Source organism: Cibotium barometz, chromosome 5 (genome assembly GCF_041138505.1).
Source record: "Cibotium barometz isolate CiBa-2024 chromosome 5, ASM4113850v1, whole genome shotgun sequence".
Classification (NCBI taxonomy): Eukaryota; Viridiplantae; Streptophyta; class Polypodiopsida; order Cyatheales; family Cibotiaceae; genus Cibotium; species Cibotium barometz.
Genome location: NC_141050.1, coordinates 14,979,163 through 15,123,341, shown reverse-complemented (window position 1 = coordinate 15,123,341; position 144,179 = coordinate 14,979,163). Strand labels below are relative to the sequence as shown.

At 43.7% G+C, this 144,179-nt stretch overlaps 3 protein-coding genes across 9 annotated transcripts in view; 1 reads left to right on the top strand and 2 right to left on the bottom strand.

Moving 5' to 3' along the window:
- Positions 1–24,359: 24,359 nt before the first annotated feature.
- On the top strand, positions 24,360–105,883 carry LOC147638102 (tRNAse Z TRZ4, mitochondrial-like). Of its 5 annotated transcripts, XM_086798003.1 has the most exons (15): positions 24,361–24,584; positions 24,692–24,741; positions 24,848–24,875; positions 36,697–36,786; positions 59,012–59,056; positions 68,243–68,297; positions 68,405–68,448; positions 89,069–89,458; positions 89,544–89,791; positions 89,876–90,005; positions 101,340–101,387; positions 104,058–104,232; positions 104,316–104,532; positions 104,626–105,271; positions 105,421–105,883. In XM_086798003.1, the coding sequence occupies exons 2-15, from the start codon at positions 24,692–24,694 to the stop codon at positions 105,718–105,720; spliced, it is 2,466 nt and encodes an 821-aa protein (XP_086654129.1). In that variant the 5' UTR covers positions 24,361–24,584; the 3' UTR covers positions 105,721–105,883. The 5 variants fall into 5 exon arrangements, with proteins under 5 accessions (XP_086654127.1, XP_086654126.1, XP_086654128.1 ...); XM_086798001.1 differs by having other exon boundaries at positions 24,360–24,584; positions 24,704–24,933; XM_086798000.1 differs by having other exon boundaries at positions 24,360–24,584; positions 24,692–24,933; positions 104,328–104,532.
- LOC147638103 (uncharacterized) lies at positions 72,282–73,698 on the bottom strand. Its single transcript, XM_086796448.1, has 3 exons — positions 72,907–73,698; positions 72,461–72,776; positions 72,282–72,353 (listed from the first exon to the last, which is right to left on the bottom strand). The coding sequence occupies exons 1-3, from the start codon at positions 73,578–73,580 to the stop codon at positions 72,282–72,284; spliced, it is 1,062 nt and encodes a 353-aa protein (XP_086652574.1). The 5' UTR covers positions 73,581–73,698.
- A 34,587-nt stretch (positions 105,884–140,470) lies between the features above and the next one.
- Positions 140,471–144,179, bottom strand: part of LOC147638101 (separase-like) — a 54,940-nt gene continuing 51,231 nt past the window's right edge. Inside the window, exons 19-27 of one of the 3 annotated variants that reach the window (XM_086797998.1) lie at positions 144,063–144,165; positions 143,780–143,974; positions 143,570–143,637; positions 143,205–143,422; positions 142,703–142,937; positions 142,108–142,627; positions 141,627–141,986; positions 141,347–141,434; positions 140,471–141,217 (exon numbers count right to left, since the gene is read on the bottom strand). In XM_086797998.1, the coding sequence (XP_086654124.1) occupies positions 140,715–141,217; positions 141,347–141,434; positions 141,627–141,986; positions 142,108–142,627; positions 142,703–142,937; positions 143,205–143,422; positions 143,570–143,637; positions 143,780–143,974; positions 144,063–144,165 (2,290 nt within the window). In that variant the 3' untranslated portion in view covers positions 140,471–140,714. The remainder of the gene's footprint in view (positions 141,218–141,346; positions 141,435–141,626; positions 141,987–142,107; positions 142,628–142,702; positions 142,938–143,204; positions 143,423–143,569; positions 143,638–143,779; positions 143,975–144,062; positions 144,166–144,179) is intronic. The other 2 variants (XM_086797999.1, XR_015265806.1) reach the window with 2 other exon arrangements.

The window sequence follows — 144,179 nt, the reverse complement described above, 5'->3', positions numbered from 1 at the left end:
AGTGGAATGTCCAAGATTGGGTTCCAAGCATTGTCCTCCTGGTCATCAAGATTAGGTGGCTTGCTTTGGTCACAACTTAATATGCCATTATGCCATACCTTTGATCCTTTCCTCTGTTCAGCATCGAAAACGATTGCTTTTTTTGCACCCACCTGTTTTTGACTTTTGCCTTTGCTAGGTTGTTTCACTTTTACTCTTGAGTCTACTGCTGTCTTGGAATGACAACAGTAAACACATGAGAATATAGTATTTGCACCTGTTTTACAACCCAACATACACTTTAAGGTTTTTAGATCGCCACCCAAGTGCCATTCAACGTTAAAGCAGCCTATCCCGGGAACATCAAGCTTTTGACCATTGACTTGACAAGAGACGACATGTTGAATGCCAGACCATTCAAAATACCACCTCAAGGTATCATGGTTCTCTTTTGGGAGGACCCATGCTGCTTGCCACCAGATGTTCTTCTCTGATTGAATGCCATAGTAGTCTTGCTTATGCCCTTGACCCCTATTATTGCTATCTTGAATGCCATAGTAGTCTTGCTTATGCCCTTGACCCCTATTATTGCTATCTTGAGTTGCATCCAACTCTTGGGTCTCTAAAGGCTTTCCTCTAAGTGCTCGGCTCATCAAGGTTAAACTAACACGCTCCAGTCTTTGACCTTTAACCACTTGACATTCATCCAGCTTTAAGACAAACACGGCATTTCCACCTGTCTCTTCAAGTGTGAGGCCAAGTGTGAGGCCATAGTACTGAATCATTGCTTTTTGTAGCACTTCCATGTCAATGTAGACATTGTTATATGCATTGTATTCAAAGGGTTTGTTTGTTGGCATTGGCATAATATCCTCCACCCACTTGTACCCATTAAACATGGATGCAATATCACCATTAGCACACTTCTTTGCCATTTGTAAGCTATAAAGTGTTGGAAGCAAGGATTGCGTAACTCCCTTTGCTCGCAACCCTAAAGTGATTGACCTGTACATTGCTCTATAACCTTTCTGGCTAATACCTGCTGAGTCACATATATCAAGCATCTCTTTGGGTGTGACAATTTCTTTGATTTCCTTCAAGAAATGTTGACGAAGGGTCTCCCGCAGCTTATCATTACCAGAACTTGTTATCATTTCCATGATATTCTCCTCCTGAAGGACATGCTGAAGAAGGGAGACATTAACATTGTCCTCAACGTTGTTACATCGTAGTATGGCTGTTGCACATGCCCTACAATCGCAAGAGTCACCCATGAGAGATGCTTTATTCATTAATTGCTTCTCAAAGTTGCTATAATTCCTACAAAATTTTTTACCTGGTTGTTTGTTTACGCCACTTGCATGCGCCTGCTGTCTTAGAAAGTAACCCAACAGCTTTACGTTTTCTTTGCCTTGCATGATATCCAATGGGAAGGTGAGAAATGGTGAACACGACGCCGAAGATTACGAGTGGAGTATTGAAGACGAACATAATTATCGATAGATTGATTTATTATGCGCACACGATCCGCTAAATTATTCTTTTGCACCTCAAGCTCCTCTGAGAGCTCTTTAATCCTCTGCATCAAACTATTGATCTGCTTAGTCGATGCCACTTGAAGCTGGTGAATGCAAATTGTGTTTGCCTCTTTCCAGCTGCCTCATCTAGCCACAACATGTGTAATCTCCTACAATAGCTAAGAAGCCCATTGAAACCATCACCAACAAACTTAAAAAAACTTGTAATGCTTTTGAATGGTGGAGGGGCACAGATATTGGATTTGGTGGATAAAGATTTTCATCAATCCAAAGATCAATGGCCTTTGCTCCTTGCATTCAAAGCTGATCGTATGAAATATTGGGTGCAACATGCCTACTGCGTAGGGTTGCGTATTCTGTCTCCAAAGCAACCTGAAGGCGGATCTTAGAAGGCTTATTGGTGATGTCTTGTAGTGCCATCTACAAGAAAGTAGGCTTGTAAGCTTGGGTTGAATAGGAGTGGAAGGAGTAGGATATGGTATCAAAAAATAATGGGAAGAATGGAGATGAGGGTTGCTTCTCTAGAGCTGCATTATGGATAGAGAAAGAAGCCACAAAGGGAGCCAAAGAAACATAGAGAGGATTGGCAATGGTGAGAAGGAAATGCAAATGAGACAATGCATCATGGGAAGCTTCTTTAGTGCAAGCTATGGCTGCTAAGCAATATAGAGAGAGAATACATCATGAAAAGGTTCTTCTGTGCAAGTCATGGCTAGTACTGTGGGCTTGGAGAGAGGACCAAGTATTGTAGAGAGAATGCTCCTGGTAAGCTTCTTCCTTGTTTGCAAGCCATGGCTACTACTGTGGGTTTGGAGAGAGAAGGCTCATTTAGGAGTACAGATCTGCTACAGCTATGGAGAGAGGACCAAGTATTGTAGAGAGAATGCTCATGGTAAGCTTCTTCCTTGCAAGCCATGGCTACTACTACTGTGGGTTTGGAGAGAGAAGGCTCATTTATTAGGAGTACAGAGCTGCTAGCTATGGCTTTTGGAGTAGAGAAATATGCTTTTTTCCATGGAGGAGTGCAGGGTGTTTTAGAGAGAGGATGTAGAGAGAGAAAGAGATCTGGTGCACACACAAAAAAGGGGGGAAGAAAGTGAAATTTTTGGAATGTTTGGAGTTCGAAAAGGTAGAGAAGGCTACGATAACTGACTGACAGTCCATTACAAAGCTTTAAAGTCACCTAGGTGGCCAGATCTAAGAATATCTCATTTTTTTATTTTTCTTTATTTTTGTGAAAAATCAAATATATGCTTTTAGGACTAGGCCTCTAGGCTTGGTCAAAGATGGATTAGCATTTTAAGCATTTCACTAAACGTCCAAATTAAAGGGCCCAAGAAGACTCCATTGAGTTCCTAATGAATAGGTTTGGTTTGAGGAAAACCAATGTGATTTCAAAGGGTGCAAGATACATCTCACTTCTATTGGTAGAGAGAGCACATATGCTCTATATACATCATGAATATGACCCCCCCACATCAATATATAGCATGACTCTTAAACAGGCATTCAGTGGGGGGGGTAGAGGCCATATATATCTCATATAAATATATGGCATGACTCTTAAGCAGGCATTTAGTGGGGGTAGAAGCCATATATGTCTTATATGAAGTTTTTTTTTTGGCGTAGGTGTATTTGCATTATAGATATCCCATATAAGTTTTCTTTGGTGTATTGTAAATATCCCATATAAGTATTTGCATTGTAGATATCCCATATAAGTATTTGCATTGTAGATATCCCATATAAGATTTTTTTGGTGTATTTGCATTGTAGATAGAGAGAGAAAGGGAGGAGCTAGGTTAGAGAGGGGAGGAGCTAGGCTGGGCAAGGCTAGGAGGTGGTGGGAGAAGATGGTGGTGGGGAGATTTAGAGAGAGAGTGTTCAAATTAGAGAGAGAGAGAGAGAGAGAGAGCAAAAAAATCTCCCTCTTGACAACAACCGTTTGCAAGTACCCTCTCAGAAAGTCCAAAACTCTACTCTCAGATAGTCTAAATTCCTTTTTGAACATGCCATGTCTTTCATCGCTCGTACCCAATGGTCTCAACTACAACTTATCAAGGCACTCTGACATCGAATCCCATTCTTGCATTTAACATTCATGCCCCATGCCAATACTTTTTTGCATGCTTGTCTTTGATTGAGTTGTCTTGCTCAGTCCAGCCCTCTTCCCATCCACGTATCACAATTTTGGCATCTACACACTTACAAGGGCTACTAACCTTCCATGCATGCATGACATGCTTAGACTTCATGAAAATGCCCATTGAAGAATCCTCCATCTTTCTCAATCAAATGAGGATCCAAATCATGGTCTATAGAGCCGACCCAAATGGAGATCTTCATTAAAAGTGGTTGTTTAATCAACCACACTCTACATCTCCCTCCAAGGCACAAAATTTGCCTACATCTGTGCTAATCAGAGATCCCCAAATAGGGTCAAAGATACACGGCATGCCCAAGGTCAGCATTGTCCAGCAATACAAAATTTCAACCTCAAGCTATGAAAGATCTATAATGCTTCCTTTCTTTCTGTTGGACCTTGCCATGCTTCAAGAAAGCAAGCCAAACAGCCACCAATATTTTGAAAAGAGGCTCAAGAAGCACCTAGATCCACACCACCCATAGTGCACAGTCTACCAATGTACCTGCCAGACTCAATGCCCTAAATTCTTTTATCCTCATGGACAACATCTGCCTAATATTAGCTAGCCTCGTTACACATTAACAACCAATTTCCAATCATGTGTAAGAGATGAATAAAGAAGAATGAAAAGTGTCAAAGAAAGCACAGAGTTTTCATCAGAAGAAGCTCATGGGATCGCTGCCCCCAACACCATGTATAATATATCCATGGGCTCTTCATGTGGACACTTAAGAACTATTATTTTACAAACCTGCATTGAGCCTCATTATCAATAGTCATCCAGGTGGTACATTTCTAGATAGGGGGACCATAGCGACTGGCCCATGGTATGACCCATCACCTAGACCTTCCTCGAATCACCAAGAACCTTCCATGGCCTCATCTTCGACCACACCACCCAATTGATCCACACTATCTCTATCTCAAGTGCTCGACAACACCAAATCCCTCAAGCCCCTAAGGCTACCCAGCTCCATTGTAGCTATGGGAAAATCCATGCACAAGTCCATTTTCATGCCTCAAAACAATCTTATGATTAAAAAAAGGGTTATCAAAGTAAATGTCAAAGAAAGTAGCAAAGAGAGTTGAGGAAAGCAGTTGAGTTGGAGAAGTCTTCATGCTAGAGAAGTGTACACACACAGACACACCTCGTGCTAGAGAAGTGGACACACACAGGCACATATTTATTGAAATAGCAACAAGTGAATGTTAGGAGTAGGGGGAGTGGTATGTGACCCTCAAACATTCGTTTAAAGGTTCAAAGGAAGCCCAAATATGAAGGATTATATAGAATGGCAAGACCATGTGGAGGCTAAAAGTAGGCACCTAGAAGCAGGTGGGAAAGAAGCCAAGTGGGTGCTCACTTCAGGTGGGAAAGAAGCCAAGTGGGTGCTCACTTCAAGGAATATCGTGCTTAAATCTAAAAAAGATTGGGGATAGCTTAATTAAGCTTATACAACTTAATCAATACTCAAGCCTATAAAGAGGTACTTTATCTAATGGATTAGTGTGTGTGAGTTTTTTGCTAAACCTCTTGTCATTCTCCTATAATTTTATCATTACCATTAGTCTTCATTTCTTTTCTTGCATTTCTTGTATGTCAAGATGTTGATGCTAATCCACTTCTACACACCTTAATCCACCATAGCCATGTCTAGATCCATGTGTTTTAACATGATATTAGAGCTAGCTATGCATAGGTCTATGTTAGGATTAAGCAAATGATAGCATAGGTAGGATCCTTTTACAAGCTCAAAAAGTAATAGATTAAGTGACATTCATTAGGGGGGCTGATTAGGTTTTGTTTAATCATTTTTGTTCCTTGTAGTAATAGATAGTGTGAATCTTCATTACTTTCCTCTATTTCAAGTGTTTAGGATTAGATAGAAAGAGAGTGCAGATTTCATTTTGAGAGAAAGATATTGTGAGAATTTAAATCTTCAAGTGTTTATCCCTGTTATTATCAAGACAAGCAAGCAAACTTTCAGGAAGTGCAAAAGAGTAGCATTGATAGTAGGAAGGTAGGTCTTCAAAATCACGAGCATCACATTACAGAGATCATTAACCTTGCTACTAGTTGCAACAAAGAAGATAAAGGAAGGAAAAGCATTACTTAACAAATCAGCAGAAAAGCTCAAGGGTGTGCCTCCATCTTGGTGTGCATACATGAAACCATCTTCGGAGATCAACTCGACAGAGTAGTACAAGACATGAGAGCAATAACAAGTTCTTCAAATGGATTCTCAATAAGCAGCATCTAAGACAAGTGCAAAACAACGACAAAGAGGCGGACCAAGACCAACAACACATGTTTGAAGCATACACAAGCATTAAAAATGCGAGCAAAAGGCGAGATATCAATAGCAGCCCTTCTCCTGCATGGCAGGAGAAGAGTGTTGGGTATTTTGGATTCTCTTGTATTCTGTATGTCTTGACAGAATGTGTGTAACTAGCTATATGTGTTTGTATAGGTGTAAACACCTCATATATGTGTAAGTGTGCCTACATGTGCGTGAACACCCTCTTATCTAGATAAGATAAGTGTGTGCCATGTGTCATGTCCCCATATATGTGATTTGTGTCAGTCAAAAGATAAGGTTTGCAACCTATAAAAAAATCATGTACTTGGTGTACTTCATATTAATCTAATTAATCTACATTGAGTCGTGCAATCATCTCTCTCTAGAGCATTGAGTTTCTCTCTCTTCTCTCTCATTCACTGTTGCCTGTATACATTCTCACCATGGATATCTTCCATCCCCCCCCTAGGGCTGTTGTGTACTACATACATTCTCATGGATATCTTCCATCCCCCTAAGGGTTGTGTACTGCATGTATTCTCATAATGGATATCTTCCATCCCCCTTAGGGCTGTGTATAGTTAACCCAAACCCTAAGGCATGTGGCCTTCAATTGGTATGAGAGCATAGGCTTAGGGTCCTCTTTTTTAGCGACGATTCATTATTAGGGTTTCTTTACCCCGCTGACTTTTGCTACACACATAGCAGTGCCTCTCCTACTCATGCCTAGACGCCTCCATGTGCTGCTCCTTCATTTGGTAGCAACACCTTCTCCATGTACCTGTTCACCTTTACACAACCTTCAGCCTTTGCTTGTTGGCAATAGAGCCACCACTCCATGCCAACCCTCGCGCTTTTCCCAATCACATTCACAAATCCTCTCCACCTTAGCTTACTAAGGTTTAAAAAGGGCCACGTCACCTTGGCTTTGTCTCCACTAGAGCCTCCTGTCCAATGGCACTGCTTCCCCATCCTTGCACCCACTTGTCTCACTGCTTCTTTATAAATATAGCTCTTGTTTGCTATCAACACTTCGTCGACACCTATAACATAGCCTTCTGTGCTTCAACACCAGCAGCTTTTCAATGTCATCTTCTCGACAAGGTCATTAATTAGAGCCTTTTACATTTCATGCTAAATTGAAGCCTTACAGGTCCAAGCTTTCTATAAAATCAACCTTCTACACCAACATCAAAGACTTTGCCAATAAAAAATTGGGGGTTTTCAAAATTAGGGCATAAATTGTCTAATTGAAGTGTGAACAAATAGAAAAATTTGGGGCTTTCTTTGACCTATGTATCCTCCAATATCTATAAGCACTCTGGGATGTGGTACTAGAGCAAAATCTTTCCGTGAGCTATTTGTATATCTGTGCTGATTACAAAGCCCTAAAACTTCTTCGCATATGGCCCAAGATAGCTGAGTTTAGTGCCTCGGGATGTCTCTTCCTTCTGTCCACTGGTGGCCATGTTGTACTGGCCTGAGTGACGGTCGGATTCCCTTCTACTTCAGGGTCTGATGTAGCAGAGGAATCCATCTGGAACATTGAAAAGAGCATCAATTGTAATGACTGGTAGGAGATCGTGGTCCTCCTTTTCTTTTTTTCTTTTTTGGTGCATGCATGTGTGTGTTTATGTAGTGATGTAAAGAGTGTCAGTGGGGTGAGTAATAAAGGGGGGGTGTGTGGGAATGAGCTTTAATTCGTGAAGGTGTAAGTCTTGAAATAGCAGTGTGTGAGGCGTTAAACCATGAGATTCTTAAGCCGTAAAATGGCATAGCACGTGAGATTCTTAAGCCATGAAGGGCTTAGCATGTGAGATGCTTAATCCGTGAGATGCTTAAGCCATGAAGGGCTTAGCACGTGAGATGCTTAAGCTGTGAAGGGCTTAGCACTTGAGATGCTTAAGCCATGAAATGGCTTAGCATTTAAGCCGTGAGACGGGCTTAGCACGTGAGATGCTTAAGCCATGTGAGATGGTTAAGACATGAGTTGCTTAAGCCGTGAAATAGCTTAGCACGTGAGATGTTTAAGCCGTGAAGGGCTTAGCATGTGAGATGCTTTAAGACATGAAGGGCTTAACATGTGAGATAACAGATTATTACTTCTTGAGACAATAAGGTTGGTGGGTTATGATTATCAGTGGGAGAAGAGGGGTTAGTGATGTATGTGTGGTATAAATAACTAATTTTAAGGGTTTGGTGTGTGAACCTCGTGAAATAGCAGACTGCTATTTCACGGGGTTAAAAGCTCATGTTCTTGTGATTTGATTTGGGAAGAGATTAACATTTTTACATGCAATGGATTGTGAAAAGCAACAACAAAAGAAAGGGGAAGTAACATGTGTAATTGATTGATAAGATGTGAATTGAACAATGATTTTATTCATACCTGAGAGGAGTGATGGTCGCAAGCAAGGAGGAAGTGACGCACACCGACACAGATGCATTTCAATAGGCAATAAAGAGCAATGAAGATCGAATGCAGCAAGATCACACGGAGGAGGTCAAAAAAGAATGCACAAAAAAGGGAAGAAACAGTATTTATGATTTAGTTATTGGTCCCGATAGCCAGCTTAAATGGGAATGCCACGTGTCCACTTGCGATAGGTGGAGGGCTTGTGACCGTTTCACGATGTGAAGTGCTAGAGTCAGTTCACGACATGAACCATTTTGAAGTGTCTCATGGGTGTGAAACAGTTCTAAGTGTTTCATGACGTGAAGTAACCCGGACCAGTTCACAGTGTGAAACTGTATGATCCCTTATGCATGTAAATTTTGATACCCTACGGCTTCCTATATGCTCAAACACTCTAGGCCACACATCATGCATTCAGAGAGAAGGAGAATAGTACACGTGAAAGGAATGAACGTGTTTCACAACATGAAAGGCATAATTTTTTACCTTGTACCCACTTGCTTGGGGATGGGTACCTGTTATGATCCTTCTTCGTTTATTGCCACACATAAATCAATGGGGTACTTTGGAACCTATGGGTATTTGTTGTTGCAACCGCTTCAATTCTTCAGAGTGAGAGTTTCGGATTTTTCCCTCCATCCAGTGGAGAACTGCATCCACTGAATCTTGGTGAACCTGCTCTATTTTTTGTGCATGTGAGTGCAAGTCTTCTTTACCTTGGTCCATAATTTAGTTTAGCTCTTTCTCCTTGGTGATGACATTGATGGTGTCGCACTCCCCTATTTACCTGATTGAACAACTTTCTTTTGCCAGGTCAATGTAGGTTCTTCTTTATCACTTGATTTAGCAGTGGATTGGTTTTGTTTGTTCTTGGTCTCTTCTCTTGTCTTAAAGGTGCTCATAGCATAGGGTTTTGGGTGGTACCCATACTGTTGCACTCCCTTGATAGTAGCCCTATGCTGCTAGTAAGTCCTTATGGACCCACCACTTTTGAATGCTAAGTCGAGTGTAGGCTTGCTTGGAATATTTCTTTCTATCCTTGGGGAGCCTTCCTAGTCCCTTGCTTGTAGCATGGCTTTTTTGGCCAGATTCCCATGAGGTCTTGTCTGTATCATAGTACCCTTGGGCTTGAAGTTGGGTTTTGAAAATCCACTATTGATGACGTATTGGGCACTTTTGCTTCTTTGCTTGTAGTTTTCTTATATGGAGATGAGGTTGTGATGTGGACACTTTCTCTGTTATGGTTTTCTTATATGGAGATAAGGTTGTGATGTGGACACTTTCTCTGTTTTACGGTCTCTACTTTCTTTGGTATTGGTGGCTCCATGTCAAATGTCATTGCCTATTTTCATTTATTTAATGGACTCCATAATGGCACAGTGATGGTGTCCTAGGCCATCATTGAGTTGCGTTGCCCGTTCTTCCCATTGGTGGATGTGAGAATTACTGGCGCAAATCCAGGATCGTCCAAGAATCATCTCTTCCTCCATGGATCATGCAGGCATGACAAATACCTTTCCAACCAAGGGATTATTTTTTATAGAAATTTTAACATTAAAAAATCCCACGATTTTTGTAGTTGACAAATGCACACTGCGAACTTGTGTATTAGAAGCCTCGAGGTGAGGTTTGCCTAGAGCTGCCTAGAGCTACCCATGTTTCATAGGAGATCAAGTTATGACTTGATCTCGTATCAATTAATGTGATGCTTTTAGTCTGACTCTTTTTCATAGAAACTCTTACATTGAGACGTGTAGGCTCAATGTCCAGGTCTTTCTCGTTAAGCAAGGTGAGTGAAGCCATGTTCACGTGTAGCATTTTCTCCTAGAGTCTCTGCTTTTCCTTGGCTTCCCTTGCCTTGGCTTCTTCTAGAGCTTGTCTGATTTTTTCTTTGGCTAGCTCCTTCTTTTGTTTCAGAAGATGCTCTTGTGGTGCGAGTATTTTCTGGGTCAGGGATTTGTAATATTTTTTGAGTTTGCTCTCATTGATGTAACCTTCCATTTCTACTCCCTCGATGGTTTCAATTTGGATCGACCCTTGAGGGATGATCTCAGACACTCTGAAGGGTCCTAACCCTCTGTATTTGAGTTTCTTTTCTTGGTGCCTCCAACTCCATACAGGAGGACGAGGTATCCCATTTTTAGTTCCTTGTATTTTATGTTATGGTCAAACCAGCATTCTCTTCGTAATTGTGATGCAATGAGCTTGGTTTCATCAAGTTTTCCCAAATCAACCAATCTCTCGACTAATGCATTTTCAATAAGTCTTTTCTATACTACAATTTGCAGGCCTTGGAACTAAAAATTCCATTGGCATTACTGCATCAATGCCATAAGCTAGGCGGAATACCTCCTCGCTACCTTATACGATGTACAATAAGCCCATAGAGCTACAGTTAGCTTGTGTTCCCAATTCGTGCGATTGGCTCTAAGGTTTTCATCAAAATAGCACATAGAATCTTGTTGGTGCTCTTTACTTGACCGTTTTCTTGTGGGTAATAAGGTGATGATTTATGATGTACTACAAGGAATCCTGTAAGTAAGTGTTCAATCACCTCATTAATAAAATGTGAACCCCCCGATCACTGACTAATGCAACCAAATCTAGGAATGATTTGTTCGTATAAGAACTTGCCTGTGGTTCGAGCATCGGCTCGTTTAGAGGCCCTATTAGGCTTGTGCTGGATGCGCTGTTGGACTAATGGGTCTAACAAAATCAATCCTCCATTTCTTAAAGGGTTGTCTTACAATTATAGGAGTGAGTGGCATTCTATCTTTTAGTATGGAATAGCAAATCTTTGACATTCCTCGCATCTTTTCACAAACTCTATGGCGTCCCCGAATAACATAGGTCACCATAGTCCTGCTTGAAGCACTTTTCAAGCCGTAGCTTCTCCAGAAAAATGTCCTCCTATTCCTAAGTGTGCTTCTTCTAATAGCATGACAAATTCATCTTCTCACACACATCTTCTCAAGATACCATCTTTGCCTAGCTTATATAATTCTCTAATAAAATCAGTTGATAAGGTACAGCCAACTTAATGAGTCGATGCATTTTATCCTTGTTCAAAGATTGATCTTGCGGAAAACCATGAGCTAGATAGTCCGAAGTTTCCTCGTTCCACTTAGGCACCATATAAAGTTTGAACAAACAAGCATCAGGGAGGTCATCGAGACTGACACTCCAATGGCATCTCCCAGAGATAGGAGATTCTACCAAAGTCTTCTATCTTGGAGCATCTACCAAAGATAGGAGATGTCACCTACTCCATCGAGTTTACCACGCCTTGCCGGACTGCTTATATGGTCCCTCGACTCATCTCTTGAAGGACATCATTCATGCTACATTCTAGCCTTAGCCTTGGGTGCTATAGTCACTTGTCATCACCTTGAGATGTGTGTCATCCTCCTCATTGTTGTGATCTCTGTTGGGTGTGCATGGTACAATGAAGGACATGTAACAATGTTTGTAGTAGTACAAGTGTCATCTGGATTCTTGTTCCTATCTCACAATCTTGTCACTTGTGTTATGTTTCGCTCCATAGTGTCTACTAGTATTACGTGTGATGTGTATTGCACTATGAGCATCAAGGACTCCAGACATACTATCCAGAGAAGAGCCACCACTTAGTGTGCCGGGCAACCAACTTTGCTACAAGTACAATAGAACTTTAGCATGCTCGGTTGGACTCTCGAAACTTGGAGTCTTATTAGCTCACCCTTATCTCTGTGTCCTCTCTACATGCCCAATACATGCTCCCGTGGTAGTCTAGTCATCCCATCCAAAAGTCCTCTCTCAATACGTTGCTACAGTTAGAAGAGGTTCAATTACATACCACCTAGGGATCTCCTTCCACCTCTCCCTATGGAAGCTAACCTTGGTAATCCCACTCTCGGCAATAATGCTAGAGGTTAACCTAACCCTCTTGGTCCAACCAATCCTCCTAGCACATAACCCCTTTCCATGGTGCTGGGCCAAGTCAATATCAAGCTCCCAACCTTCAAAGGTTCTTCCACTAAAGACGTGGATGACCACATCTGGTGGTTCATCTCCATATGCAAGAGCCGAGGCCTTGAGTGGGAGGATGCCTTCTTAGTACTCTTTATGTCCACTCTCCAAGGCTCTGCAGATACGTGGTTCAGTCAATTTCCAACTAACCACTTTGTAGACTAGACCACTCTAAAGAACACCTTCCTTCACACCTTTCATCCTAGTAAATATGAGGACCCCATTCTCTAGGATCTCAAGAGGCTACAATTGCTACCAAGGGAGAGGGTGTCGAAACTCATGACACGGACCACAGTGCTGGTGGCCCGCTTATTGACTTACCTTGGTGACTTCATGGTGTGTTAGTGGTGGGTGACACAAGCCTTGCCCAATAGAAGATTTGAGAGTCAGTCCCCACCAAATATATTGTTGGAATTCCAAGAGCTAGCTTCCCAACTTGAAAATGCACGACTCATGTTTGAGTGTGATGTGGGCTCTATACCTCCAATGATGACACCAATAAAGTCCATTACAACAAATGCATGATGTTAATAGAACGAAGAGACCTTAAGCTTTATATTTTTCAATAACCCCATTGGCCTTGAAGATGCCATCTTGACGATTAGATCCGCTCTTTCTAGTTCCGATTTTTCCCACTTTTACCAACATATCTTGGTGATGATGCTCACACCACTGCACCTCCATCCAGGATAGCAAGTGCTTCTTCGTACCCATTATGGTGGATTAGAATGGTGGCATTCGTGTCATCACTCTCATAATACCGGCACAATTGGTTGACAGGTGTTTTGATGAATCTGGATGCCCCCCCTTCTTGAGGCACTAGGTTCTTTTCTCCTAAAGGTGACTGGCTCTCCTCTGTATTGGACATTGGTTTCATTATTCCTTCTACCCAATTCTTAACATCTGCCCACAATGTCGGTGTGTTGTGTAGCAACAATGGTCCCAGTGACATCTTGACAGTTATAGACAATCTTGCTCTGCTGCGAGACTGCCTATGTCTGGAAAGTGAAGGATCCTTCCACGTGTGTCACATATTCAACCCTAGGGAATTAATGGATCAACAAATCTTGATATGCCTCCTCAAACATTCTTGCCATGAGGTTACTATGAGTCCCTTCCTCAGACTCTTAAGGAATTAGAGTAGGCACATCCAACTGCCTTTCTTTTAACATCTCATTTTGTGGATACACTATATCCCTAGCCTTGTTAGCCCTCAATTTGGCTTCATGGCTGCGTTGATATTCCTCAACAAGGGCCTTAACTTCCTCAAGCTTTCTTATTTCTTCTTCAGCATTTGGATATTCTCCAACACCCTTGGGGGTTGCTAGCCTCTCTCTTGGCTGCTCATCTGGTTTCATCACTTGGTCGTCTCCTTCCCTTGATTGGGTGGATTTGATGTCAATGGTATCTTTCTCGAATCCATCCTGAATTATGATCATGGTATCACCCTTCCCACCTTTTTCACTCTTCTCCTTCTTCCAATCTCAGAGATTGTAACACCTCTTAGGTTTTTCCCTTTGTCCACTTTTTTTTCTTGTGCACGTGTCAAGACATTCAGTTGTGTGATGTTTCCAGGCTTCACACTTATAGTCCTAATGGTGACATGGTTAGTGGTAGAAGCAGAGCCATTGACACGATATGGGCAGTCCTTGATTAAATGATCAACACCACGCTTAACACGTGATGGTGTTGGTCTGCGCGCTGCGATCAGCATTAACCACATTCTTTAGAGGACACTCTGCTACTTGATGAGGTCCATTACAATGAAAACACTGTATAGGTCCCCTTCTCATAGTCGAGTTTATGTCTTTTCCTTTCCACTGTACCGTGGTTTGAAACACTGGTACTGGCGTGCTATTCTGTAAGACATAATACTTTGGTGTGATCTCTGTGGGTTCATCGTAGTAGTCGTTATTGACTTCTACCTCGCACATGACTTCTCCTTCTTCCAAGGGCTCCTCGATCAACACCTAGCTGATCTTGGCCTGTGGTGCTAGAACAAGCGACGACGATAATGGCGACATGTCTTGCATTCTGAACATCCCTTTTGGTAAGTAGGACGTATTTAGCTACCTTGTAGCTGCATTGTTTTGCATTGGAGGTGATGGTAAGGCTAGAGGCACTCTAGGTGCTAGAAATTGTGCTAGAGGTTAGATCCTCGAATATCTACACATGGTAGTATCGTGGTTCCCTAGTCTATGATAGTGAGCACAATAGAGTAATTGCCTTGGTCTTAGGTGAGGGCATTCAGTGCTCCTATGATTTTGTCTATAGATAGAGCACCAAATCAACTCTCTCTGGCGGTAGAGATGGGCATTCCCTGATGCTTCTCTCCAATCCCTGACTTTTAACTTCTCCAAGATGGCATTACTAAGTTCTTGCACTGTCATGTTGCCAACTTGCTTGTTCTTAGGTCCCATATCCTAATGTTTAGAGACTCGTGATGTCGCTACTACCAAAGCTGCCTTGGCGTCTTTCAATTATTGCAATAACTCAAGCATGTCATCCTCGTATTCAATCGCCAACTTAGAACATGTATCTAGAGTGGCAGGTCAGGCTAACAGATAATCATGCATCTTATGATCTCGGAATCCTCTCCAAAATCAGGGCAGTAAACTGATCATCAGTTAGTCTTTCCCTCAATTTGCACCTTGAGCTTGAGTTCAAGTGTTTGAACCAAGAAACATAATCCCACATGGACTCGTTTTCCTTTTGCTTGATGTTATGGAGCTGTGCTATAGGACTCCATCTATCACCACCTTGAGCAAATCTTGGGATAAACACATTCTTAAGTCGAGTGAAATTGACTTTATCCTCAGGCTTTAGGGTTCAATACCACTGGTGGGCTTTCCCTTCTAGGGTCAGAGAAAAAGCATGTATCATGGTTACATCTCTCACCGCCCCACATGTTTCACAAGTTCACTCAAAGATCTCTCTGTGTTGGATTGGGTCCCCATATAATTTTTGAACTAGCTTCGAAATGGTGTGGCTTCATCTGAGATGGTCTGGATTCAAGGGCAGTGCCTAGTTCCCTAACCATGCCTCTACCCATTCTACAGCCATATTTAATAGATTCACCCTTGTGACCGTATTTAGATCTGTGTTAAGATCCATAATTGGCCTTCAAGGAGCTACCTCCCTTACCTAGACCTCGTCCTCTTCATGTGTAGGTTCTTCTATTCAATTTGGGTCTATGGCTGGGTCCAGGTAAATCCTCATCACCTGGCTCATTGTTAGCGGCCTCAGCCCGTGCCTTTGTTGGATTAAAAGTTCCATGCTCTGCAAGAATGTGGGATCATTGATCATTTCTTGTATATCCTCTCTTGTGTAGAGCCAATCCTCTCCTCCTATAGATGCCCTAGGTAGATTGTCCACGTCTTCTTGTGTTTCAAGGCTTTCATCAGCCTTTGGTTCCTCATTGATGGGTTAGAGGGATGGTATCCCTCCTTCTGTCATCCCCATCCTTGCCATGTGGTCGCAACAGATTCAAATTATCCATTTCCCTCTGTTCCACCATCGTTCTTTGTGTGTCGAGTTCTTGCCTTTTTAAGCTTAGTAGCCACAATTATCGCTCTACTTCGGCCACCTTCAAGTCCACTTCCACTTCCTCAAATGTGGGGAAGAATATTTAACATGTCTTGGTAGCATTTTCCTTATCCCTCCGAACCCTAGGGGTCATCCCACTAATCCTCACTATGTTAGCATTCATGGGGCCTGGTTGGGTTAGTAAATCCGGTCTTAGACCACGTCCTTTGCTTGACGGGCCCATGCCCGCAAATTGCACTTAATCTTTTGTGCCGTGCTGAAGACCAAAAAATCCCTTGGCCATATCAAAGATTCCACTGGACTTTGTAGAGAAGCTAGTTTTTCTTCCTCTCCAAAGCCATAGAATCTTAGCCCTTATTCCATGGATTGTTCGCTACTTGTTTCTATGGTGGTCAGATTACTCCAAGATGTAACACTCAATTGTGTGCTCGCCAAGCGACCTGAACCAACACTTCTTTGGTAGGAAGAACTTGGGTGATTTGATGCACTGTCATTGGTCATAGCATGATTCACCACCGAGGTCATTCTTAGTGTAGGAGCATTGGTTGCATGGCACACTACGTGATGGCTCTTCTCTGGACTGTCCAAAGTTCTCGGATGCTCACAACGCAACACATAGCACACGTACCAGTAGACACTATGGAGTAGAACACAACACAAGCAACAAGATTGCAAGAGAATACGATTGCAAGAGGAATAAGAAGTTGGACAACACTTGCACTACTCCAAACACTGTTACATATCCTTCACTATACCTTGCACACTCAACAGAGGTCATAGTGAAGAGGATGACACATAGCTCAAGGTGATGACAAGTGACAACAACACCCAAGGCTAAGGCTAGAATGTAGTATGAAGGATGAAACATGAAGGATGTCCTTCAGGATGAGTTGAGGGACCATATAAGCAATCTGGCAAGATGTGGTGAAGTCAGTGGAGTAGGTGGCATCTCCTACCTTTGGTAGATGCCCCGAGGTGGTAGCCTTTGGTAGAATCTCCTATCTCTGAGAGATGTCATTGGAGTGTCAGTTCAGTGCCTTTAATGTCGGTGTGTGCACAGCTCTTTGTGACCATTGTGGTGCGCCTCCACTTTCTATGGTCCACCAAATGCTCTAGGGTGGTACTCTAGGTTGACCCACTATGGTGGTGTGATGGTGTTACGCTATTATGGTGTGGCGACGTGACATTGTTACGGTGGTCTATCCAGTGTAAGCACCCTGGTAGCTATAGGTCGCCCACCGCTATAGTGCTCACCGTCCTTGGTGAGGAAGAAAAGGAAATATTTTGTTTTGTGAATATTATTATTAAATATATGGAGATACATGAAAAGATGCATTATGCATTGTTTACATTACGAAAGATGGTGCAAAATTAAAGTGTTGACATCATAAAAGATGAAATATATGGAGATACATGAAAAGATGCATTATGCATTGTTTACATTACGAAAGATGGTGCAAAATTAAAGTGTTGACATCATAAAAGATGGTATATAAAATGATAGCATAAAATTGAAAAATGTCCTCATGATAGTGTAGTTCCTAAGTGTTGCCAGAAGTAGTGCTAGGTGCTCTGGTAGAAAACGCATGAGGACCAGAGAGAAGGAACTAGAGAGGGCAGAGGGACTCTTGGAGTGTATTCAATTCGATTGCTTGGGCCCATAAAGAGACTAGCTCGAGTCTACTACTCCACCAAATCACGTAATGCCACCACCTCCTTAATGTCGTGGAGTGGGTGGGTGAGCTTTGATTGTGCTTTCATATAGGAGATGATGGAAGGGAAAGGGGTGGCCTATGCACAAACAGTGGAATGCTTCTATGTAGAGGGTAAAGATGAAGGGTAGTGGAGCAGTGGGGATATTGCGGAGTAGAAGATAGTAATGGAATAAGATATAGAGGTGCATTATACGACGTTGGCAGGGGGCTGAAGAGGTAGGAACCAACAAGGTGATGGTGGCGGTAGAAAGCTCGATTGGGGAGATATCAATACCGCAAGTATCAAAACACTGATGGAGGACCAAACTCTCAGGAGGGCCAATGAGGTGGGCACGGTAGGTGGATGTGAGGTGTTGCCCATTGGTGTTAATCCCACTTTGGATTAACAAAGATTCTCCTCCATTTGAGGACATTAATAAATGTTATATAAAGGCACTATAAAGGTTGTACATTATGAGATACTGGCCACCCAAGGCCTTAGGAGGTTTTAGGTGCCCAAGTGTGAATAAGAGCCAGTTGTATATAAGGTAAATTCTTATAATGAAAGAACACAATCCCCCTTTGTGCTATGAGAGCTCTTGCTTTGTCTTGAGAGAGAGAGAGAGAGAGAGAGAGAGAGAGAGAGAGAGAGTGTATGTGTGTGTGTACTTTGGTGCATGTTCCTCTTCTATGCATGTGTATTGGAGAGTAAATTGTGGTGTGAGCGACTTCGTTTGGTGATAGTATGGAGGTGGAGACTGGCGGTGTGGAGCTTCTAAAAGCGAGCTTGGAGAGCCTCAAGGGACATGAGATCAAAGCATTGGTAAGTACCCAACGATAGTTATTATCTATTGCTTCTTCCAATTGTAAATAGGAAGAATTCTCTCTTGGGAGGTGCGGTAGCCCGTAACATTTTTGGCGACGCTGTCGGGAAAACACCATTTTTCTTCAATCCTTAGAGCTCCAACTCCCATTATGCAAGATTCACTATTGCCTTTACATTGTGAAAAATTGTATAGATAAGGTTTGTGTGGAAGAGAAGAAATTAGAGTAGTTGTGGAAAATCGTATGTTTGGAAGTGTGGGTGAGTACTTGATATTGCCTAAAGGAAAGCTACACTTGGTTTTTCTTTCAATTTTATTGTTTTTGTTACGAATTTTGCAAGTGCGAGCTAGTAGTTGGTGACATGCTTTGTTATGTTTTTTTCTAAAAAATCATAAAATTACAAAAACAAAGAGCCATTGGTTGTGTTGGTGAAGATAATGAGAGCTCAAAGAGCCTATGTCTCCAAATCCCCAAAAACACATGAAACTAAGCTTGAAAATCCAATCCTAGTGTTTCAATTAGGAACTCCACAAGGAGAAAGATTGTAGGGTTTTCACTACCATTTTCCATAAGTAATCATCTCATTTAAACATTATAATGAGTCATCTAAAATTGTAATCATCTCATTTAAACATTATAATGAGTCATCTAAAATTGTAATGTTTTCACTACCATCATCCATAGAAAGTCATCTAAACAATAAAATAAGTCATCTAAAATTGTGATGTTTTCACTATCATTGTCAATAAATAGTCTCAAAGTTTCCTCAAGCACTCTTCACCCAACCATTGACAAACCATGTGTAAAGGTTGTGGAATTGAGCACTTTTTTAAAGATTTTCCATCTAAGAGCCACAACTATTGTGATGTTTTCACTACCATTGTCCATAGAAAGTCCCAAAGGTCCCACACAAGCACTCTTACCTTACTATTAATACATCGATACCGTGTGTAAAGGTTGTGGAATTGTGCACATTTAAAAAGCTTTAAGAACCACAACCATCTCCACATGAAAGGACTTTACCTCCTAGGTTATGCAAAGCGACCTAATCTTGACTACACCCTTGAACATGCTCACTTGATTTCAACCTAAGATAAAGGTTATGACAAAAGAAGAAGCAACCAAACCTTCAAATTCACAATTAGTGAAGATGCGCACACGCCTACTTTGAAAGAAGCCAAGGGTGAGGAACTAGTTAAGGCTTCGACCTTAAAAAAGAATAAAAAAGGGTTAATTGGTATTGTATAAACCACTACCACAAATAAGTCCTAAGCTTGCTCCCGAAATTGGAATAGAAACAACAAACCCTTTCAATATCTTTCTCAAAGTGAAAGCTGCTTAACCCAAAGGTTAGTCTGCAAAAACTAGTCAAGCTCAGAGCCATAGTTGAGGAATCGCTTGAGGACAACTCCTTGAGAGTAAACACAATCTATTCAATTGAATGTGACAAACATGCACAACCTCTAGTTGAAGGGATAATTGCTATCCTATACAAATGACATGTCCAAGTCCACCTCCTAGTAAGAATGGAAGCTAACCCAAAAATATCATTCGCTTCTCCTCATTTCTATCTTTAAAAATTTCCCATAAACATGTTGCTCTAAGTAGTCCTAGCCTATGGAAGATATTTATGATTGGAGGGAAAGGAAAGCTTCAAGCAAATGTAATAGAACGTGAAAAGTCAACATCAGCCTACGATAAGAACCCCGGTGCTATTGCACCAAGCATTGAGCATACCAAGTTCCATAAACAAACTTGGTAAAAGCAAATGCCATCTTACCCTTAGAGCATAAAAATCATAAAAATAGCGTAATCTTGGATGGAGGTGTTAGTGTCATCATCCTCATCAAGCACTACTAGGAACGATAAGGTAAACTCCCGTTGGGTTAGGTCCAATATAATGGTTAAATTGGCCAATGAAATTACAACCAAACCACCATTAGAAATGGTGCATGACTTGAAAATCAAAACAATTGGCTTTAGTTCAAACACACCTTTATGGTGATAGACTTCGAAAGAGACCTAGAATGTTTAATATTGTTCTTAATTATACATTGATGAGAGAGGTTAAGGATAATGAGGCTAAGAGGATAAAATGTCTATGAATAGACTGTGAATCTCATGATTGTAACCACTCTAAACGAAACAAATATTTAGAACACTTGGCTTGACTCATGCTCTAAATAGAATAGACTCACACTTGTAATTAATAAGAACGCACCTTAGGAGACCAAAGATTCAATAGATTTTCCAACTAGCACTTTAAACATTAATATATGCCAAGGAAAGTTAGAGCTAAGCTAATCTCAAGGTTCACCATTTGACACTAACATAACTCAAGTGCTAGTTAAAACTCACAAATCTTTGATTGGGATACTCTGTATTGTGGTCTCAGTGGTTTGATCCTCCTTTGGCTCTCATAGATAGAAATACCTCAACAAGGCTCAACAATACAGGACTAAAATCAATTGGGGATTTTTGGGATGGTACCTTACTAGCCAGAGTAACCCTTAACAAAATCATGGTGATATTTGAAATTGGCAGGTGTGATAAGCATGTCCCTATGTGGGGTGCTTGAATTCAGTAGAAAGTTATAAATAAACACTTCTTATAACTGAAACTCCAGGTTGTTAGATTGGTGGGTCCCCCTCTCTTGGTCCTTAACATTGTTAGCATGTATAGTGCCCTTTGTAGATGCTAACTTTTCTTATATCAACAAACTATGAAGAGTGAAGATTTCTAACACTAGTTAGTCCTAGAGGTTTAGAGCTTTATGGAAAGGGGGCCTACCTTTCTGTATAGGGGTCTTCTTGTGAAAGATGATGGTAGGAGCCCTACCCCTTGGCTCCAAGCTTCAAGACACAGGAATAGGTTCAGGCAAATGTTGTCCTAGATATGTAACATGCAAAGAGGATGCTGTGAAGTTGTTGTGTCCTTGACTATGTTTTCTCATTGATCAAGATCTTTGGGGCCTCATCAATGCAAGGAATTATTGCCATGTAAAGGCTAATATCTCGTGCTTTATGTAGGTGAGTGTAAGAGGGGGAGTTCCTCTTACTTTGGGAAAGGATTAATGATGAGTTGATGGAGGTAATATGTAGGTGGCTCTTGTGGAGTGGGTGGTCTATTAAAGACAAGCTGTGCTCAACTCTCTTCTTCATGGTGCTAGTTTATTTGCTAGTGTGGCACTCTTCAAATGACTAGTGTGACACTCTTTCAATGATTGGTGGTGGACACCATGTTGTTGTGCCTTTGGGGTGCAAAAAAGCTATGTTGAAGCTTTAGTGGCTTGTGATATACAGTCTGGTGGTTATGATAATTGTATGTGGGTAGTTTGATGTTGGCTAAGTTGTGTTTTGATATGATGTACACGGGTAGGGTGATGATGATCATGTTATAAATGGGTTAGTTGTCTTTATGGGCCCAAGGCCAATATCAGATGTTAACATATGTACTTTTTGCTAAGGGGATCATATCAATATGCTAAAGTTTCTTCTAAAAAAAAAGGACTCACTAGGGTATATGGGGTCCACAACCTCATCCAAGAGGCTACTCGCAGTGTGGAAGCCCTCAGGGCACCCATTAGGATACCAAGCAAGTCTCATCACATTAGGGAAGGTTAGGGAGCTATCCTATGTCAATGCCAAATTCCCATTCCTTGTCCTTTTTAAAACCATACCTTTCCTATAGCATAAGTACCAACATTGTAGTCACAATGCAATTCTTGTTATAGCTCAAACACCAAACATAGTTAGGCTAGGGTGGAAGAAGAAACTAGTCCAAAATCTACATATTCAAAGTCCTCAAACTACAAATTTCCAACCATTCCATTTATCCAAGGCTTGGAGTAAATGCCCCATCTTTTAAAGGAAGAGCCACACAAGATATAACCACTATGTCTCAAGAACCTCTTCTATAAGTGTCGCCAAGGAAGAGCCACACAAGATACAGCCACACGTGTCTGTGTCACCAAGGAAGTAGCAAGAACTCAACCACAAATCATCGTCTCTAATAGCCATTACTGGAAACAATTCCCAATCACCAATAGTGGCCCCAATGGTAAACTCGTCTAACAAAGAAACCAAGGACGAAAATTCTACTACAAGGAAAAATCCTTTGGAGCTTTAGTTTTGCTTGACCAAGAAGAGTAAATGTGAAGCCATGATATGTATACTTGTCACATAGTTATATAGTTTATTCTTAACTTCGATTACCTTATGAAAGCATTCTTCTAGCATATTCATCCGTATCTTTTATCCTTTAAACATCCTTGTATCTTTCCTCCTATAAAGCATTCTTCTAGCATATCCATCAGTATCATTCATTCTCTCAACATCCTTGTGGATTCTTCTCCTTAGACTTCTAAACATGGTTGTGAGAAAAACACAAAAAGTAATAATTGGTGTGAGAGACCTAAGTAGAGGTTAAAAAACCTTGTGAGTTAAGGTTTTGAAACCTTACGGGGAAATGCCACGTCTCTCCTAAGATACAATCATCTCTCTCTCTCTCTCTCTCTCTCTCTCTCTCTCTCTCTCTCTCTCTCTCTCTCTCTCCCCCGCCCCCTTCTTAAAGAACTAAGGTAATCAAAGGCCCTTTCAAAGAGAAGGATGTTACATAGATGGAGATGAGGAGGGATACTTGGACGATGAACTACATGTAGCCATGCTAATGTGATTAACTACTAGGAGCTAGTATTCATAAGTGGATGCATCATGAAGTCAAACATTCAACATCTGGTAATGCTTTATGTCTTGTGTTTCCTATGAAGAGTATAACATATGGTAGTGCTTTATGATACTTACATACTCGTTTTGCACCATTAATTATCTTGCTTTTTGGATGCTTGCAAGGAACATAGCTTTACCCTCATGAAACTCAAACTAAGGGACACCCTTTAGTTCTTTGTATTATACCATAAATGTCATTTATTTCTCTCGTTTGTCTTATTACCAAGTTCACGGTGCAACGATGACACAAAGGATTCACTCATCAGCTCAAAATCTAGTATAATCAAATCTGATCAAGTTTGTCTTATTGCCAAGTTCACGGTGCAACGATGACACAAAGGATTCACTCACCAGCTCAAAATCTAGTCTAATCAAATCTGATCAAGTTTCTCTATGCAGAAACAATAAAATGGCTTACTTTGCTCTTTCGGTTGTCCCAACACAACACAGAAGTGATCTTTCTAATGGTCTGCTACATGTCTTTTAGATGCGCTAGCATATGGGGGCATGACCAATGTTGAAAAGTAAAGGCTTCCGAGGATGGCACATCAAAGCCATTTTATCCTTCAACACACAGAAGCCCAACTTTAGCCTCCAACACAAGAATTGATGGCACTAATGGCTCGGGGTACACTCGTCTTCATGTCTTTTTTCGCAGAGATATGACATAGTGATTCCTGAGAAAAACAAGCACAATGTGAGAAAGTGAAGATGAAGGGGCACGTGGAGATAATATGTTCAAAATAAGTTTCCATGTGGCAACAATGAGAGGCTACCATTCCTTTTTCTCCCCCTCATGGATGCCTATGTAAACATGGTTCTTTTTTAATTCTTTAGCAAGAGAAAATTTATTGGCACGCTATCAAACATCGAACAATCAGTACTCTTAAGTGATAAAGGATGCAATGTACTATTGTGCGCTTAACTAAGTGTATCTTGAGATAAGATTTTTGGATGGAAGAATTAGATGTGATCAATATAGACAATAAGGTATATTGAGGCCTCAATGTAAATAAAGTACACAGTTGGCCTTGGTGGAGAATGAGTGTTTCCATGTACATGGTTTCTCCCAAGGAGTGGTCATTAGATGTAAGTTAAAACTTTAAATCCTAAGAATTTGAATAAATATGCCACCAAAATGTTACAAAGTTAATTAAGCTGAACTTTCTTTTCTTCTTATATTTGTGCTTAGTGAAACCTAGTGTATTCAGCGATGCCTCAGAATTTTCTCCTTTGCATTGCCTTATGAGGAGCCGCTTGCTCACCGTCGTATACCCTTGCTTTATTTCGAAGCTAGCCGCGCCTCTCCCACCCTTCAGCCTGAGAATCAGCGCCATGTCCACCTCTCCTCCTTCAAGTTACACAAGCTCTGGTTCTACCGCACACAACAGCAAGCGCCCCAGAAGTAAGTCTTCCTTATTGTCTAACATCACCCTGGAAGCATCCGCACTTGCGTGGGTTACGCATTTCTCTCGTTTGCAAAATCGTTCTGATTCAAAAACACTGCTTCAGATGACTCTGCAGGTAGAAAAAACCCTGATTCAGCTTCAGAGAAGCACTCTGTAAGGGAAAACCCTATTTCTGCAAGTTCCCATAGGAGGAATAATTCCAGTTCTGTTTTTGCTCGTGAGGACACGGGCAGTGCTGATTCTGCACAGGCTATGGCAGGCGAAAGGAAGCTGAAGAAGACGCCGCGGTATCTCTCCATACGAAATGTCGTCCCCAATCAAGCTAGTAACACATGCTTCTTGCAGGTTCTTTCAAGCTGTTGTTTTCTTTTGCCTGCACAAACTAGATGCGTCACTGCAAAAATGGGTTAGTTTTAATGTTTGAGAGTGAGAGAGAGATTGTATTAAATATCTACGAAAGCCCCGAAGGGTCTATGAGACCAACAGTGATTACATATGATCCATGAATAAATGGATGTCAATATATGAAAGAAAAGAGAACATCTACCATAGAAAAATGGGCCCACGTACTATGTGGACCCGTGCATACAATGAATGTAGTGAGAGCTCAATAAATGTCAAACTTGTCTATCATTCAATAATCCTCCTCCAAAACGGAGTAAAGGGCTTCCTTCTTGTGGGGTGAGACCTCTCAGTGGCATGGGAGTATGTATTGGATCTGCACCTGACAAGTGGAAGATTGGGATGGGGGCATTATCAATCGCGCTCTTTCGCTAGTGGCTCTGCGGGTGCGTGGCCAGGGTCCCGCGACTGGTTATGTAGTTGGTGACCTGTGTGATCCCTATGTCTGTGTGGAGCCTAGGGGACATTCTCTGGTGTAGGAAAAGAAGTTTGTAATGAGGTAAACCGTAATGTGATCATAGGTGGCGGTGGGACGGTGAAGCGCTGGATGATCAGGAGACCCTATCAAGTAGTCCACAGTGTTTTATGTGGGAAGCACGTAAGGCTGTCTGATGTGGACCAGCGGGACATCTTGTTATTTTTTTTAACTCATGCATGGCTCTCCTGTTCAAAAAGCATCTGCCATATGTGATAATATATCATGCTCCCTTGTAGCCCCCATCTCTGTGGGGTCTCTCTTTGAAAGCATAACTCCATCTGCATGAATCATGTGTAAGCACCTGGCTCGCAGCTGCAGCTGTCCGTGTATTGAAGTCGCCCAACATGAGGATGTCTCCATGTTGGGAGAACTCCACAATGTCTTCAAACAAGGGGGCATATGGAGGCCGCTGTCCGTTGTGCAGCAAGTCCCGTGAGTACCCTGCAGAAGTGAGGCTTAAATAGGCATGCCACAGCTCTTGAACCGTGCACCCCCAAGAGGTATATGAGTCTGGCCTCTGAAAGCGGAGGCCCATACAAGCCATCAAAGAGCCACACATTTAAAACTTATCCCCACTATCAATTGGGGGACCACATCAAGCAAATTCTTGCCATGTTTGGACACAAAAAATTTGCCTTGCCATCTGGCTTGTATATGATGTTCATATGAAATCCTTCAAACGAGAACCTGGGAAGTTTGACCTGAAAAAAGACGAGCATTTGCTGAGCTATACATGCATCTTAACCTTAGCTTACAGTGTAAACCTGTCCAGTAGCCCATCATAGTTTGCATTGTGCCAACAATTAGAGATAACTAGGAGATAGCAGTTGGCATTGCATTTAGCTTTGAGCTGGGATAAATCTAAACTTTGGGTATCCCCTCTGGCATACAATATTTCATTTCTTGAGGACCATATTTCTTATAGGCAGAATTATCTAATCATACCAAACAATACATTACATACCTTTGAAGGTTCTATGGATTTACCCAATAGCCAAGGTGACCATGATACTTTGTACTCAAGCAAAGACAAACCCATTTGTTTAGTTGGGTCCACAAGCTCAGAGGGCGGGCCAACTAGAGTCACCTCTATGCTAGGCAAGTGTTTGATGCAAGAGGAGAAATGGGCCATATGCTCAAGCAAATTATTTCAAGTTTAGTCATATGCCATGGAGCCTAGGAAGGTCTTTCTTGGATTGGTGGAATGGAATGGGTCTCATGTAACTCCTTATTATGCCAACATATCTTGTTTAACCCTCCATTGGCTTAACTGGACTCTAAATGTGCTAGAAGACTCAGCAATAGAGGGCTAGTGCATTTACATGATTTGTGGGATGCCCCTCTTCTGGGATGGAGGGATGAGCAACCAAGATAACTTGTGGTTATGTTTCGAATTGTGAGATTAGATAGAGTATTACTGATGCATGCCTTGCTCAAAATGCAGGATTTCCCCATATCTACCTCCTTTAATGTAACTTCTTGGATCAAAGAATGGATTTGGTTTCGTGAAGCCCCTCTTCCAATGTAAGATCCTCCAATGTAAGATCTCCACAGACCAAGCCCAAGGATCATCTGACCTAGAACTGAAACCCTAATGAGGATTCATAGACCCAACATTGTATGCATCACAGATTTGCATGATCGTGATAGATTGCAGCTAGTGACTCACCACTCAACCTAGGTTTAGCGCCTCGAACCACCCTTAAGCTTGAGGTCTAATAGCTGTGAGCTTGCATTGTACCGATGGCCCCAACCTAGTGACCCATACCACTAGGTTGAACCACCCACCTTGTAGCATCATTTCCATGAGGTCTTACATGCCCTTGGTAGCCCTCCTACTCATAAGTGCCCCCAAGGTCACTTATATTGTCACATGCACGCCCAGTTGGTGTACAGGTGACATGGCATTCTTAGCATTCATAAGCATTAAGCATAGCATTCCCAGCATTAAGTGAGCAGTTTAGCATGGCATTCAAGCATAAGGAGCATCTCCAGCATGTACCACAGCATGTGCAACAGTGTATGGGGCTTCTACAACACCTATAGCATTACATAAAAGCATTAAAAACATTTAGGGTATGCATCACAGCAGGTTGGGGCCTGTGGAACCAGACGACAGCATGTAAAGAAGGTCGTGGAGGTCCCTGACAAGCAGGCCGGCAGTGCTATTCTGGCCGACCAGCAGCAAATTCATTTATATAAGGCATAATGCATCATTCATTCAAAACATCTTCTTCTTCTCAGCGTTTCCAGCTTGAGGAGCAAGGGCATCATTCATAGGCAGCATACAGACAGCAGTCAGCAGTCAACCATCTCCTACCTCCTACATAGAGGAAAGCTAGCATCTCAAGGGTGGACCTTAGCATTCGAGAAAGGAATAGCCAGGCATCATCATCATTCAACATCTCTCTAGATTAGTGAAAAAGAAAACTTATTGTGAAGCTTTTATGCAAGCTTCAATGGAACCTCACAGGGGGACCTGGATTTTTTTCGCTGTAGCAATCGTGTCAGGCCTGCATTCGGCGTGAAAATCGAGTTGTAGCTCCTTGACTCAATGGGCTTCAAAAGCCCTAAGGCTATGCAGCCTTTAATCGCCTGTACACGGCGAATTCGTGTATGGCAGCAGCTGTGCAGAGAAAAAGAGAGGCAACTTGCTCAGGCGGCAATGCCGCAGCGACGAAGCAGCAACCCTAGCAATTAGCTGTACGAATTAGACCGCCCGGATCTCCTCTTCATTTCTCCAGTTGAAGTCTTCCCAAGATAAGGCCTCCACGAGCTGCTAGAGCTCCTCCACCAGCAGGGGGTTGAGCTCCATACATGAAAGGATAAGAAAAAGTGAAGCAAAATGACCTAATCTACACCACAAAGGGGCCTAATCAACCAAAGCTCTAGATACCATGTTGAGAAAACGTGGTGCTCATTCTAGATCAAGTGTGTGGAGGAGAGGAACTCACAAAATACAAGAAAACTATCTTGCTTATTAAGTTGTTTATGAATACAACTTGGCCTTGCTCAATACAAAATGCCTCCTAGCTTCACCTTTAAATAGATGAGCTAGTGGACCTTAAGTCCATTCACACTCATACCCTTCTCTTACCCTTCTACATAACCTTAGTCTCTTAATAGCATTTAATATAGCTGCATTGCATTTGCATTAAATCATTCTCTTTCTCTTAAGTGTTTCTAAGTGAATTTTAATTAAGTCTAAGGTTGTTTTACTACTATCAATCCCTCGCATGTCACATATATAGCAATAACTTGGCTATTATTGGCCCTTGCTTTAATTATAAGCTTTTAGCCATTATTAGTCCTAGGCTATTAATTACAAGCTCTTAGCCAATCTAGACCTCATCTTGCTAGCCATGCCTCTAAGATGTAAGATTAAGTATGTGCAACACACAAGAAGGTGAAGACAATGCATTTACTCATGCTCATTTCCTTTTAAATGCACATAGCCGCAACCTTAGTGACTTGCAAGATGAAGAGCGGTCATTCTCTTTGATTCTTCTAGATGCAAATGAAATTCATAACACTTTTGCATCTCAAGTAAGGATCTTACTCATGTATACAGAACACATGTCAACCGAGTTATTGCTACGTTAACTCCTTTGAAACTTTCCAATAATTCAAGTTTTTGGTGTTTTTAAATCTCTTATTTACACAGTCAATGGTACTTATGCAGTTCCAGATTACTTTCACAACAATGCACGCAGGTCTCTATTATACATAGTAATCTCGGGTCCCATAGTAATCTCGGACTGTGAAAGTAATCTCGGAGACTCGAGATTACTTTCACATCCCGAGATTACTTAATGAAACGGTGCACTCAGGTCTCTGCTGTAAAAGTATTCTCGGGCTGTGAAAGTGATACTTTCACATCTTGAGATTATTTAACGAAACGGTACACTCAGGTCTTTGTTGTAAAAGTAATCTCGGGCTGTGAAAGTGATCTCGGGAAAAGTAATCTCGGGTCCGCGAGATTACTTTCACAGTCTGAGATTACTTTACATAACATTGTAGTTTAGGTCAATAAACATAATTGGCAATAGAGTTAATAGTTGAGATTACTTTTATAACAATACACTCAGGTCTCCGTTGTAAAAGTAATCTCGAGCTGTGAAAGTAATCTCGAAAATCCGAGATTATAGTCTAAGATTACTTTTACAACAGAGCACTTAGGTGTCTCTTTTATTAAGTAATTTTGGGCTGTGAAAGTAATCTCGGGTTTCCGAGATTACTTTCACAGCTCGAGATTACTTTATACAACTTTGTAGTTTAGGTCAATAAACATAATTAAAAAAAGAGTTAATAGTTCAGAATACTTTACAATAGAGGTAATAGTGTGGTCAGTAATAGATGCAAAATCTCATACAAAAGATGTCGAATCTCATATAGAAGATGTAGAATGTCATAAATAAGATGTGGAATCTCAATGACCGTCTCTTTTACAACACTTATGGAAAAGATATAAAACCCAAAGCCATAACTTGCATTTGACAAGATTATATGAGCTATGACTCATACAAAAGTTACAAAATCTCATAAAAAAGAGTTGAATCTCATATAGAAGATGTGGAATCTCAATGACCGTCTCTTTTATAACACTTATGAAAAAATATAAAACTCAAAACCATAACTTGCGTTTGACAAGATTACATGAGTCATAACTCATACAAATGTTCATAGAAAAAATGTTGAATCTCGTATAGAAGATGTAGAATGTCATAAATAAGATGTGGAATTTCAAAGACCGTCTCTTTTACAACACTTATGGAAAAAATACAAAGCCCAAAATCATAACTTGCGTTTGACAAGATTACATGAGTCATGACTCATACAAAAGTTACAAAATCTCATAAAAAAGATGTTGAATCTCATATAGAAGATGTCATAAATAAGATGTGGAATCTCAATGATCTTTTTTTTTCAACATTTATGGAAAAAATATAAAATTCAAAATCATAACTTGCGTTTGACAAGATTACATAAGCCATGATTCATACAAAAGTTACAAAATCTCATAAAAAAGATGTAGAATGTCAGAAATAGGATGTGGAATCTCAATGACCGTCTCTTTTAATAATACTTATGAAAAAATATAAATCCAAAACCATAACTTTCATTTGACAAGATTACACGATTCACGACTCATACAAAAGTTACAAAATCTCATGCAAAAAAGGTTGAATCTCATATAGAAGATGTAGAATGTCATAAGTAAGATGTAAAAGTTTCTATGATCATACATAAGATGTAGAATCTCATACAAGCATCCACATCATCATCTAGCAACATATGACGTCTCATCTACTATGCATAGTTGTCTCCAACATACAAGTTGTGTTCAGCTTTCAAAAGTTTGGTTTGTACATGCGGATGTACAAAGGTTGAAGGGTGGCCTCCGATCTTGGATCCAAACTTGTATGTTGGAGACTGTCATGTGTAGTAGATGAGACGTCATATGTTGCTAGATGATGATGTGGGTGCTTGTATGAGATTCTACATCTTCTGTATGATCATAGAGACTTTCACATCTTATTTATGACATTTTACATCTTCTATATGAGATTCAACCTCTTTTCTATGAGATTTTGTAACTTTTGTATGAGTCATGGCTCGTGTAATCTTATTAAATGCAAGTTATGGTTTTGGATTTATATTTTTCCATAAGTGTTGTAAAAGAGACGGTCATTGAGATTCCACATCTTATTTATGACATTCTACATCTTCTATATGAGATTCAACATTTTTTTAATGAGATTTTGTAACTTTTGTATGAGTCATGGCTCATGTAATCTTGTCAAACGCACGTTATGATTTTGGGTTTTATATTTTTTCGATAAGTGTTGTAAAAGAGACGTTCATTGAGATTTCACATCTTATTTATGATATTCTACGTCTTCTATATGAGATTCAACATCTTTTTTATGAGATTTTGTAACTTTTGTATGAGTCATGGCTCATGTAATTTTGTCAAATGCAAGTTATGGTTTTGGGTTTTATATTTTTTTTCATAAGTGTTGTAAAAGAGACGGTCATTGAGATTCCACATCTTATTTATGACATTCTACATCTTCTATATGAGATTCACTTTCACAGCCCGAGATTACTTTTACAACAGAGACTTGAGTGTACTGTTGTAAAAGTAATCTCAACTATTAACTCTATTGCTAATTATGTTTATTGATCTAACCTATAATGTTGTATAAAGTAATCTCAGGCTGTGAAAGTAATCTCGGAAATCCGAGATTACTTTCACAACCTGAGATTACTTAATGAAACGGTGCACTTAGGTCTCTGGTGTAAAAGTAATCTCGGGCTGTGAAAGTGATCTCGGGTTCTCGAGATCACTTTCACAGCCCGAGATTACTTTTACAGCAGAGACCTAAGTGCACCGTTTCATTCTCCGGATGTGAAAGTACACAGTCCGAGATTACTATCTGTAATAGAGACCTGCGTGCATTGTTGTGAAAGTAATCTGAAACTGCATAAGTACCATTGACTATCAATAACTCGGTTGGCATGTGTTCTGTATACATGAGGAAGACCCTTACTTGAGATGCAAAAATGTTATGAATTTCATTTGCATTTGAAAGAATCAAAGAGAATGACCGCTCTTCATCTTGCAAGTTACCATACTTGCAAGAAGTGTCTCTTTGATACCGCACCATGACTAGTCTCACCATATGCTCTATCATTATATTCTTCAATTGCATGTTCACATTAGCCCTATTTGTATGTATAGCATATGATGGGTCCTTGTTTAGATCCTATTTGTGATGTCTAATTAAAGGGAGTTGTTGACTCTTGCTATAATAAACTCCTTGATGTAAGATGAGGGTATTCCATGCCTTCTGATGTCAGTGCACCATGTTTACATGATCGCTTCAAGCGTGGCATTTGCACTTTTGTGTTCTCCTGAGCCTTTGACACTGTGTGCAGCTTTCACAATGCTTTCCCACTCCTCAATACATGTAATCTTTAACTTAAATGACCCCTTCAAACAAATACAAAGAGAACCATCCTCTCTCTCTCCCAAGTAAAGCTCATCTTTCATTTTTCACCACTTTTTCAAATCAAGCATGCCTCTTACCATCATGACATTTTAGCATTTCCAAGCTTATGGACACATCATCTTGTAGTACTCTTATCATTAAGCTATATAGCTCCTCACTAATAGAGAAATATATACGAGATAAATGCTCATTTGGATTGCATACAACCTTACAATTTTCTGAGACTTCCGTTGTAGTATCATGGTTGTTACCACTTTGACATTGGTCTTCAATGTTTAGATCATCAGTACTTGCATCCTCACTATCCTCATCTCCAACTAGCCAATCCATCGTTGTGGACATTTAAGACTACATGATCAATATATACACAATCAAATTGATTAATATGCTAAACTATAAATTATTTAAAGATAATGCACATCACATTGGAGGTAAAATCATGTCAAAATAAAGAATTTCATCAAATTGATCAATATGCTAAACTATAAATTGTTTAAAGATAATGTACTAGATGCCAGATCACTGTGTAGTTAGTTAGGGTTTGCTTTTAGAACAAGGGGTCAGCCCATAGGGCTATCCCAAGTCTTAGTGTGGGCATGGGGATGGTGTGAAACCACACCCATGAGAGCCAGGAAGGCCCTGGTTGAACCTACCAGCCATGGAGAGGCTGTAGGACAGTCCTAGGGGCATGCCAGGGGCAACCGACAACACATCTAGTGCTTGATGGTAGTAGGGCAAGTGTGGGGCAGTCCCCACAGGCTGCCCAGCCCTCAAAACAAAGGGAATTCAGTGCCCAACCACTAGAGAATCACGTGCCTAGTGCCAGCCAGCCAAGAGAAAGATACACAACAGTTTATGGATTTTATGTGAATTTTTCAGCATTTAATGCTGATTTACAGTCGTGGGCAGAAAAGTGAACTGGGCGCCTAGATAAGAGCTGCTGTTTATGAGAAGTATAAATAGGAGAGCCACAATCCCATTGTGTTATCTCATCATTCACCAAGTGCTCAAGCAAAACAGGGCTAGGACAACCAAGAAGTTGCTAAAGCAAAGGGGTGGAGGACTGCAGGTCAAGGGTAGAGATTTCTCAGCTAAGAAAGGTCAAGATTTTTGTATTTTCTTTTAGATTTACATCATTCTAATAAAGCAAATACACCATTTGTGGTGGGATCCTACAGAGGGTATTTGGGACCCAATACTGTGTCCTCTCCTCTCTCCCTCTCTCTCTCTCTCTATTTTCTGCACATATTCATTCAATTTGTGCGTTAATTTCGTCGCGAAAAGTGTGTTGATTTCTGAGCATTGAAGTTACCGATCTTCTCCGAAGCTTCCGCATGTTACATTGGAGTAGAAGAAATCCATTATCTGGGATATGTTATTAGTTCAAATGAGATTAGCTTAGACCCTGAAAAGGTAAGGGCAATTCTTGAATGGGATGTTCCCAAGAATGTGCAAGAGATCCGCTCTTTTGTAGGTCTTTGCCAAGCATACAGTACCCACATTGACAAATTTTCCGACTTTGCAGCACCTCTTACCGATCTGCTCAAGGGCATGAAGACGCGTTGTCAAAAGGTGTCCGTCACGCGCAAAGTGCTCGAGGCATTTCATTCAATGGAAAAGTTGGCCTCTGAGTCTCCGGTTCTCAAATTGGCGTTATGGGATGATCCTTTCGAGGTAATCACCGATGCCAACAATTTAGCCATAGGAGTTGTCCTCTGGCAGGAAGGGCGTCCAGTGGCTTATTACAGTCGAAAATTAAATGATGCAGAAAAGAATTATTATGTGTATGACAAGGAGTTATTGGGGGTGATGACAACACTTAAACATTGGAAACACTTCCTTTACGGGAGAGAGTTTATCATTAAGATATATCACCATGCACTGAAATGGTTACAGACCATGCCTAGTGCCCAATGGAGTGACAGACAAGCCAGATGGAGTCAGATCTTCCAGCAGTTTGGAGGTATGTTGAATACATCCTTGGCTCAAAATAACCCCGTTGTTGATGCTCTCAGTCGAAAAGGCACAATTCAAAATTTGCAGAAGTTCACTATGCTTGAAATACAGGGAAAAGATTTGGACAATATAAAGGCACAATACGAGGATTCTTTGGAATTCGGGACTCAATTTAGACTGGCCCTGTAGTCAAAACCGGGTCACTACACCATTCATGATGGCTGGTTATTTTACAAGAATCGGTTGTGCATTCTCAGGGAAAAGTGACAGGCACTTCTCCATGATGCTCATGATTCTCTCGTTGGAGGGCATCATGGTATCAACAGTACCCTGGAGAAACTTGAGCGATTATTCTATTGGCCAAAGATAAGATGGGATGTCTATCAATATGTCCAAGCATGTCAAATTTGCCAGAAAGTGAAGGTACCTCATACGAAATAGGCAGGGTTATTTTGCAAAAGGTAGTGTTTTTCTTGGTCGGTTGGACAAATGGAAATTGGTGGGATGGGACGAGAGTTGGTCATCCGCATATTTTTTTGCAGGTCTTTGTGCTTATGCGGCGAGGAAGAACTTTGAGCCTTCGCATTGGATGCAACGTGGTCTCATAGTGCTCGGGATCTTGGGTACCTTGGGATGATCTTTGCTTGGATCTTTTCTTTCTATGAGAGCATTTTATATGGATATCGTGCAACTGAGAGCAGCTGCAATGTAAGGGGGTGAGAATGTGACACATCTCACCCTAGGTTCACGTTGACGGCGTGTAGGGATCGAGCAGCACGCGTGGGAGCACTTGGAGAGAAGATGCAAGAGCAGCTGAACAATACTGGTGTTACGTGGCAGCGATGATGTGGCAGTGTTGACGTGGTAGTGTTGATGTGGCAGGTTGTGTACATCATATTTGTTGGCCGACTAGCAAATATGTATATTGGAAAATCGTCATAATCATTTTCTTGTCTTAGTGTTTGACTTCACATAGCATTTCTTTGTAGGCAAAATGCTAGCTAGGAGTGTAGGTCATAGTGTTGCAGTTGACGTTTTCACTCAGCCATATCCTTTGTACTTGAATTTCAGTTGTTTTACTTCTTTCTTGTACATAATACAGCCAGTGGTTAAGGACTTGTGTGTGTGTGCTGTATGTGTGATTCCGCTGCACTCCTTGCTATCTCTTAAAGCCCTTGCACATAGACACGAGTGTTCTACACTCTTACACTCCTATAGAATTTGAAACTTAGAGTTTATATCCATTTTTTAACTTTGTTTATTATGCATTGATTTTCTTGCTAAAAGTATTACTTCGAAATGTTCCTTTTGAATAGATATGATGAAGTCATTCTCCCACATATAGAAAGATTAATGGTGGGAATGTAAGCTAGTTCCATAGAATGAGAATAGTTCTTTCTATTTGCTACTTCCCTTAGTGCTAGGCTTCATTATGGCGGAGTCTGCCCTCCATCTCTGGAGGTTTGACAGAAACTTAGTACGAAGGGCTTTGTGTGAATATATGCTCCTATGTATGTGTGTGTGTGGAGTGCGTGTGTGTGAGCATATCTTGATACAGAGTTCTACACCCACTATTGGGCACTGATGGCGTTAGTGGGGATGTCGTAGTATCTAGTCCATACTATGCATAACGGAGTTGATAGTTACATAGTCTTGTGGATTGACTACCATGAGTATATAACATGCATGTTCCTAAAAGGTGAATTTGGGCATGTTCCTGGATTCATCTAGGTATATGAAATATCCCTAGAGCATTAAATGGAGTCTAGGTGGAAGGTCTTGTAGGATGGTTGTGAAGTACTTGCTTCATACTGCGTGCTTCTTTTGCGTATTTCTAGGGTGTACTCATTGACTCTCCCACCTGAAGGGGCTCCCTGATCAGTTTGGCAAAAATTAATGGATGTGTGCTGACATGTATTCACTATTTATGGTCTTATGTGAAGTTATTATTGGCAAAACCATGGCATCTTTTTCATGTGTAAAACAGGAGGTTTATTTTTAATGTATTTTCAGTCAAACCATGCAAAGCTGACTCATGTAAAAATGGAGGTTTACTTTGAATAAGTTAACAATGCAAAGCTGAGTCTGCAAGGCAGAATGATGAATCATTGGCCTTTTATATATGTTGTGTTTGAAAAAAGTAAGTGATGTTGCGTGGGGCCTGAGCACGCCATAAGTATTTATTTAGGGTTCATTATGCTGTTTGCCATTATTCTGCATTCTAAGATTCTAATTGGGCAAGTGTTCTACTGGCAGATTTATGGGACTGGGTTTGACACTGGTGATACTGTACCAACTGTGCTACTGTTTTTTGACCAGCGCCGGTTCATCTTTAATGCTGGAGAGGTGTGCATCTGCGAAATCACTTGGTATAACTCAATGCTTGTGCTTTTTGTAGACTCCTGCGGTTCCAATATGGTTTACTTTTCCTAAGCAGAGTATCAACATTAAGGTGCCCACCTTAATACTTTTCTTTAAAAGCCTGGTATATATTGCTTGGCTCTAGCAGAATTTACGACTTTGTGCTGCGCTGTGCAGCAAGAGAACACAAGACTTGCTGGAAACATGACCATAGCTCAAAAGTTCTGGATTGGTTCATTACTACATCACTTCAAACCCTGCTTCTAGTTCAAGTGCTTCTCAGCAACTGATATATGAATGCTAGGTCCTGTTGCTCAATAGGTCCAGAAGGCACTGTCATGTCTCCCGCTAGCTGTGCACACTTGTTCGTCTCGGGGCTGGTGTATAGCAGTGAGTGTTTGGAGGTCAAAACATACTTGAGCTGATGACATGTCGAATGAATTTTAGTCATATCATGTGGTCACTAATATTCAGGCTCAGGCAAAGTGTTTGAAGATACATTCATTGAAATCATGATGGTTTGTGGGAGCCGAAGAGAGTGGTGTTCGCCATTGTATATGCTTTGTGGATTTTGGGTTTAACATTTGTTGAATGTTTTGCTGAGGACTTGCACATGGTTTTGGTGTCGGTTAAGTGGTGAGGATTGGGGCACCTGTGTGTGTGTGTGTGGACTTTCAGTCAGCTTGTTTTTGGATAGTGTGCTGAGGACATGCTATGGAAGGTGTCAGCATAACCGCTACTACAGCAACACACATGAGCGATCTCCATCAATTGGTTGTGAGGGATAAAATTCAAAGTGAGGTGACGATAGATGATCGCTTCTCTAAAACTTAATTGAGACATCGAGTTTTGAATTTTTGTCGACACTGCAATGATAGAAAGCTGTAGGAATTATGTGACCACTTTAGAGTATGATAGAAGCTAAGAAGCTATAGGAATGGTGTTTCTATCTGTATATAGCAATTGTTAGAGAAAGTCAGTGTTAAAGGAGATTTGTATAAAGTGTGTGTTGTGTGGGAACAACCCCTTGTAAAGATATCTATTGTGTAGGTTCCTTTGTGTGTGGGTAACAGTCCCTTAAGATATTATGTGAGCATGTGACATCTATTGAGGACACTTGGCATCATATTTGGCATTAGGCATATGTGGTGGCAGCATATGCTTTAGAATATGTAAAGGGGTTGTCTCCTATGAAAGGACTATCATTTTATGTTTAGTATAACACATTAAGCAAGATGTAGTCTCTCGTGCATTCTCGCTCTATATTATTATCAAGCCATTTATGCTTCTTTTTGTGGTTTATGCCCCAACCCTAATGTCAATAATTGGTATCAGAGCGCTTTGGTTTCTGGTTTCCGTGGTTCTTGGTGTCCGCCATCAATGCGCACGGAACCTTCCATCTCTGTGTGTTCCCCCACTGTAGCCCATGTTGTGCCAAGCCATCCAATCATCTATGAGCTCTCTTGTACGTAGTTACCAAAGGAACAGGAACGGAGGAATGTTTTGACTCTTAGAAATGGGAATGTTTTGGGAGATGGGGAGATTTTTTTTTTCCAAAATACATTGAAATTATAGACATACAAAACATAATATAATGAGAGAACTCCAAAATGGAGTTGTAACTTTCAAGTTTTAAGTCTTGACTCCTAGGTTGAGGCCTTTGTAAAAATGAGATCACAAATTACATCAATCTCATCAATGATCAATGTCAATTCATAGATAATCTACAATCAAGAGTGACAAGTCAAAGCTTAAAGCAGAGGTTACAACGACAAAATGAATCAATGATACATGATAAATTAAAACTACACAGTGTTAGAATTTGCTGCATCTTAGTGTATTTGGACAGTACCCATTTTATGGGATTTTATATATTTTTTCTCATGTTTAGTGAGTCGTGGGTAGTTGGCTGTCCCAGAGGTAGTCAGCCACAGCCTCCTTGCTCCACCCTAAATACGCTCCAAAGTCTTGCACTTCAAAGGACAAACAAGAGGATCTCAGCTAATTGGCCAAACCATAAATAAAAGCCTTGTAACTATGTTTTGGGTGCCTTAGGTCACTTACTCTTGAGCAGCCTAGTGGAAAAAGGCTTGGAACTACAAAAGACATATTCTCTTTTTTGTAACTCATTCTTCCATTTATGCAATAGAATTGGAGTGTTCTCTCTCTCTCTCTCTCTCTCTCTCTCTCTCTCTCTCTCACAACTCTAATCTAACATGTGTGGTATGCTTAGGGTTAGGGTTTGAGTGCGATTAGCACTAATCACTCATTCTCGCACACTCCCCTTTTGCTTCTTCTCTCCCTCTTGCTTGAGTGATTAGGCTATCACTGTGATTGGTAATGTATTTTCCGTCCACTGTTGGGGATTATCGACGCGGTGTGTCCTGCAGCTCATCATCTATTCTTGGAGTTCACCACACACTTGTGTGGGAATTCGTAGCCAAGCAAAGTTCCTTGCTATTCGTGGTGGCATTTTGTTTCGAGGAAATAGGGTGGCGGGTGCTCTCTCCGAGGTGATTCCAGTATTCGCAGTGCTGGAGGGTCCATGGTTGCATCTTCATCAACTTATCTTCTTCAGACTCTTGCACACTATGAGCTGTAGAGGGGGTGTTAGAATTTGGTGCATCTCAGTGTATTTGGACACTAACGATTTTATGGGATTTTATATATTTTTTCTCATGTTTAGTGAGTCGTGGGCAGTCGACTATCCCAGAGGCAATCGGCCTGTATTCATCCATTTCGTGGTGGGCAGATGACTATCCTAGAGGCAATCGGCCTGTATTCATCCATTTCTTTGCACAAGTTCAACATCTCTTGTTGGCTAATTACCATTGTAAAGTCTTCATGCTAATATAAAAGGTGATCTTGTCCACAAGCTCTCTCTCTCTCTCTCTCTCTCTCTCTCGTTCATTTTTTGCTTTTGCCTGTGCATTCTCCAACACATAGTACAATGATCAATCATGGGAATGATAGGTCTGCATATGTGGCATCGACAGAATCCGCATCAACTTCATCTCCCTCTGCTCTATGACTACCAACTGACTCATTGTCACCATGAGACCTAAAGCCAATGAAGCACTCCTCCATGAACTCCCCAACAACCTTGTTTAGCAAACGCAAGTTTGTATTAACAAAGACTAGATCATTCGTCTTTGTTATGCCAAGGCGATTCCTCTTGTTTGACACTATGTGACCAAATGAGCTCCACAAGCGCTCACAAGGAGAGGAACTAGTTCCGTGGCTAATAATGCGAATGGCCAACCGCTGCAATTCCGAGGTGTAAGCTTCATAATCCTCCCACCATAAAGCTGATACAACTACAAACCTATCTGTCAAGGCACATGCGTATGAAAATAGGCCCATGTTACTGTAGAAGCCCAACTGAGTTTTGATGGTTCTTCTCAGAGTTTGATCTGGCACTAATCTCTCGAGAGTCTTCTCCCCCTCTCCATCGGTCTCCTGCCACCTTGCCTTCAAACTTTGGATCCTAATACAAATGCTGCTGCGTGCAAATGTGAGAGGTAACTATTCCACTGTGATTGGCCTAGCTCACTTACGTCCTTGAACCTGTCAGCATCTTGTTCAATCCCCTAATGTGCTCCACCATCTTATCCAGTCTTTCATATACCTTGCCAATGCAAGGGTCATCATCATCGACAAGGCTCATCATGATGATAGGTGAGACAATAGCAAGCACATGATGAACCTGTTCCCAAAAGCTCTCATTGAGTACAGTCTGAGAGCAATCTGAACTTGCACTAGGATGGCACTGTGGCCAATACTCCCACTCATCACTCACCACAAGCTGCCTCAATGCATGCTTGCACTCATCTAGCCACTCCAACATCAAGAAGTTATAACTTATAAGCAAAGCGTGTGTTAGAGAACTTCAATAGATCCTTGGAGCCAATCTTGCGAAGACTGCAACAATATAATGATGGCGTGTGATGAAGGTCACCACCTGTCACCCCATCTCAATGACAGGCAAGTTGTAAGGCAATTTTCCAATGTCCTTCAAGAGATTGTTAAGACAACGGGCAATGCATGGACTAAAACAAATGTGGGGATAGCATGCCTCAATGATTGCTCCTGTTGCCCTATTGGCATTTTCCCCATCTCCAATAAACTGCAAGACGTTTGAGACTCCAACATACTCAATTGCCTCACTGCAAATATCAGCAAGTCTTTCTATGGTCTTCCCTCTCTCGGAGTTGTCAATGGAACTCACAAAGTATGACTTACCCCGTGAGTATGCAACGATACCCTGAATGGACCGAGACCTTGTGTTGCTCCAACCATCTCCAATGAGAGCTAGAGGAGTTTGCATTTGGTGCTCTGGATCGCCTCTACCAATCACCCTGGCAGCTCTCCCTCTCGAATGTGCACCATGAGTATACACCCTAGTGCCCCTAGCGGTGAAAGGACGACTCTGCTAAGTTGAAGAAGTGAGGGAAGTGGTTGTGAGAGCTCGAGTGGCTCATCTATCAATGCCCTAAAGCTCTCTATGAAGCTGTTTGTATATCTTCTCCTACTCATCATGTACTATGTCGCTCTTCTCGCCATGCTACTGTTGGCGACGCTCGAGCTCCTCAACATCAACCTACATACCATGTATTCAGTACTAGTTATTAGTGACTAGTCCCTTTAAACCTTTTCTAAGTACGCGTATGGAAAGCATGGTTTTGGTACGGTACATATTGAAAGTATCGAACGGATGAGTACGTGTACGGAATGCAACTATGTGCCGGTTTGGGTGCATCCAATGAAGTTGCGGTAAGAGCAGCCTTCTTTGCATTTGGAATGAGGGCAAAAGTTGATGCCGTGGCATTTCTCTCCAATGAGATGGGCACGGAGTTTCTGTGTTCCTCCATTCTTCTCGTTGCCACAATAGCGGCACTTCCACTTCCTTGCTCCTTCCTTGTTTTAATATTTACTGTTGCTATCAACCTCATCCCACCACTCTGAAGCCATGCTACTTGGAGACGGATAGGGACAAGTGCTCAAGTGTTCCTATAATGTAGGAGGCTAGGCCCTCGGCGGCTACCAGCTAGCCCTGCTGCCCTAGGTAGTAGGGTGTCACGCGTGAGCACTGAGGCTTGAGCGGCAGCCGGCTACTGTCAAGAACCAGCCAGCGTCACGCGTGCGGCGTGATGCTTGAGCGACGAGCAAGCACAAGCGAGGAGATGCTGTGCACTGTGCAGGCGCAAGAGCAGCTGGCAGTTGAAACTTGAGAATTGAGATGCTGGCAGGTGAAGAGCAGAAAGCAGTATTGATGTTGGCAGGCGGGGCGAGCACTCAGCAGCGAGCAGCTAGCACCAGTGGATGGTCGACCGTTGCACAGAGAAATGTGGAGACAGCTGGCTGCAGCGCACTACCCAAGCAGGGTTCGTTTTTTTTTGGGTGGTTGCTGTCTCAATGTTTTTTGTCCACTACTCCGGAATGGCCCATAAGTGGGTGAGGGAACGTTCCACCTCCATTCCACAGCATGGAATGTTTCAGGGCATTCCGGAGCATTCCAGAATCCCTGGTTGCACGGAACGCCATTCCCATGTTCCACATGGGCGGAACGGTGTTCCGTGGTAAGTATGCTCTCGTCGCCACCACACCCTTGCACCTCTGCCTTGCCTGCTCGTTCCTCTAGAGACACTGGCGCTGCTGCCATGCCTGGACATCAGGGTCATGAATGGTGGTTGTCCTGCACTGCCAATGGCGTCCAAGCCCCCCCCCCCCCCCCCCCCCTTTTGGGGCCGCACAGGCTCCCGTCTGTTCCGCTGTTCTTGGGGACTCCCAATCTCTCGTTCTTCGAATGGCCTGTCCCGACTCTGTTTTGTGTCCTTGGGACCCGACATTGCCACCAGCCCAACATCGACCATGAGACACCTGTACCATGCTCTTGCTCGCTTTTGAGTCTCACCTGGCGTTCCCTCTCGCACTTGCCTGTTCCCCGTTCGACTCAGCCTTCTGTGGCATTCCTCATATATCTTGTGCAACTATATCGTCCACACTGAAGGCCATGGAGCTCATCCCTGCAAGCCTTTGAATCAGCGCTCAGAGCCTCCCTACGGCTCCTGCCCCATGCCGCCCTGCCTCCTGTGGGCTCCTGCCTCTGTGCCCTTCCCCCCGTCTCTGGTTTGGTTTGGTCCTGGTTTGCCAAGCTTTGGGATTCCTTTGCAACGTCTGCCTTGCTCTGCGTGCCCATGCTGCTGTGTGCTTACAGTCCCATCAGCTCTCTGCTATGGCAAGCCTCTGTGTGCACCTCACCTCGCCTCCCACCGGACCCACCACGGGCCCCTTCCCGACACCTGCTCATCCAGATGCTCTGCAGCACGTTGTAGCTATATTCCCCTTGTGCAGTCTTGCATAGGCACAGCCTCTCTGCTTCTGTCCTGATCATAATATCTACCAGTCCAAATCAGTTGGTCTTCTGCAGAGAAGGTACTAAGACACTGGTTTTCTGCAAGCTGATTTACAGAGCTACACAGAGCAGTTCAATTGGGCCCAGTGGTTCTTTAGCTAGGCTCAGTGGCTCTTGTTTGGCTCCATGGTGGATGCAACAGCTTATAAAAGCAATCTGTTGGTTCCTGTCTCTTCAGCTCAGCTTAGCAATCAAGTTGTTTTACTTGGTTCAGTTGCAATCTCATCAACTTGCTGCAATCTGCCGTCAGTTTGAGGTAATGGGAAACAACCAGTCTTGTTTTTATGCTTCAGTTCTTGTTTGCATCTAAATCTTGTACCTGGCTCTGGAATCCCGCCACTCTTGTACACTGGTCCCGAATATTCAGCTGGAGAACTTGTCCTTTATCACTGCTAGCTGTGTAAGTGCTTTTGAGATTTGAGGTTGAGCTTCATAGGTTTAGGTTTTATTGGGTTTTAGGCTTACCTAGTATGCTTTTATACTTTGCAAGAGTCAAGTTTGTACACACATTTGCTGTGATCACTCCATGTAATTTCCCTTTGTTTTGATGGAGCAAGTAAAGTCATCCACTTCATCCTCTCCACCCTCACCCTTCTATGAAGATCCAGTTTTGGGAGGGCTCTATTCATGGCCTCATCTTTATTGATGGCACATTTGAAGTTCGGTGAAAAAAGAAGATTCTATTCAAGGTTACTCTTGGAGATTGTTCGTGCGGCTTGACATCTAGTAGCTGCCATCAATTTGTTAGCCTATCTTTGGCTCATGTCTCCTTTTCATTGAGGGAGGGATTGTTAGGGAAAGTCAATGTTAAAGGAGATTTACATAAAGTGTGTGTTGTGTGGGAACAACCTCTTGTAAAGATATCTATTGTGTAGGTTACTTTGTGTGTGGGGACAGCCACTTAAGATATTATATGAGCATGTGACACCTATTGAGGACACTTGGCATCATATTTGGCAGAAGGCATATGTGGTGGTAGCATATGCTTTAGAATATGTAAAGGGGTTGTTTCATATAAAAGGACTATCATTTTATGTTTAATATAACACATTAAGCAAGATGTAGCCTCTCATGCATTCTTACTCTATTCATATTTGCATTCCGTACTCCTACTCATCTGTTTCGTACTTTCCATACGTACCATACCAGTACCATGTTTTTCGTACTCATACTTGATAAAAAGTTTAAAGTGACTAGTCACTAATAACTATGGTATGTAGGTTGATGTCGAGGAGAGCGACATAGTACATGATGAGCAGGAGGAGATATATAGACAACTTCACAGAGAGCTTGAGGGCATTGATAGATAAGTCACTCAAGCTCTCCGGCCACTTCTCTCACTTCTTTAGCTCAGCAGAGTCGTCCTTCCACCTCTAAAGGCACCAGGGTGTATACTCGAGGTACACATTAGAGAGGGAGCGTTGCCAGAGCAACCGGTAGAGGCGATCCAAGCACCAAATGCGGACTCTTCTAGAGGAGAGACCTAGACCTTCTACCATTGTTGAGAAGATACCGGGTACGGATGTGCCAGGTTATGTGTTGGAGTGAGAGTTGCTATATGATTTTGATGGGAATCTCCTCATAGATGGAGAGACTACTCATCATCCTCATCTTCAAGCTTAGATGATGATGAGTGAGTGGTGACTCATGAGACTTGATTTATTAGCTAGTGGCCTTGTGGTAATTGGTCGCTCTTACTAGTTAGTTGTTAGCATATCAGTATTTAATTTCAATAGTGACGATCGAGTCTCGACTAATCACAAATTCAACTTGTAGCTACTAACAGCTAGCCTTGTACTTTCATGATGCATGATCAAACATATAGCATGTCATATGATTTTTGTGCCGGCCATATGGCTATTGGTGTTTATATTAAGATTTTAGATTCAACAGGACTTCATGTTGTATGCTCGCAGCTCATTTGACATTTATAGAGCATAGATGTTTGAATTTTAATTGTTTTTTGCGCGATTTTGTGTACCAGTGTTGCGTAAATATGAATGGCTTATAATATATATCTTTTATTATATATACATTATTTAACAAAAGTGAACGTACTGAAAGTACTTATGTCGATGCGTACTTTACGTACTCGTACACATACATAACCATACCGCACTGTACCTAAAGTATGCACCACTATGGCTCTATGAGATTAGGATTATTATTATCAAGCCATTTATGCTTCTTTTTATGGTTTATGCCCAGACCCTAATGTCAATAGCCATGCATGACTTGGATGCATAATGGTGTTACATCATTTCAACTTGGGTCCATTTTGATGTCTTGAATGCTTACCTATATACCTTCTACTTTAGCTTGTGGATCGTGTTATGGTGATGGTGCTTCCCCGTTATTGGTTTGAAAGGTCTTTTTGAGGTGGGGTGCTTGCTGGAATGGTGAACTGTTGGTCTGTTCATGTCAAACTATGTCATTTCTGTGCAAGGTCACCAAGAAGAAGGGCTTGGAGAGAACTAGAGTGTTGTTTGGCCTAAGAATTGTTGCATCCTAGTGGGAAATGCTTTTGTGTTAGACTCTTGGGGATCACCCCTTGAGAAAATATATTCTTCATTGATACCATGATTGTATTTGTTTTCTTTTGGAAAGCTGTATTTGAAAGTCTGCAACCAAGAGAGGGGCCCTTGAAGCTTGTTCAAAATACTTGCTTGAATAATATAAGATTATCTCAAGGTGGGTTTTGGGGGAGGGGGTTTGGTTTTCGGCCCATTCGGCTCCAATGCTGTCTTCACTTTCAAGTTTATGGTTCTTGTGGTTTGTGCATGGTTACATAAGTCTTAATTATATCATATTCAAGTGGTTTTGAGATTTTTGCACCTCGATTATATTGTGATATTAAAGCTTGGCTTTTTCCTTTGTGAAACACTAATTTTTAGTGTGTTTAAGCGAAATGGCTAGCCATTCCACTAACTAAGATCATAGTTGCAATCATACTCGTATGATTGCTTGCCCAAACATTTATAAATGTTTGAAAAAAACGTGTATGATGTATGTGTATGTTATGTGCTATTCTACTAGGCTTTTGAAGCATTTGAAAGCTATATGTGTGTACAGCATCGACCATACACAAAGAAGAATGAAGCATAAAGCATTCAAGTATTCTCTGTGCCTTAAATTTTCATGCTAAACCATCACATCAACAAGCCAAATTGTAGTGCTTACTGATCACCAGGAGGCTTTTTCTTGTTGCAACTTGCTACATGTCAACTTGTCAATCTTCTACTCCCCAAAAATCAAATGTTTTAACTTGATGAGGATTTGAAAGTGTTTAGGGATTACTTTTTTGTAAGAAAATGGATTCACATGCATTAAAATGAAGCATGTATGATAACGCAAGTATGATTGGCGAGCCCTAACATTTCAAACGATTTCATACTTATCTTACATCCAATCGTTTGAATTGTGATCCAGTATGATTTACCAAGATGATGCTGAGTCTCCATGATTAGCACATAGAGCAGTACAAGGAGGAGGAAATGCTGAGATTTAAGTTTTGAAGAAGTAGCTTGAAGAGAAAGATGCCAAGCTCAAGTCCTTGCAAAACAACCTAGACGTTGAACTCCAGAAAGCAAGTTGCTTGGGAAGATGAAGCATTTTCAGCTTATGTTGAAGAATTGCGGCTTAGGCCTTGGAGATGGCCGTTTCATATCCGTGGTCCTAAACTAAGGAGTGATCTAGATACCAAATAGGAAGCCTTGTCTACTTCTCATGGTACTAGCTCTCGCCATATTTCCCACGATATGGAGGACGGGGCTTGGGTCTATGAGAGGATCTTACAAGCATTTCTGACATCAAGTAAAGCAGGAGGAGGAGGATAAATTTTTTCACAAAAAGCATGTCAAGGAGTTCAAATCGGGAGAGAAGGCCATCAACGTTAAAATTTTAACATTGAGTTTGATCCCACTAAAGGTTTGCCCTTTATCTCTTTGTTTGAAATAGCTTTTTATGGTGAAGAATTCCTCGAGAAGTCATTTCCCAGGGCTGGCTGCTCCTAGATTTATACCTTCAAGTTTTGAAGGCTTAGAGAAATCCGGTCTATCAGAGCCCATATTAATTTTAACATAGCTATCGTGAGGAGTCATATGCTATGCATAATCATAGGCAAATCTGACCAAGAAAAAGAGCTTTTGGTGTTGAATGAATACAACATTCCACCAAAATCTTGGAGTTGAATGCATACCATATTCCACCAAAATGTCATATCGTGTCTGCAGCCTGATAGACCGAGGACAATCATCACGAGCAAGAACTCAAGTCAACCATTGACAGACTGAAGTGTCCAAAATTCTTCAAGTTCCTCTCGAACAGTGTCAAGGTAATTGTGATGTGAAATTGCACGGAGTGGTCTACTCAGCTTGGTAGAACTAGTATAATTCCCACTAGTCAACACATTACCATATAGTCATGGACATTTGTCACATAAGAGACTTAAACATATGTCTCATCAAGGGGTGGTAAAATCACACGTGGTAGATCCTAGCATCTCTTACCACCAAGATATGTCCCGTATACGTTCTACAAATCCATCACATACCAGTTCGCAGACTCCCGAATGTTCTGTCGAGGTATAATAAAGTTGCATGCAATTCCTCAACAATATTCACGACACACAAACAGTGTAAATTGGAAGAATAAATTATCCTTGGATAGACTGCGTTAGATATCAATCTAAAACCATCCATGAAGGAATTTTGTTAGGGTTGTTACTTCAATCGCAATCAAGATTTGTCATAGCCGAGTGTTAATGACTTGTGGAAGTGACTATTCATATAGTTGTTGTTACTTTCATGCACGATCATTGATCTTGCCTGTTTTGAAATTACCAATTATAGCCGTAGTTCGACAATCTGGTTCCAATGATTTTGCTTGTTCTACAAATGGATCATGGAGGTGATTGGTCACATTTTTGTTGTAGTGCACGTTATTCCTGGAGGTGTATTCTTTCAGCATCCTCTCATAGAGTGTACAACTTTACTTTGGAGTTTGAGTGGCGATCCATGTACTTTGGTAGTTCGTGTGTCTCGACTGAGCCCAAGCCACACGGACTATCAGCCTTGACTAACCATCAAGGGCGATTGCACCAATGTGATTTGATGCAATGATGTAGTTTTGGTATGTGAGAAGAGGTTCTTTGACGAGTCTTGATTATCACGGGATTTTCGATCTTCTAGATGGGGCGAATACATTACGGTGGAGGGACACAAAGGTTGGAAAGGTGGTTGGTTTCTTTCAGGATGATTGGGAACTTCCTTGTGTTTGTCTCTTATGAGAAGCAATATGATAACTATTCTAGGTAATATTTGGGATTTTCTAGAATTCTTCTCGTGTTATTTGGACAGTTGTCCATGGGTCCTTTGATTGGAATGACGAGCTGTTGATGCTCTTCGCAACATTCTTGTAGAGGACTTAGCTGTGGTAGCAATACTCGGAGACTGGCTAGCCAGTTATGGCTGCGATTTGAGCCAGTGAGTCGCTACAAGCACTATCAATTGGAGTGTTGACATGGTTTGTCATTTTTGAGTGTTATGCACATATAGTAGCCCTAGGATGAAAGGAGAAGGTCATAGGGAATGTTGCATTGGCAGATTGATGTGAGGTTGTGGCCAACATTCACGTAGAAGTCGAGTTGTATCAAGACCAAGCCATTACTCTACCTTGGGCTTATATGTCTAAAAGAGATTTTATATGCAGTATATTCTCGTGGTATGGGATGCTAGGATGTGCTGCATATAGGTTTTCTTGATGTATCTATCCTTTTGTTTGGATGTTAGTTGACGGAAGGCAAGAAACATTGACTGTGAATCATCTACAACGAAATGGGGGGGGGGATTGATGGATTGCGGATGATTGGAGGATTGTTGCTTGTTGCAACTAAGATTGGATCTATGACTGATGAACCGGTTTGTTTCATCACTAGTATGGCGAGGCTATTATGTTTACCAATTCTGAGTGGTGCTAAGGAAAACCTATAGGCACATTGTTTCGGTTGGCTAGTGGATCTGGACACGCGCACATAATATTTATTTCCCAGAGATAAGTACTCAGAACATGTATCATTGATGTTGATATCATTTGATCTCTCGAGAGTAATTGACATTATTCCCCCTTTAGACGTATAACCACGACATCCCCCAAGATTCCCTAAACACAAGCAACAAGATTAGTACCAAATAGAAGGGTGCAGGCTAGCTCACCTTTCAACCGTAGGTCTAAATCCATAGACCTACTCTCCCACGATCTCCTAACCTTAGATTAGGCCCCACCAACCATGTGGTTACCCATGGAGAGAAAGAAAGGTCATGTGGTACAATAGTCCCCATGGAGAGAAAGAAAGTTCATGTGGTACAATAGCCTCCCATGGAGCCTACGATTCCCATCATGTATGTCATGTCTTCAAATGACAATAATTTTTCGGTTTTTAAGTCTTCAAATGTCCTTAGTCCCCATCATTAATAAATGTCCACTCTTTTATAATAGAGTGTGTACCTACTAGCTTATAAACCTATCTAAGTCCCAAAATAAGGTTTTGGGCATGCTTCTTGGCTTATCGTGTATGTAGCTGATGAGAGGAAAGGTAGGAATGCTTGGCTCACACTTGATAATCACCAGGGCCTTGGACGCGTAAAATTTGAAAAGTGTGCCGTTCCCCGTCAATATTGGGGTGAAATTTGTGAAAGTGCTAAATTCCTCTACCTTCTTTTCTACATAAGTAAGTGGGAAACGAGCCTGCCGAGAAGCCTGTTTCAAGATCACATTCTTCGTGCTACCGCTGTCGAAAAGATAATGACTCTTTGGCCACCTATGTACTGAAAGGGCTTGAGCAACTCATTGTGCTCATACTTCGGGTCATGGGTGCCCTTTTACTTATCTTCGAGCTCTCGGCTGACAATGGCACCAACCGTGCGATTTGAAGAACTAGCGGCATCCTAGGTGGTCTGTGTGGGAGTTTGGCTCACCATTAAAGTGGTCGAGGCCGGTGGTGTGGTCTGGATAGGGGGTTTCTTAAGGCACGCTCTAGAAGTATGTCCTATTGTATGACAATAAAAGCATTGCACCTCCTTTTTGTATTGGTTTTGCTCATCTTGGCCTACCATCCCATGAACTCATCTTTGAGCCACTCAAGATAACGAGGCGGTAGAAATGGCTTCTTGAGATCGGTGGTAAACTAGTCGCATTCATAGGCAGTAGCCCCAAATTTGGAACCCAATGAGTCCACCAAGATATAGCTTCCCCTTCTATGTAGCAGCTAGCAAACAACTTTTTCCACATCCGACTCTCTACCAGCGACAAAGTAAGCTTCAAACTGATGAATCCAAGAATGCAAAGATGTGGGATGGAGTGTACCATTATACTTACTGAAATTCACCTTCTCACAAAGAGGAGTCGAGGAAGTTGCCGCGGTATTGTCTTTGCATTGAGAGCTACAAGGACTTGCTAGTGCTCGATGTGTTGTCTTTGTTAGCGCAAGCTACTGCCTTGTTGCCTACACCCGAAGCTCAAACTCCGGTACCTTTAAGTCACGTAAAACATGGGACTGCTATGTTAACTCTGCAATGGAGTTAGCCGAGGTAGAGATCTGGGAAGGGGTTTGGGAAGGTATCTGGGTGAGAATTGGCACCCGCGCGCGGGGGGCGGGGGGGATTGAGAAGAGGTAGCTGCTTCTCCAAAGCCTGAATCAAAGCCTTTTGCTCAAGCAGTTGCTCCCCTTGTTGCGTCATGATATGCATAAATCGTTGGAACATTGCTTTCATCTGGTCACACTAGAAGCATTGCTTCTTGATGTAGTCGCTGTAGAAGTAACAGTTCCTTTTGGGATATAGTGTTCTCTCTCGTCATCAGATTTAGCCATGGTGGGAGTGGTCAAGTTTTTCCTTGATTGCAAATAAACCATCCAAATGTGTGTGGGAGATGTTTCCGGTTGCTTCCGTAGGTGATAAACCAACTGTTCTTCGAGGGACAGGAGTCACACCGGGATGGGGAGTGCTATTGGCGTCTATAAACCAACCACACAAGCGGAAAAAAAAATCTTTCTTTTTTTCTTGGCTGAATTTTTTCACCAAAAGGAAAAGCTCTAATACCACTCTAACATGTGGAAGCTTACAGAGGAGGATTATACTTTACTTTCAGCCCTTTGTTTTTTGACGATGAATAGCACAATGTAGATAAGATGTGTGTGTTTGAGAGAGAGAGAGAGAGAGAGAGAGAGAGAGAGAGAGAGAGTATTGGGTCCCGAATACCCTCTGAAGGCCCCCCACCATGTATGGTGTATTTGCTTTATTGAATCAGTAGAATGACAGAGTTTTGTTGGCTGTAAATAGCATGGACTGAATTGACTTGAAAGTCGCTACAGCCCTTGGAGAATCTGAGATGGTTTATGCTTAATGCTGCCCAATGCGTATGTAGGCCTAAAACATGCTAGTCGGTTTGCTTATGATGCTGTCAGCCTGTTTTCAGCAACCCACAACTTGCATAAATCAGCAATAAATGTGGCGCCTTTCACACGTGTGATCCTTTGTGCTGGCCGATAGGATTGGCTGATAGGGCCTCTGCTGGCGGACAAGGATGCAGAGGATCTAGCAATGCTGTCCCAAGTGTCTAGGTGTCTCTTGGACAGCCCTTCTGTGGATGTCCCTGTGTGACAGACCGTCATCTCCTGGCCTAACCTCGGTGCTCGTGCATCTGGCTGGAAGCCTAATAAATGCCTAGTACACCTCTACATCATTCCAGAGGGTGATAGATGTGCGGGACACGCATAGCTGACCATGACTCTCTACAATGGATCCTTGACTGACTTGTCCCAAATAGGGGCTCACAAAGGGCCAGTTACTATTCTAAAACTTGCATCTATCGTGCAGATATGGCCACGTGGCATCCAAGTGTGAGAGCATGTGACAGGACGATCTCCTAGTCATGTAACTTGTATCCACTAGCCACCATAGGAGCCGGTCTAGAGCCGAAGGAGCCCAAATGTAGAGCTCAAAGGCTCAAAGCATAGAGGTCAATCTGTTGTCACTGATGGACGGCCAAATGGTGATATCCCCCTGGCTTCTAAACAATTGTTTGCAGTTGAAATGCTTCCAAATAGTTGGGCAACAATTGCGGGTAGTTTTCGTCCATCTCCTTTGCATCAATGGGTGGATAGTTTTTGAATTTCACAAGGTAGCTTTGAATAAGCTTGCCACTAGCTAGCTTACACTCCTTGTGGAAAATAATATGTTCCGGTTGTAAGACCCCTTCCAATTCATCCACTTATGGTGGATCTTCCATAAGCGGCTCACTCGGTGTTGGATCCACATACTTGCCCAAGAGGCTCACATGAAATGCATTGTGGAGCCTCCAATGATTTGGCAAGCCAAATTAAATTGCCACTTCATTGTTCTGCTTGATCACTTTTAATGGCCCCAATAGTACCTAGTAGAGAGCTTGGGGTACATCTTCTCTTTCTTAGGTCTCTTCAGAAGCCTAATTGTCTCGAAGTTTATGCTTGTTGGTAGCCCTTTTATGCTTCTCTTGAGAATGCTCAATGCATGTCCGCACTTGAGCAAAAGCAAGACTAAAATCTTTGACAAACTCATCTCTCATCCTTTGTATGAAGGATGGGTGGCGACACCACTTTGCCATGGATGATCTCAAATGGGGCCTTTCTCGTGGTTTGTGTCAGAATGGGCAACGGAAATGAGACAAACACCTGTGAGAATAGAAACACAGAACTGCAGGAGAGAGAAATGTTATATGAACTCTACTATATACATGAAATCGGGTACAAGGAGAAGTGGGGGGAGCCAGGGTGGTATATACCAGGGTGGTATATACCACCCTGGGTTGCTGGTCGACCAGACGAAAACAGGCCGACAGTCCTTGGACCAACCCACGACTAGAAATTATCCAGTCGGCCAATAGAGACTCTAGTCGGCCAACACATAACAAGTCGGCCAACAACAAAATGAGTTGGCCAAGAGAAAAACAGTCAGCCACCTCATACAATCCCCCAACGACTAGCAAAAACTGGGAAAAATATGGACAATGAGGAAAAATGGAGAAACTCCTAATCGGGCGGGCATACCCACAACAGAGGCCTTGAGTAATATAGTACAGACAAGAGATGATTGCTAACAGCTCCTCTCATTTCCTGGATGTGGAACCAACCCCAGTGAGCCGGACTGTTGACAGCGAATCTCCTAAGGTAGAGGCTTTGTGAAGAGGTCGGCCGCATTGTCCTCCGTTGAACAATAGATAAGCAAGATGTCACTAGCCAAAATTTTCTCATGAACAAAGTGATATTGTATCTCTATGTGCTTGGTTCGAGCATGGAAGACTGGGTTCCGCGAGCAATAGCTATACAGCTCTGGCTGTCGCATTGGATGACCGTGGGTTCCTTCTGTGGAAACCCAATCTTGCCAAGTAACCTCCGCAACCACACCACCTCGCAAGCAGCACCACAAGCAATTCGGTACTTTGCCTCAGTAGAAGACAAGGCAATAGTTGGCTGCCTCTTGTTGCTCCAAGAAATAGCTCCTGAGCCAAGGGTAAAGCCGTAGCCTGACGTAGATCTCCTCATGTTTGGATCTCCTTTCCAATCAGAGTCGCTCCAACCTCGGAGACTTAGTCGGTCTTTCGTTTTCTCTCCAATGTTATAAAAGAGGCCAGGATCCTTTGTACCTTGCAAATATCGCAATCTTGCGTCCCAATGAGTCTTCAAAGGTGTCTGCATAAATGAGCTCAATAGCCCCATTGGAAAACTCAAGTCCAGTCTGGTGTTCAGCAACCAAATCAATGAACCAACAATCTTCCGATACAAGGAGGCATTAACCTGCTCACAAGTATCATGTACTTTAAGTTTGGTATTCGGGTCCATTGGAGATGAAATAGGCTTGCAGTTCTCCATCTCAAAGGCCTCCAGTAACTCATGAACATACCATTGCTGAGAAACAAAGAACCCCCTCTAGGTTTGCCAAATCTCCAATCCCAAAAAGAAATGGAGTAAGCCTAAATCCGTCATCTCAAATTCCTTTGACGAGGAAGCCTTCGTCACAGCTATGTGCTCCACATGACCGCTAGTGAGAATAAGATCATCCACATAGAGGATAATCAAAGTGACCATATTGCGTTCCCGAAAGAGATACAAGTTCGGATCTGCAACTGATCTTTGGAAACCCTTTTTAAGAAAGAAAGAATCAATCTTCTATTTCCAAGCCTTGGGAGCATGTTTTAGACCATTCAAGACCTTCCGTAACCTGTAAACCATACCTTTTGATCTCGGAACCTCAAAGCCTAGAGGTTGCTTAACATACACCTCCTCCTATAAGTCACCATTCAAGAAAGTAGATTTCACATCCATCCGATACACCGGCCACTGTTGAGAAGAGGCAAGGGCAAGAACTGTCCAAATCGTGGTCATCCTAGCTGTTGGTGCAAAAGTGTTCTCATAGTCGATGCTAGGCCGTTGAGCATAGTCCTTAGCCAGAAGTTTGGCCTTGTGCTTGTCCACAGTCCCATCGGATGTATACTTGTTCTTGTAGACTCACGAGACTGACCGTTTTGACAGCCTCGGAACCAACTCCCAAGTTCTATTCTTCTCTATGGCTTCAAGTTCTACTTGCGTGGCTTTCCTCCAAGGCTCCTGGGAAAGAGCTTCCTTAACTGAAGTAGGCTCTGTGTCCCGAATGATACGAGACATCAATGCACAGTTCCTCTGATTGACTTTTATCACAAACTCCGTGGGCCACTCGGCACTTGACCCTTGAATGGTATCCAACAATCACTTTGGTACTCGAACAGAACGTGGAGCATCTTGCTGCTGTTGTGGGTTATCTCCAACCTTGGGCTCAACCTCTACAACTGACTGAGGCTGGCTAGCTGGAACAATAGCTTGGGAATCATCCTCATTCTCATCTAGTTCTCCAAGAGCACAAGAGCTTATCTGTTCAAGCAAACAATCAGCAGTCTTCCCTATTGCCTCAACAACATTTGAGCCTGGGTCATGTAACCTGTAGCCTTTGGAAAGAGAGTTGTATCCCACAAAAACAAGCTTCTGGGACTTTGAGTCAAGCTTCCCTCTCTTCTTCTTTGGTATGTGAACATAGGCGTGTCACTCCCAAAAACACGAAAATGGGAGACATCTGGTTTCCTGCCAAAATAAGCCTCAAATGAAGTCATCTTAGGTAATGAAGTCATTGGAGATCGGTTGAGGGTATGGACAGCCATAGCCACAATCTCTCCCCAAAGTGGACGAGGAAGATCACGATGGTATCGTCCTCGCCATCTTCACCACGGTCCTATTCTTTCGTTCAACTAGTCGATTCTCAAAAGGCGACCCTGTATTGGCTAGCTACGTCTTGATGCCATGCTCTGCACAAAACCGCACAAAAGCATTAGAAGAAAACTCTCCTCCTTTGTCAACCCGAACAGTCTTCACTTGCAATCCAGAATCCTTTTCCACCATAACATGCCAATCCTTGAACCGAGCAAAGGCTTGGTCCTTCTGTGAGAGAAAATAAACCCATTTTAACCTGCTACAATCATCCACAAGTAGCATGGAATACAAAGAGCCTCCCGAAGATGGGGTCTGCATAGGTCCACACAAGTCAATGTGTACCAACTCCAATGGTTTCGAAACCCGCCTAGTAGTTTTGGAAAAGACTCCCTATGTTGCTTTCCACGGATGCAAGAACTGCAATGTCCGTGCTTGCTGCCAACATCTGGTAAGCCATCCATCATCTGGTTTCGGAAAGCCTGTTGCTGCAGCGCATGCACATTCAAGTGGCCAAAATGGAAATGCCACAAATCAACGAGCTAAGTACCTGTTAGAGAAGAGAGTGCTGAGAGTTCGTATATCCCATTCTCCACTCCGCCTTCCCAAACAACCTGGCTTGTTGCTTTGTCTCGGAGAGCAACAAAATGCTCATCAAACTCCACCCACATGTTAGTCTTGCAAACCTCATGCACTGACAAAAGATGAAAGCCAAGAGTTGGAATATAAAGAACCCGGGAGGAATGTCTCCCCCGTCTACCATCGGCAATGATCTTCAACCTGCCCTCACTGTGAATCAGGATAGTGGATTTGTCACCGATAAAGATGTGACGTGTTTGCCTTAGAAGATCTTGTAACAACTCTTGGGGCGGAGTCATGTGCTTGGAAGCACCACTGTCTAGAATCCACTCCCGAGTACCCCCAATGGTGAGACCAACCACATCCTTGCTTGAAGAAGATGAAGCGTCGGTGTCCATAATCTCCAAGTGCACAAAAGCTGGAATCTTTGCGGTTGCGTTGAGGAATCAGCACCTTTCTTAGTGCTCCGTTGAGGACATTTCCTCCAATAATGACCCTTTTGGCCACAATAGTTACAGGTCTGCTTGGCCTTCAAAGCATCACGCTCTGATTCGGGCTTCTTCTCAAAAGACTTCGTTGTTGAAGACTTCCCTTTGCCCTTGTTGTTGTTGGTGCTGCTGTTGCGGCCTTTCGAGTGATGGCCAGTCAAAGCCTCAAAACCTTCGCCCTGTGGAGGGTTCAAAAACCGCTCTTCTTAGTCCAAAACCATCTGCACAAGCTCCTCCCATGTAATGGTACTGAGCCTCCCATTGATGATCAAAGAAGAATAGAAAGCTGAGTACTGAGGGGTAAAGATGAGACAACAAAGTGATGGCCATATCCTCTGAAGATATCTCCTTCCCAGCCTGAAGAACCTCCTGCTGAAGAGCTTGGGGTTTGTTGATGTGCTCTCGCATCATCGAAGACTTTGCAGGATTCATCACTCACATCTGCACTTCCAAGGAAATTCTCTTCATGGGCGATACCCTATTGTACGAAGAAGCCAAGTGCTGCGAAATCCCTGGAGCCAGCGTCATGTGTTTGATGTGATTGATCACTTGAGATGTGCAATTAAGGAAGATGAAAGGATGCACACGGGCATTGACACGATCCCATAACTGTGCCTGAGCCTCCCGCTCTTTCCTAGTAGATAGTGAAAACTCCTCCTCCTCCAACTTTGGTCTTGGAACTCCAACCACAATGAAATCAGCCAAATCATAAGACTCTAGGACAAACTCCATCATTACCTTTCACATGCCATAGTTCTCGTCCAATTGTCGGTACACCGGGAACGTCAGGAGGGTGGGGATCTTCACATGCTTTTCTGCCATCTCAAGCAAATCTACCATCTCCGGGGTTCACGAGGTCTTGTGAAGGGCAACTGCTATGCAAGGTGGCTGTCCAACAATGATGCCCGCCTTCTACCTGCTTCTCCACGTCCCGAACAGCCCAAAAGCACTCCAATCAGCACCAATTGCTCATGTCGCGAACGCTCTCACTGTCTCCAAGCTTCAAGCCACATGGGACTCTGATACCATGTGGGAATGGGCAGTGGAAATGAGACAAACACATGTGAGAACAGAAACGCAGAACTGCAGGAGAGAGAAATGTTGTATAAACTCTACTATATACCCGAAATCCAGTACAAGGAGAAGTGGGGGGGCAAGATCCAGTCGGCCAGTAGAGACTCCAGTCGGCCAATAGAGACTCCAGGCGGCCAACACATAACAAGTCGGCCAGCAGCAAAATGAGTCGGCCAGGAGAAAAACAGTCGGGCACCTTATACAGTCCCCTCCATCACTAGCGAAAACCGGGAAAAAATATGGGCAAATGAGGAAAAATGGAGAAACTCCTAACCGGGCGGGCACACCCACAACAGAGGCCCTCACTCCCTACTGAGTAATATGGTACAGACAGGAGATGACTGCTAACAGTTTGTTCATGGTCGTTTGAGTCTTAATCATTTCAATAGTTAAGTGGCTTCAAGCTCTCTGCACCTCCATACGTGTCGTCAGACCCTTCATATTGTTTTAAAAACAGTTTACACCTTCATTTTTCATGAGAACTGAACATGAAAGATGCACATGTTGTTTTGGACGATCTCCTATTCTCAAAAGCTTGTACTTCAGATATCTAGGCTTAGGCATGGGCGCCAAACCCCAATGTGCCTCTTCTTGTACTGCAGCCCAACTCTCTACTAAGAGTTCATTCATAGCTAGTAATAACGGGGATTATGTCCAGATGGTGCCACTCTTCCTAGCATGGACGGCTGAGAACCTAAGCTATATGCAAGACTCCTAAAGAGCAGAGGTATGCTATGATGCCAATGTTGCATGCAAATATGGGGCCTTGCTGATTAAAATGCGCAAACTTAATACTTACAGAGAGAGGAGAAGTAAATTGCTTTGAGATCCCAGCTCCCCGTTATATATGTTGTATAAGTTAGTGAGTGCTTATAATCAGGTGTAGCTGGCTAGCTCACACCAAAGATCAATTTGGAGCATGAAGGCTGGATGCAAGTATTAACCTGCCCATCACAGCGCTACACCAAAATCCTAGTGTCCAATACCACCATAGGCCAACATCCAGTAGTTGGGCTAGCTCTGGACCTAAGCCTGACAAGGTCCCAACCTCTTGGGAATCCCTCCCAATTGGAGGCCCTTGCATGTGGATTGCACGCTGTGATGGTCGTTGTATGCAAGTAAGACTCTCAGATGTGAGGGTTTGGCTCAGTCACCTATAGATAATTTCTTATGATAGGATGTTGCAACTTTCAATGGTCAGTGTCGTGCTTAGGCTAGTTATTGTGCATATGGTGGTTTTGTAGGAGATTGAAATATCATTAGTGTTTGTAGGAGATTGAAGGCCCTTGATTGCATTTCATATATGACCTTGTTTTTTTGCGACCCTTTTACGCGTTGGATTCTTTAGGTGATGGCTCTCAATATGATTGTAAACTTCTGTTTCAGGGAATTCAACGGTATTGCACAGAACACAAAATCAAGCTGTCCAAGGTATGGTCCTCTGGTCGAATAGGTTTTTGTCCTTTCGACTTTCATATCCTTTATAGAGAATGTTACTGGTTTTAGCATTTGTGTTTTGAATTCAAAGTCAACAGACCACCCAAATACTGTTTTGGTTCTCAACAACAAGGATCGCATACATTTTTTGCAGAAAGCACTTCTTTCTCTCTACACAAAACTACCCCAAAATAGTTTGGGTTTCTAGCACAGTCCCTAAGGTCTAGGTAGCATAGTGAAGAGTGTTGTCCTGCTATCGATCATGGTTTCTGTACACCTGAGTGCACAATTAGGGGAGCAGCAGTATATACAGTTTGTGTTGGTGCTTGGCTTATAGCAGCTTATATGACCATGGCTATGGCAAATATGGAAATGAGAAAACAAAACTGAAACAAAAATGATACTTTTGAGGCGGTTGAAATAGGGAAACTCCAGTCAGCAAGGTGGCATCAGACAGTATGGCCAGGTGCAGGAGCCACATCAGCAGAGAGTATGGGCACCATGTCAGCAGACAGTACAGGACAGGGACATTGTACGGCCATATACAGCCGCAGCAGGTACAGCCAGGCGCTGCAGTCTGTACGGGCAGCAGCAGGCGAGAGAAGTTGGCAATGATGATGACGAGCACGTGTGTGTGTGTGTGTGTGTGTGTGTGCATGCTTTTGCTTTCCATGTTTTTCGTTTTTCTTATTCACGCTTTTTCTTTCGTAATTTTATTTGCCTCAAAATTACAAGCTAAGGGTAAAACCTTAATGTGTGCAATGTCCAAGATCCCCGGGCATCCATAGGTTTAAAACCTATTACTCACAAGGGGCCCGAATAATAAAAAGTCCGGCCTGATGATATGAACACACTTTGTTAATAAACTTGTCCACCCCTTATAATAATGACGTGAACACACTTAAATGTCCTGTTTTGAGCATGTTTTCCCCACGTGACCACCTAGTCAACCCAATGATCCGGCGGATACACGCCCCGTGTATCCATGAAGCGAGAGATGATTTGTCAAGCTTGTGTTGTGTTCCTAAGCACCCGGAATGATGTCCAGGGTGCCGGAAACATATTTCTAGATAATCTCCCATTACCAAGGCTTGTCCGAAGGTCCATAAATTTGTAAAATATTGATAGGTGCTGGTAAATCCCCAAAAGGGTGACAATCATTGATAGAATGGCTGGCCTCCTCTTGCCAATTGGGCTTGGGCTGTTGGTCCCATTGAAAAGATAGGGCTGTGAAGGTAACTATGAGGTAAACATACGATGAACAAGCTTAATTGGATCACCTTTGTATGAGGACGACTGACTGGCTGCAGCCTTAGGGGATGTGATAAAAGAGCTTGATCCTGGTTTTACCAAGATTCTTTTTTTTTTCCATATTTATGAGAGAGAGAGAGAGAGAGAGAGAGAGAGAGAGAGAGAGAGAGAGATTCTATTAACTTCTACAAAAGACCAAAGGGTGGTTGAGACCAAAAGTGTTATGATGTGTTCATGAAGTGACAGAATCACGGAAAAAACATGATCAAAAAACCCGAGGAGATAAAACAACAGCTGTATACGTGCAAGTGGTACAATGCTAAATGATACAATGTGAGGGGATCAAAGTGGGTCCGGGGCATCTATGATTGTATAGAGGCTCTTCACGTCCATTGCCTACGGAGGGGCACTCCTATATTTTTGGAGGATCTCTCGGATCTGAAACTGTTGGGTGGAGCATCCCCTTGGACCAATTGGTCTCGCCGTCTAGCTCACTGCACTTGGACTGCTCTATCTAGGGAGATGCCGGGAGGCGGGGTGGCGCATATGCTCTTAGTGTGCACTGCTTGGTCCGTCGAGTAGGGGCATCTGGGTCAGGGCTATCCCGTGGTCGTCGACGAGGGCCTCCATCTTGGGTCAGATGAAAAAACTTGTGATGGTTGGCTACAAGGTATCTGGGGTCTGCCTCTGTGCCTCTCTGCATAGGTGATCTTTGCGGTGGTGCAGCTCAATCAAACAGTCCCAGGCATGGCTCGTTTGGGAAATCAATGATCTGAAACAATGGCCCAAATCCGTCCCTGAAGAGGCAGTGAAATCTCCCTTGTATCTCATAGTACAATGGGCATCTGAAAAGATAGTGCTCCTTTGTCTCAACTTCTAGTGAACAGAATCCGAGAGAGAGAGAAAGAAAGAAATCCTCTGTCATCCCAACAAAATAAAAAAGTACTGAACAACAAAAAAAAAGCTGAATCTGGGTGTGCAGGGGATGGAGCTCTACTACTAGGAGAATGCAAAGCTATATGCATGGAGTATACAATCATGATATGCAACCTAGCTAGCTCCATCCTGTACCATACTGGGGATATAAAATGGTATACATCAGTGAAGGGTGTCCACAGCTCCCTGAAGAACATGCCTGGGTGTGCTCTGAAGCGAGCCAGTCGCTCCGCACCCTCTCTATGAAACTGAGCTCTGATCTCTGTCCTCTCTCTCTGGTATAGGCGTGGTGTCCGAAAGCTAGGTGTCCTCTGTCTCCTGCGGGCTCTAAGTGTCTCTGCTCTCTGGAGAGTAATTCCCTGCCGTGTAGGGGCTGGGAGGGGGATGGATCTCTGAAAAAATGTAGTAATCTGTGTCTGTCGCCCCCCCCCCCCCCCGAGCTGTCTGAGCCTGTAATAATGTCTCTCTGTGGCGCTGTATGTCTAGAATGTATCTCCCCAGTATGCGCTGGTCTGCTGCCTCAAAGATCTGGCGTAGGGAATGTGGCTCTCTGAATAAAATGGGATATCTCTCTCTGATGGCTGTATATGCTCTGCATCTGCATACATAATGCTCCTCACTCTCCACCTCCTCTCTGCACAATCTGCATACCCTCTCCTCTCGGGGGATCCGTGCTGCTCTGCCAGTCTCAATCTCTAGGCCTCTCTATAAATCCATCATCAGTGATACTCATGAAGTGATCTCTGTAGTATAGCATCTTCGGTGGAAGAGGCTATGTAGGCGATATCCATGTCTCTCGTGTATAGAGCTGCCATAGATCCTGCCTCAATACTCTGTTCCTCTCACTATGAGAGAGACAGATATGTGGTGCATTCCTGTCATACTGGAATGGTGGTAGATGATCCATGTCTAGGCCATGCTGTGAGAACCAATGTGTGACCTGTGCATACCATGATCCTCTGTCTCCTGCCTCAGCCAGCTGTCTAGATTCCTCAAAAGCTCTGTATGACAATCTGTCCTGTGGCATCTCTCTAAATCTGTCTAGCAGGCATATGGTCTGAAATATGGCCTCTACCATCATAGGAGGCGCAGCAAACTCTGCTCGGATAATGTCATGAGGTACTGACGCTTTGCTGCGTATCATGCGTGCCATCATGAGGGCCTGTGGTCTCTCTATCTGTGTCCACCAATGGGTAGCAAGGCCTGGCGCCCACACCGCTGCTCCATACATCAATGCCGGTGTGACTAATGTGTCAAATAGCCACCCCTTCGTCCGGGGCTCCTGAAAATGCGCCTGGTGACACTGTCTCTCTAGCATAGCCAATGCTGCATATCCCCGTGTCAATCTATCTCTGGCTGCTGAACCCATGGTGAAGCGTGTGGCTGCTGCAGAGAAGGTAACCCCTAGGTACACGTATGATGTCACCACCTCCACCTGGCAGCCTGCGAGAGTGAATGTCAGCTGACTCCTGCCCTGTCTCGATGTATGAAAGACCATAACCTTGGTTTTCCCAAGGTTCACAGTAAGACCCCTCTGTGTGCAGAAATCATCGAGTGCATGTAGATGCTGCTGTAGACCACCTGGAGACTCAGACACTAATACAATATCATCAGCATAGAGCATAATATGTACTGAGGTACCTGCTTAATCAACTCCATCTCCGCCTCCCCGTGTAATGAAGTCAGCCACCTCATCAATGTATAACCCAAATAGCGTGGGGGAAAGTGGGCATCCTTGCTTCACACCAATGGTGCTAGCAATAGTCTCAGACATACCTCTTGGACATCTGACTCACCCAAAAACCTGCTCATATAATGCATAGATGCCTCATGTCATATCTGCTGGTATGCCAAGAGACTGTAGGCGCTGAAAGAGCCTCTCTCGTGGTACTGTGTCAAATGCCTTGCGGAAATCCACAAAGCAGCAATAGAGCTTTCTCTTCCTCACTCTGGCCTGATCAATCATACATCTCAAAGTGAATACATGGTCAGTGGTAGAGAAGGCTCTCTTGAAGCCTGCCTGCCCTGATGAGCGTAAACCTGCTCGCTCAGCATATAAGCTAAGCTCTTGCTCCAGCACTGCACCATAGAGTTTGGCCAGCATGTGGCCAACCATAACCGTCCTATAGTTGCTCGGATCGAGCATATCCCCGGTTTTGTGAATCGGCACAATGGTGTGCATCGTCCACTCCGCAGGCAGACCCTCTGCTAGTGCCCTGTTAAACAGGTGTGCAAGAAAAGGAGCTAAAGAATCTATTGCATATATGAGGTGCTCACCCTGCAGGCCCATATGGTCGGCGGCCCGTCCATGCTGTAGGCGGCGGATAGCTTCCTGTACCATCGAGTGGGTAAAGAAGCTAGCTGTGGTAGGTCGAGGCTCCTGTGGCTGAGGTATAGGTGGCTGCTGTGGGGCATGGTATAGACCCTCTGCATATGTGTGCCATGTCTGTGGGTCTGCAATAGGTGTCGGGGTCCGGGGCTCTCTGAAGTGCCGCCATGAGACAGGGCTATCTCTACTCATGAAGAAATGAAAGATCTCTAGCTCCTGTATCTCTGCGAAGGCCCGCCTTTTGCGGCGAGTAAGTCTCCTCATCTCTCTCCTCGACTCCTGCTCTGTGATGGCTCCCAAGGCTCTCTGTATGCGGAGCCGTGAGTATAGAGCTCTGCACTCGTCATCATACCATCTGTTCTGGGGCATAGTCCCAGGTCTCGCAGGCTCTCCTGAGTGTACACGATGTGGGAAGCTCTGTAATGCAGCCATGTGTAGGAGTGATGCCATTGGCCGTGAGAGTGTTGTCATTGATCTCCCCTTCTTCCTTCTCAGCATTCTTGATGGCCACCATTTCCACTTTCAATGCACTCACCTCCTCCTTGAGTGCCGTGTTCTCTTGTTCGAGGTTCGTGACCCGTGCTTCGAGAGCTATGATGTGCCGATGTAGTTTGTTTTCCACCTCATTGAGGTTGGAATCGGATGTCTTCTTGTTCTCCTTGATTAGTGCCTTCATTGCCATCTCGAGGGCCTCGAGTTTCTCTTGGAGACTCGGGGCCATCCCTCCAGGTCACTCTGCAGTCCTTCCCACAGGCAGGGAGAAGATTTATGTTGCTGCCTTGGGGGCCTGAACAAAGGGTTGGTGGGGAAAGGGCCCGAGCAGCAGAAGCGAAAACAGGCGAACTGGGGAGGCAGAAGCGAACTGGCGGAAAGGGGCAAAATGGCGAACTGGGGGGTAGAAGCGAACAGGCGAACAGCAGAAGCGAAAACAGGTGAACTGGGGGGGGCAGAAGCGAACTGGCGGGGGCAGAAGCGAAAACAGGCGAACTGGGGGGGGGGGGGGGGGGGGGGGGGGGGGGGGCAGAAGCGAACTGGCGGAAAGGGGCAAAATGGCAAACTGGGGGGTAGAAGCGAACAGGCGAACAGCAGAAGTGAAAACAGGCGAACTGGGGGGGGGGGGGGGGGGGGGGGGGGGGGCAGAAGCGAACTGGCGGAAAGGGGCAAAATGGCGAACTGGGGGGGTAGAAGCGAACAGGCGAACAGCAGAAGCGAAAACAGGCGAACTGGGGGGGCAGAAGCGAACTGGCGGGGGCAGAAGCGAAAACAGGCGAACTGGGGGGGGGGGGGGGGGGGGGGGGGGGGCAGAAGCGAACTGGCGGAAAGGGGCAAAATGGCGAACTGGGGGGTAGAAGCGAACAGGCGAACAGCAGAAGCGAAAACAGGCGAACTGGCTGGGCAGAAGCGAACTGGCGGAAAGGGGCAAAATGGCGAACTGGGGGGGGTAGAAGCGAACAGGCAAAATGGCGAACTGGGGGGGCAGAAGCGAACTGGGGAGAGAGAGAGAGAGAGAGAGAGAGAGAGAGAGAGAGAGAGTTATATTGTCATGTGCACACATGGACATGGTGCTCTTCCAAGGCTGAATTGAATTTGGTAGCCTGATTAGGCATCATATGATGCTGGACAGCAGTCGGCAGCTCCTTTGGGGGTCTTGTATCTTGTTGGCAGCAGCCAGGAGGCCTACATGTGAACCCATGTGCAAAACGATGCATTGATGATGATATATATCCAATCGGGGCAGTCGTGAACAGGCCGATAGCTTCAGGAATGGCCGACCAGCAACTTGTAAGGCTATATAAAGGGGAGCGAGCATTTGTATTAATCATCTAGTTTCCCCTTGGCGATTTGATCATAGACTAGGACTTTTGAGTCGAGACAACCTTTTGGGAGTGCCCATGGCCAGCAGCTTTGTATATACATACATACTTTTGGTATTATTAAATATGCATTAGATTAGGTGCTGAAAACACTGTTGTTTTCTCTCTCTTCGCTCCATCTCTTCTACATGGTTGCATCTATGTGCTCCAAGGAAAGGTGTTTAGGGCTGAAAGAAGACACGCAGCTTCCGCACATGTGACATATATTAAGGTCTTCAAAAGACCCAAAGAGTCTATAAGACCAAAATGATGTGTACATAGTGTCCAAGAAATCTAGTCATGGATGAAATAAGAAAAAGCAACACTAAACTAAAATTGAAAAACTGAAAGCTAAGATCTCAGCTCTGAGATTATACAAGATGAAAAATCTAGGTCCTGCTATGCAAGGTATAGGGGACAATACATGATGGGATATGGGAGAGCTAAATAAAAACAGTCAATCGACCCTGTATGTCAGGCAAGGGCCCATCCAGGATGTCCATCATGGGTGATACAAGAAGGCTAGTGATGTCGATAGTCTGCCTCGAAGATGAGGCTGCTTGATGGCGGGCCAGGATCTCCTAAATCCAGGGCTGATGAGCTAGGGGTGGTTGAGGTCTGACGGGACGAAGGCGTCTAGCTCTTTGGAGCGTATGTGCCCAATCTGATGTGACTCCCATGGGCCTGCTGTGAGGGGGCACTGTGGTATAGGCTCCTGTATCCACTGTGGTGGGCTTTGGTGCCTCCCTATCCAGCCCCTCCAATGGGGAAAAAATTGGTGATGGTAAGCTGAGAGGAGGGCTGTTGGAGGCGAGGATCTTTGAGTAGTGACTCTATATGTCGGTTGAGCTCCAGTAGGAAGAGTCCAAGGCACCTTTGATCTGGTACTCCATGATCCGGGATAAGGGTCCAAAGCCCTCTCTGAATAGACAGTGAAATCTCCCTTTGATCTTATAGTAAACTAGGCACTGGCAAACATGGTGCTCCTTCGACTCAACCCTTGTGTGATAGAGTCTACATGTCCTGTCCTCTTTGGATATCCGCCCAGCTCTGCCAGTCTCTATCCTCAGTCTATGGGATGATGCCCTAAGCTAGCCAATGGCTATCCTTATAGCATGGGACATGAAGGCATTGAGATAACTTGGTCTTTGTATGAAACCATCTACTATGAATCTTAGGAAATGAGCATCTTGGTAGGCAATGGGCTTACCGGTGTGATCCATGTGTTACGTGTTCACTCCTTCTCAACTTCTTTCTTCACTACTGCAGCCCACCCTCGTTCAATATCCCTTTTAGTCTCCACAGTGTCCTCCTGAAGCTTCACCTTGAGGTTTGCAACTTCAGAGAGGATGGAGGGACTGATTTCTCCTTCTTCCCTCTTGCAGTCCTATATTTCTCCATTCATCTTGGCAATCTCTTTCTCCATTCCATCAACCTGTCTAGCATGTTGTTCTTTCATCTTGGCCAGAGAGAGAGAGAGAGAGAGAGAGAGAGAGAGAGAGAGATTGAGAGAGAGTAATATTAACGTCTATCAATGGCCCAAAGGGTCTATGAGACCAAAGGGTGATACAATACCGCCATGGAAAGAAAAGGAACTGAAAAAAAAACAGCTGCTGTGAATGCCTGATGGTAGTAAGTGCATGGCATTGTGCGAGTGGGAGCCTCACAACAATCAGCAGACAGTCATACCATCCTCAGCTAGTACAGGTCTGATTGCTGAAAGGATGTCTGGCCTCTGTGATGGATCATGGGAGTCTGCCATGGCATTGGAGAGCATCCTGGATCCGCAGAGAGTGTTAAGTTGGAAGCAAGGAAAATGAATGGCTGGTTTTATGAAGCACAAATTTACGTAGGGTGTGAAATCCTAAACCTTAAAAGTGATGAGTGATGATGTGGCACTGATGATGTGTCAAATACTCCAGACCTGTAGAGCTCCCCTGGTTAACGTCCTCAAGTGAATGTAGGATTTAATATGGCTGGTTCATTTCTTACTAGAATCCTAATTGTATTGGCTGCAAAATATCTCAGCCATAGACCATAGTAACCGAGTTCAGATGACACAACCATGGATGCATCATTTTGACAGTACTTCCTGTGTCCAACAGTACTTCCTTGGAAAACGATATATACCATTTTTGGGGGAAGGTGCAGTTCGGTGCTAGCTTTTGGTCCTCAAGGCAGCATATGGAGCAGCACTGTATCCTCGTGTGACAAATGTTGCATCAGCAATCCTTTGCACCATTTGTGAGATTTCTTGTATGGAAGTGTGAGTTAATGCTTTTTGTTAAATTATCAAGTGCCATGTGGGCCATGCCGAATAGGTCCCCACCTAAACAAGAGAAAGCCCACCAAAAGACTATGGAATCTATACATAAATCAGCCTCTACACAAAAGACTTCTAGAGATCTGGTATATTGAGAATGTGCCTGAAAACTGATGCAATTTCAAGTTCCCAAAAAGCTTTTTATTTTTCTGCACAGGCATGAGATTACGTTTACAACGAAGAGTCTTATTTAAAGAACAGAGGAGGAAATTCGTAGCATACAAATGTGATTGATTTAGCCAAAAAAATCAAAGGATCAGCTGGAAGTTAAATGAACAAAGCTTCTTGTTTTCTCAAATTAAAGTTTTGGTTGTTGGTCCAGGGTTTGAGGGTAAGTGAAAATAATGAAGATATCGTGTTGAATAGCTGCATTGTCCATACATTGCTAATGCTGGTCTATATGCTAATTTCAATGGTTGAGTTGATTTCTTCTTTTAAACTAGCCGTTTACTCAACTAACTATTCCATGTGGCAACACTTGTCTGCAGATTGACCACATCTTTCTAACCCGTGTTTGCTCTGAAACAACTGGTGGTCTTCCAGGTATGTGTTTTAGCCAGAGAAAGGCTATGTCAATTGGTGGAAGGTGGTTTGTCCTTGTGATTTTGTATCTGGTGAATGCCTAATGCAAGTATCCTTTCTAAATGCAGGCCTTCTTCTGACCCTGGCTGGGATTGGTGAAGCTGGAATGGCTGTAAGTGTCTTGCTGCCCACTCTTCTGTGTGCTGAGTTGCTCAGTAGGTAGTATCTGCTGCAAGCATAGGATTTGCCTGTGGAGTTGTTGAGTGAAATTTGTACATTTTCAACTCTTCTATACTTGTACGTGCTTCACAAATGCCGCATCTTCATTTATGAAGCATGCATGAGAAGCGTATATACCTGCTATTGTTGGCATTTCTCACACGTGGGTGCATGAACATATCTTCTGTATGAAATTTGAATAGCTATCATATAGCATTTGTAAAGTAGTTGCTGCTCTGAAGTGCCGATGTGACAGCTGACAGGGCTGTTGTGTGCGATGATGTGCGGATGAGACTCAATGAAAAAACCTCAAGGCAAAGTTTTGAAGGTTAATTCAAGCTTACATCACCCTGATAAGAGGAATGTAATGTCTCTGCATGGCTGGCCCCTTTTTGGAAGTGTGTTTATTGCATTGTTTTCTTGTAATCTTGCATGCACTTAAAAACTGCCCTCGCATCTCAAGTCTGATCCTCCATATTGTAAATGCCTGCCTCTAAAGTTTAAACCCTCTTGAGGCAGTTTTGGAATCATGCAACTTGGTACGAGGGGAATGAGCTCAATCGACAAGCATTTCCTTGGTGACATGTTTTGAAACTATGAAGACTCCTCCCGAAGGATCACCTAATACACAAAGCATAAACAAGGTTAGTACAAACAACATAGAAGGGTGCAGGCAAGCTCACCACCCAACCGTAGGTCCCTCCCCCAACCACCTCCGGGCCAAGGGCTAAGCTTTCACTCCCACAGGCCAAGCCAGTCAGCCCTGGCGTACCATATCATTAGAGCATGTCCCAAGGGACCCTCAACAAGACTTGAAACTTGCGGTGCCCAGGGGACTAGGGCCTTTGACACACTTACTGACACCATCAATGCATATTAAAGCATTTGAACATGGCCACAACCTTAACACATATCCATCATCACTTTGCATAAAACATAAAAGTTGGACAAAACATCCACAAAGGTTGTGTGAGGAAGTGCCGTAAACTTTGATAATCTGTTTTAACCATAAATTCAGCCCCCAAAAGATAATGCTTCCATGTTTGTAGGGCATGAACAACGGCCACAAACTCCTTCTCATAAACTTGCAAATACAGTTCTGCATGTTGCAAGCGATAGCTTTCAAAAGCCACTGCATGCCCCTCTTGATTTAAAACTGCCTCCAAATAATCTCCACATGCATCACACTCGACCACAAAAGGTCTATGCAAGTCTGGAATCATAAGAACAGGCCCTAAAATGATGGCGTCCTTCAACTTTTGAAAAGCTGTCCTTTCTGAATCGGACCAACGGAATGCAACTTCTTCTGCGTCAAATCATGCAACGGAGAAGCCAAGAAAGCAAAGTGTTGAATAAATCCACGATAGTAAGAACATAGACCAATGAAGCTCCTGACTTGATGAACATTTTGAAGCTCTAGCTAGTCCTTTGTAGCTTGAATCTTTGCGGGATCCATGCATACACCATCTTTTGAAACAATATGCCCCAAATAATGGATCTCTGACAAGAAGAATTCCCTCTTCTTTCCATTGATGAAAAGCTTGTGTTTCCTAAGCTCTTCAAAAACAACGGTGAGATGTTCTTTATGCTCAGTCTCACTCTTTAAAAAGATAATAATTTCATCAAAGAAAGTTCCTGTGAACTTGCAGTGAGGTCTAAAAATTCTATCCATCATTCTATTGAAAGTGGCGGGAGCATTTAGACCAAATGGCACCACCAAATATTCATATAGTCCAAATCAGGTTTTGAAAGCTATTTTGTGCACATCTTAAGGTACCACTCTAATTTGATGGTAGCCACTCTTAGCATGTAACTGCAAGTTGCCCCTCCCCCCCCCCCCCCCTCCCCGCGCGGCGTGCGGGATATACCAAAGCAAGATCCAAGGAACCCGAAAGATAGTGGAAGATCCGCTTCACTACTTGCTAATGCTTTATACCTGGGCTATGCATAAATTTGCTACAGTGGGGAACCGGGATAGGGACCGTAAGGTTTGCTCAAGAAAAAGCAAAAAGTCAAACTAGGTTGACCGTGAGCCAAGGGCACCATCGGAAAGAGGAGATTGAGCCGGACCAAAAAGCTAAAAGTCGCTTTTCCAAAAAGCAGAAGCAAGGCCCTAAAGTTAGAAAAGCAAAGCATAAAAGAACTTGGAAAAGCTGGTCAAAATTTGAGTAATATTTTAAGCTAAAAGAGAAAAGCGAAGCAAGGAAAGCAAAAGCATAAAGCTTTTGGCAAAAAGCAAGGCTTCCCCAAGGTATAAAAAAAGCATGAACCCCTCGTGTAGTAGGATGGATCAGCAAGATCATTGAGGCGTGAAGTCCTTCATCTTCGACAAGGCATGGATCATCATCGTTTGCATCTATCAAGGCCTAGAAATTATTGTGATCGCCTACCTGCTGGACAGGCCATCGCTTGTTGTTGCTGGACTACACCACTGGCCTCTGAGCCGCCAAGCTAATGTGCCGCCTGGTTGCTGCCTGTCAACCACCACCTGAACCTGTCGCTGTATGCTGCCCACAGCCAGCCTGTGTCGGCCGCCACCTGGCTGCATGCCATACGCTTGCTTGGCTGCCGCGCCCATTCGCTGCCGCCAAAACACCATCTGTGCCTGTTCTACCAGCTGCCACCATCGACTTGCAGCTGCGCTCCCTATAGCACCAGCACCTACGCCATCTGTGCGCAACTTGTTTTGCTCCAGTTGTTGCAGCCAGCTCTGCCATCGCCTCCAGTCTGCATCCAATGTTGCTGTTGTGAGACGTTGTTGCCGCTCTGTACGTTGCCACCTGTTGGAGAGCGCCGCCTGCACTTGGTTGCTGCCGCCAACTGCCAGTGCCTATCTGCAACCACTTGGCTGCTGCCATCAGAACAACCACCTGTTACTGGCTGCTCTACGCCATCCATACGGTTGTACTGAATTCCACTAACTGCCATCACTATCTGCAGCTGTTGTTCAACATCATATGCTTGTGCTGCCTTCAGAGAACTTGTGAGCATAGTTTCCACGAGTTTCGGAAACGGGGGTGCGGAGCACGGCGGGAAACGGAGTTTCGGAGTTTCGGCCTTCGGGAAGAAACGGGGAAACGGAGTTTCGGTTTTAGGGTTTAATACATACATATATAATTAATAAAAACATTACAAAAGCTTGAAAAATACATCTTTGCTTAAGTTCAATGTCAAAGACTCAAATGATAGATCAAAATTCAGAAATGACAACTGCAGGCTCAAGCCTCAAAAGAGTCAATACAAAACAAGATCCATCATCCATCATCCATCATCCATAATCCATAATCCATATGTATAGACTATAGTAAATACAAAACATGATCAAAAAATATCCATGTGGCTGGCAGGCTGGCAGCAGCTGCTGGCATGACAAAATCCTAGAGCTAAGTGCTCCAAAAATCACTCATCAAGATCATCCATGGAGGAGTCATCCTCCGACTCATGAGAGTCAGGCTCAGATGAAGAAATGGTAGGATCATGGTCCTCTGCCTCTGCTGAAGTGGAAGCGATGGATCCCCCCCTCTGCCTCTGAGAATGGGTGGTGCAGCGGGTGTTGTGGCTCGGCACTGTCAGCTCCTCATAAAGCAAGGTGTACATATCACGCTCATTCCGTGGGATCTCTGGGATGAACCTCTCCCTCATGATGTCGATCTTATCCACATTCACCTGTGAAGGCTCCGGATGTCGGGCATTCCTCTCAAGGAGCTGGAGGTTGCAATGACAAAACACCAACCGCTCTAGCTGAGCGGTACTCAGCCTATTCCTCTTCTTTGTATGGAAGAGGGCCTAAGTGCTCCAATTCCTCTCACATGGACCCGAACTGCAATCCTGTGAGAGCACTCGAATGGCGATGCGTTTCTGTTATTGAAATGCACATACAATTAGAAATTAGAACTAAGTGGAAACAAGAAAGATGCACATTGTACAGTGTACTATGTAAACTGTAGTTAAGGGTAGTGAATTACCAGCGTGGGAGCACAATTTCCATACTTCTCCCACCATGAGACAGGCTGTAGCTGAGTCTCTCGAAGCTTTGCAGTCTCTCGACCAAAGCTCCCTGTCTGGTTGCGAAAGGCCAAGAGATCATCCTCTATACATTTCAGCATGTGCACATTACCAGATGTCAAGTTCCTCATGTATGTCATGAAGCCTTCTTCTAGCTCCTCGTTCTCGTATTGCTCCTCATCTCGCCACAAAGGATGCAATACATGTGCTACTGCATGAATCGGCCTGTGAAACCAATCCCATCGCCGATTCCACACAGCCTTGATTTCATCAACCCTTTAGAGATCAAACCATAAGATAAAAAAGGACAAAAAACAAGAGTCAAGAGTCGAGACCAATGTAAAGACTCAAGAGTAAAATAAAGATAAGAAGTAAAGCAAGGGTAGCCATGACTGAGGAGATTTACTGCTCTGCTCTCAAGTAGTCTTGCTTGTTGAGAGCCTCCCCAATCTTGTCCATGTACTCGTATAAAAGGCCTAGAGTACTGCCCTCCATGTCTGTAATGCGTAACACTGTGTAGATGGGGTTGAGAGTTTTGATCAACCCCTCAACCTCTACCCACCACTCCTCTCTCATGACATCACGCACAAAAGCTCTTGCCTTGGGGCTCTCTCTCTCATCCCACTCTAGCCATTCATTTGAGTAGACAGTGCGTACCAACTCTCTACGGACTCGCAGGAGTCTCTCAAGCACAATGAACATGTATGCAAATTTGGTGGCTGCAGGCTGCAATAGCTCAAGAGTGCTGTAGGCCCGATACATGCTCAAGACTTTTGGCCTCTTCTTCACAAACTTCACCATGCTTCGTGCGGTGCAAAAGATGGCTTCAACCCATTGTATTTGACCTATGTCCTCAATCAATAAGTCGAGGCTATGTGATGCACAAGGGGTCCACACAATGGCTGGAAATTCATCCTCTAGCATAGAGCCCATAGACTTACAATTACTTCCATTATATGTCACCACCTGCACAACATTCTCAGGCCCAACTTGCACTATAGCCTCCCTTATATGTGTCCAAATAAATGCACCTGTAACTGTGAGACCTGGGAGGGAGGCATCAATGGCTTTCAAAAACATAGTGCCTTTGCAGCATGACACCAAAACATTGTATACATTTCTCCTGCGTACATCTGACCACCCATCACACAATATAGTGCAGCCATACTTTTTCCATGTTTCCTTCAAGGGCTCTAGCTGCACTTATATGCATGATTTTTCCCGCTTTAGCTCTCGTGTCCACAGAGCCTCAGATGTAGGGCCATCCCACTCGCATCCAATGCGGCTGATGGCCCTCATGGTCTTCCTCCATTGATTTGTCTTGGCCACATGAAAGGGAATGGCACACCGTATGAACATCCGGGTGAGCTCCCTAGTTGCCTCTGCAATTGCTTGCTTTTGAAATCCTGCTTGGATGCTAGCCCTTTGTACAGTATTTATTGGAGGGGTGTCTTGTGAATGTGATACATCACCTGGCAAAGGAGTCCTCCTTGCATGCACACCCGACACTGAGGTAGAGGAGAAATCTGATCCTGTGTCTCTGCCTCTGGTGGCCCTCTTTGCTGCTGCTGCTTGACTTGAACCAGCTTCATGCTCTTGACCACCCATTGCTGTAGATACTTCCTCTTCGGGAACGGCAAAACGCTTTTGCCTCCACATTTCAAGGCTTTTCCGAACATCTAGAGGAACAGAGGGGCATGGCCCTACATCTTTGTTTGGAACATGAGCAAGATGGTCCTTCACACGGGTGACACTCCCCGTTTTGACCAACCCACAATATTTACATCTCCATTTCCTGGAGCCACCAGATCCTGCATAAGCCCCCACTTGCTCCACATGCTGCCAAAAAGGATCCGGAGTCCGAGCCATGTTACTTAACTTACTTGTGCGGTTCGAGGTCGGAAGACTCGGAGAGATTCGAGAAGTGGAGGCTGTTTTTCTGGTCCTGCAGGCTGCGAGCAAGGTGTGACTCCTTCTTGCTTGGTAGAGCTTAGATGGCAAAGGTGGAGGCCCCAAGTAGAGAGGTAGAGGGCTGATGTGGAGGTAGAGGAGTAGAGGGCAAGGTAGATGGCTAGAGCAGCTCCAAACAGGCGGCGGAAAGAAGCGAAAAATGCCGGCGAAGAGAGCACGCGGGTTTTTGAACCCTGGAAAAAAATAAAAGCTGGAAACCCCCTTTTTCTTCTGGAAACGTTTCCGAAACGTTTCGGCGTTTCGGTGCTCCAGAAACGCCGTTTCTGGAAACTATGCTTGTGAGGACCGAGACGACGAAGCTAGTGACAAAAGCATTTCTCTGCTCGAGTCTCAGAGACGAGCATGCTCGTCTCTGACCCCGGCTCGAAAAACAAAAAAAAGAACTTGTAAGCTACCCGCTAATAGAACCCCTGACGGTGCCGCCCACTTGATGTATTGGGGCACTTAACTGATTACACAATGCTATTTCATGGTCCTACCCTAGTTCTTACACATCTATACTACCTTTGTGGACAGTTTTCTACATCCCGATTGGGCAACAAACTCCTAGTTGAAGCTTCATCGTATACACTTATTCCTTGTAATCTTCGTATACAAACTTGGATTTGGATTTGGATATGGACTTGGACTTGGATCTGGAACTTGGACTTGGACTTGGAACTTGGATTTGGATTCATTGGATTTGAATTTGGATATTGGATTTGGTACTAGCCCAATGAGAGATTCTTATGGGTCATCCCCGTGGTGTGCTCGGCATCAGAGATCTCGTGGCTAGACATTGACATCGACTTGGATATCCTACATCGGCATATCTATTTGTTTTGTATTCATTGATTGTATTGATCCTGGCCAGCATGCTTGTGGATTGTTCCTGAATAAATTCCTGAATAAATTCCTGAAAGGGGGCGAGACCTGTTCCCCGCTTCATGTGGTGTACTTTGCAAGATCACTATTTCCTTCTCTCTCTCTCCATGTGGTGTACTTTGCAAGATCTCTATTCCCATTATGGTATTGGTTGGAGCTAGACAGATCTGCATTGCATTCTTGTATACCCTGCGCATATAGGTTGCATACTGAGCCTCTAGCAGTAGTGCTCCATCCATCACACCCCCCCCACTAGCTCAGTACTTTCATAGTTTATTTCATGTTCATTTTATCCTTTTTTTTTGGACATCCAGAAGACATTGACAGTTGTACATCGATTTGTCTCATAGGTCGAGTTCGGCCTCTAGTAGACATTAATACAGCTTTCTTTCTCTCTCTCTCTCTCTCATTATCTTTTGGATACGTGGTTGAGTCTGTCACGGCACGTCCCATTGGGCTTACAACCATACTCAGTGATGACAGTCAGAGTGCTATAGTCATGGCACGAAACGCAGTGACAAGTGTTTCATGCACGTACTAAGCACATAGAGATTCATTATCATTATGCGAGGGAGAGGATACATGCAGGGGAGATCTTATCATCTTACTGCTCTACACAAGACAATGTTGCATATCTATTCAGGAAGGCATTGCCTCGAGTGAAGTTTGAAGCTCTCCACAAAGCTTCAGGCTTACTCTCCTACAGAGAGTGATATGCTGCCGACCTTGTACAGGTTCACATTGCCACCACAGGGGGATTTATTGGCATATATACTATGAGTAGTGCCACATGTGAACATGGACTAACCAAGGGTACTTTTCTCCCTTTGGGTTTTCCCCCTTGGATATTTGGTGTGAAACGACACCACCACTTTTATTGCATTTTGATATTATGGAGTTGAGTCTCTACTCCACTCATTTCAATGCAATCTTCTTTTGCATCACTCATTCTCTTCACTCTATGTGTGTGCTTCACTGTGTGTGTGGTGCTATGCCAAACCCTAGTTTTGTAGCTATAGCTCCTGAGCTTGGGCAAACACACTTCTCTCATCCCCTCTAACACATGACTCCACATGCAAACCTTGACGCCAACAAAAAAACCTTCTATAACTTTTGTAGAGCAATTGGTTTGATAGAAAGAGAAAACGATGAGAGCAATACTTGGGAAATCCGACGTCTATGGTGCCTAGACACGCATACCTCTTCAGCCTCTGCGTTAGGGTTGCTTTGATACCAGCTATAAAGTCCATCCTTGAATCTCTCTACACAGCTGAAAACCAAGGTTAGTCCTTAACCAGATCATGAAGTAGTAGGGCTAGCTCACCTCCCAACTGCGACTGGCATCCACTGATCTCCCTTGAGCCAAGGCTAGGTCTTCTTGCACAATCCCATAGGCTTGTGTTTAACTTCGGCTTCCCATACCAGTGAAGCCTGCCCGTAGGCCTTCAACATGCCAACCTATGTACCTGCCATGTGCGTGGCGTGAGCATGTCTTCTTTCTTGGCCCAAGCTAGACCATTAGTGATGCATCCACACAACTATGTCTCACAATAACCCAAGCTCTCACTTATATAGTGATAACTACGCCATAATAGCTAACTCGCTATAAAAGGCCATTAAGCATGTTTTATCAATCCACGAACCCTAGCCAAGTATGAGCCTACTAATCCCTAATCCCAGGGCCCCCTAGCCCCGCTAGGTTAGTTCCCTAATCCATAGATTAATGTCCAAGTACATAACACCTAACCTTGCTAGAGGATTAGTATTAGGTACATAACAGAAACGTTGTTTACTTGCGAACTATCAGTGCACAAATGGATCCCAAGATAGTCTATGTGGTAGGGTTAGTCTTTCTTGGGGCTGTTAACAGTGAACACCTTGCTAGTGTGAATGGGAGAATTAGGGTTAGGTTTTCATGTGGGAGACATACACAGAGAAGAAGGGAGAGAGAGAGAGAGAGACATATGTGGGGATAAGTCAACTCAATGAGATGAGTGTGTGACTCTCCTATCACACATGTATATTGCACTAGTACACATAGTGCACTTAGTACATTAAAAGTACTAAGTGTACTATGTACTAGAACTTATGGACTTGTACACACTATAAGGGTGGGCATAATGTCTTTATCCCAACAACCTTCCACTTAAAGGCAAAGTGCCCTTAAGTAAAGGAAAAGAAAAATCAGCATGTACATGATAATATACAAGGCCATATCAAGGCTGAAATTGGCCTCATCCAATGCCCATCAAGTGTCTGCAATGAGCAAACCGCTCCGGAGGCAAACTCTTTGTCAACAGATCAGCCGGGTTGTCATCCGTATGAATCTTAACAAGCTGAATTTGCTTGTTTTCTATCACCTCTCTGATGAAGTGATACTTCACATCCACATGCTTCGTCTTTGCATGAAAGACAGGGTTCTTTGCCAACTGGATGGCACTCTGACTGTCACAATCCCCTGTATAACCTAAATCAACCACTAATCGAGATAGCCATAATGCCTCCTTGCAAGCCTCTGTGGCTGCAATATACTCGGCCTCTGTAGTAGATAAGGCTGTGCACTTCTGCATCCTGGATATCCATGACAGAGCACCTCCTGTGAATGTAAACACATAACCGGTAGTAGACTTCTGGTTATCTGGATGACCGGCATAATCCGAATCCATGTAACCATGCACTAATGCATCCTGTTTGCCAAAACAAATGCACATATCCTGTGTGCCCTTCAGGTATCTCATGACACCTTTCACTGCTTCCCCAATGCTTCTTGCCAGGGTTGGCCATGTATCTAGAAACCACTCCCATTGCAAATGCAATGTCTGGCCTAGTAGCAACCATGGCATACATGAGACTGCCACAAGCTGAAGCATACGGAATCTTGGCCATATCAGCTCTGCCACTATCTGACTGTGGGCTGTCCATAGCACTGAGTTTCACATATGGAGGCAAAGGAGTACTAGTCTTCTTCCCCCCGTCCATATTGAACCTCTGCAAAACTTTGCCAATGTATTCCTTCTGAGACAAATACAACACATGCTGATTTCTGTCCCGAAGTATCCGCATACCCAAAATGTGATTTTCATCACCCAAATCCTTCATATCAAAGGTTTGCTGCAGCCTCTTCTTCAAGGCATCCATCTCTTTACAAGATTTCTCGACAATCAACATATCATCAACATACAAGATGAGGATCAATAGACTGCCATCCAAAGCTTTCTTGGTGTATAAGCAGTGATCTATGTCACTTCTCCTGAAATTCTGGGATTTCATGAATGTATCAAATTTATGATACCATTCCCTTGGTGCCTGTTTGAGCCCATAAAGACTCTTTTTCAGATTGCATACAAGCTTCTCCTTCCATTCATTGCATAACCCTCTGGCTGTTGCATATATATCTCCTCATGGAGATCACCGTGAAGAAAAGCAGTCTTCACATCCATCTGAATCAAGTCCAGATCATCATGAGCAACCGAAGCTAATACAGCTCTAAGTGTGGTCATTTTGACCACTGGAGAGAAGATCTCATCAAAGTCCACACCATATTCCTGCTTGAAGCCCTTAGCCACTAACGTGGCTTTGTACCTTGGCTTTGCATCTGGTGCAACTTTGAGCCTGTAAACCCACTTGCATGGCAAAACCTTCTTGCCTGCAGGTACATGCACCAACTTCCATGTTCCATTTTTATGCAGAGAATCCATCTTTGACTTCATGGCACGCTCCCAAAGAGCCTTGTCTGCCCTCTGTAAAGCCTCCTTATAACATGAGGGCTCCCCACAGTCAGTAAGCATCAAGTAGTCAACCCTGGAACAAACCTGTCAGGGGCTCTGGAGGGTCTTGTGGACCTCCGTACCCAATGACCATCATTTGCAGGTTGCTGTCCAGCCTGCATATCACCAATTGGTGGCTCCTGTTCCATGCCATAAGGTTGAAATATCATGCCCGGTATCTCCTCTAACTGTGGTATATCCATAGGGATATCTTCTGCCATCTCTGGCTGTCCATTTGGACCATTTTCAGCACCATTTAAGGGCTAGTTTTGTTGCTGTAATGGCTGATTTACAGCCCTTGGTTGTTGTCCATGATGTCCATCATCATCAAAGATGACTCTGCCAGGCTCGTGTTGCCTTGCAGGCTCCTTATACATGCATGCTTCATAAAAAATGACATCATTGCTGCGTATAATCTTTCTATTCACGGGATCCCAAAGTCTATACTCCATTTCACCTCTGTCACCATATCCTAGGAATATGCATTTGTGAGACTTAGGATCAAGTTTGGTGCGCATTTTCCTGCGTATGTGCACGTACGCAACGCAACCAAACACTCTCAAGTGCTTGTATGACGGAGGCTTCCCTGTCCATACTTCCTCTGGCACTTTTTCACCAAGCCTTGTGTTAGGTGACCTGTTTATAAGATGAACGGCTGTCATAACAGCTTCAGCCCAAAAACCATGAGGTAATGCAGCATGTGACAACATAGAACGGACCTTTTCCTGAATGGTCCTGTTCATCCTCTCTGTTGTCCCGTTTTGTGGAGGATCATAAGGAGTAGAGAGCTCCCTCTTGATGTCTTTAGCATCACAAAAGTCCTTCTCAACAAGAGCAACAAACTTCTCAAACACTGAGAATGTATCACTCTTCAAACGAAGAGGATAAACCCACACCTTGCGTGTGGCATCATCTATAAAAGACACAAAGTATTTTGCCCCTCCCAAAGAAAGCTGAGGCATCTCACGTACATCTGTATGCACAAGCTCTAACTGAGCATCTTTCTGTCCAAGAGCTTTCTTGTGGGGGCACTGGAGTTGCCTGCCATATATACAATGCTCACAAAACTGAAAACTTGAGAACTTTAGAGAAGGCAAGTAACCAAAACGAGACAATTGCTCCATTCCCTTGACACTCATGTGTCCCAATCGGCTATGCCACATAGAGATTTCCGGCAGCTCGGTTGCATTTACAGTAGCATGGTGACAAACATCTGCATGCATGAAGTAAAGAGTGTTCACCTTAGAGCCTCTGGCAACAACCAGTGAGCCCTTACTAATCTTTCACTTTCCACGACCAAATGTGGTAACATAATCAACATCATCAAGCTGTCCAGTAGAAAGCAGGTTCTTCTTGATCTCAGGCACATGCCTGACATCATGGATCATAAGGTGTGAGCCATCTGAAAACACAAGCCTCACATCACCTCTGCCAAGAATCTTGCATGCATGGTTATCACCCAAATAAACTACTCCTTCATGGCCAGCAATATACCTGACAAACAAGTCTCTGCAACCTGTGACATGAAAGGAGGCACCTGAATCAATGATCCTTGAGTGCATACCATGACCATCTCCTGTAAGAAGTGAATGGACATCAAGTGAAGACGTGAATAGGACCTCATCCTCACTGTCACCTGCATGTGACACATTGACTTCTTCAATCTTGACTCGACTTTTGTCCTTTGGCTTTACATCTTTGGCTTCATCTTTGTCTTTGTCTTTGCCTTTTCCCTTTTCCTTTTGATCATTCTTCCATTTGTAGCATTGCTTTTTGATATGTCCCTTCTTGCCACAATAATGGCATTCCAAGTCCTTTTTGGAGCGAGACTTGCTCTTTCCCCGTTCTTGGCTTTTACCCCTTTGCTGGGATCTCCCACGTGCATTCATTGCATTGGACTTTCCAACAGAGTTGTTTTTCCTATTCATCTCCTCTTGAAGCAGAGCACCCTCAATATCTGCATATGACAGCATAGCATTTGAATTGCTAGTGGCTGTCCTGAATGTGTCCCAACTCTCTGGCAAAGTGCATAAGAGAAAGGTGGCTTTGAACTCATCGTCCATTGCCAACTTTTGATTTATAACTTGGCTGATAATACCATTAAACTCATTTAGATGGACTGTCATAGACGCCCCTTCCTTCATCTGAAGACCTATATGAGTTTCTTCAACCAATACACTTTGCTTGAGGCACTTTGCTGGGCATACAAGTCCTGCAATCTTTGCCACATTCCCCATGCTGTCTTCTTTTCACGAATGCTGAAAAGTAAAGAGTCTGACACAGACAACATGATAGTAGATCTTGCCAGCTCATCCCACTCTTCAGCAGTAAGAGAAGCGGGCATTACACCCCTTTCTTTGATAGGCTTGTGCTGCTTCTTCTGGAGCAACACATTATAGCACTGGGTTTGCCAAATATCATAGTTATGTGAGCCTTCAAGCTTCTTGATGTGAAGCAATGAAGAGCTCTCACCTGTGGTTGCCATAGCAATATGCAACCTGTCAATGCGCCTGACTCCCTGCAAGTGTGCAAACACTGCACCAAAAGCACACAAAGTGCTCACAGTTGTTCTCCCAAGGTTTATCTCCCACTGCAGAAGCACAAATGCAACTCTACTCCCATTGTATGTGATGAAATCACCAAAATCTGGTTGCTGCTAGATTTAGGACAGCACCTTAAATGTGCTCTGTTGCCCTTCCAAAGTACTGTACAACAGTACCAAGTGCTCACCAATGATGTACCAAACCTATACCGGCAAGTACAGCAACTGAAATTGAGATTTTTGCTCACTCAAATCAATGTGTAGCCATGCCAAAATTTATACAAAGGTGTACCAAATCTGTACCAGCAGGTACAGTAGCAATAAATGCTCTCTTGGCTGTCCAAATGAGTGAAAATCAGACTTTTACAGTCCCGACCACTGCATACAACAGTCCTGAACAGAAATTGGGCAAAAGCCCCTTGACTGCAAGCTGATTTTTGAGGATTCAAGGCATAAAAGTCTTGCCTGCTGCTTTGCCAAGCTCAACAAGCATAAAATCTTGAAAAGCCCCTTGATTTAAGATCAATTTCTGATCATACGTGGTACATTAACGCACATGAAGGCATCCAGAGTGTTCTCAGTGCTTCCCCTTGGCCACATATACATCCAGTACATAAAAGCCCCTTGATTTATAGGCACATTGAGTGCTTGACATCAACATATTGCCCAAAGCATCAAATGCGAGTGCCTGCACGCAAATCAATCCAATCGGCACAAAAGCCCCTTGATTTGCACTGCAATTTGCTGCAATTTTGCTTGAATGTGCGATTTCTCACATCATACAGCATGTATGAATGCTTAATTACACAATTTCATCAAAAGTTCCAAATTTTGACATCCAATTTCTTGCAAATTGTTCCTGATTGTGACCAATGTCACCCAATTTTGCCAATTTTACTCAAAAATTGAGCAATTTGGCACCTGTACCTGCTCAATTGATGATTGTACCTGCTCAATTGCAAATACCAAAAAAAATTGAAGCAAATACCTTGTAATTTTCGATTTTTCTTTTTGTTGCAGAAAAAAGGGGGTGATGATGGTGCTGTTGTTCTGTGTAGGTCTTGCAAGTTGCAGGTTAAATGTTGGTCGTGAGCCTGAAGATAGAGTCAGACGACTCTGTCAGAGACACGTGTGTGGCCCAGCTCAGTTTCTCAACTGCTAGAGAGTCGTGCAGCAAACGGCGAACCTGGAAGAGTCATGGGCTGAGCTGGTCGCAGGCGTGGGCCAAGAGGTGATGGAAGAGCTTTGCCCACTCTACCACGTCTGATTGTCATCCGCATGAATCTAGCGAGCCCATCAAACTTCATCGTCGTGATGGTAGCATATGATCGCCTACGTGCGAAGAGAGAAAAAAAACGAAGAAGTTGCCGCCGCCTTCGCCTAGTGGTAGCGGGTTGTGCTCGCCCAGCGATAACACGCTTGCGCTTCGACGGCTCGCTCGTAGGCGTGTTCGCCTGTGTTCGCCTCGTAGGGCTCAACTCGTCTAACGCCCAATGCTTGCTGCAACAACAGTTCTACACACGCAGCTGTAAACCGGCCTTCAGAGAGCAAAGGGCGGTGGAACAAACATTTGCACATAAAACACTTCAACACCATTGAGGACCTAGAAAAGGAAAACAAACAGGGGGAGCTAGAGTGCTCCTGCAAAAAGTACACGGACACCGATTGGCCCCAAATCGCAATGGCGCCCCTTGCGGTATTTCTTTAATTGATTATAAGAGCTTTGATTACAATATAAGGCTGGAAACTCAGCCGTCCCAGTAGTACCCTCTCTACCATCCAAGGGTACTATCCATCTCTGTCATGGATAGTACCAAGCAAGGCTGTACCAAGCATGTGTCCATTCTTGTACCTTCTGCCTGCATGTGACCTATCTCCTGGAGAAACCCAAAAACATGTTTCCTCGAGAAAACCTACGACCTGTTTCCACATGAAACCCTTAGGTCTGTTTCCCTTTGAAACTTCCGTCCTGTTTCCATACATCTAGTTACCTGTTCCCACATGAAACATCTGGCAACATAGAGATTCCCATACTTTAGTTCCCACTGTTCCTTTCTAGCAGGAAGAAAACAATCTGCTCCATGAGCACGCAGCCATGCGAGCTTGCTTCACTCCCATGCCAAGAAACATAACCACATGACCTTGTACTTGCAGCCAAAAACCCAAGCACATAGCTGAATTTGCAGCCAAACAAAAACAGCCCATAAACTGTCCCAAAACAGTCCCGAATCCAAAGCAAAGATAAACTGAAAGTTCCATCATATGAACGCCATCGACATGATGTCTATGTTCATGGAAAACTAATCTTTGCCTTCTGTAAAAACACGGCGTTCTCCAAAAAGCACACATATGGCCTAGCTTTTTATGCGCTGCCTGTATCCTGGTGATGCGCCGCCTGCAATAGTACTCAACCTGCAGCCACCTGTACGAAAAAGTGTGCAGCTGCTACCTGAATTCAGCTGTCGTACAGCCTCCATACTGGACTGTACCTGCTGTCCGTACAGGCCTGTAGTTACTGTTCCAGCCGCCAGCCCAAGGCCTGCACAGTAGGCGCCAGAATCTGCACAACCAAAATCTGCAACATGGACTGTACTTGCAGACAGCCGCCTGACCTGCCACGTGGACTGTACCTGCACAGCAGCCGTACACTGTACCTGCAGTCCAGCCCTTCCATGCGCACCCAGCATGCATCTTCAGGCGACCAGCCCTCCTCAGCGGAAAAAAACACATGCGCCTGCTGTAGGGATAGGCGCTTCCTTTGCCTGCTAGCCCTCCTTTTACCCAAAAAGCACACGTGGCCCCAAATATAGCATAAGGGCCACGTTTCTTTAATGAAGGGCTTAATAAATGATTTTGAAGGTTTTTAAACCTTCAAAGCTAAAATTCCTTTGTCCCCTTTCACACATGGGGTTATCCACACATGGGCTTCCATCTTCACTCCCACCTGATGCCATTCACACTGTCCACCATGTCCCCGTGCACATCCGCATCTTGTCCAGAGAAAAACACAGGGTCGTGACATACCCCCCTCTTGAAAAATGGCAAGCGTCCTCGATTGCACTCAATGGCACAGTAAAGCATCTTATGAGCAAAGACTCCCATATGGCAAAAACAATGGCCTTCCAATGCATCTGGGTGATAAAATAATCATCCTGCACAATAAGCCACACTGTCCTCTTGCTTGTTCCTTCAGAACCTACAGCAAAAGTCTAAAACCAAATGGAAACACGTTAACTGTGTTAGCCAAACGAAAACCATGCATCATTCTACATATGGCACACATATGCATGACACACACATGCATTCGCAAACAATATGCTCCTCAAGATGCTCTACCTACTCCAAAGTAACAGTCTAAGGGCTGCTCGCAAGCCTTACGCCCATGGGCATCCCGCAGGACCCACGACTGAAGGTAAAACATGAGCATATGAAAGCACTCAATGCATCCAAACACTACATCTACCAAGTACTTTCCCACATATGTCTCATGGCCATCCCGCAGGAGTTACACCCAATGGTGCATCCATGACATAATAAAGCACTTGATGTATCATACCAACATACATGCAGCACATGACACAATGCAGAGTATTTCCCAATGTATTCTCAATGATACCAGGATCCAATGGCACCAGAATACAAAAATACCTCTACCTCAAAAAGTGAATGCATACATGCACAAACAAAGTTCGATTCATATTTCCATGAACCAAACCAACTCTAGGACTGCTCGCAAGACTTATGTCCTCCATAGAGTTATCCATAGTTGCAGTTAGAGTTCCAGGTGCGCGCGATTGTGAACCATACTCAGCTTTACCATCTCCTGTGACTAGTACACAATATCATAGAAGTCCCATAAGCAGATGTACTGTCAGCCTCAGTACCTTCGGGTGAATACAAAGATGTCACCAAGCGACTCCTAGATAACAACTGAGCCTGTCTGTAACAAGGGAGCGGAGGTGCTACCCCCCTCTTGAGCATCAGGCAATGCTCCAGACCTATGCTCTGCTGAACCTGAATGAGCCGTAACAAGAGTTGACTCCAACTCAAAGGCATCAAGATAAAGCTGCAACTCCTGAGGTGAATCTGCTAAGTCACCCTCCTCCATCCACTTCGCATCCATCAGTGAACCTCCTCCATCCACTTCGTATCCATCAGTGAACAGCTCTTGAACTTCACAGGATAGCGACGGGAAACCTTACCCTGTAGCTTTCTTTCCTTATGTGCCAGTATATGCTCAGGAATAAGAACCTCGTCAAGTTCCTCCACTTCCATCTGAGACTCATCTGATACATCCTCAGGCACCCAAAACCTACTTGCACTCCACCCAAGTGGTAAGCACAAGTCCTCGATGAAGCATAGTAGATCACCACTGCTAAACATAGAAGGAAACTGTCTTCCGAACCCATGAAGCCTCTATGAAGATACCACGGGTGACAAACTGTCGAAAGCCATAGCCTTCAACGCATCTCTTGCACCATAACACTTCAATTGCTTCTTGTTCCTGGCCGACTACTTCTTGTCCTTGGTGTCTTTTCTCCTGAATTTCATCTTCTGCTCTTGCTCTTTACCTCATATAGGCAAAGACACAATCCTGCACTGTGTCCTGCACTTCCTTTTCACTTTCCTCATGTTGAAGCTTTTGATGTGACTCTCATGAGACAACCACAAGCTCGCCCCCTTAGGAAAGTTGGCGATTGTCCCAACCAAAGCAACCACGGACTCGCCTCCTTGAGAAAGTCGACGATGTGTCCCGGCAACGGAACCTTGTAAACCGGCCTTCAGAGAGCAAAGGGCGGTGGAACAAACATTTGCACATAAAACACTTCAACACCATTGAGGACCTAGAAAAGGAAAACAAACAGGGGGAGCTAGAGTGCTCCTGCAAAAAGTACACGGACACCGATTGGCCCCAAATCGCAGTGGCGCCCCTTGCGGTATTTCTTTAATTGATTATAAGAGCTTTGATTACAATATAAGGCTGGAAACTCAGCCGTCCCAGTAGAACTCCTGAAGCCTGCAAAGAACCTGCATCTGGCTTCTTGTCCACACGGCATCCACAAACAAGTCCAGCCATTGTTCACATCGAAAGACTCTCTCACATTGAGTCTGCATACAGAAGCTTTCTCCCAAGATCAAGGCTGCCACAACCATCCATAGCCTCTCACACTATGAACAACATCACACCCTGACACATCCAGTGCTTCTGCATCACAACACAGACTCCCACATTGTCTCTCAAAAGAGTATCACAGCACAGCATACCATACAGTTGACACACCTGTACAAACCCTCTCTACCATCCAAGGGTACTATCCATCTCTGTCATGGATTCCCTGTCCCCTGTCTAATCAGTAGCAAGGCTGTACCAAGCATGTGTCCATTCCTGTACCTTCTGCCTGCATGTGACCTATCTCCTGGAGAAACCCAAAAACATGTTTCCTCGAGAAAACCTACGACCTGTTTCCACATGAAACCCTTAGGTCTGTTTCCCTTTGAAACTTCCGTCCTGTTTCCATACATCTAGTTACCTGTTCCCACATGAAACATCTGGCAACATAGAGATTCCCATACTGTAGTTCCCACTTTTCCTTTCTAGCAGGAAGAAAACAATCTGCTCCATGAGCACGCAGCCATGCGAGCTTGCTTCACTCCCATGCCAAGAAACATAACCACATGACCTTGTACTTGCAGCCAAAAACCCAAGCACATAGCTGAATTTGCAGCCAAACAAAAACAGCCCATAAACTGTCCCAAAACAGTCCCGAATCCAAAGCAAAGATAAACTGAAAGTTCCATCATATGAACGCCATCGACATGATGTCTATGTTCATGGAAAACTAATCTTTGCCTTCTGTAAAAACACGGCGTTCTCCAAAAAGCACACATATGGCCTAGCTTTTTATGCGCTGCCTGTATCCTGGTGATGCGCCGCCTGCAACAGTACTCAACCTGCAGCCACCTGTACGAAAAAGTGTGCAGCTGCCACCTGAATTCAGCTGTCGTACAGCCTCCATACTGGACTGTACTTGCTGTCCGTACAGGCCTGCAGTTACTGTTCCAGCCGCCAGCCCAAGGCCTGCACAGTAGGCGCCAGAATCTGCACAACCAAAATCTGCAACATGGACTGTACCTGCAGACAGCCGCCGCGCACAAAAATAAAAATAAAAATCCGTGAAGTCCGATTTTCACGGCATGAACCATTTTCTGTAACTAGAGTTCACGCCCAAAAGGTTCACGTCCTTGGGTCCCATGCACAAAAAAAAATTCAAAATTTATAAAACCCGTGAAGTTTGTTGGTGTGAAGGGGTTTGTTGGAAAAAAAAAACTTTGAAAAATACCCTTTTTTTGAGGCCTGTATCTCCTAAACCTTGACTTACAGGCTTTGCAGGGAACCATTGTTGGAGGTGGCTAAGATGACTGCCTGACGCCTCATTACCAGGCCTCACAGAGTGATAGGGCCCAACTGCTCTTTGTGGCCCCCTCCACGCAGCCTCCCTGCCATGAAGGATAAATCCAAGCGAGTCAACCTCATTCAACGACAAGAAATTTCCTTCCCCCCCCCCAAACACCCCTACCTCATCCTCTCCTCCGTCAAAAACCCATTCAAGTGAGGAGAGCAGCCCGGGACTAGCAGCGACCCAAGCTGTGATACCATGTTGGAGTCAACTAAGACGACCGCCAGCACATCCTGGATGTTCAGCCATGGAGGTCATCCATGTCTCCAATCAAGCTGGAGTTTGGTATTGCGGACAAGGGTTTGCAAACCTTTGCAGTCGGGCCCTGCGCCCCCCCCCCCCCCCCCCCTTTCCTCCCAAAAAAAAAGAAAACAAAAGGGTCCATTGAAGTGATAAGGCCCAACTCAGTGTTGCCTTTATAGGCCCTGTCCAGACAGCCTCCCCACCATGTGGGACAAATTCAAGCTAGTCAAACCTTATTCAACCCTCCTTAAGTAGCACAAGAAATGTAGTGGTCCAACAAATACTTCTTTCAGATGTTTGTGGCTTTTGAACTCCTTTCTAAGGTTTGAGAACATGTTAACCCTTGAGGGAGCCTAGTACAAGTTTACAAAGTAGTAGACTTTTGAAATACATTGTCTGGGTCTGTGAGGTATAGTAGTCAAAACTCAGTGTTGGCAGGATTGCAACCCCATTCTCATGTTGCCTTAGAAGAGCTGTTGTCAGACCACTTAAGACATTTGCATCCCAACTTACTTGTCAATGTCTTGCAATGCCGTTGAGAGTTGGGAAAGGTGACGAGTTAAAACATTTTACATCACATAAATGTATTCTACCTGGCTGTCACATAAGAGGGTCACAAGCACTGTTTTGAGGTGTAAAGTGCAAACCATGCCTTGGCTATTGTGCTGGTTTTTGTATATTTTTCCTCTCTTCATTCTCTTATGCTGCTTTTTGATACTGCAGGCTCAGATCTGGGGACCAGGGGACTTCCAGAACCTAGTAAATGCGATTCGTAGCTTTGTGCCAAATGCTGCAACAGTTTACACACACAGTTTTGGTGGTGAAGGAGATGGAAAGGTCACTGGAGAGACATGTGCTTCAACTCCAATTTTACTAGTGGAGGACGAGCTGGTCAGAATATCTTCTGTTATTCTATGTCCACATTTTGGAAGAGACACGGACTTGGAGGACAAAACAAGTAGGAATGTATCGGTCGTGTACATATGTGAATTACCGGAAGTATTGGGAAAGTTTGATACAGAAAAGGCCCTTGCAAACGGGCTGAAGCCTGGATTCAAGTATGGAAAATTACAAAGAGGCGAATGTGTGATGTCAGATGATGGTACACAAATGGTACAACCATAAGTAGATTTCTGACTTCGTTGGATTTGGTGGATTGTGTCTCAAATCATCCTCATGTCTTGTGCCTCAAATGCAGGTACATCCAGAGGATGTTTTGGGTCCCCCAAGTCCTGGACCCATTATGATCCTTGTTGATTGCCCAACTTCAGCCTACATTCCTGCCCTGAATTCGGCTTCAAGTATTCAGTCATTCTATTCAGGATTAGGGAAAACCGTGAACTGTGTGGTGCATTTGAGCCCTGCTTCTGTTACAAATTGTACAGAGTATCAGGATTGGATGGCAAAGTTCAAGGAGGCACATCATTTGATGGCTGGGCGGCAAGGGTAAGATTATTTACCCCATTGATTTCGGTATATTAAGCCATTCTTGAGAACTATGGCTAAATTAAAAAATTGGCTGTCTTGTAGAGAGGACCCTGGGTGTCCCATTCTGAAGTCGAGTGCAAGCATTTTATCCAAGTTGAACCTTATCTGCCCTGCTGTGTTTCCAATCAGTGGCTTTCTCTCAGAAAAGCATCAAAAGCCATCAAACCAACATGTATGTTGTGTGTCTATTTTGGAGGAGTCAAGATACGTCACCCGTGCTATGCTGGTTTATCATTTTTATACTTACTAAGGGATGCCTGTTTGGCCTCCCTCTCTCTCGCCCTTTCTCTGTCTTTCTCTCTCTTTCACATTCACACACACGCACACACACACACACACACACACACACCTGTCTCGCTCTCTCTCTCTCTCTCTCTCTCTCTCTCTCTCTCTCTCACACACACACACACACACACACACTGTGCCCAACTTGTAATCCTATTTTGGAGGAGTCAAGGTACATTCTATGATGATTAGCCCTCCTTTTCTTGTACTGACTTGGAGATGTATCCTCCACGATGCACATGTTTTCACTTGTACTCACATGCTCACCATAGTGCGCACCATGCTCTTGCTGATGATGATGATGAGATAGACATACAGCTGCTGTATCTTTTTGTATGAGTTCTTTAGTTTTGTAAGCCTTTTTCCATGGCCCAGTATACTTTTGGTCTCATATACCCATTGGGTCTTTTGAAGACATTTAATATAACTTTCTCTCTCTCTCTCTCTCTCTCTCTCTCTTTTTCTAGGTGCCAGTAGTATCATCTTTATTTTTCATTTTCTGGGGTTTTTTATCCAGACATTGTATCAGATCCACCATGATGTAACTTTTGGTCTCATAGGTCATTATGGCCTTTTGAAGACGTTAATATAACATTTCATTTCATTTCATTTTCATGGACCCGTTATGGTCCTTCAAAGACAATAATAAAATTTCATTTCATTTCTCTCTCTCTCTCTCTCTCTCTCTCTCTCTCTCTCACACACACACACACACACACACACACACTTTTTTTTTTGGGTAATATCCAGTGCAGTATATTTATATGCTCATAAATTTACAAGATGGGAAGTCTCCGAAATGGAGAGTATCCCAAATGTCAGAAACATAAAGAGAAAAGCTCTAAGCAAGAAGCATCCATATCACCCTCATGGCAGGCATCATATAAGGATTGCCGTAATGAGGCTCGGAAGGATTCATATGACTCGTGATTCTGCCGATCCAAGTATGCCAAATTATGCTCACTCCAAATTGTCCAAAGAGCCCAATATCTCACCCAAGAGAGAAATAGTGAGTATTGGGACAAGGACCACATAAATCTGCCAAAAAGCCAGAAATGTTTTCCAAATCTGTGACTCGGGAAACGGAGCCGAAGAAAATATGAAATTCTCCTGAGGAGGATCTTGGAACAAGGGTAGTGCCAAAGCAGATGAAGAACAAGTCTCTGAGGGAGCCTGACATCTTAGACATGTGGAAGGTGCAATGTGATGTTTAGCAAGTGTGACCCCCACCGACAATGTGCCTGTCAAACATCTCCAAAGAAAAAGTCTTTGTTTCAATGGCATTTTACACTTCCACAACATCTGGAGATTCTTCCGCCACCATGAGAGGGGCTTCCTTATATGCCACAGAGAATTAGCATGTTGGTGAATCCATAGGGGAGGCTGAAGAAGCTTGTAGGCTTTGATGGAGGTTAAGGCAGGAAGGGAAATAGGATGAATGCATGTAGTAGATGGCTGCAATTGCCAATCCATAAGCCTGTCTTTTTTTTTTTCCGAGAAAAGATCCTTTCATTAGTTATAGAAAAAACGCCCGTAGGGCTACAAAAGATCTCTCCTTGCTCATAAGAGACACAGAGCAGTGAATACAGCATGGCAGCCCGGGAGACTCTCCCTAGGTGCTGCAAAATACAAGCATCAGTATAAAGGACTGAGAGGCTAAATCATACAATAGGGGGGGGGGGGAAGAGCCAAACAGGTGGCCTGTAGTGCCAACGGGGGAATCCCGTGTGTAAGGTGTAGAAGGGGCCACAACGCCAAGTGGTGTGAAAGGCCTGGCGCCGCAAGATCGCCTCATCCGAGTCTCCCTGGATGCGGTCGTACTGTCCTCGCAGGGTGTGGATCAACTCCTGCCAAATCCCACGTACAGTCTCTGTTGGTGGCTCCGATCTCCCCTCAAAGGCCGTAAAGCACCGGGCCCTCCAGGTGAATCAAATGGTGAGGCTGCTGAGAAGCTCCCATCGTAAATCCCGCTCCTGTGTCCAGCTGGCGGACGAGAAATCCGGTGCCGAAACCAGGCGAGGCTGGCCCCTAATAAATCTGATGGCCTGACTGCCCGGCTCAATCTCATAGCCCATAGCAGGCCCTGACGAAGTCGACCAAGCAGCGGCACCCCACGTAAACATACCCTCTGGAGAGAGGGGAGCCAAAATACGCAGCATCCGCAGCCAAATCTGCTGCGCCTGAGGGCAATCCCAAAGGCAGTGTCTCTGTGTCTCCATAGGGTGGCCGCATCGGACGCAGGCCGTCGGAAGACCGCTGTAAACAAGCCAAGTGCCAACTGCTGAGCCCCTGTGGGCGACCAGCCACTGAAAAGTCGAGATCCTGCGGGCCTGTCGACTAGCCCAGAGCCGAGCCCAAAAATCCTCCAGGAACTCCTGTGAGAGTCCCTGTAGCCGCCAATGCCCTGCTGCCGCTGGAGAGACCGTCCTCCTCGCCGTCAAAATATGCCGCCCCAGCCGAACAGTATACTGGAAAAAGGTAATCTCTGTGGCCTCAAGGGATGCATAAGGATCGTGCCACTCATACTCCCCGGGGTCCCACTGTAGCCGGGCCAAGGGGCGCGCTGCATATGCCCATATGCGCCAATCCGGGAGCACATCAGCAGGATCGGGGTCTATATGCCACTTCCGAGAAGCGGCGGCCACCACCCGAATCCTCTGAAAGGTGCACTCTGCAACCAAAGGCGACTCCTCCTCCACTCGCTGGAGTCTGCCCTCATCCTGAATCTCAAAGTAGAGGCAACTGCCATCCTCAGTGCAAGCTCTGACAGCAATCAGGATCTCCAACTGTGTAAAGGCTCCCATCCACCGTGGGGTCACTGGCTCGAGAGGCGTGAACCACTCCTCTGTGAGTGCCTCCTGAATATCATCTCTCATAATCAACCCCCCTCTGAAGTGACTCAGCCTCTCCACCTGGATCTCCTCTGGGAGATTGCAGAAGGCCTGCCAGTCTCCAAAACTACGAGCTGGGCCTGCCGCTAAAGGCCCCCAGGCTAAACGAGGCCGAGAACCCAGCATATGACCCTGCTCTGTGCGAACCGCTGGGCTCCAGATGAGCGGCTGTCTGGCCCGCTCCTCAACACATGAAGGAGGTCGCTGAGAGAGCCCCGGTCTCAGCAGCTCCCAAGCTCTCAGGATACTGAAAGCAAATCTGTCCTCCCATCCTCTACTGAGGCCTGTCCTCCTCATCTCTATGAAGATCCAGCGAATCTCTGGTGCCCAAGTGCCCCCTGCTGGGGGCGCCCGAGCCTGCAGCCGCTGCAAGAGGAGCTCTTTCCAAGGCTCACCGCCTGGAAGCAACCCCTGAACAATAAGCTTCCCCAATAAGGCTCTGCTGTGATCGACTGGATCTATAATGCCCAAACCTCCCTGAGCCAGCGGAAGTGTAATAACTGCCCATGCAACCTTTGCCCGAGCTGGCTGACCGTCCCGCCCAGACCACAGAAAGTTCCTGATCAGCCTCTGTACCTGGCTGATGCAAGAGCTCGAGAAGATCCAGCAAGACGTAATGTACCACATGGTCGCTAACAGCACCTGATTTGCCACCACCACCCTCCCAGCCAATGATAGTCGAGCTGTACTCCAATACAAAAGCTTCTTCCGAATGCTCAGAAGAAGCGGGGCAATCTGCTGCTCAGGTGACAAATCTAGGCCAATTTGGCATCCCAAATACCGCACTGCTGTGCCTGGAGGAATCCATCTAAAACCGGGGTCCGGGCTCCATGCCGGAGTGGGAGCACTACTGATCCAAAAGGCCACTGTCTTGCGCCAATTGATCAATGCTCCCGAAGCTGCACTAAAAACCTGGAGCGACTGCTCTGCCCGAAGAAGATTGGCCTCTTGGCCATGCAAAAATAAGCCCGTGTTGTCTGCAAACTCAGCATCAAGCAAGTCCTCCCCCCGGACTGGGAGCTGAAGTCCTCTCAAACCAACCTCCTCTGCCGTCAAATACATGCTCATAGCCTCCGCAAAGAAGAGAAAAAGAAAGGGAGCGAGGGGACACCCCTGACGGACTGATCTGGTCAGCTCAAAACTCGGCCCCCGTCCTCCTGCAATCAACACCTGGCTGTGAGCTGTGGAATATAGAGCCGCCACCCCTCTGATCCATCCCGGCTCAAAGCCCAGGCGAAGCATAGTGCCCTCTAAGAAACCCCAATCAACTCTATCGTATGCCTTCTCAAAATCGAGAAGCATCACGACCAAGTCCTCGCCAAGAAATCTAGCCCTGGCCGTCGCCTCCCAGAAAGTAAAGATGTTGTCAAGGATACTACGCTCCTTGACAAATCCTGTCTGAGTAGCATGAATCAACTCCCCCAGGAAGGGCTGGATCCTCAAACTCAAGGCCTTTGCTAAGACCTTGTAGATAGTATTGAGGATCGTAATAGGCCTCCAATGCCGAATATCATCTGATACTCCCTCCCCCTTGGGGATAAGATAGATCAAGCCCTCTGAAAAGCTCTGCGGCATCACCCCAGTGTCCAAAACATGCTGAAAGCCCCTGCGGAGGTCTGGCCCCAAAAGGTCCCAATAGCGCATAAAAAAGGCCGGCGTCAGTCCGTCCTCCCCTGGGCAACTATGTCGCGGCAGGACCCTCAAGGCCTCGGCAAGCTCAATCTCTGAAAGAGGCGCACCAAGAACCGAACGCATACGATCTGTGACCCTCCTCTGCACATGGGCCCACACAGTCTGTCTGCAAGCATCTCTGTCCTCAGTGGCTGGCTCCGCTGAAAGCAGGTCTCTATAAAATGCAGTGGCTATGGCTCTGATCTCCCCGGGCTCAGTAGCCACCGAACCATCCGGTCTACCAAGCTGACGGACTCCTGCCCGAGCATGGCGGGGTCCAGTGATCTCAAAAAACTCACTAGTCACTCTATCACCAAGCTGCGTCCACTGAGAGGCCTGACGACGATAGTAAAACTCATGTCTCTGCTCCTCTGCCTCTCTAACCTCCTGGCGTGCCTGGCTCAGCTGGGACGCCAACCACTCACATGCCGGCTGTTGCTCCTGGAGGCGTTGTAACGAGGCAAGGCTACGTCTCAGCCGATGCTCCCTCTCGCGAATCTCTCCCAGCCGTGTCAAGGCTGCAGCGTGCAGAAAAGAGCTAAGCTCGATGAGTCCCTGGGCACACTGGCCTGCTGCATCCTGGTCAGAGCACTGACTATCATGCCAGATCCTCTCAATGTCCTCAGCGAGACTGGGATCTGTAAGTACCCTCTCTGGGATCCTCAACTGCAAGCTGGGCTCCCGTGTCCTCTCCTCCCATGTCAGGATAACTGGCGCATGATCTGAAAATGAGGTGCCAGCGAGAATGCCGACGGAGCCCCCTCGCTCCCCTAACCAGTCACCCACATAAAAGCGATAAATCCGTGATAAATTAGTCCCTCCCTGTCGACGATCCGACCGAGAGAAACTAAGACTGTCCTGAGAACGGGAGAAAGCCCCATGCTGCCATGCATCAGTGATCCTCAGTGTCATGCAAAACCGATCCCAAGCTGCAAGCTCCGTGCCGTGCACTGTAACATGACTGCCTCCCACCCTATCGGCCGGGTCCTCAAGCATATTGAAGTCTCCCCCGACACACCAATGTGCGGCCTCTGGCAATGCATCCGTAACCTGGGTCCAGAACTCTGCTCTGGCACTAGCATGATTAGGCGCATAGATGTTGAGCACGCCCAATAGCTCATCATGCACCCTCAGAATGACATACTGTGCTCTACCAGGCACAATGATCCCTCGATCCACAATGGCCTGCCGCCATACATCTGCAATGACCATGCAAACTCCTCCCTGTCCACCCAAAGGACCAAACCCTGCAGACCAAAAGGTATCCCATCTACCAGGCATCACCGAACCATATCTCCGGATCCTGCTCTCACCCAAGTGGTGCTCCTGCATCATCAAAATATCAATGCTGCCACCAACCAGGCATCTCTGAAGCTCCTGCCTCAAGCAACCTCGATAGCGTATAAAATGTGCTCCGCCCAGGCCCTGTACATTCCATGAGATGATCCTCATGGATGACCTGCTGAGGTAGATGCTGTCTCAGCCGTGCGGCGGGCCTTCGCAAGCGGCTTTGGATGGAGAGTAGTCCCCATCCGAGCGGCTGCGTATCTGTCCACCCGGTGTACTGCAAGAATCCCGGATCAGGCGCCAGTGGCTGTGGCCCATGGCGACTGCCTCCCGCTCTGATAGAGCAACCTCGTGTATACATACATATCCAGGGTCGCGTGCTAAGTCTGCCACTATACGCACGACCAAGTGACGAATCCCTGAGGCATCCACACTCCCGGGATCCAAGAAAAAATGAGCCAACTCCCAGAGCCGGCCTATCACATCTGTCACCTCCAGGTCGCTCACATGATGTGAAAACTCAACTGCCTGAGTCTTCAAAGTGCTAATAGCGAGCTCTAGAGTCCACTCCCGGTCGCAAGGGCCACAGAGAGGGAACGAGAAGGCCACTGCTGAATCAAGTGCCTCCTCCCCGCGGGCCGGAGGTATCACTACATGAACACGGATGGGTGCTGGCTCATGGGGGCCCTCTGCTGATATCCGTGAAGCTCGGATCGGCATGGCAGGTCTCCTCTGTGGTGCTCGAGCGAGATCGGTGCTCAGCGCCCTCCGGACTGCGGGCGAACGCCAGGGGACTGCCAGGGTCTCCCGGGAAGGCGAGGCGGGTGGGGGGGGAGGAGGGGGGGGCGAGGGGGGCGGAGAGGGAGCCGCTGCCGAGACCGGAGCGGGGGCGGGCGGAGGCGAAGGTGGAAGCGAGGCAATGGGAGGGGATGAGGGTGGGGGTGGGGGGGTGAAGGAGGGGGTGCTGGCATCTCCTGCTCCTCAGTCACTGCAGGGGGCTCCTCCTGGAGAGGAGCAAAGCTGTTCCTCACGGGAACCCAGTGAGGCTGAGCCTGTTGCTGCTGCTGCAGCGGTCTCTGTGCGTGCTGCTATGACTGTCTTCCTCGTCGGTGCCCCTGTCCAGGCTGCCACTCCGAGGTCTGTGGCCTGAGTAGGTGTCCCGGAGGCAGCCTGCCGTGCCGCATCTGTGGGCGGGCCATCAGGGGCCTGCTGCTGTGGTGAGGGTCGAGGTCTCCTGCGAGGGCAGGCCTTGGCCAGATGGCCGACCTGCCTGCATATGAAGCACTGGTTCGGGAGCCCCGAGAACTCCACTCTCTGATCAATCCATCCCCCCCCCTATCCTAGGTAGCTGAATGACCTTAGGAAGGGAGGAGATGTCAGACACCAAAACTCTGACGGAGGGTAGCCCAGCTGCTCTGGCCACCACTGAAGCTGCTGTGGGGCCAGTCTCGAGTACCGAGCCCACCAATGCTCCTAGCCGAGAGAGAAGCGGAAGATACTCCCGGCGGAGTCCAGGGAAGTAAACTGTAACATGAAAAAGGCGCTCTCCCTGCTCAGCTGCTGCTGGATCAAAGCCATGCTGCCAAGGTCTGAAGAAAGCCCGAGCACCCCTGATGTCAAGGGGACTCATGGCAAGGACCTTGGCCACACTCTGGGCGATCTCAAACTCGATCTGATAATGTCCCCGGCCCAGAAGCTGTACGTCCAGGATCTTGCCCACATCTGCAAGCATGCGGGCCTGGAGAAGATCCCGGATCTCCCCTCTGCCGGGGCGAGTGCCGACTATACGGCAGATGGTGGAATGGGCCTGAAGGCGTTCCACCTCTGCGGTGAGGCTCGCTTCCTCTTCCGGCGAAAGAGAAAGCCTGATGGGGGTGTCCTCGGGGGCGGGCGAGGGGGCTGCTGATGAGTCCCTCCGAGGCGAGGTGGGAGGAGTCTCCATCAGAGTCTGAAGCTCAGGCGTAGGCGAGGCGAAAGCGAAAAACCTGCAAGAAACGGGCTGCACACAGGAAGGCGGAAGACCGGAGGAAAAAAGAAACAAAACCCCCAGGGGGGCAGAGGTCAGCACGAAAAGGAGAGGGGGGGGTAAAAACGGCGAAGGAAAAGCACGGGGGGGGGGGGGGGGGGGGGGGGGGCGGCAGCTGCACGACTGAGGGGCGGGGAGGAGAATGCTGGCGGAAGGGGGCGATGTAGAGGCGAAATGGGCGAAGAAGGGGATGGGGCGAGAAGGCGAAGAGGCGAGGAGGGAGGGGGCGAGGGGGCAAGGAGGGAGGGAGCGCAGCAACGAGGGAGGGGGGCCGCAGCAGAAAGCAGGTGAAGGTGGCGAAGGAACAAAAGCAGGCGGGGGGGGGGGGGGGGGGGGGGGGGGGGGGGGCAAGAGCACAATGGCGGGGGGGGGGGAGCTGGTGTGCAGGTCGCGCAGGCAGGAGGCGGGGCGCAGCTTCAGCGAGCAAAAATCTCAGGCGCACTTCTACGAGTTCCGCAGAAGCCTATCCTCGATGCTTAATCCATAAGCCTGTCTGTGTCAGCCACAGGTGGAATAGGGAAAAAGGGATGCAATAAATCAGCAATTTTCTTCCATATCGACCTATGATGCATTCCCAATGCATAGGAAGCAGTGGCTCGAGGAAAGGATAAGACATATCCCCGATCATCTACCACATCATGTATGTACCTAATTCCCAATTTCATAAGATTGTATGCCTGAACGGGTTCCTGTAAAGCAAGTGGAGTGTCAAAGAGGGCACTCCAATGAATACTTTCTTTCCTCATCGAGTTTGTCCCCAAGCAATTATCAAGAGCCCATTTGACCTTAGAGAGAACTTGTTTCCAGTCAAGTATGAGGGTAGTAGAGAAAGGACAACCAGGTATCCTCCCTACAAATCTCCCAATAACAACCTCCCAATGATCCGTAATCCAATGACCATAAGCATAAGTCCTCATGTTGACACACATGGATGCTAACATACAAGTCCATGGCTGCTGTTGACGGAAGAAAGTATGCAACATTGTAGCCTTCCTTGCAAGTACATGATATCTTATATTGAGGACATTAAGTCCACCATGCATCCTTGGGGAGCACACCGTTTCCATCTTTTCATCAGTCTCAATGCTTTCACAACAGTTTTTGTCTTCCATAATATCTCCATAGCTTGAGACATAAAAGCTGAAATATCCTTGGAGGACCAATGCAGCAAGGGCAAATAGAACTGGACATAGGACATCACAATGGATTGTACTATTCTGAGCCTGACATGAAGAGGCCATATCTCTGGAATGCACCACCTGACCCGGCCAAAGAATAGAATGCTAGTCACATTGTTTCAGGGGGAGTAATTTAGATTTGTCAAAATTGACATGCAATCCCGCTGGCAACCCATATGAAGAAAGAGTGGCCATAAGCATGCGAAGTTCCTGAGGAGAATTCTGTGGCATGAAGAAGGAATCATCAGCATATGCTTGTGCCAAAAAAGATGTAGCCCCTGGGATTTTAAGACCAGTCATGTGTCGTGTGTTTGTAAGGTGATCAAGATACATCAAAAGAGGATGGGTCGCAATGGCATAGAAGAGAGCACTAAGAGGGCAGCCCTGTCTAACTGATCGACCCAATATCCATGACCGAGACAGATGGCCCCCAAGAATGCACTGAGTAGTAGAGCCAAAATAAAGCCAGTAAACAACATTTGCCATCTTGGGACCGAAGCCCAACTTTGTCATGATCTGAGAGATGAAATCCCATTGAACATTGTCAAATGCCTTAGCAATATCCACCTGCAATATAAGCACATCTTGATGCGAATACTTAGCATATTCAATTGCAGTCAAGGCATTGGATATATTGTCATGGATTTGTCTTCGCGGCACAAAACCCATACTGATGAGGATGAAGTCTTGCATGCAATATCCTGTGAAGCCTATGTACAATCATTTTGGCAATAAGTTTGTAAAGTACAGGCATCAAAGTAATAGGCCTCCAATCTGATATATGATCACACAGATGTTTTTTGGGGACAAGCTTGACTATGCCATGCTTCCAAGAGTGCGGCAACTGATTTTCTTGCCAGGCCACATTAATCATTCGCAAAAGGACCTCTTTCAAATCATCCCAAAAAGAAATATAAAATCCCACCGTAAGACCATCCCAGCCAGGGGACTTGTATTTGTTGAGGTGGAACAATGCATTATCAAGTTCCGTGTCAGTAAAAGGCCTCTCCAAGGTAAGAGCATCATCCATTTCAACTATTCCAGAAACATATTGAAGAAATTCAGTCCTGGCATCAGTCACTTGATTTGATGGGGAATCAGGAGCATCTCACATACACACACACACACACACACACACATACATGTAGGTGCACACTTGCAGGCACTCACTCAAACAGTAGTTATCTCTTGGCTTGTAATCCTATTTCGGAGGAGCCAAGATACATGCTATGTTGCTTTACCAACTTTATCTTTTCTAAGAGATGCATGTATGGCCATAGTCTCTCTCTCTCTCTCTCTCTCTCTCTCTCCACGGCACGAGCACCCACATCAGCCACCCACGCCGAGACACTGTCGCATCGACATCAGCTCATACTAGCCGTACACATGGGCCATATTTGTGTCCCAAAGGAGTCCTAAGTGGGCAGGTCTACTCCAATCTATGTGCGAGGCGCCCACGGCCCAAAGCACCAAGGATCTCCACCACATGGAGACAGATCCATGAAATTCTGTGATGACATGACATGCCCTAACCATAGCCACATCTGCCATCAGGAGGCTTATAGAGCCATGTTTCAGTTTTCTTTTTAGTTTTTCCATGGAACTGTATACCCATGGTATCATTGTACTATTCATGATCTCAAAGGTCGGTTGGGTCTTTTGTTGACGTTAATGAATGATGCTCCTCTCATGTTTCATGTTCCTGGTATTCCATGATGAGTTTACATGGACAGTTTTGTATCATGCCAGTGACATAGCTATGTTTTGTTTCATTTCATTTTCCATTCCATGATGAGATATGCCATGGACATTATTGTATCACTTTGGTCTCATAGGCCCATTGGGTCTTTAGTAGACACTTAATCTCTCTCTCTCTCTCTCTCTCTCTCTCTCTCTCTCTCTCTCTCTTACACACACACACACACACACACACACACACACACACACACACACACACTCACGCTAGCTGCCCAACTTGCAGTCCTATTTTTTTGGGTCTGCAACCAAAGCTATTGACATTCTTGTTCGAAGAATGTGACTGGTGCCCAACTGGCTGTCTCAAACACTTAGCAAGAGTATGACTGTTTGTGTTTTGTGCTTCAGAAGCTTAGCTTTTCAGATATAGATGGTGCATAGTTGTGTTTGACAAGTCTGAAGTTTTTTCTCAGGCTGTCTCTGGGTCTACTCAGACAATTGTTGCAGAAAATCTACTTAAGGTAAATAAACCTTTTTTTCTTGCCTTGCTTGACAGGTCATGTTGCACACTCCTAGGAGATTGCTCTGCGAGTTTTGTTTCAGATTAGGTTTAAGAGCTGTTTTGAGCGAGAGGTGTGTTTTTATGGAAAAGAGGGGGCCAGGGGGAGGTGGGGTGCTTGGAATTGTTAAGGACAAAGCTGAAGTGGCCCAGTCTGGAAAGAGCAGGTGGGGAGCGAAAATGAACGAGCTAAAAGAAAACAAGGTTTTAAGAATGGATGGATAAGTGAGATAGCTGGTTTATTGGGCTAGTACAGATATTGACTGCCATTGAACTTGGGAGGTATTTGCAATGCTACGTGTAGGCCCTGTGCTACTGGCTCGTGTGCCACATGCAATGAATGAGTATGTGGTGCAAGAGGGGAACTTTTGCAAGTAACTGGATTTTTTATCCAATGTGGGCTTTATAGTTAAAAAAGAGTGTACTTAGGTACTATTTTCGCTCTCTTGCATTCTTATGCACGTGTGTGAAAGGTCAATTTTTGAAAAGAAGCTCCCCACCATAAGAGGAGATTGAATTGCGTTGACGGTGGCTGTAAGGGTTTTTCCTAATCTAACCAGCCAGTTGTTGTGCAAGTTCAAGTGTTTTTATGTTTGACCTAGCAAGTAAACATCTTGTTAATTTGGCTAGCCGATCTGCAACGATCCAAATAGCGTCATGTCCTCTACTAGCCCTTGGTAATCCCATGACATAATCCATGGAAATACTTTCTTACTTACCACGAAGGATTTCCAAACGATGCAATAATCATCCAGCTCTAAGGTGCGACTTCTACATTATAGATTGCATTCTCTAAATTCAGGTCATCCACATTGGACCTCCCTTCATGGACTGCTTTCCGAATATAACCAAAATATCTGGCAATCCTACATAGCTCTCTTAGCGAATGATACAAATTTGTTCTAATCACCATAAAACTCAATTGATTCACCTCTTCAATTCTGCGTAAGACGTTTGCAATTTCATTTTGACTACTTTTCTATATCAAATCTCAAACCCACCTTGCCTTTTTTTTTGTCAAGACCCCAAGGCTCAGAAACCCATTAGGCAATCATGGAAGAAGAAGACCAATTTCCATAGCTTCATGGAACACTTCATGCACGACTCTTTTCCAAGGAAAGCACGGTGGTCTAAGAGTAGAGACGGCTTGGATAAGATTGGCACATTGCCAAAAAGCCTACATGTTAAGAGTCAACGACATTGTTATTTTGTAATGTTCACACACGGAGTAGGTAGCCTTTACTTTTGGACCCCTTGTCCTAAAATTGTGGGGCTCAAACAGGGCCCAAGATCAGCCTGCGTGGCCATAGGTGGTGGGGTAGCTGGTCATAGGTGGTGCCCATAGTCACAGGGGACGGAAGGGACGTCTGCTTGGAACGCGGGGACGCCGAATCGGGACGGAACAGCGACGGGGACGGACGGACGTCCCCCATGACGCGTCACTCACAGGGGATGGGGACAGGGAGGCCGGTGGGGGACGGCAGAGAGCCGTTGCGTTTTTTTCTGGCTGTTTTTTGCCGTTGCGCTTGCTGTTTTTGGCCATTGTGCTTGCCGTTTCTAGCCGTTTATGGCTGTTTATGGCTGTTGGCTTGGCCTTGGGCCTTGGCCCTTGAGCCTTGAGCCTTGAGCCTTTGAGGCTTGGCCCTCTCTCTCTCTCTCTTGCCCTTGAGGCTTTCCTCTCTCTCTCTCTTGCCTATCTAGATTCTAGACTCTCTCTCTCTCTCTCACCTCTCCTTCAAGTCTCTTGAGTCTTCCAACTTCCAAGCCTCTAGGCTCTAGGCCTCTCTCTCTCTCTCTCTCTCTCTCTCTCTCAACTTTCAAGCCTCTTAAGTCTTCCAACTTCCAAGCCTCTAGGCCTCTCTCTCTCTCTCTCTCTCTCTCTCTCTCTCTCCCCCCCCCCCCCCCCCCGTTCCCTCCCCCGTCCCCGTTCCCTACTCATGGCCGTCCCCTGTCCCGTCCCCGTCCCCCGTCACCATCCCCCGTCCCTTGTGACTATGGTGGTGCCACCGTTTCTAAGCCATGACCATGGACCTACTACTAGAAACTGTTATTGACTATGAACAAACAGAAAAACATAAGAACAATCAGATTTTAGGGGGACTACCCAGGGCAGAGAATAAAGCTCCGAATTATCGGATAATTGCCCCACCCAAGCTAGCCTAGCTGTGCGTATAACCCAATTTTAAGCTACATGAGATTGAAAGGTCCAAGGGCATCCTTTCAGCACGTCATTAGTTGTCTGTCAATCTACTGAATGCATTTATTGCTTTAGGTGTGGCCAACCGCAATCAATGCATCAAAAATACAAAGTTTGGTCAGTCTAGCTGGTCATGGTAGCTGGCTGCAGCAGAGCTGAAACATGCCTTCTAGATTTTCTATCTCAGGCCCCTACTCCAGTCTCCTATAGCTAGCGTTGGCTGCCCCAAAGGGGTACATGTCCATCTGGTGTGTGCTGTCTATTACTGCATTCTTAAGTTTCTGCATGCATGACTTGTCATTGGGCCTTTTAAGTCATCAAAATTTTAATTGATCATTTAAGCATTCATCCTTTTTGTGTGTGGTTAGTTTTGGAATCTTGATGAATACTTTTAATTAAGTTCCTTGGCTCTGGTGCATTTGCCTTTTGTATCAGTTCCGTTTCAGACCCATTTCAGCTCTTGGCCTAGACAGCTCTTCTGTACCAGAAAGTTTTGATATGCTTGCAGCACAGGAAGAATTTGCAAGAGAGTGCCCAGAAGTTTCAGAAGCTAGAGACTACCTTTCAAGAGTTTGGAAAGGGAGTAGTGGAGAGAGTTTGTTATCACCAGGTATTATGTACACTACAAGCATGGTGATTATGGGTAGGTGCATGCGCTTGTCTGCAGTTACACCATATTAACTTCAACAACAACTCTCTGGCCAGGTACACAACCTGATGATGAATCACAAATTCTTCCTGAGTGTATACAGCATGCTAGTAGGGAAGAAATGGAGATAGTTTTCCTTGGTACTGGATCTTCTCAACCATCCAAATACCGCAACGTTAGTGCTATATATGTGCATCTTTTCGAGCATGGAGGAATACTTTTGGACTGTGGCGAAGGCACATACGCACAGCTCAAAAGACGGTATATTTGTGACTTATGTGCACCCTTGTTTGTTAGCTGGTTTTTAATGCGACATATCAACCTTGTCATTAATCTGAGGGTTTTTGTGTGCAGATATGGTTCAAAAGGTGCTGATGACGTTCTGTTGAACTTAAAATGTATTTGGATTTCTCATATCCATGCTGATCATCACTCAGGCCTTCCTCGGATTCTTTCTGCACGCAAAAAGCTTGTACAGAATCGTTCTGCTAGTATTCCTATTCTAGTCATTGGTCCAAGGCAGTTGAAAAGGTTTATCGATGCATATGCAATGGTAGAGGACCTTGGCATGGTGTTTTTGGATTGCAGTCAGACTACTTCCCAGGCAGACATTGTTGTTGAAGCATTGAAAGTCGAAAAATTGAGCAAATCAATTGTCGGTGATTGCAAAGATGTGGCTGAAAACACAAAGGAGATGAGCATTGTTAAGGATCAAGCAGAGAAATTTTTGAAACAGCAAGGCTTTCACTTCCAACAGGGTGTGGATGCAGCAGGACGAGAGACTTTGAAGAGTGCACTGCATTCTATGGGGCTTCAAAGTCTTGTAAGTGTACAAGTTGTGCATTGTCTCAATGCATATGGAATAGTTCTGGAATCTCAAGCAAAGCAGGATGGTCAAGGGAATGTAAGAGCAGGTTGGAAGTTGGTCTATTCGGGCGATACAAGGCCTTGCCAGGCACTGATTGATGCTTCAGGTGGAGCCACTGTTTTGATTCATGAGGTGAGTTGACCAAGCTTTTGAGTTCGCACTGATAGCACTGATAACACATTTGCTATCTGCCCATTGAAGAGATCGAACATGGAAACCCTAAAATTCATGGACAAAGCCTTCTTTATTTTGCCCTGCTAACACCACCTTTGGTATTGCAGGCAACCTTTGATGACAGTATGCCTGTCGAAGCCATCATGAAAAATCATAGTATCACCAAAGAGGCAATAGAAGTCGGGATGTCGGCTGGAGTGTACCGCATCATCCTCACACATTTCAGTCAACGCTATCCAAAGATTCCTGTTTTTGATGAGAGCTATACAAACAGGACTTGTATTGCTTTCGATATGATGAGTGTGAACTTGGCTGACTTGCCCTTGCTGCCGAAGTTGCTACCTGCTCTCAAAATGCTTTTCCAAGATGAGATGCTGGTGGAAGATGAAGTTGAAACGACTGCTTGATAGTGCACAATTTTTCTTATCAGCAGTAGAAATTGATTTTTAGATACTAGCCTAGTTATGGGCTTCTCATCCCCTTGTTTTTCCACACCACGATCAAGAATATGAGCCTGTTTGTTCCCTCAATTAGGAATGAAATTGCAGTAAACTGTATTGAAATTCTGAGGTTTTTTTTTCTTAACTTCATGTTTTTTCTATGGAATTGATACTTAGAATGCTTTTAGTGGAAATAATCAGGTCCTTGCCAATGTAGTAATGCTCTCTCTCTCTCTCTCCCCCTTCAACTAGGGTTCCTCTCTGTGCTATTTGACTCCCTTTTGGGGTGCGGGAAGCTTAGAAGAGGTGCACTGAATTTGCCCCAGCCTGCTGCCGTTGGCCTCAAGCTCGCCCCAGCTCCCTCTCCAGCCCCTGTTATCCCCAGCTCCAGCTCTCATTGTTTCTTTGCTGCTCCAGTGCCGCACTGTGCCTCTACTCCAGAGCTGCATTGGGAAGTCACCATCACTTCAGCAGAGAGCCACAATAGAGAGGCTGCCATCACAACGAGGTGTACAAAAACAGAGCTGCATACACCATTGCTTCACCCTCAAAAAAAAAAAATGAAACAAGGGTGACCTCGTACTTGTGTCTAGTCTTACTACAAGATGCAACATTTTCAATAACACAAGATTGTTGATTGGTATTGAGGCCATGTGGAAACGTTAACTCTCTCTCTCTCTCTCTCTCTCTCCATTTGTAAACATAAATGAAATCATATTAAGCTTTCCTTTCTATCCAAACAACTTTTGAGGCTCACAATTCAAACTTGGACTCAAGAACTTCGAAAGTAATTGTATATGTGTGTGCGGGGGGGGGGGGGGGGTGGTAAAAACCAAATCTCTTGTTTAATGACAAAAATCAGTGAGATCTTTTGGGAAAGTTCTCATTATAAGGAGGCCTTGCGTCTCTTGAAGTATGAGTTCATATGCTCATCGAAAATGCATGGAGGGTTTAACATTTTGAATATCCATTATCATCTTCTGGAACATGAAGCTACTTTGCTTCCGGCTTTTCTCGTGCACAAATAGCCTTGGACGCTTATGATGCTTTAATGTGAATATAGATGTATTTGGCAAATGGTTCTCGTCTCCTTGTAGAGTAGAAGCTTGTTCTATAATGTATTCAGTGGTTGGGTAGACCTCTTGAGATTGGCAATACCTTGAGACAAAAAAGTGTCTTTTGGAGCCGTGCATTCCTTGTGCTTGTGGCTTTTGTTCTCCTCAGTGAGCATACTTTCTTTCTACAAAAGGCATTTGGGTTTGTTAAGATGTTGATGCGGAAGGAAATGTTTTGAGCTCAAAGTCGTTGGCAGTTGGGTATGCACTATAGACCTTTATGGTGCATGTTACAAGAATAATTGCGACATTTTACTTCTAACAGGGGATTGGATTTTCTATAGTGTAGATCTCGAACCTCTCTCTCTCTCTCTCTCTCTCTCTCTCGGTTGCTTTGATCTATACGTGATTATTCTCGGTTGCTTTGATCTATACGTGATTATTATGCCTTGGTTCGTTGATCAAGTTAATAACATTTGGCTCCTCTCTAAGACAACTCACTAGTGGAATCTAAACCTGAAGAAAATTTGGCATAGTAAATTTACTTTTATGGAGATGCTTGTTGGGAGCTCTTCCAACTAGAGAATTTCTAGAAAAAAGACACATGGTTGTTGCAAAATGCTGTCTTTCTTGATGTGTAAAGGAAACAGTGATGCATCCTTTTTGGTCTTGTCCAAAGACCAAAAGTTTCCTTCGGTAAATTTCACCTTCTCTTAAACTCAAATTTCCAAGGTATTCCTCTAGATTCTTTTGGCTTTTTGGCAAGTGGCCTTCTAGATATGCACGGTTCTTTCTAATCTACACTAGATGTTGGGCTTTGTGGACAATATGGCACGCAAGAAATCAGGTTTTTCTTTTCGTAAAGATTGCACTATATTACTACTTTGGTCAATCCTTGTGTCACTGTGTTTGACAACAACATCCATCTGCATCAGATCGATTATGGTCAGTTGGCTTTGTTTTTCCATTGTTTTTAATTTGTATCATTCGAGGAGGTTTTCCCTCAAGGGATTAGCCTGAAGACCTTTAAATTCTTCAAATTAGAGGACAACAAGCGTAAGGTTAATCTTTGAATTCTTTCAAAAGAACCAAACTTGGGGATTTCAAGGGACACATTTTGGACAGAGTTAGTCCTTAGATCAAGGAATTTTTAGGGGTCCAAGATCTTTATTTTTCCAAGTATTTGAAAGATTTTATTGAAGGGAATTGGGTATGGAGATCAAGATGTGTGCAACTCAAGATCTTTATTTTTCCAAGTATTTGAAAGATTTTATTGAAGGGAATTTGGTATGGAGATCAAGATGTGTGCAACTGTGAGTGCATAATATACAATAAACAATTACGGAACAAAGACTCCAATAAACCTATGAGTACTTTCACTTTGGAGAGTTGAGATGGGACCTTATTCGTGTATTATTTGAGTCCAAGGCCAAGAATAAGTGTATCTAAAAGTGTCTAACAGCTATAGGGAATAGGATGGCCGTGCCCACGAACACTTTTACATGTAATGTGAAAGAGGTAGCCATGTATATAAGTGAAAATGAGAAATAATGATGTAACTAATTATTTGCTAATGATAATTATAGTTTGCTAATCCTAGCTATGGTGGCTTCTCCTTTTTGAGAAGATGAGTGAGCCCTCCTCCATGAGTGCTATTGTGCAAACTCTGGTTCATGAGTGTTACCCTTTCTTTCAGTGGTATTAGAGCTTCACTTTGATCTATTTTTTTTTAATTTTCCCTCTTCTTGCACATGAAGAAAACCTTAGAAATCTTCATCACGTGAATGGAATCTCTTTGCATTGGCTATCTAGGGCTCCATTTGCTTGATGCTAAGCATCGTTAGCATACTGTTCACCATCTAAAACCCTAGAGATATGGCGGCACTTTTCCTACAACTTGGTGGCAAAATCCGTAGATCATGCGGTTTCAAATAGCAAGATTGTGTACCTTTGATACTTGCTATGGCTTTCCTAGCTTATGTAATGATGAGCGCAGGCTATTTTGAGCATTTAGATCTCTCCTACAAGCCATGAGAAGAAAAAATGTGGATTCATGAAGTTGAAAACAACGCTTTTCATTTTGCTTCCATGGAGTCCTTCTTGATCAAGATTCAAGCATTGGTGCTTCCCTCTTGCTTCCGGTTAGTTGCTACATCGATTTATTGCAAGATTTGGTGGATTCCTCATGCCTATAACTTGATTTAGGGCTTTCCTCAAAGAAACCCTAATTTCCATGACGTTACACATGCGATTGAACTGTGCCTATGAACTATGAACTAATTCCATGACATTGGCCATTATTGAACCATGCCTATGATCTATGGAATGCTTCAATGGTGTCATAATTCTTGCACATGCATTCATACTTGGCATTGAGAAAACCCTAATTACATAAATAAGGGGTTTTAATATTTTCATACCATTTAAAAGAATTCAATATCATACACAACCTCTCATATGACATCTCATATCATTCATGGGCATTCACATGCCATTTGAGTGATATTGAGACCATTAGATATTACTTGATAATTTATATTTGGAGAAATTATCATCATTTGGTGCTAACATGAGCCATTACATTGATAATTGGGCCACACACATGCATGGTGGTGGAGATTGATGTTATATGGCTATGTTGGGAATGTACGTAATACTTTTGGAATGGTTCTTGTTGATTGATTTGAGCCTATGGTGAGAGGCTTATGCCAATGGAAGCATACCACATGCTTATGGAAGACAAGCTATTGGATAGTATGCTGGGATATGGAAAATGTGATTCTATAAGCACGAGTCCATGCTTGAACTTGTAAGTGGTTTAACTCTCATCACATTCTAGGATTCATCTATTTCTTGTACAACTGTTGAAGCTAGATATGTGGTGAGGGTACCTTGGCAATAAGGAGAAGAGGCCAACGAGAGTGTGTGTCAGTGCCGGAATAGAAAGGGATTAGGTACTCGGAGATGAAGAAATGGCCTCAGCTCTTTTCTTGTTGGTGTGAAACTCAGTACGAGGGTGGGAGGGCTTAGTTGGGAGATCGACAAGCAAGAACACCTCTTCGACATATCACACTTGGTAATTGGAAAATACAAGTGATGAACAATTGGTGCATGACTTGACATTTGATATTGGATACATTGCACTTTTTGGATTTGAGATTTGGCTACAAATATAACGGAGGTTATACCAAAATTTTAGCAAAGTATATATATGGTGCTTATGGATTAAGTTTGGGTAGCTCAAAGACATACCTAAGATTGTCGGATAATACCTTTGATGCATTGGAACATTGGCAAATGCAATTGGAGTGCACTATGTCAGTTTTTGGACACTTTGACTATGTTTTGTAGAATCACAAAACCTTTATTCGGTTAAAAAATGGTTGGGGATTTTTTTTCAATTTTTACTTAGCCTTTTAGTACTCTTTAAGGGTTATGTCCACAACTGTCAAACTCCTGATTCTGACACTGTTTGCTATTCCAACCGGTCAAATCAACTATAAGGAGAAACCCTAATTCAGTCATAGCCTATTTGTACCTTTCCAAAGTGTTTGCATATTCTAAGGGTACTCCCTTAGATCCATGAGAAGAGCCATTAAACTCCCCGATCCATTGCTATTTGGCTAGTCAACGAGCATAATTGGCTTTTTTGAAAAAGTCAAAATGGAATGTACTTGCCCTCTGACTTTGAAACCTTCTTGGGAACAGGTAGTACTCATCAATACTCACCATTAGGCCAAAGAACAAAAGGATTTTGACAAGATTTGATCATTCTATGCTCAAATTACATTTTCAGTTGAAAACAATTTAGCATGATGGGAAGAGGCCAAAGCTTCAAACACAAAGGCAACTTCAAGGAAGCTCTTGTGTATGATGAAGCGGGTGCCAATAATGCAAGGGAGGAACAACTCAAAAATCAATTCTCTCATGTGGAAGTAGATGAACATACGCATGAAGAAAGCAATGTCAAAATGAAGCAACACATGAGAATGTCAATGCATTGGAGGTGGCTAGAGTCAGAGAAGACATAAATGTCGTCTTGTACTCCTTATGAAAACTTTGACCAAATGGATAGAAATGATGGCCTAACCATGGAAAGGCATGCGAATTTGATGGGCCATATGGATCAAAGATTTCAATTCATGGTTGACAAGTTTAATGCTTTGGGCAAAGAGATCCAAGATGGAGTCTCTAACTTGAAACAAGGGTGGAGTAGAGGCAAAGGGATGTTGGGTGAGCCAACAAGGCATTCATGTGTATCAAAGAAACCGCAAGTTAGTGGGACACAAGTCCATATGCCATTTGATGATGCAAGGAATACAAATGGATCAAATGCTTTACAAGCTAGTTTGCCTTTCGACCATGGCCATCATGGTTTTACACATGGAAAAGAGAATTTGCCTCCACAAGTAATGCATCATAGTGAGTCACGCATGTATGGAATGCCTATGCAACAAACTATGATGCAAGGTTCGTCATCAATTCGGGGAAGAAACCTTGACAAGGGTAAGGGTTTAGCTTTGGAGGAGGTAATTGTGGGTGGAACTTGGAAGGCATCACCTATGGTCGATCATCACTTCAATGAGTTTGGAGCTAATCATGCTAGATCACATGAGGATCACAGAGGTAATGTGACGAAGAGTATAAAGGGATGAAGGATAAAATTATCTTTACAAAGTTTAAAGGTGAAGGCTTTTCTAATGAAGAATTTGAAGAATGGATCGACAAGATGGAGCTTTACTTTGAGCTTAGTCCTTGTCGTGATAGAGCCAAAGTGTTGTTTACTACACTGCATTTGGAGGGTTATGCCCATGCGTGGTGGCGGCACTTAAATGATCATGATTACATAATCACCTACAAGGGTGGATTTCAAGAATGAGAAGAGAAGTAAGTTCATTTCAACCCTAATTCAATCTAGGATGGTGGAGAACTGGGATGATCTCACTCAAGCGGGCAATGCAAAGGATTATGTGTATAAGTTTATGTTGTTTTCATGCCATGTGGAAGGCTTGAGTGAGGAGTATAAATTGAGAAAGTTCATAAAAGGGTTACAAAAAAAACATTAGAGTTGATGAGGATGCTTAAAGACTCGACACCATCAAAGAGGCCATATTACTTGCACAAATTTACGAGGCAATATATGCACATGTATGAGAAGCAAGGCAAGGAGAAAGGGTTGATATGCACACTCCATCCATGTTCAAACCTTCAAGTGGTGTGCACCTCATACCGGGCCTCCTAGATTCCCTACCGTGTGTGGAAGAAGTGGGAGAGAAATTTTCAGATTTGGTACATCTTTTCCTAGACCTTCAAACATTGATGGGAAGCATGTTGATGCTGAAGGAGCCAATAAGAGCAAAGTCATTGTTAGTGAAGATCGGATAAACAACTTGAAGAACAAGGGGTTGTCCTTCAAGTGTGGTGACAAATGGTACAAGGATCATTGGAAGGTTTGTAAAGCTAAGAAGATGACATTAAGCATGATCCTCACAAAGTTGCAATGAAGGTACAAAAGAGGATATGGACGAGTATAAGGATTTCTTTGAGGACGCCAACAATGAAGTTGAAGATGTAGAGAATGATAGTGAATTTCTATATTATCTAGGTGCATCAAAGAAGAGAGAAGTTGACTATGATGATGGGTTACCATTGCCTATGTGTGTTTGTGTGATGTGACAAGGATATATGGACACTTTGTGCAATATTTTTAGTGATGCCTATGCCGGTTGCAAGGGTACAAGTACACTAAGGCTTAAGGCATGCATAAATGGACGGGTGGCTCATGTTTTGGTTGATAGTGGAAGCACACATAGCTTCATCAATAGAAAATCTATGTGTAGTCTCAAATTACAGCCCATAGCTTTATCTTCCTAGCATAAAGTTCAAGTGGCTAATGGGGCTTTGCACATTGGTATATAAAGATGTGAGTTTGATACTCACAAGTGGTACCACTTGCAAGGCTGATTAACTTGTATTAGACATGGGGTACCACTGACATTATATTGGGATGTGATTGGCTAGCTACTCTTGGGTCTTTCACAATGAATTTACATCTTGGATAGATGAGTTGTATGCATGGTAATGAAGACATTACATTGACTAAAACTCATATGCCAAGGATGAAGTTAATTAATGCCATAAAACTCAATATGGAGCTCAAGAGTATGGGATGCATATACATGTTATAGCTTTGTAACGAAGAAGACAAGGGAAAAGTAATGCATGAAGGCATGAAGAAGTTTCTCAAGGAGTATGAAGACGTATTCCAAATGCCCAAGTTCTTTCCACATGAAAGAGAGAGGTGGATCATGGGATAAATCTTGAGCCACATGCAAGCCCATCCAAAAACCACCATATTGATCATTAAAGGTTGAAAAAAATAAGTGGCAAAGCAAGTACAAGAGCTCATTGTGATATGGGATTGGTCAATTCTAGTCAATCACCTTTTGCATCTCCTGTACTTTTAATCAAGAAGAAAGATGGCACCTTTTGGATGTGTGTGGATTATAGGGATCTAAACAAGTCATAGATCAAGAATAGATTCCCTATCCCACGGATTGATGATTTACTTGATGAGTTGCAGGGTGCATTCTACTTCTCTAAGATTGACTTGAGGTCGGGATACCATCAATTGAGGATCAAGGAGGGTGATGAGTACAAAACAACTTTTAGTTTATTGAAAGAGGCCTTTATAAGCATTATTGAACAAAGTGCTTCGCTTCAGACCTTCCTTTACACGTGGGTACTTGTGTTCTTTGATGACATCTTAATCTAAAGCAAGAGTGAGCAAGAGCGAGCGAGACGTGTAAAGATTGTTTTGGATGCTTTGATGGCTAACAAATTATATAAAAAGGAGATTAAATGTTTATTCATATCACAAGAAGTTGAATATCTTGGACATATTACGAGCAAAGATGGCATTATGGTTGATCCTAAGAATGTGGAGTGTGTCAAAAATTGGCCTACACCTACAAACACTACTTAATTGAGAGGTTTCTTGGGCTTATCTTCATTCTATAGGAGATTTATCAAGAGATATACACATATTGTTGCTCCTTATTATGGATAAGCTTAAGAAGGAGTCTTTCTTTTGGGACACTATTGCCAACAAGATCTTTGAGAAGCTCAAAGGAACACTCATGTTAGCCCCTATTCTTGTATGCCCGGACTTCATAAAACCATTCATTGTACGAGTCGATGCATGTGGAAGAGGTGTTGGGGTTGTTTTGTTCCAAGAATATGGAGTGATTGCATTTGAGAGCCGAAAGTTAAATGATAAGGAGATGGCTATGCATATCTGTGATCAAGAAATGTTGGCAATACTTCATGCCATCAAGAAATGGCATCACTATTTGTATGGGAGTCATTTCTTTGTCAAAAGTGATCATAGAGTACTCCAATATTTCTTGTCTCAACAAAATCTCTCTCTTAAGCAAAGAACGTGGGTGGCCACTCTATAAAATTATGACTTTGAGATATGTTACATGAAGGGGAAGGAGAATGTTGTCGCGGATGCATTGTCACGTGTTTGGGCTTGTTCAGTAATGGCAATTTCAATGGTGCATGAAGATTAGATCATGGAGATACAAGAAGAGTATCTTTTGGAATAGGAAGTGGAATCATTATGGCATAAATTACAGCATGGTTTCCATGAAGAAGGAGAATGTTGTCATGGATAATGGCAATTTTAATGGTGCATAAAGATTAGATCATGGAGATACAAGAAGAGTATCTTTTGGAATAAGAAGTGGCATCATTATGGCATAAATTACAGCATGGTTTCCATGAAGAATTACCACATTACATCCTTCATAATGGACTCATTTTCTGTAAGGATAAGGTCTATCTTCTTTTGCCTACATCAAGCTATAAGAAAAGGGTGTTAGAAAAAATGCACTCTTCTCCATTGTCGAGGCACATGGGGCTATTTAAGACCTTTGACAAACTGCAGAAAAGCTTTTATTGGAAGGAAATGTGGAAATATGTGCGTGCTTTTGTGACTAATTGTCTACCATGACAACAAAACAAGGATCCCACACATAAGCCTGGTGGTTTACTTTAGTCTTTTGTTATTCTCAAGGGAAAATGGATGCATATTTCTATGGAATTTATCACAGGGCTACCTGACACAAGGAGGGGATGGGATAGCATATACATGGTTGTGGACCGTATGATAAAAGTGGCACACTTCATTCCTTCTAAGGTCAAATTTTGGTTGCAAAGTAGTTTGTGGATCATGTGTTTAAGTTGCATGGAGTACCACAACGAATTGTGAGCGACCATGATGTCAAGTTTATGAGCTCATTTTGGAAGACTTTATTTGAGATCATGGGGACTATTTTGACACCTAGCACCGCTTATCATCTCGAGACTAATGGGCAAACGAAAAGGGTTATTAAGTGGGTTTGTTGACATACAGCAATACGTATGTTCTTTTGTCTCCCCAACACATATATGGCATGAGTGTTTGTTGTTAATATTATCCATTCATGTGAGTTCACACATACATCTATGGTTTCGAGGATGAAACCTCATGGGTGGGGGTGGTTCATAACAAAGTGGAAACGTCTCATGTCTATTTAGGCCCAAGGCCAAGAATAACTATATATAAAAGTGTAAAGAGCTAGGGAATAGGATGGCAATGCCTATGGACACTTTTAAGTGTAATGTGAAAGGGGCATCCATGTATATAAGTGAAAATGATAATATAACTAATCATTTTCTAATGATAATTACAGTTTGCTAATCCTAGCTATGGTGGCTTCTCCCTTTTGAGAAGATGAGTGAGCCCTCCTCCATGAGTGCAACAACTCCAGTTCATGAGTGTTCAGGAAAATGACAGTCAATGAGTTGAATTTTGCATTGACAATAGCTCATACTAAGCTCCGAAAAATACAAGAGCAACTAGACAGCATGAGAAGGGCGCATGCAGAAGAGGCACGGAAGAGACAGGAGGAGTAGATGAACACTATGAGGAGGGTGCATGCCAAGGAAGTCCAAGAAAAAGATAAGATGATAGAAGACTTCCAAGGCTAGGTAAAAAGGAAAAGGGGGCTAAGGAAGATCTTTAGAAAAGGGTCCAGGAGGAATGACAAAAAGAGCATGGGCATTTAGAAGGGCAGTGCCCTTAAATGTACGCATACTTTAATCCAGACAGCCCAGCCAGGTAGGTCCTCGAGACCTTCCAACTAGGTGGGGATTGTAAAATTTATGAACCAGTTAGAAGGGTCGAAGACAAAAAGATAGGGCCAAGGCATCTCTCAAGTAGGTGCATCAAGACGACAATGAAGAAGCCCCTCCCTCGGATCCATAGCAGTACGTGGAAGCAGCGATCTCTTATGACTTGCGGATCCAGGTGAGGAGGCGACAGCTCATTCAAAGAGAGACCCTGCTAAAGCCCCTCGCCAATAGAGTCAACAAGAAAAAAGGAAAAGGGAGGTGATAAAGCTCGAACCTACAACAACACCACCCTATGTGGAAATGGAGTTGGGGTGGGAAAAGAAGGCCAAAGGAACCGAAGTAGACCGTATTCAAAGAAGACCTCATCACTCTAGAGCAAACAGAGCCCCATGCCTTCGCAGCAGGCATTGCTATTATGGAAGCAATGAACAAGGCAAGTGCAAGGCATTTAGAGGCATGTCTCATTGACGTGCAGTTCTAGAGGGCTGACAAGAGAACTGACATAGGGCATGCCTGGGTAAGCAGCACAGGAGAGGGCTTACAAGCCACGGTATGCCCACGATCTTAGAGGAGATACTAGAAGAAGGCGATTGGAATAGGCCATAATAAGGAATCTGGAAGGGAGGATCTAGACTAAGTGGAAATCCACGCTCAAATTTTTCTGAACAACAACGTGGGCTTTGCTACTAGTGCAGCATCCACCATGATTGCCATGTGTTGGCGGCCAACTAACCTGTTTGGCCCCACTGCCCAAATCGCTGCTGGACTGACCGTTGTGCAGCAAACCAAGCCTTCTTGTTCTATAACAAACTTGTAACTTCTTCTTGATGTGAACGGGCATTACCTGTGGACCTAGTCTACCTGATTGAGATTGTAGGAGTGAGTGCATTACTATCTGGATAGAGAGACTCATGTCAGGTCTACTCAAGCCGCCCTGCGGAGAGGAACAATACCAAATAGGGGCACAGGATAGTAGAGAGAGTAGTTAATGAGTAGAGTTCTTACTAAGGCATTGTATTGTAATACTCAAGAATGGATTGGGCTTTGTCTTACTATTTCTTACTCTCTGTTCATCTTTGTCTATTTAGTATTCAATCTTGTGTTAAGTTATTCTTTTCTGGATGTGGAAGACTATCTGGAATCTAGATAGCCATAGGAACTAACCCGTTGTGCATTCATGATCAACCTCCCCGCACTTCGACAGATGGTGGCTCAATGACCTAGCATTGGCATATCACATTGGCCATAGCTACATTAGTCGCTACTCCTCCGAAGCCGACTAGGTGGTCTGAAACCAGATCCTGACTAAACATCGACACTGCATTAGTGTTATACTTCTTCGCTTTGAGCAAATCTACAAATGGGAGGTCCTTTTTGTCCACCTTGTGTATGTTAGTTGGTGGTGTAATTTGGTCAAGTGACCTCGTTGCTCTTTGTGCCTTGGTCATAATTCTTTAAGAATTGTGAACACAATTCTGGTGACCTCATTGGTGTTTATGAATTTCGCGCACAATTTTGGATTGCTTTATGCTTGCAGCTTTGCTTTTACATCTGGGTCCTCCAAGAAAAAAAGACATTCTTGTGAGTGGTATTGGAAACACACCTTTCTCTTAGGGGTATCCACATCCCTATGCACAATATAGCCCACTAATTGGTCCATGTATTGTTGCCATATATATATAGGCAGTGATGTGTGTGAACACACTTAGGACCGCCGGGGCACTTTTTCCCTCTTTAGGAGGTTTTTTCCCCCGGCTTGTATATACGCCCATCCTTCTAGGGCTAACTTATCTTTTGTACATTGACACAATCTAATACACTTTGTGTTGTGCGCATTCTTGCTTCTTCTTCTCCAAGCTTTGTGTGCTTTCCTGCAACCCTAATTCCAACAATTGGTATCAGAGCAGGCATCGGCTCCCAGGGCTACACCGCCAGCACCCTCCAACTCACGTTCTCCGATTAAGGTGAGTTTTCACAAGCGCTTGCAGGTCCCTAAACTCTGCAAATTAGCCCTTAGGGCTTGGCGTTCTCAAAAATCGCATCTGAGGTCGTTTCGGGCTCCGTTTTTGCATTTCAAGTTCTGCACACAGGTGTTTTCGTCATTTTCTGCAGAAATTTTGACAGTGCAGTTTTCTGCAAAACAGGCATACATACTCTATTGTGGACCGTGCTACATAGCACGAGTTGTTTTCTGTTCAGTCTTTGCTTCATTACAGGTAGCTTTTGCATCAGTTTCAGTCAGTGGCCATGGCTGATAACAGCAATGATGTATTTCGCATCATTGCTGTTAACAGCAATGATGTATTTCGCATGTTATCTGCTCTGATGACAAATTGGATGGAGACAGCAACTACCTACTTTGGGCATACATGATGCAGTATGTTTTGGTTGCAAAAGGAGTGTGGAACATTGTGCAGGGTATGGATGTACGTCCAGGTTCTGTGGATGTAGGATCTGTTGAGGATGTTGCAGGTTCTAGCAGCTCTACTGTTGCTGCTGTTTTACCCACTGCTGAACAAGCTCGTTGGGATGGTAAAGATGCGCAGGCTCATGCCTTGATTGCACTTTCTGTCAAACGTAACATCACCCCACATATTCGTTCAGCTAAAACAGCAAAACAGGCTTGGGATATTCTAGCTGGTTTGTATGCAGGTCGTAACGAGGTAAAAATCGCTTACCTGTGTAAAGAGCTAGAATTGAAGATTATGCAAGAAGATGATGACATGAATGTTTTTCTTGTTGAGATTAAAGATCTCAAAGAGTAGTTGATTTCTGCAGGTGAGATTATTCTTGATCATTCTCTTGTGCAGACTGTTCTTGATGCTTTACCTGAGACATATCAGACTTTTGCTTCCACGTGGAGACTTCTTAATGAGGACAGACCTGATGCTGTCAAGTATGATACTTTAGTCAACAAGCTCTTGCAAGAAGCGCAGTCCAGGCAAAACAGGGCCAGGCAGCGTGCAGTTGATCAAGCATTTATTGCTGCCCAGCAGCAGAGAAGAAGTGGTAAGGCAGCGGCTCCTTCCACTGTTTCTTCTCCCATTAGTAGGTCTGAAACTTCTTCTCCTTCCACAAGTAAAAACAATAAGTCTGAGAAGGCTCTTGATAAAGGCAAGAAAAAGACCAGGTGCAACTATTGTAAGGCAAATGATCATGTCATTAAGAATTGCCCTAAGCTAAAGGCTAAAGAGGCAAAGAAGAAAGAGTCAAATGCAGCCACAATAGCGGATGCTTCTATAAATGCAGATTCTACAAATGTTGTGCAGGATACAGAATGGGCGTTTAGCGTGTATTGCCAGTATGACCCATCTGTACATGATGCATGTTTGGCAGTTTCTGTTGACTCTCATGTTTGGTATTTTGACAGTGGTGCTACAAAGCACATTACCTCGCATCGTGATATGTTCACTTCTCTTGAGGCTGTCCCTAATGGGAATACTGTCAATACACGCTAAACGCCCATTCTGTATCCTGCACAACATTTGCAGAATCTGCATTTGTAGAAGCATCCGCTATTGTGGCTGCATTTGACTCTTTCTTCTTTGCCTCTTTAGCCTTTAGCTTAGGGCAATTCTTGATGACATGATCATTTGCCTTACAATAGTTGCACCTGGTCTTTTTCTTGCTTCTTCTTCTCCAAGCTTTGTGTGCTTTCCTGCAACCCTAATTCCAACAATTGGTATCAGACCAGGTGCAACTATTGTAAGAAGCAAGAAAAAGACCAGGTGCAACTATTGTAAGGCAAATGATCATGTCATTAAGAATTGCCCTAAGCTAAAGGCTAAAGAGGCAAAGAAGAAAGAGTCAAATGCAGCCACAATAGCGGATGCTTCTACAAATGCAGATTCTGCAAATGTTGTGCAGGATACAGAATGGGCATTTAGCGTGTATTGCCAGTATGACCCATCTGTACATGATGCATGTTTGGCAGTTTCTGTTGACTCTCATGTTTGGTATTTTGACAGTGGTGCTACAAAGCACATTACCTCGCATCGTGATATGTTCACTTCTCTTGAGGCTGTCCCTAAAGGGAATACTGTCACATGTGCCAATAATGCTTCTTACCCAGTGAAGGGCGTTGGTAAAATTATGCTTACTGCTGCAAATGGCAGTGCTTTCACACTTTCAGATGCTTTGTATGTGCCAGGGATAAAGAAGAATCTATTGTCTGTCTCTGCGCTTGCTAGACTTGGATTTGTAGTCAAATTTGTGGATGACAGATGTACTGTTCATGATTTGACTTCTAGTGATACGATTATTGCATCTGGCACCTTGTTTCGTGGGCTATATAGGCTCAATTCTTATGACAAGTGTGTGGAAGATTCAGCAAATGCAGTTTCTGATGAAAAGGCAGTTTCAAATGCAAAACTATGGCATGCTCGTTTTGGTCATCTGAACTTTGCTAGTTTGCTGCGTTTGCAGAAATTTGATATGGTTGCTTCATTGCCCCCTCTTGAGGCACCATTGAAACATGTTTGTGAAGGCTGTATTTTGGGCAAAATGCAGCGTTCTGCGTTTCCAAAGGATGGTTCTGTGCGGGCCACTCGCAAATTGCAACTTGTACATAGTGATGTATGTGGGCCTATGCAAACTCCATCATTTGGTAAACACTTGTACTTCGTGGCTTTCATTGATGATTACTCGAGGCGTGCATGGGTATATCCACTGAAGGCAAAGTCCAAAGTGTTTTTGTGCTTCAAACAGTTTTTTCTTATGGTTGAAAATGTATCCAATTGTACTGTGGGCACCCTCCGTTCTGATCGAGGGGGGGAGTACTTGTCTAAAGAGTTTGATACATTTCTGGCTAGTCGTGGGATAAAACACCAATGTACAATGCCGTATACCCCTCAGCAAAATGATGTTGCTGAGAGGAAAAACAGGTCACTTATGGAGATGGCACGATGTATGGTCAAGAGCCAAGCTTTGCCACATGCGTTTTGGCTTGAGGCTGTCATGTGTGCTGCATATGTACTCAACAGGTGTCCCACTAAGGCCTTGCAGTCTATTACTCCATACGAAGCTTAGCATGGCAGGAAGCCTTCTATTGGTCACTTGCGTGTCTTTGGTTGCTTGGCCTATGCTTTAGTGCATGTGCAACAATGCAGAAAATTGGATGATAAGGCTGTCAAATGCATTTTTGTTGGTTACAGTGCTGAAAGCAAGGGTTACAGATCGTATCATCCACAGTCAAAGCGTATCTTGATTAGTCGAGATGTTGTTTTTGTGGAAGATGCTGTGCAGCCCTTGTTATCATGTACCAAAGAGACAAGTGTGAGCTCACGGGATGTATTTGATACGTTGTTGCCTCTATTTACAGGTGGGAATTCAAATGTAAGTCCTGATGAGGCAAATACTCAACCTATGCAGATTTCAAACGACATCATAGATCAGCCTATTTCTGATACAGATTTACAGGATGTAATTCATGAGGATAGGGCTGAAAATGAGCAGGCTAGAGGTATGCCAAAATGACTGGTGCAAACCTTGCGTGATAGTAAGATTGATGCACCTATGACTAGTCGTACTCGTTCAGGTTTTCAGCATGCCTCTTATACATCAGATTGTTATGCTTTGGCTGTGTCTAGTATGTGTGAAGAGGAAGAACCTCTTTCATTTGATGAGGCACAAAATTCAGAAAATTGGTTGGCTGCAATGCAAAGTGAATATGATGCTATAATGAAGAACGGTACATGGTCTTTGTGTGATTTGCCTATTGGTAAAAAGGCCATTGGATGTAAGTGGGTTTTTAAGTTGAAACGAAAGCCAGATGGCAGTGTTGATCGCTATAAGGCTAGACTTGTTGCAAAGGGTTATGCTCAAGAAAAGGGCATTGATTTTGATGAGACCTTTGCTCCCACTTGTCGTATGACTACCATTCGTAGCATTTGTGCATTGGCAGCTCATAATGGTTGGAATGTACATCAATTGGACATAAAGACTGCGTTCTTGAATGGAGATTTGCATGAGGAGGTGTATGTATCGCAGCCTCGTGGTTTTGTTCAAAGAGGGCAGGAAAACAAAGTGTGCAGGTTGAAAAAGGCTTTATATGGTTTAAAGCAAGCTCCACGAGCTTGGTATGAAAAGATACATGCATATTTGACTGCACATGGGTTTCAGAATAGTCCAACAGAAAGCACTTTGTATGTTAAACGTGTGGATGGTGTACATCTAATCATTGCTCTCTATGCCGATGACATGCTGCTCACAGGACCAAATGAGAGTCATATTGCTGATTTTAAGGCTGACTTGAATGCCTCTTTTGAGATGTCAGATTTGGGGCATTTGCATCATTATTTGGGGATACAATTTAAGCAGTGTGATGGAGGTATTGCTTTGTGTGAGACAAAGTATATTGAGACATTGTTGCGGAGATTTGGCCTTGAAGACTGCAAGCCTATTGCTACTCCAATGGAGACAGGTTTGAAGTTGAGTCTTCATGATGCTGGAGATCACTTTGATGTCACACTCTATCAGATAGCTGTTGGTTGCCTCATTTATGTATGCATTACGAGGCCGGACATTCAGTTTGCAGTCTCACAGGTGAGCAGGTTTATGCATAGCCCAGGGTCTCATCATTGGAAGGCAGTTAAACGCATCTTTCGCTACTTGAGTGGCACCATACATCTTGGGTTGTTTTATCCCAAGGGGGGATCGTTGCCGCCAGATTTACATGCTTTTTCGGACTCAGATTGGGCTGGTTGCTATGACACAAGAGTGTCCACAAGTGGTTTTTGTTTCATGCTCGGTAGCTCATGCATATCTTGGTTGAGCAAGAAGCAACCTACTGTGGCCACTTCTAGTTGTGAAGCTGAGTACAGGGCAGCTTTCACAGCTACGGTTGAGTGTGTGTGGCTCAGACGGCTTATGGCTGACTTGGGTGTTGGACAGGAGTCTGCCACCTCTATCTTCACTGACAGTCAGAGTGTACTGGCAGTTGCGAGAAACCCAGTTTTTCATGCTCGCACAAAGCACATTGAGGTGCATTATCACTATGTCAGGGAGAGACTCTCAACAGGAGAGATCAGCTTGGCCTATGTGCCAACACAGGACAACCTCGCCGATCTTTTCACAAAGGCGCTTCCTCGTGAGAAGTTTGAAGCTTTCCGCAAAGCTTTGGGCTTGCTCCCCTTTGTGGACTGATCTACTTCGGGCATGGCACTCCCCTATACATGAGTGCCAGCTCTCGTTCACACCATCACTCCCAGGGGAGATTTGTTGCCATATATATATAGGCAGTGATGTGTGTGAACACACTTAGGACCGCCGGGGCACTTTTTCCCTCTTTAGGAGGTTTTTTCCCCCGGCTTGTATATATGCCCATCCTTCTAGGGCTAACTTATCTTTTTGTACATTGACACAATCTAATACACCTTGTGTTGTGTGCATTCTTGCTTCTTCTTCTCCAAGCTTTGTGTGCTTTCCTGCAACCCTAATTCCAACATGTATGGACCCAAGCACTTCTTGTGCATTTATGACTAAATAAAACTTGATATTGAAGTTTTCTTGCATATAATATAAAGATCTTGTATAAATTCTAAGAAAATCAACTTTGGGGTAAGATTAAGGTTTACAGTAACTCACTAGCATCCTTTCTTGTAATAAATTTGAAGAAATTTGAATTTTTGCACTTTCCTATTTAAAAGTAAAGAAACTAATCAACCTTAAAACAATAGGCTAGTAGGAGCTAAGCCATGCTAGTCTTTCCTTGATTTCCTGCAAAAGTGTTTTCCATGATTTTCACCTAAGGTTGTGAACTTGGGGGGCCTAAAAATATATAAGTATAGCACGTGAGTTCAAACAAAGGGGTTTTTTTATTCAAAATTTTAAGGTAAATTTACATAAGGGGTTTTTTTATTCAATTTTGAAAAAAACTCGTAAGTCCATAAAGAAAAAGGGGTAATTTTGTTCATGAAAAATTAACAGGTAAGGGGTTTTTTAATGCCCTTGAACACATGTGATATATAGCATTTCTTAGTAGTGCACCCCCCGAGGTTGTACATAAAGAAACATTCTAGGATGCATTTTCATGCTTTTTTGAAGATCTTGAGAGTTGGCATGAAAAACCATGGTTTGGGTTTTTCATGGTCATTAAGCATGAGTTGAACAAGCTTTTTAAGCCCAAATAGCAAGTGTGGAGCACCATAAAAGGCCTTGAATCTTGTTTCTATGGAATTCTTTGGACATGAATAACTAGAGTTGGCTTTCACGATCATGAAAAACCCAATTTTTTGCACTAGAATTTTTTAGTTTTTAAAGGTTTAAGAAGGGTTAGTTGATGTCAGTGTAGGTTAATGAGCAACGTCAGTATAGGTTACAACATTTTTTAGTTTTTAAAGGTTTAAGAAGGGTTAGTTGATGTCAGTATAGATTATTAAGCAACGTTTTTTAGTTTTTAAAGGTTTAAGAAGGGTTAGTTGATGTCAGTATAGATTATTAAGCAATGTTAGAAGATGAAATTTTGATGTGTAAATCCTCAAGTTCATTTTGTGAAAACCTTAGTTTTTCATGAGCGATGAACTTGGTGGTTGATTTTTGACTTTCTACATGCATAGTGGGTTAGAATGATGTAGTAAAGATAATAAAATATGGTCTCTAGCTACTCTCCTTCAAATTAGTGTTAGCATGAAAAATGAGTTTTGGATTATGTGAAAACCCACTTAGTTTTTCACGGTGACACATTTTACATGGGGCCTGTTACTTGAGATGGCTAAGTAGAGGTTTGTGCTGTGAATTTTGAATTTCAACGTTTAATCAATATTTTTTTTGTGACATAAAAACGCGTTTGGCTTTTCACGGCATGCAAACCATACTAGTTTTTCATGGTGCATGGAGTTATATTTTTTTCTTGTTTTGTGGCTTCTGTTTAGTAGATTAATGTTATGTTTTTGTATGATATACATAGGAGAATGATGTTGAGGCCATGCAAGGCAAGGTTCTCAGAAATTTAGGTTTTCCTATGTGTGTATGGGGCACGCTTTGATAGCCCCTAGTTCAAAGGTATTATTATGTTAAGAAGTATGACTTCACGTTTTCAGAGTTTTCCACAAGATGATGATGGTGATTATGAGGAAGCATGATGATGGGGATGATGGCATCTATCAAAATGATGAACGCAAGAAGACATGAAAATTCAAAAGAATAGAGTATTTTTACAGTCATTAAAAACCAATTTTCACGACATGAAAAACTCAAGATTCTTGTTTCCTTTTGTATTATGACTTGTCTTTGGTCTTTAAGAAGTGCAATTAGTGTCAAAATAATAAATGCAAGAAGATGTGAAAATGCAAAGGAGGTTTTCACGTTGTGAAAGAACTTTGATTTGTCCATTATTTGAGTTTTTATGATAATGTTGTTCGATTATTGAGGTGTGCATGATAACTTTTTTTCATGATTTTTTGGGCATTAAAAACTCATGGTTTTTTTATGGCGTGAGAAACGAACGTTTTTCACGTGTGAAAATCTTATTATTTTTTTGCTTCTGAATGGCTTGGAGTTGATGGTCAAACACTAGAAAGTGTCAGTACGGTGGACCTGACTTATGAAAACTATCCAAAAGAAAAAAAAGATTGTATTTTTAGAACGAGAAAATCGGGATGAGTAGGTTAGAGCAATAATCATAATCAAGGATAGAGAAGTTGCCTTCACAGTCGAGGAGTTAAGACATCTCTTGTTCAAACCCGAGAAGCCATGACCTGTTTGTGAGAATTATGAAGGACAAACACCCAGAGGAATTATTTATCACCTTTCCTTGCATAAGGATTGTTTTAGTCAAGATTAAGGATTGTTTTAGTCAAGATTAAGAGGAGCTAACAAAATAGTAAAGCATTAAGATATTACATGACGATCACCATGCCATATTTGAGCTATGCTGTTGGGTTGGTGAGTCAGTTTATGCAGGTTCCTCGGAAGCCACATTTGGATGCATTGAGACACATACTGAGTATGTGAGGTCTACTTTGCATTGTGGACTATTTTATAAAATTGGGATAGAGATATGTGTACATGGGTACACAGATGCTAATTGGGCTGGTAGTATCTCAGATAGAAGACTCAGATAGAAGATCTACTAGTGGCTTCATGTTTTCTTTGGGGAGTGTTGATGTGACTTGGAGCAGCAAGAAGTAGCCTACGGTTGCTTTGGGTCTATCAGTGGATAGACAAGTTGTCATTTTCTGTGACAACGTTAGCAGTATACAGTTGGCCAAGAACCCAGTTTTTCATGCACGCACGAAGCATATAGAGGTCTACTACCATTTTGTCAGAGAGAAGGTTTTGGCAGGAGACGTTGACCTTGTTTATGTCAGCACCACACAGGATCAGGTCGCTGACATCTTCACCAAAGCATTGGGTATAGAGAAGCTCCGTAGATTCAGGGCTTCGCTTGGTGTACATGAGATGGAGTTGAGCTCGAGGGGGAGTGTTGAGATATCAAGCGAGGCGGTGGACATTGATGACCCGCCTCTTGGGGGATAGGCCCCACACTTACACCACTAGCATGGTTGGTGAGATCAGGGGTGATATGCGGCCAGTGGGATGACAGGCTGTGTGATAGCCATTCTAAAGACTGGCATAGTTATAGCGCCAGCTCATTTAGTTGGGTTCACACTATAGAGAACCCTAGTATGTATTTGGTTCAGTGCCTTTTCATATAGTGTGTACTCTTATCTTTGTATATGGTGTGTTAAGTGTTGTGAAGAAGAAGAAGAAGATTTTCAGACTCTCACCTTGTGTGTTCACTTTTAGGGTTTTGTGAGTGTGTGTGTGCTTGCAAGAGCTCAAGCTCTCTTCTCCCCTGCATCTTTTCAAGAGACCTTACTTTTGTGTGTTTTCTTTTAGGGTTTTGTGAGTGTGTGTGTGCTTGCAAGAGCTCAAGCTCTCTTCTCCCCTGCATCTTTTCAAGAGACCTTACAATGCAGTCCAACTAGTTCGAATGAGTAACCAAGAAGAAGGAAATATAGGGAACACAAAAAAAGGGGGCCTCGATGGAGCACCTACCTTGGAGACCTTAAAAATGCCATCCAATTGTTTTGAATGTGAAGGAGAAGGAAATGTAGGGAACACAAAAAGGGGGGCATAAACAAGAAAGCGGGAAAAGAATAGACAATAGCAAAAACAAGATCAACACAATACAAAGCACTGAATTGCAAAAAGAAGTGGAGAGTAAACAATATTACTGCTTGCAAACTTGATCACAAGTTGAAGGCATCCACTTGTGTACTTCGGGTAAGAGGAGCTTATATGGCGTTCTAAATAGATACTAGATAGAGGCTTGCTTACAAGAATGCTTGAACACATTTAGTGCTTGAACACTGGAACTCGATGCTTGCTTACAAGAGTGCTTGAACACAATGAGTGCTTGCTTATAATGAGTGCTTCAACACTAGAACTCGATGATCAATTAAGGTTGCCAAACTAGTCTATATATAGTACCTAGGGTCAACATGGACATGGGTTGGCCACGTTGAGGCTAACCCATGACTTGGTCCATAATAATTAAGCAACCATATCATTCAATTAAGACCATATTAGACTACAAAAAAAGGTTATGTTGGATCTTTGCATAGCTCCCACGGCCATCTAAGACTATGTGGATCCTCAAATGAACCCCGTGAAAACAGTGTATCATCAGTGTACTGTCATGATTTATTGTCCAACACTCACTAATGCGGTCACTTACTCCGTAGCACAAGCATGCATCCTACTTGGCTAATGTCTAAATTGGGAATTGTCAGGTGCGCAAGTGCTCACTACTTACTAATGTAGTCACTTAGCCTACACAAGTATGCATCCTACTTGGTAGAGAGCCAAGTCTACATAACCATCTCCCAATGATTCAACCACCATCTAGTGTTTAAATTGCGAACTGATGCATGTCCAAGTGCTCACCACACGATGCCTACTCCTCATAAAGGGGGCCTTATATAATAGAGCACATCTCTCACCCATAAAAACAACATGAGGGTGCAACATTGAGAAAATTATTTTCCAATACCCTCCCTCAATGTCCACCCATTTAGGTAAACTACCTCTTTGGTCCAACATTGAGTCAATACATCAAATCTCTCCCTAGAGCCTTTATAAAGATGTTCTTTGTTGTCAACAAAAGCTCCACATCTCCATCCATGATAATCTCATATACATAATGATATTATATCTCGATGTACTTTGTGTGAGCATGAAACACTAGGTTCTTAGCAATTGCCATGTAAATCTGATTGTCATACTGCAATGTCAATGTGCTTCATGTGATCATGAAACACCAGGTTTTTAGCAATTGCCATGTAAATCTGATTGTCACACTGCAATGTTTTCACTCCATTTTGCGCAACACCTATGTCTCCTAAGAACCTTCTCAACCAAATTGATTTACATGAAGCAAAGCATGTTTCTTGTACTCAGCCTTTGTAGAAGAAAGTGCCAATGTAGGATGTTTCTTGCTAATCCACGATGTAATTTCAAACCCAGTCACAAAATGGTAACAAGAAACAACTTTCGTGCCATCACAATCTCTGCCCAATTTGACTCACAAAAAAAAGTAAAGGAATTGCCCGTCTTGTACATGATGCCATACCCAATGGTACCTTTGAGGTATTTTAACTCCCGTATCCTTGCCTTATAATGGTTTGCGGCTATATTTAGAACTTACTAAGGACACCAATTGCAAAGCTAATGTCACGTTGTGTATTCTACAAAAAGATCAAACTCCCCACCATACTCCATCTCCACAAGTGGAGAAGCAACAAATTGAGAACCTACTAAGGACATTAATTATAAAGCTCATGTGAGGCCGTGTATTATACAAAAAAATCAAACTCCCCACCACCTTCTTGTACTCCTTCCCATTGCAAACTCCCCACCACCTTCCTATACTCCTTCATATCCATAAGTGAAGAATAGTCTTCTGCAGAAAGCTTCACATCAACCTCCATGGGTGTAACCACTAACTTGCACTAAGCTATGCCAAATGCCTTCAGAATTTCTCCTGCATACTTTTGATGAGAAATGAGGATTCCATTTTACTCTTGCCATACCTCAATCCTCGAACAAAAATACATAAGCCCAAGGTCTATCATATTGAACTGTGAACTCAACATCTCATGTGCTTTCCATATCTTCTCTTCATAGTTCCTTGTCAGACCTCAATCCCCGAACAAAAATGCATAAGCCCGAGGTCTATCATATCGAACTGTGAACTCAACATTTCATGTGCTTGTCCAATCTTCTCTTATGGTTCCTTATCATGATGAGGTCTTCCACATATAGGACTGATCATGTACATGCCCTACTCATAGAGAAACAGAGAGAATATACAATTTTGCATATCTACCACAATTTTAAAAAGACCAATACTTATAAAGAAAGCATTTATCCATTGGTTCCATGCCCAAGGGGCTTGTTTTTAGCCCGTAAAATGCCTTTTGAAGTCTACATGTGCCTATCGTATCTTCTCTTCATGGTTCCTTATCATGATGAGGTCATCCACATATAGAACAATTATCGTGTGCATGCCCGACTCAGAGAGAATTTACATTTTTACATATCTAATGTGCTTTAAGAAAGACCAATACTTACAAACAAAACATTTATCCATTGGTACCATGCTCAAGGGGCCTGTTTTCAACCCATACAATGCCTTCTAGAGTCTGCATACTTTGTTTTTTAAATCGGGTATCTCAAACCTAGTTGGTTCTCCCACATAGACCTCTTCCTTGAGATAGCCATTCAAAAATGTTGACTAAAAATCCATTTGTAATACTGGCCACTTCCCATGAGTGGCCAAGGCTAGTACTGTACGAATAGTGGTGGTCAATCTAGCTGTAGGGGAAAGAGTCTCTTGAAGTCGAACCCTTCGACCTATCCAAAACCCTTCGCCACACGAGTATTGCCTTGTACTTATCCAGTGTACCATTAGACTTATACTTGGCCTTATAAACCCACTTGGTACCAATAACCTTCTATTTTGCAAGACGATCCACAAGATCCCAAGTGTGGTTTCTCAAAATTGAGTCATACTTTGACCCCATTTTGCCCTTCTAGTTTAGTTGCTAATGCTTCCTCCAAGCTAGGTCAATCTTGTAATTTCATTATCTCAACCATCAAGGCCACAATGCGGGCCAAGTTCCTCTTTTTCTCCTCTATTCTATTGGATCTACAAATAGTTGATGGCTACCAAAGATTTCCCATCTAAGAGCTGCTTCACCCATTTAGGATGTGGCCCCATCTATCATGTTGCAAGCTTCTCTTTTTCATCATCTAATGAATGCACCTCTTGTGGACTTGGTACTATCATTGGTGGTTGTGTTTCTTGAGCTACTTCTTTGTTAAAGGATAGTCTGGACAGAGCCTTCTCCTCTAACTTATAAGGATATTCCTCGAACACCACATCACGAGACTAACAATTATCTTCTTTGCCTCCGAGACATATAGTCGGTAACCCTTTGACTCCATCCTATACCCTAAGAAGATGCACTTCCTACTCTTGGAATCCTACTTGGTTCTAGATGACTCCGAAACATGCATAAAGTAGTCACAACCAAATGTCTTGAAATATGCAACTGAGGGTTTCTCACTTGAATAAGCTTCTTGAGGTGTCATGTCCTTCACTGCCTTTATATAACTATTGTTAAGGATATGCACTAAAGATATGCACAGTAGTGTTATGTAACTGCCTCGGCCCAAAAAGAATTATGTAATCCTTTCCCTTTGAGTATACTCTACACCATCTCCATAACTATGTGGTTCTTGCACTCTACCAACACTATTTTGTTGCAGAGCATAAGCAACTCTCAAATCTCTCTTGATCGTGTGCGCTCCTTGTTGAAGTAGGTTGTAAACTCACTTGATGTTAATTCTCCTCCCGATATATTTGAAATTATTTAGCCTATTTCCTTTCTCATTCTCTACCAAGCTATGCCATATTTTTTGCCTTATCCCAAAGAAAATACACCCACATCTTACTAGCAAAGCCATTCAATAACAAGAAGTAGGAAGAACCAACCAATACACTAGTTGGCATTTTACCACAAAGATCTGCATGTACAAGCTCTAGATAAACCTTCGCACGATTCTTCTTTTCTTATGTAAATGCATTCCGATGCTTCTTTTCCATCATACAAGCCTCACACACATCTAACATCTTAAAAAATGATGGTACATGTGTCATAATCCACCAAGACCTTTGCATCTTAAAAAGAGACTACAAAGCTCACATGCCCAAATATCTCATGCCACTGCTTGCTTATACCCACATCATATTGGGTTGTAAAAGTTGATAGCTCATACAAGTTGTTGCGCCGGATTCCTCTCCCGAAATGGCATTGCCTCATTGGGGCAGCTATGATGACTACACTAGCCTTATTGAAGAGAACCTTCAAGTCATAGTCAGCTATGGCTGCGAAACGAACAGCCGATTCATCTTGATGTCTGGCACATAAATGACATCAGACAACTTCTTAGTATCAACATTGCTAGAAACAAAAGAAATAATACCTAAACCCATGGATAGGCATTTGGCATCGTTTCAGACTTCTACCAAGATGGACTTCCTAGCATGCTTGAGGAAGGAATACCGGCCCTTTTGACAATTCATATGTCGAGACACTTCACTGTCAAAGATCCTTGAACCATTGGATGTTGATGAGTGTTCTACATTTGCATAAATTTCTTCTATTACCACAAACAGCTCCAATTTTGCCTTCAACATTATTCTCGGACTTCTTCCAAGGCTTCAAACTATCGTTCTTCTCATTTGGTTCCTTCAATCTACATGATTTAATCACATGACCAGGCTTGTCTCATAATAGAAACACTCTGCCTTAGATTTCTTCTTCTTTTCAAGAGCATTCGGGTTATGGGAGCCTTTCCCCTTGCCTTTCTCTGCATTTGCAAAAAAAATGGTATATTTGGCTTTGAAACGGAAGCATCTCTCACTCCACCAACATTACACCAAACTTCTCAAAAATAAGAGGCGAGTTATGCACCTACGTGTTAAGTGAGGTCACAAAATTGTCATCCTTTGGGGGCAACACTCTAATGCACCTACTAGTTCCTCACTGGTCTTATTGATTCCCACCACCGCCATATGGTCTTTTAGATTCTTTTTCTGCGATATGAATTGCTCTCTTGCTTCTTCAGCAGAATGCCTTTGTGTTGCACACTAGTTCTCAAGGTTTTGAATCCGTATCTGATTCCTCATCATCTTATACTAGCTCTTTAGAACTTGCCATACTTCACAAGCTGTGGCAGTATGTTGAATCAAGGTCATCACCGAATCAATGTGAGGATGGTGACGATGGCACCATAGCGTATCTACATTCCTTCACCACTACAATAAAGTCAAAACTAGATCTAGTGGTATGGTCTCCTGGATCGAGAGTAGGACCAGTCTTTTCATCAGCCCCTCTTACATTTTCCATAAGTCATATAAATCAAGAATAGACCTAACCTTGAACTTCTAGAGAGTTTAATTTGTCCCTATATTGGATTTTCAAAAATTATTGCTCTTCTCATCCGTGAGGAGATGAATATTGGGGGAGGTTCATCATTCAACTTACCATCACCAAAATGTGGAGGGCAGGTATGAGCAACCGTGTTATTTGTTCAGGTTGGTCATCTCTCTAAATTTGCCTTCAAATAGCAAACTGCCAAAACAAGCATTTGCCTAGAGCCTATGCTTTGATACTCAATAGCGAAAACATGATCATCATCAATACAATACAAAGCGCTAAATTACAGAAAGAAGTGGAGGGTAAACAATATTACTTCTTGTAACCTTGATTACAGAATGATGGTGTCCGTCCACCCGTGTGCTCTGGGTAGGGAGCTTTGATGGCAATCTAGACAAACTCTTGACATAGGATGTCTTACTTACAAGAGTGCTTGAACATAATGAACTCGATGATGCCAAACTAGTTTATAAATAGTATCCAAGGTCGATATGGATGTGGGTCAACCATGTCAGCCAGCCCACGACTTAGTCCAAAATAACCAATCGACCATATCATCTGACTGGGACCATATTTATAACAAAGTCTTGTAAGGGCATAGCAGCTCCCATGACCATCTAAGATCATCTCAATCCCCTCAAACGAGCCCACCAACCTAGGAACAGTATGTCCTTAGTTTGTTGTCTAGCACTCACTAATGTGGTCACTTAGTCTGCACAAGCATGCATCCTACTTGGGAGAGTGCCAAGTCTACATAATCCATCTCCTAACCATTTAGCCACACTTGGCTACCATCTAGTGTCTAAACTAGGAACTATCGGGTGCCCAGGTCCTCACCACAATGATTACTCTTCATAAAGAGAGCCTCACATAATAGAGCACATCTGTCACCCACCGCGCAAAATCAACACGAGAGTGAAGCATTGAGCAAATGCTTTTCCAACAAGAAAAAAATGGGCTTAAAAAGGGGGGTAAAGTGGAAGGGAGAGACAAAGAAGAAACTATAAACAACCAAATGGAAAGAAAGACAATGAAAAAAAAAGAGAGGGGGGGGGTGGTTAGTTAGTGGTTTCTATTGTTTCTGCTAGGAAAGTGGTGAGACAGGGGATGCAAAAGCAAGAGCAAAAGGGGAAGAAACGAAGGGCTCGAGAGGGCGGCCCTGGCTAGAACAAGGAGGTGGGTTAAGAAGGTAGGGACGAGGCAACCACATCCCCCTTAACCCCCCAACTCTAAGAGCAATGCACGATGGTTGGGAGGGCAAGAAGAGGTGTGAAAGAGGGGAAAAGGGTGCACACAAGCTAAGGAGAAGGGATGCATATATCCAAAGGGAGGAGGAATGCACAAAGTTTTGGAGGGAAAGAGAAGGAGACAAAGCAAGGGAAAGGGGTGCACACAAGCTGAGGAGAAGGGACACACAAGCTGAGGAGAAGGGACACACATGTCAAGGGGGAGGGGGATCACTTGTACATGTAGTAGGGTGGGAGCTCTTACTTGCTTCACAATTTGCGTGACAAGGGGTTATCTATATAGTCAACCCATCATAAAAACATAAATCGATATTGAACTTAAACGTGGCCCTCAATATACATCCTTTTATTTGATAACATGAACCCTCAAGTTGAGATTCCTCTTATTCATGCATGCAACACCATGTATTCCTCTTCCTAGTTATTTATTATGTTGTGGCCATGTATTCCTCTTCCTAGTTATTTATTGTGTTGTGGCCAGTAAAGGGGCCTAATTTTTGTTAAAAAATAAATTCAATTTATTAATTGGGATGGATTTTGGGAAACATTAGAAAGAAAAGGGGTTTTTTAGCTTATTGTTTAAAAAAAACCATAATTGGCGCAAGACACGATCCCAATTATGGATGAATCAATACCAACCAAGTAAAAACTATACCGGATGAATCCTAAATATGGAGAAGTTGTAAAGGAGGAAATTGGTAAACTCATGCTGCAAGCTTCATCTATGAGATAGAACATGCAGAGTGGTTATTACCAATCATGATAGTGCCAAAGAAGAATGGGAAACTTAGGGTCTGTGTTGATCTCAAAAAGGTTAATGCGACTACTAGGCAGGACCATTACAGCTTCTTAGATGAATTTTTGGGTTACAATCACGTGTGTATAGCACACGAGGAGCAGCATAAAATGGCCTTCAATACAATATGCGGGACATTTTCTTACAAAGTTATGCCTTTCAATCTCACCAATTCCCCAGCAATGTTTCAACCGTTAATGTGCATAGCGGTTACATTTTTTGTCTCCCCCGCTGTTGCGTGCGATCTCCACAAAACTGAACGTGAGTCAGTCTTTTCTCACATCACACAAAATCGTGTTCAAGCACGCTTCAGGCCACACACAAAAAATGTGCATCAGGCCACACAAAAAAAATGTGCAGTTTCAAATAAGCGTGCACAAACATATTAAATCTTTATTTATTTTTTTCCAAAAAAAAGAGACTTCTATATTAAGTAATATAAAATCATACAAAGGGAAATCTCAAACCAAAAGGTAATTGGGGCACTATTCAACCAGAAAAGCCTCGTACAAGTGGAGGAGGAGAAAATACCATGGTTCCACTCTATCATAAATATGTTGTGTTTTGTTTGCGTAACTCTAGAAGATCAATGTATACAGGCCCAGAGTATGAACAATGTCACTCCATATGGTGCAGATACACTGGTGGGTGACATAAATATGAATACCCACCATGAAGGCCTTTGAGCATATGGTCTTCCAAATATGTCATGTCGTGATTCTAGCAATAATCTCCCAGATGGTGTGTCAATACTCTCAGCAAAGGTGGTCAGTATTGTAACTAAGGGATATCCTAAAGCAAACATCTCTGCGCTATGCCCCTACGGATAAGAATAACAGGATCTGCATGATTGCCCTCAAAAAGAAGCTGTGGGCGAGACTAAGTCAACCATGCAATAGCACCCCAAGTAATAAAGATAGGATCACTCCCCAATCTGCCCAAGAGATGAGATATAGATACCCAAATCATATGTGCTCCTTTGCACTCCCATAAGCAATGATACACTTTCTCAAATGGAGTTGGGCATCTAGGATAAGAGGGATCCATGACAAAAATAGATCTCTATTGGTTGGTGGGCAACCCTCAGTGTAAAAATAGCTAGAAGAAGTCGGAAATATGGCTCCTATTACACTCTATCTGCCATCCATATTGAATGGAATAGAAGGCAACACCCTCTTTCTTCCTCTGGCTTTGAAAATCCCAGTCACGCTTGACCCAGAAAAAATCCTCAACCACAAGTGATGATAATCACGCAAAAATGTAGGAGTGATCGAGTGGTTAGGTATAGTTGCATCAATCTGTGGAATCCGTTGGTGACTCCCTCTAAGATGTTGGGTAGATGCCTCTCTCTCATCATCTCAAAGACACTTAAAGTTCTTCTGATCAAGTACTATCGCTTCACATCTCTCCCAGCTTGGCCAGTGCGTATACCTTGCTACACCAAGGGGTCTGCCATGATCATTTATAATAAGGTCATTCCACATAATGGACTACCTATATCAACCTCATCTACTAAGCTTGGAGGTCTATGACATAAAAATATTTGCATACTAATCCAAGCTTGGATAATGGAAGAAACTAGAGGGGAGGACGGGGGCAGTAATCTACCTCAGAGAAAATAAAATGTGTTGTGCCTCCAATCATAACCGTGCTCAAGGACACGTCTATGAATATGGTACATGAAGAAATCCTTCCAAGGCTCAATACCAAGAAGGAATGCTCTAACCACCACCTTGTAGAGCAACTTTGCACTGGATCTCTAGATCCCCTTCATGCTTGAGAAGGATAATAGTTTCCCAAGTAACTATGGCCCTGGTAGCTGATGTGCCATAAGTCCTGACCATAAGAAGTTGTGGATCAACCTCCGCAACTATTTAATGCATCGATCTCATCATAACACCAGCAAGGTGATATACCAAACTCTGGCAAGCAACACCTTGTTTTACTACCAAGACTCGAGATGCCAGATCGAGCTTCCTGGAGCTCCAATGAAGGAGCTTTTTCTTTATGCTCATGAATACGGGGGCAAATTGTTGGGCAGGTGTAATGTCTATCCCAACTTGGCATCCAAGATATCTGGCAGAGTGTCCTCTCTCAATCCATGTGAAGCCAACATATGTGCCCCAATCAATCATCTCAAGGTCACTAAACCAAAATCCGATAGACTTACACCAATTTGTAAAGGCCCTTTAGCAAAGACATGAGTAAGATGCCTCAAGCAACATCAGTGTATCATCAGCCAACTCAAAGTCCAAAAGCTCCTCCTCTATGCATAGTGGCAATCTCAATCCAATGCTAAAGTTTCTGCAACAATGAGATACAACAATGGAGCTAATAAGGGGCAGCCCTGACATACGGAATGAGAAATCTAGAAGAACTTTACCTCAACCTCCACACAAGCATAGTGTTGTGAGCCTCACGATAAAGGCAAGAGACACCTCTGATCCAATCTTGAGAAAATTCCATGCGTGCCAGAGTACCCTCTAAGAAGTCCTAATTCACTCTATGATAGACTCTCGAAATCAAGTAGCGAGATTGCCTAAGGCTGATTACTTGCCTTGACCACTCTCCGCCTCCCAAAAGGAGAAGATGTTATCAAAGATGCTTCTTCCTGCAAGAATTAATTACGTGTCATGGATGACTATCTACAACACGACTATGGAAGTCATCCTGTAACCAATAGTCCCTTCCATGAAAGGAAAAGATAAATCTCTCCTAAGATGCCCTCTCAAGCGGGTGAATGATGCCTTCATGTCCCCCCTTTTTATATGTGGGTTGCTCAACCATGTTGAAATCACCTCCAAGGATCCAATGATCTAACTGAGGGAGAGAGTCCTTGATGGCATTCCAAAAAAGAATTCTTTCTCATGTGAGGTCAGGGGCATACACATTCAGCACACCAATTATAAATCCACCCTGCATCATCATATTCCATCATGCTCTGGCAGGGATAATAACTCCACGACTAATCATATAAGAAATAATTGCAGCTACCATTGAAGTACATAATCCACCTTTAGTTCCGTTTGTAGTGGACCAAATAGTATGCCCAGATAAAAGCTTGCCAGATGTAGTGCACAGGCCGGCATCAAGCTTATGCTCTTGCAAGAGTAAAATATCCATGGGACCATCCGTAACTCCAAGGTGAAGCTGGTTCCTGATGACTTGCTTCCGGTGGCAAGGAAAGATGCCACCAAGGCCCTGCACATTCCATGAGAAAACTCTCATGGTAAAGAGGCAGAGAACATGGCACCAGATCTAATCTCACACCTCTCATAGGTTTGTATCTCCCCTTTAAGAGGTGAAAAGTTATCAGGTGTGATGGTAATGGAAGGGCATAAGACATCATCGTCAACCGCCCATTATAATGGGATCTCACGTGATCATCACATGGATCACAAGTGGGTGCGTGTTTGTCAACCCATCTCACATGGATCACGACGAGTGGGTGCATGTTTCTCAACCCATGTATAAACTCAAACAAACCAAGGTTTGGGGGCAGTTAGGGCTAGAAGGGCCTTGGGCTATGTCGCTTGGGGCGGCACGTATGTGCGATCTCCTAGGGCGATCCCTACTCAAACAGTGTCTGGTAATGCGGCCCTGTTGTGTCGATAGACACAGCACTAGTCCATTCTACCGGCAATCTCCAACCGCTATCTAAATAAAGAGCCATTTGGTCTTGGCAGCATCACATGCTCATCTGTAAAGCAAAGGGTCAATCACGAGTATCATGATTCTTGGTTCCCCCCCATCAACACTGGCCGTGCCAACTGTTGCTCCTGCAGCTATGGAAGGTTTCTTCGGATTGTCAAATGTGGGAGAAGTACTTGCAAAGATCATATGTGTCGTGATGGTGCTTGCAGTACTCATACTCACAATCATTTTTGGCATGATGGCCAAGGCACAGAACGTGGAATAGCTCGAATTGATGACTGCAAATGAGAAACCCCATATGTTTGTTGATGTATAAGTCTCAATGTGATGTAGGAGGTTGAGATTCTGAAAACCCACAAATTCTTGAGGTTGTAGAAGCTTCAATTCGATGAATAATGCCATATTTGCGAAAAACCCCAAGTTTTTTATGCTTATTACTAGAAACCCCTAAATGTTGATCTGCAAGTACTGTTGGTCTTGTATGCCTCTATGCTTGAAGTGATGATATGATTGTCGGTGATGCTCAAAAGGCACATGTGGTAGTGTGCAAAGGGCTACTGGTGGTGTGAGCGTATGGGAAAAAAACACAGAACCCAAGGTGGGACGTCTGTAGATGAGTTGAGCTGATAACGTTGAGGTGACAAAAAAATCTTGTAACAAGGATTTAACAAGCCTTATCTCTTATAAGGCTTAAGGTTTTTAGGCCTTAAAAGGGGCCACGTAGCAGCAGTCGTGCAAGCAGCACGAGAAGATGGTGGTCAGTAGGGGTGCTGAGGTGGAAAACGTATAGGAGGAGCTGGAGTAGTGGCTCCAGGAAACACAGGCAGTTGGAGTAGTGGTGGCTGCAGGAAACACAGGCGGCACAGACCCAGCGGAGATGACTGAGACGCAGCTGGCGGTGCTAAACGTTGCTAGCAAAGACAAAAAGGAGCGCAGCATGTAGAGATTAAGGCAAAAGGTTCGTGCTACTACTGGTGGATCACAGTCATGCTGAAAAGGCTTCTACACGGTGGCTGTGAGCAAAAACGCACAGATGATGGCAGCCAGATTACGAAACGCACTCAACATGGCGAGCAGCGCATGGCGAGCTTGGCAAGGCAATGCTGTGCAACCATAGTTGGCCGACGCTGCATGACTCTCTCCAAGTTCTCCTCCAAAGCAACGTAGAGAACGTAGCTACGCAGGCCATTGGCGGGAGTAGGTTGAACACCATGCACCATGGCAACAGTGAATACGTCATGCTGAGATGATGATGGGGTCAGTCGGTTTTAACTCTGCTGTGTGGCGTGCGTCAGAACCAAGGCATGGGCGGTGCTGGGGAGGATGATGGCGGCCGTCAGCACTGAGAAATGACGCATGAAGCATAGAAGTTTAAAAACGCAAGATCAAGATGGCAGCCATGGTCATGGAGGCTTAACGAGGTTCATGAGAGCAAGGTGAAAAGGCATTTGATGTAGGCGATGAACATGGTGTTATCCTTGCTCTCATACATGTTGGAAACATGGTGTCAAGATCACAGGGAGGTGAGAGTGGTGAAAGAGAGAGAAACTCGAGCCATTGTGAAGGTGATGGTGACCAGGGCTAGAGAGGGAGAGAGAGAGAAACAATAGAGCTCAAGTATGAGAGAGCAAGAGTGCACAACACAATGATGAATGAATTATATGAATACTTCCACCATGTAGACTCCATACTAACTCCTAAATATTTATCAAAATCTGCATGTAAGCTCGTCTTCAGTTGTTCGCCCGACCGGTGGGGGTGGAGGATCTTGGGCAGAAGCCATAATGCAAATCAAAGGGCGGGGGCTAACTTGAACACAGTAAAATCTTTTCTTTATGTTGACGCAGACAAAGAAGCGGGAAGGGCAGGAGGGGAGGGGTTTTATTCAAGACACTGAGAAAGCTCTGGAAAATCTGCGGGGTGCACTTCAGGCCTTTCATTTACGGGTTACAGCAGCAGCTCTCACACACAGGAGCAGCACACGACACCCATCAGCTCTGTGTGAATTCGGAAAGCTCTCAGCACCCTGGGCACCACGAGACTGCTTCCTCCTCAGACTGTGAAAAGAGACCAAGCTCCCTTGCTGCCTGATGATTCACAAAGTTGTTGCCCAACTGAGATGATGGAGACAGAGCAGGTCAACGGCTTATGTGGTGCACAGGTTGGCGTACTGATTGGTAGCGGCACAAGTGTCTGCATCTGCAATACCAACTTGCTCTAGGAATCAATCCACAAATTATTAGCACTAGTCAAACCACATCCCTTTTTTTTTTACAAAGAGATTGCAAGCTATAAGAAGAGTAAAAATCACCATACGCTGGATAAGTGATCTCCCAATTTTGAGCAAAAGGAAACGGCTTGCCTTCTCTATATGTTCCAAGAAGTTTTTACATGCTTTAAAAAGGTGCAAATCCAATCAGATATGCCCTTGCTTATTTTAAATGATTTACAAACAATTGAGTGAGCCAGAAAAGGGTGCACTCCAGCTATTCATGTGCCATTCTAGGCCCACTAAGAGTTGTCAGGCAAAAAGTTGGATCTCATGCCAGCATACAAGGCTTATCTACATACATTCAAGTGCTTAAGGAATCCTCTTTTTTATCAAAGTTGGAATCCCGTAGCAGACAGGTGAAGCTCCAATAAGGTTGGGCAGTCTGCATGTGTTTCGACCTTCTCCAAGGTAGTAACCTGTTCTTGCTCCACTATGATAAGATTCATTGAGACTTGTGGAAGACGTATCTGAGCTCTTTGCGACCTTCTGTGCCCTCTTCCATCCTCTGTGACACTGACTTCGACTGGACTCTTTCTGTTTAGAGCTGAAATCAGTTACTGCCTTAGCCTGTGCATTGTCAGAAACGAGCCAATTATGAAGTAAAACTCTGCTAAAACGATCTATATCACCATCAGTAACATCCCAAAGATTGGCAATTGCCGTTGGACAACCAGCCATTAAGTATGACCAGGGCACTCCAACAGGTTCATAATCACCCCGTGGCAAAAGCCGACCACTACTGCACCCCATTAGTAAAGCAGCTGCACAGCAGTTCATCTTCCTCATCCTCCTCTCTGGAAGATACTGGTCCCCTATATGATGTTTGAAAGAAAAGAAGCAAATGAGTCAGTCAGCAGAATGACTAAAATTCACTTACAGTTAGGCCATGGCCATGAATAGACTGATCAAAGAAAGCTCAACCGAGGGTATTAAATATATACCACTTCCATGGCCAAAATATACAAAGAGTTCATGTGTTTGCAGGCCATCTAAACACTCCTCTACTGTGGGTACTTGACCCACCTTTCCCTGCAAACAAAATTTAGTCTGAGTCATTAGTCAAAACACCCAATACTAATCTATGTCTTAGGTAGTAAAAGCTAGGATGAACTTAATTTGTTAATTTTGGAGCATATCTATCAACTATTGCATTAACAGCACAAACAATGTCGAGGTGCAAAAGGGAGTTCAAACAAACATGATCAGCAATTATCGCAATACCTCCCATCCCTGCTGACACTTGAACATATCTTCAAAAGCAGCCTGTGTACTTCCAAGATCCCCACTTGGGTTGAGCAAAAAGTACGTATTGCAAGGATCAATAGTAGGTACAATGAACATGGCTGTTGCTAAGGGACATTCATGTGCAGCCACTACCCTGGAAGTTCGCGTTTTCTCACTCATGGTAGCTGCACCGTCATTCAATTCATCGGACATCCCACTACTGCCTGATTTATCTTGCTTTCTTTTACGCACTTCAAGGAAAGACCTCTGAATCATAAGTGTCTTCATACTACCCAAAGATGGCATTCTGTACACTTCTTTCTTCCTTAATGCTGGCAAGCTTTCCCATGGTAATGCCTGCCACAAGCACAGCATTACAACAAAAACGAGGTCTGAAACACAGCATCTAAATTAAACACATACATAAGTATGTGATAAACACAACGTGAAATACAACTAGAAGCATTACACACAAGACCTGCAGATGCGCATCCAGCACAAGTACTACAGGTTCTTGGTGCAAATCCAACTTCTCCACATTTTCAAAATCTTCTGAGAGATTTCTTTGCACCCCCCCACAGGAACTTGCATTTCTTTCAGCAGCAGGCACCTCATATTGGCACCCCCAGCTTTGAACTACCATTTGGAATAATTCAACAAAGGCTTTAACTGCTTTATTGATAGAATCAACACACGGAGATTTGGAAGCAGTATCTTTAATGGCGTTAGAACCGGGCATGGTGCTCAGAGAGTGTAAAACCAAATCCTTTCCACCTAGCAGCCAAGCAATCCCCTTCTCAAGCTCTCCCCTAGTCATCGAGCCTGTTCCTTGTAGCAATAATTGAATTAATTCAACATGAAGAGGCCCTGACTTGGCCATAGATTCTAGTTGCTTTTTCAAACCCTCTGCACTACGTCTGAAAGTGTCTGCACTTCTGCTGGAATAATTCCCAAGGAAAACAGATTTCCAAGGTCCCAGCCAGGAGTCTTCCATAGCCCTATGAAACAGGATCAAAAATGGAGTCAAAAACCAACTTCAGGCCATGCACAAGCTACTTAGCCCATAGCATTACCTCAAGAGTGATGCAAGTCGAGCATCAAGATCTATCCTCCACTCCCACCATTTACTTTTTTCCTCCATAGAATTTAGACTTAAGACCCCAGAAGTTGATCGGCGGCTCTCATCCAAAATATTTCTAAATTTTGTGAAAAGACTACCAAACGCTGTTTTTATGCCACTTTGTTCTGCATCTGATGAAGCTTCATCTTGGTCATTCAGTTTATATGGACAACAAGGTGTACCTAAGCCTGAAAACGTTGAAAAAGAAAACCCTATAACCAGATATCCCTCTTCAAAACATACAATGCATAGCAAATCAAATTAGATATAATTCTCTCGAGCTGAGAGAGCATACAAAGGCTTAAACCTTGCTGTAATACTCAAGTCAAGACTTTACTATCTTGAGCATCTAAAGTTATTACTGGAAAAATTGTTCAGCTAAGTTGCAAATAAAGCAAATCTGATTCTCGACAGCCACTTGTGTCAACAGGACTTAGATGTCCATTGATGCTTACTTTCTGGAAGAGGAGAGCAAGAAAGGATCATAGACAAAGTGTTTGCATCAGTGTCAAAGCGACTAACTAGAAGCCATGCATTACAAGGGACTTCCTCCAACCCACTGAATAGGAATTGAATCTCCCGATCCACCAGGCTTACGCAAATTGTTGAACAAGGCAGCTCAATGTCCTCTTGTATGGCTGACTGAAGACCACTCAAATCACCTGGCCGAATCCTGTGAGCTTCAGGAAGTAAGTTTCACCTCATTTATTTGCTGACAAAAAAGCAAAACACTTTCACAGAAGTGGGCGTCACAACATTTCACAAAATAATACTGTAAGGAACTTCAACCATGGAAGTAATCGGAAAGAAGCTTACAAACCTGAGTGCCTGCTGCATTCTATCAATGCTTGGGTCAGCATCAAAGAGGTCTGAAATCTGAAGCAGCTTCTGACAACATATTAATCCTTCACGTAGATTACACAGCTAGATGGCAAATAAAAATGGAAAGAGAGAAAATTTCAAAAACGTTTAAGCCCTTAAAAAAGCATCAAAAGATCCACCAGTGCTGCTCAAAATACATCTTACTAACCTTTGTTCTTGCAAAGTTGGAAGAAATTTTTCTAGTATCCAATACAGAGAGATGCTGTTGTCTTGTAGTTGCACCCAATGATATCTGATGGAAGTATGATGCTGATCTGTTAGGTTGTAATTCACTGATAAGTGAAGCCTCAAAAGGACCTCCCAAGTCTTTGGGAACATGAAGAATTGCTACAATTCTTGCGACCTGATCAGTTCCCACATGCATTTTAGACCAAATTAGGTTTGCAAGTTAGCATGGTACTCAGAAAAGAAGCTTGGCCACAAGAGCATACCTTGCACAATAATGGAGGCATTTCCCTGCATAAAATGAAAGCACGACAAAGCCATATTAATGCCTCAGCTACCTCCACACTTCCTAAGTAGCAGCAACCGTCCCTGCATTGCCACTC

Bases quoted from the DNA above. Each gene is read 5' to 3' on its own strand.
- LOC147638102 (XM_086798001.1), top strand. From the start codon at position 24,425: ATGAGGAGCCGCTTGCTCACCGTCGTATACCCTTGCTTTATTTCGAAG. The intron at 24,934-36,696 runs GTTCTTTCAAGC...TTCTACTGGCAG, and splicing joins GTAACACATGCTTCTTGCAG to ATTTATGGGACTGGGTTTGA. The intron at 89,459-89,543 runs GTACAACCATAA...CCTCAAATGCAG, and splicing joins CAGATGATGGTACACAAATG to GTACATCCAGAGGATGTTTT.
- LOC147638103 (XM_086796448.1), bottom strand. From the start codon at position 73,580: ATGTTTTTGAAAGCCATTGATGCCTCCCTCCCAGGTCTCACAGTTACA. The intron at 72,777-72,906 runs GTAAATCTCCTC...TGATCTCTAAAG, and splicing joins GACTACTTGAGAGCAGAGCA to GGTTGATGAAATCAAGGCTG. The intron at 72,354-72,460 runs GTAATTCACTAC...TTTCAATAACAG, and splicing joins GAAATTGTGCTCCCACGCTG to AAACGCATCGCCATTCGAGT.